The following is a 136,081-nucleotide window of genomic DNA, read 5'->3' on the forward strand; positions in this document are numbered from 1 at the left end:
TACATCTAAAGGTATGATTAGATTCAAGTTCAACTTTTTTCCGTTTTTAAGAAAGCAAAACTGCATAAGAGATAATGTTGGGTACTTCATGCTAAGACCAGAGATAAGCAATATCTTATCTCAGTGATTGCTAATTTCTTATGCTACTTTGGGTCATAAAATTCCCCTTTAAAAGTAGAGGTAATTACATTTCTTGCTTCTTCTTTTATTGCTTCCAGAAATATCTTTCTGAAATTTTATCCACCAGAACTTACAGTGGTAAGTAAAGTAAAGTGTAGATTTGCTTTTTTCTTCCTACTGATATCCAAGTATCCACAGTATTCATTTAAATGGTCTTGGTGGTGGCCGGGCGCGCTGGCTCACGCCTGTAATCCCAGCACTTTGGGAGCCCGAGGCGGGCGGATCGCGAGGTCAGGGGATAGAGACCATCCTGGCTAACACGGTGAAACCCCGTCTCTACTAAAAATACAAAAATTAGCCGGCGCGGTGGCGGGCGCCTGTAGTCCCAGCTACAGTCCTCAGAGGCTGAGGCAGTAGAATGGCGTGAACCCGGGAGGCGGAGCTTCCAGTGAGCTGAGATCGCGCCACTGCACTCCAACCTGGGCGACAGAGGGAGACTCCGTCTTAAAAAAAAAAAAAAAAAAAAAAAAGGTCTTGGTGGTTTACACAAATGTTTATATTTGCCAAAACACATGGAATTGTACCCTGGAAAAGGGTGAATTTTACTGTATTTCAATTATGCTTCAATAAATCTGACTTAAAAAATGGTCTTGGCCAGGCGCAGTGGCTCACACCTGTAATCCCAGCACTTTGGGAGGCCGAGGCGGGTGGATCACAAGGTTAGGAGTTCGAGACCAGCTTGACCAACATGGTGAAACCCCGTCTCTACTAAAAATACAAAAAATTAGCCAGGTGTGGTGCCACGTGCCTGTAATCCCAGCTACTCAGGAGGCTGATGCAGAAGAATCACTTGAACCTGGGAGGTGGAGGTTGCAGTGAGCCAAGATCGCACCATTGCACTCCAGTCTGGATGACAGAGCGAGACTCCATCTCAAAAAAAAAGTCTCCACTTGAATAGTCAATTATTCAAAGAAGATACACAAATGGCCAATAAACACATGAAATGCTACTAATAATTATTGAAATGCAAATCAAAATTACAATGAGGTATCACTTCACACTCATCAGGATGGCTACCATAAAAAAAAAACATAAAATAACAAGTGTTGGCAAGCATATGTAGAAATTGAAACCCTTATGCACTATTGGTGGGAATGTCAAATGGTACAACCACTGTGGAAAACAGTATGGCAGTTACTCAAATAATTAAAAATTGAATTACTGTATGATCTAATAATTCCACTTCTGGGTATATACCCAAAAGAATTGAAAGCAGGGTCCAGAAGTGACATTTATACACCAATATATATAGCCACACTATTCACAATAGCTAAAACGTGAAAGTAACCCAAATGTCCATCAATAGATGGATAAGCAAAATGTGATGTGTATTGTAATGAATCTTATTCAACCTTAAAAATGACCTGAATTCTGATATATGCTACAGTGGTCCCCAACCTTTTTGGCACCAGGGACCAGTCTCACGGAAGACAGTTTTTCCACAGACAGGAGTGGGGTGATGGTTTTGGGATGAAACTGTTCGACCTCACATCATCAGGCATTAGATTCTCATAAGGAATGGGCAAGCTAGATCCCTTGCATGGGGCAACCTACGTCCTTCTCATGGGCAGTTCAAAATACGGTTTGTGCTCCTATGAGAATCTAATGCCCCCACTGATCTGAGGCCCAGCTCGGGTGGTAATGTTCACTCACCTGCTGCTCACCTCCTACTGTGCCACCAGGTTCCTAACAGGCCAGGTATGCATACTGGTCAGTGACCCAGGGGTTGGGGACTGAGCTGCAACATGGATGAACCTTGAGGACATTATAAGTGAAATGAGCCAGTCACAAAAAGATAAATACTGTATGATTCCACTTATATGAGGTACTTAGTAAAAAATTATAGAGACAGTAAGTAGAATGTTGGTTGTCAGGGTTTGGAGGATGTGGGGAGGAAAGGGTTATTGTTTAATGGGTAGTTTGTTTTGCAAAATGAAAAGATTTGTAGAGGTTGAAATGTGGTGACGGTTGTACGTGAGTATACTTAACACCACTGAAATGTACACTTGGTTAAGATAGTAAATTCTTTTTGAAACGGAGTCTCGCTGTGTTGCCCAGGCTGGAGTGCAGTGGTGCGGTCTCGGCTCACTGCAAGCTCCGCCTCCCGGGTTCATGCCATTCTCCTGCCTCAGCCTCCTGAGTAGCTGGGACCATCGGCGCCCGCCACCATGCCCGGCTAATTTTTTGTATTTTCAGTAGAGACGGGGTTTCACCGTGTTAGCCAGGATGGTCTTGATCTCCTGACCTCGTCGGCCTCCCAAAGTGCTGGGATTACAGCTGTGAGCCACTGCGCCTGGCCAAGACAGTAAATTTCATGTGTATTTTACAATTTTAAAATAAAAAAAGGTCTTTAGTCTTTTCCCATTGTTTTATTACATTTGCTTTGCCAAGTAAGACATTCCTATATAATTTTAATGTTTTGTTCCATTAATTATTTTAAGTATGTTGTAATAACTGACACTTTCTGTTTTTTTTAACCTGGTACAGCAAGAGACTATTTCTCACTGGTCTTCCCCACTTGCATCCTTTGGCACATACATTTATGTATTAGGTTCTGTAAATTATTTGCTTGGGATTGTATGACTGGAGAAACATTTCCTACATTTTTCCAAGGCAGGCAGAGGCAAATTATACCACTACAGTAATTCCAAATTTGTGTTTCATTTAAATGTCCTCCACTATTGTTTCAGTAATTTTTATGTATGTTCCTCTAGGCCCTTAAATGTGATATCCCTCCATTAAGTTTGTTTCCAAGAAAGCAATATTCTCAGTTACTTCTGAGACAGGTAACTTCTCTTTCCCTTATTTTTAAAGATATCTATTGCTGGGAGCACTGATCGGAATGGATTACCTCTACATTCTTCGTATTTGCAGACTGCTTTTAGTTTTAGTTCCCAGACTTTTGGTCTTAAAGACGCCTTTACACTAAAAAATTACGGGGGACCTCAAAGAGCGTGTACGTGAGTTATAATTATCAACATTTACTCAATTAGAAATTAAAATTGGTATATCTAAGCGCAAGAATACACATGCGCACATTCCATTAACCGCCACTGCAATGGCGTCATCACATGTTATGTGATCACTGGAAATTACTACACGAACGTTAGAGAGAGAATGAGAATGAAAAGGAAAATAGTTTTGACATGAACTGACCCCCCTTCCTGGGTCTCCAATCCACCCCACCACTACCCCCATTCCAAGAGTCCCAGGATCAAGCTTTGGGAAGCGCCATCCGTCACAGGTCTTGGTCTCCCTTCCAAAAGTCAGTGCCTCTCCAGGCTGCCCATCCCCAGCAAAGATCCGGAAGTCCGCTGCCCCTGGCAACAGCACCCAGCACCTGGCCGTCTGCTTGGCCGTACCACACCCGGAAGTCGGAGCTGCGCACGCACCGCGGGACTCTGATTTCCCGGCGTGCCCCAGGAGAGCGGCGTGGACGCGTGCGGGCCTAGAGGCCCACGTGATCCGCAGGGCGGCTGAGGCAGGAAGCTGTGAGTGCGCGGTTGCGGGGTCGCATTGTGGCTACGGCTTTGCGTCCCCGGCGGGCAGCCCCAGGCTGGTCCCCGCCTCCGCTCTCCCCACTGGCGGGGAAAGCAGCTGGTGTGGGAGGAAAGGCTCCATCCCCCGCCCCCTCTCTCCCGCTGTTGGCCGGCAGGATCTTTTGGCAGTCTTGTGGCCTCGCTCCCCGCCCGGATCCTCCTGACCCTGAGATTCGCGGGTCTCACGTCCCGTGCACGCCTTGCTTCGGCCTCAGTTAAGCCTTTGTGGGCTCCAGGTCCCTGGTGAGATTAGAAACGTTTGCAAACATGTCCCGGATCGAAAAGATGAGCATTCTGGGCGTGCGGAGTTTTGGAATAGAGGACAAAGATAAGCAAATTATCACTTTCTTCAGCCCTCTTACAATTTTGGTTGGACCCAATGGGGCGGGAAAGACGGTAAGTCTTCAGTAGCCGCCTTCAGTTTACAGGTCGCTACGTCTTTCGGAGAATAAAATGGGAAGTTCAGAACTCTCCTTAGGAGCAGAAGCGTCCCTAGGGCTCCACAGGTGTAGGCCCTTAAAGTGCCTTGCGGTGTGGCCTGCAGGCTACAGCGACCTTAGGAGTTAGCCTGAAGCAGTCCCGGAAGGATGTCCGGACCTGGCCTGGGGACAAGGTTTCCTTAAGAATCCCACGATACCGGGAGCTGTCGCCGCTCACTCAGAGTTCAGTTCCCACTGGATGCCCTTTGGTCTGTATTGATGTTTTTAACGCTGTCTCCTTGCTTTCAAAGCATAGCATTCACTTCTCAGTAGTTGTCCCATACAAGAATTCCTTTAAAAGTTATAAAATGATACATACATGACTAAAGAGTTTCCAAGTATGCCAACTGTCCAAACATAATACATGGAAAATAAATGACTTAACTTCAAAATGTAACTGATGTAGTGGGGCTTAACTTGGAAAACTTCTCTTCTTAAAACTCAGTCAAAAATTTAACGTTGGTGCACGACTGACTTTTTTTTTTTTTTAAGCCGCGGGAATATTTATAAATTTGAATGGAAAGAATAACCAAGAGGCATTCTGGTCAGGAATAGTGGCTTAAGAAAAAGCAAGACGATGTCAGTATAGCAGGGAGAAGAGTCTAAAGGAAGGATTTGTGAAGAGTGTAGAAAGAGAGAAGGTTGAGAATTGAATGCCAAACTTGTTTACTTTTGTTGTTGTAAAAATGTTGTTTGTTGAATGCTTGGTATGTACTTAGCATTGTACTAAATACTAGCAGAAGGGAGAGTAGTACTGTATAGTGTTTATGAGGACTGGCTGCCTCAATACAGATTATTCGCTTCATTTATTAGTTGTCTGACTGTTGGAGAGTGACCTCACTGCTCTGTGCCTTAGTTTTCTCATTTATAAAGTGGAGATTAAAAATAGTTTCTACAGCTGGGCACGGTGGCTCACGCCTGTAATCCCAGCACTTTGGGAGGCCGAGGTGGGTGGATCACCTGAGGTCAGGAGTTCGAGACCAGCCTGGCCAACGTGGCGAAACCCCATCTCTAATAAAAATACAAAAATTAGCCAGGCGTGGTGGCGCATGCCTGTAATCCTAGCTACTGGGGAGGCCGAGGCGGGAGAATCGCTTGAACCGGGGAGGTGGAGGTTGCAGTGAGCCGAGATCACGCCATTGCACTACACCAGCCTGGGTGACAGAGGGAGACTCTCTTCCCCCACAAAAAAAAAAAAAAAAAGTTTCTACAGGCTGGGCATGGTGGCTGACGACTATAATCCGAGCCGTTTGGGAGGCTGAGGCTGGGGGATTGCTTGAGCCCAGGAGGTCGAGAGGTCGAGGCTGCAGTAAGCCATGATCATGCAGCTGCACTGCAGCCTGGGCAGCAGAATGAGACCCTGTCTCTTAAACAAAAAGTTCCTACAGCCTGGAGTTAATGTGAGAATTAAATAAATGTACGTAAGAGTGCTTAGTACAATTCAGTACTTAACTGTTAGCCATTCTTATTATTAACTTAAATTAGTTTAAAGGGTTTCAGTTGAAAATAATTATTTTTTTCCCAAGTAACAATTCTTCATATTAGGATAACTTCTTAGTTATATAGCATTTCTGTGAACTTACAGCATTGATTAACACTTAATCATATTTTTATTACAGGTTTTATAATGTCAGATTTTATCTATCTTTATAGTTTCCATGATAAATAATATTTTTGTAATGAATTCATATTTTATGATAAACTTCTGTGGTTCTCTTATAACGAAATAATGTAATTTTCTATTTCTTTAGACCATCATTGAATGTCTAAAATATATTTGTACTGGAGATTTCCCTCCTGGAACCAAAGGAAATACATTTGTACACGATCCCAAGGTAATGGTGCTAGTACAATTTTGTATTTTTATAATTATAAAAATGATAATAGCTTATTATAGAAAACTTGGCACTGGAAAAGTATAAAGAGAAATGAAAGTCAGCCCCACACAGTTTTAGCACCCGGTAGTAACCGTTGTTGACATTTTCATGTATTTTCCTCCTCCTTTAAATACTGTTTTATATAGCTGATGTCATACTCTTAATTTTGTATTCTGGGTTTTTTTCCCCACTTAACATTATCATGAAGTCCCATGTCATTAAAAAACTATCATCTGGGTATTTGGTATGTAAGTGTTTCTTTTAATCTTTATACTGTTTTGTATGTCTGAGATATTTTCTACTTAAAGTGCATGAACACTTTAGTAGTTATGTAATTTTCTTAGATTAGATTGCTTTCAGTTTTTCATTAAAATGTACCATGATAAGCCAGGCTTGGGGGTGTGTGCCAGTACTCCCAGATAGCTCTAGAGGCTGAGATGGGAGGATTGCTTCAGCCCAGGAGTTCAAGGCTAGCCTGGACAATATAGTGAGACCCACTGTCTAGAAAAAAAAGTATCATGATAAAAATCTTTGTGTATGAATCATTGTTTGAATTATGGTGTTTATACTATTCGTGTGTGTAAAGGACGTAGAATTTGGTCTATAGGTTTGTTTTTGCACATATAGAAGTGAAACAACAATACACACACACACACACATATATAGTTTATTTGTTTTTAGTGGGATCATGTGCCTCTCTCGCCGCTCCCTGACCCCAGTTCCACTATGTTTTTGTTATGTATTCTTCCAAGCTTTTTTCTGCTTATAAAACCATGCCTACATGAGCACATAAATGCATTCACACATACATATTTTAGCACATTAATATAATTTTATACTTCTATTTTATTGTTTTTAATTACTAAATTGTATTCCATTGAGTTTATATCCTATAGTTTATTCACTGACCCCCTGTTGATTATTATTTGTTTCTGCCTTAGTGTGATTAAAGATAACTCTGTAATTATGAAAATATTTATGAATTTTCCTCTTAGAAATGTAATAGTATTTAGTACATTTACTGAGTCCTCTCTATAATGACTGTTTCCCACCTTCTCTCTCCTTAAATCTACAATCTACTTTCCTTAATTGATGATTTTGCTTTGTACTTTATTGAGAAATAGGAAGAATCAAATGAGAATTCCCTTATTTTCCAATCATCAAATCTACGAAACTACTGTACATACGTGCCCATACTGTTTTTTCTTGGATAAATTATTTGTTGTTTTATCTAAACATGAACCAGCTCCTTGAAGGCTAGATCTCATTGATCCCTCTTATCCACCCAAGGATTTTGCCCTTCAGTTTTTCCGTCTCTCCTGGATCAGCAGTTTCTCTTGATGGATCATTCACATCAGCATATAAGCATGCTCTGGTATCTCTAGTCTTGAAACAAAAAACTCTCCCTTTACTCCAATTTACCCTCTAGCCATTACCTTTTCTCTGTTCCAATATATTTCCAAATTCATAAGATTTGTATGTCCTCATTGTCTTTACTTCATTGACTCCCATTTTTCCCTCAATCTACTCCATTCAGGTTTTCTTTTTTTCCTCCACTAAAAGTGCCTTTGTAAGGTCACCGGTAATCTCAGTGTGCCAGATAGAATGGTCAGTTTCTAATTCTCATTAACATCTTGTCAGATTTGACACAGTTGGCTATTTCTTTTTTAAAATATATTTCCTTTTTGGCTTTTGTGACACTATAATCTCATAGTTTCCTTCTTTCTCACTGGCTATACTTTAGTCTTTGTTGGGTCTACCTTTGCTTGATTTCTTTTTTTTTATGAGACGGAGTCTCGCACTGTTGCCCAGGCTGGAGTGCAGTGTGGCATGATCTCGGCTTACTGCAACCTCTGTCTCTCAGGTTCAAGCTATTCTTGTGCCTTAGCCTCTTGAGTAGCTGGGATTACAGGTGTGCCACCACACCCAGCTAATTTTTGTATTTTTAGCAGAGACGGGGTTTCATCATGTTGGCCAGGCTGGTCTCAACCTCCTCACCTCAGGTGACCCACCTGGCTCAGTCTCCCAAAGTGCTGGGATTACAGATGTGAGCCACTGCACCCAACCTGCTTGATTTCTGAAAGCCAGTGTGACAGAAGAGTTGGCCATCTTTGCATTAACCCTCTTCCCTATCTCTCTTGGATGAGCTTATTCAGTCTAACGGCTTTAAGTACTGGTTATGTGCTGGTAACTACCACATTTATATATTTGACCCTGACTTCTTTCCTTAACTCTAGACATATATGTCTAGCTGTTTGTTTGGATATTTAATGGGCATCTCAAATTTAACATGTTCAAAACAGAACTCTTGATTCCTTGTACCCACTTCCTGCCTACATTCTCAGCTCTGTTACTACCTCAGTACCCCACCCTCGCCAGTTTTGTAAATAATGTCATCATCCATACATAAGCAATTCTTACCTACCCTTCTAAAATATGTCAGAATTTGTCTGCTTCATTCCATCGGCCACTGTGTTCCTGTTCCAAGCCACCGTCATATTCCCTTTCAACTATTAGAATCATCTCCTGACTTGTTTTCCTGCCCTCGTTCTTGAAGCTCTCTCTTTCTCACAGAGTAATCAGAGTTGTCTTTTAAATATTCATTCAAGAGGGAATGAGTTGTTCAAAATCTGGGAGGAAAACATTGCATTCAGTCTAGTTGCAGAGTCCCTGAGCATGGTTGGTGTGTTCAAGGAATGACAAGGAAGAACAAGGGAAAATGGTAGAAAATAAAGTTAGAAAGATAGGAGAGACTAGATCCTGTAGGTCCTTGGATTCTAGTCTTATTTAAATAGGAATCTGTCTATTGGGAGATTTTGAGCAGGGAAAGGACATGGTCTGATTTATGTTTTAAAGTGCTCAGTCTGGTTGCTGAGAGAAGACTGTCTGTAGGTAGCAAAGATAGGAGGGCAGAGACAAATTAAGAAGATTTTGTGATGATCCAGGTGAGAAATATAGGTGGCTTGATTAAGGTAGTGGTAGAATGGTGAGAAATGTTTGGATTTAGGATGTATTTTGAAGATAGAACCAACAAATTAGCTAATGGTTTGGATAATGGTGTATGAAAGAAGTAAAAGCATCAAGCATAACTCCAAAGTTTTTGGCTTGAACAACTGGATAAAATAGTTTTGTCATTTATTATAATAGGGGCACTATGGAAAAAAAATTTGGGTGGATCTGGTTTAAACATGCAAATTAGGGATATGTGTTAAATATCCAAAGGAGATGTCCAGTTGGCAAACAGAAGTCTGTTCAGGAAAGAGATTAGGACTGGAGAAAGAAAATTAGGAATCATTAGTGTATACAGGTAGTTCCACATAGTTAATTTTTAAAGCCTGATGAGATCAAATAGTGAGTGAATATGGAAAAGATATTCAAGACCTTAACCTAGAGCACTAGAGCCGATGATGCCTTTAGAAATTGGGAAGAGGAGGAGAAGCTAGTAAAAGAGCAATTCGTTAAGTAAGGAAAACTGAGAGAGTAGTGTCTTGGAAGACAAGAAATAAAGTGTTATAAGGAGGAAATCATCAACTGTGTCAAATATGTTGATAGCTCAAGAAAGGAGTGTTTGGATATGTGGAGTCCGTTGTTGCTCTTGACAAAACCAGTTCCAGTAATCAGAGAAAAGATAAAGAAGTGAAACAGAATTATTTTATGAATTTTGTTGTAAGTGGACACAGACATAGGACAGTAGCTGAAGAAGTTAACAGGATAAAGGAAAGTGTTGTTGTTGTTGTTTTATTGTGTTTTTAAAAGTGGGATATACTAGAGCATTTGTAGACTGTTGGGAATGACTCTGGACAGAAACATTGATGCAGGAGAGGGGATAATTACAGAGCACAATTCTTGAGTAGGCAAAAAGAGATAAGATCCATTGCCCAACCGGAGGGGATACCAGGAACATCCACTGTTATCCATTGTAACAGGGATTTAGGCAGAGTATATGATTGGAAACTTTAGTGGTGAAAGAATGAGTAAGTTCTCTTTTGATTGCTTTTATATTCTCAAATGAAAAAAGAAATGAAGTTACTGGTTGAGAGTGGCAGAAGGGGTTGATTGAGCCTAGAAAACGTAGAATAGTTTTTAACCTCAGTAAGTAAATTGATTAAGGGAGGTGTTCTGGGATTACATGACAGTGTCAGGGGTTTTGTGAAAATTTAAAGAGAGACCAGCCATCATGGTTATGTATGTTTTTTCAGTCTTGTTCAGCCCAAGCACTGAATAAATTGGAAAGTTGCATTTATCCATGGTTGGGGATTTGGTAAATACTATGAAGGTAATGAGAAGCAAGGAATTGAGTACCGATACGGTTTGAATTTGTATCTGCCCAAATCTCATGTCAAATTGTAACCCCCATTGTTGGAGGAGGGGCCTGGTGGGAGGTGATTGAATCATGGAGGTGGATTTCCCCCTTGCAGTTCTTGTGATAGTAAGTTCTCATGAGATCTGATTGTTTAAAAGTGTGTAGCACCTCCCCCTTCACTCTCTTCCTCCTGTTCTGGCCGTGTAAGATGTGCCAGCCTCCTCTTCACCTTCTGCCATGATTGTAAGTTTCCTGAGGCCTCCGCAGTCATGCTTCCTGTACAGCCTGCAGAACCGTGAGCCAATTAAACCTCTTTTCTTTAACCAGTTTCAGGTATTTCTTTGTAGCAGTGAGAAAACAGACTAATGCAGAAAGTTGGTACCAAGAGTAGGGTATTGCTATAAAGATAGCTGAAAATGTGGAAGTGACTTTGGAACTGGGTAATGGGTAGAGGTTGGAACAGTTTGGAGGGCTCAAAAGAAGACAGGAAGATGAGGAAAAGTTTGGAACTTCCTAAGACTTGTTAAATTATTTTGACCAAAATGCTGACAGTGATATGAATAATGAAGTCTAGGCTGAGGAGGTCTCAGATGGAGATAAGGAACTTACTGAGAACTGGAGTAAAGGTCACTCTTGCGATGCTTTAGCAAAGAGACTGGTGGCATTGTGCCCCTGCTCTAGGAATCTGTGGAACTTTGAACTTGAAAGAGATGATTTAGAGTATTTGGTGGAAGAAATTTCCAGGCAGCAAAACTTTCAAGATGTGGCCTGGCTGCTTCTAGCAGTATATGCTCATATGTGCAAGCAAAGAGATCTGAAACTGGAACTTATATTTAAAAGGGAAGCAGAGCACAAAAGTTTGGAAAATTTGCACCCTGACCATGTGGTTGAAAAGAAAAACCCATTTTCTGGGGAGGAATTCAAGCCGGCTGCAGAAATTTGCATAAGTAAAGAGGAGCAGAATGTTTAATAGCCAAGACACTGGGGAAAATGGCTAGAAGGCATTTCAGAGATTTTCACAGCAGCCCCTCCCATTACAGGACACTACTCCCTGTGTTTCAGCCACTCCAGCTCCAGCCATGGCTAAAAGGGCCCCAGATATATCTCAAGCTGCTGCTCCGCAGGCTGCAAGCTGTAAGCCTTGGCAGCTTCCACATGGTGTTAAGCCTGGGGTTGCACAGAGAACAAGAGTTGAGGCTTGGGAGCCTCCACCTAGATTTCAGGGGATGTATGGAAACGCCTGGATGTCCAGGCAGAAGTCTGCTGCAGGGGCAGAGCTCTCATGGAGAAGCTCTGCTAGGGCAGCGCAGAGGGGAAATGTGGGATTGGATCCCCCACACAGTGTTCCCAATGGGGCACTGCCCAGTGGAGCTATGAGAAGAGGGCCACTATCCTCCAGACCCCAGAATGGTAGAACCACCAACAGCTTGCACTGTGTGCCTGGAAAAGCTGCACACACTCAACACCAGCCATTGAGAGCAGCCATGGGAGCTGACCCCTGCAGAGCCACAGGGGTGGAGCTGCCCAAGGCCTTGGGATCCCACCTCTTGGGTCAGTGTGGCCTGGATATGAGACATGGAGTCAGAGGATATTATTTTGGAGCTTTAAAATTTCAGATCACGAGGTCAGGAGATTGAGACCGTCCTGGCCAACATGGTAAAACCCTGTCTCTACTAAAATACAAAAAATTAGCTGGGCGTGCTAATGCATGCCTATAGTCCCAGCTACTCGGGAGGCTGAGATGGGAATCACTTGAACCCAGGAAGTGAAGGTTACAGTGAGCCTAGACTGCGCCACTGCACTCCAGCCTGGTGACAGAGCGAGACTTCGTCTCAAAAAAAAAAAAAGGATTTGGCTGGGCACGGTGGCTCACGCCTGTAATCCCAGCACTTTGGGAGGCTGAGGCGAGCAGATCATGAGGTCAGGAGATCGAGACCATCCTGGCTAACATGGTGAAACCCCGTCTCTACTAAAAATACAAAAAATTAGCTGGGCATGGTGGTGGATGCCTGTAGTCCCAGCTACTTGGGAGGCTGAGGCAGGAGAATGGTGTGAACCTGGGAAGCAGTGCTTGCAGTGAGCCAAGATCACGCCACTGCACTCCAGCCTGGGTGACAGTGAGACTCTCTCTCAAAAAAAAAAAAAAAAAAAAAAAGATTTAATGACTGCCCAGCTGGGTTTTGGACTTGCATGGGGCTTGTAGCCCTTTGTTTTGGCTGATTTCTCCCTTTTGGAACATGTGTATTTACCCAATGCCTGTATCCCCATTGTATCTTGGATGTAATCGCTTGTTTTGATTTTACAGATTCATAGACCAAAGGGACTTGCCTTGTCTCAGATGAGACTTTGGGCTGTGGACTTTTGAGTTAATGCTGAAATGAGTTAAGACTTGGGGGACTGTTGAGAAGGGACGATTGTGTTTTGCAGTGTGAGAAGGACATGAGATTTGGGAGGAGCCAGGGGCGGAATGATATGGTTTGGATTTGTGTCCTTTCAAATCTCATGTCAAATTGTAATCCCCAGTGTTGCAGGAGGGACCTGGTTGGGGTGATTGGATCATGGGGGTAGATTTCCCCCTTGCTGTTCTCGTGATAGTGAGTAAATTCTCATGAGATCTGGTTGTTTAAAAATCTGTCACAATTCCCCCTTTACTCTTTTTCTCCTGCTCCAGCCATGTAAGATGTGCCAGCATCCCCTTTGCCTTCTGCCATGATTGTAAGTTTCCTGAGGTCTCCCCAGTCTTGCTTCCTGTATAGCATGTGAAACTGTGAGCCAATTAAACCTCCTTTCATTATAAGTTACCCAGTTTCAGGTTTTTTTTATAGCAGTGCAAGAATGTACTTATACAACTATAATCTTAATATATTGACGTAATCCTCCTGTATGTAATCAATGTCTCATCGTTGCATCAGGGCCCTAGAACCTCATATGGGCTGACTCCATCCCTGTATGCCAGTCTTCCTTATCCTGCGCAGGCTCTGACTCTTCATTCTGACTCCCTCACGGGATGCTTTCCCATTCTGTATACACTTTGACTTCTGGTGCTGGATCATGTCCTCATTCCCCGCCCTTCTCTGATACCAGGTGGCCTCTTGCAAGGATGCCCACTGTACTCTGACCTGAATCTCCCCAGATCTGTGTCACTGAGAGGGTCACTCTTCTCAGTCTGATACTTTATACCAGGTGGCTTCTTGCAAGAATGCTGTGTCTACTCTATGATCTGACTTCCCCCTAGCCGACTTAACCCTCAGGTGGGCCCCCTTCTCATCATTATCAGGCTCTGAATCCCCACACTATTCCCTGGCGTGGACACTCTGCTTCTGAGCTGGATCCCCCCTATTTGTGGATTCCTCTTTCATCCTGCTGGAACTCGGATACCATTGGACTCTTGAAACTCTGTCTATGCCAAGCTGTTTCCCCATGAGGGTACCCTTCTCAGCCTACTCAAGCTCATTTATTCCACTCTAGGCTGAGTTATGGGTGCCTTAACCTTCAGCTGGCATGAACACGCACCTTCTTCTGCCCCACCTAATGGTTTTACGACTAGATTGTTTGGAGAAAGAAGGGTTTTTCTTATTTTTTATTTTATTCTTTTTGATAGAAATTGTTCTGAAGTATAATACACATTTCTTTGTTTTAATAATTCAATCTAAATTACACTTCACTTTTGAAGTGACTCTTCTTCAATAAGAGTGTCAACAACAATATAGTGATAGAAATGCTACAAGATAGCCCTTGCTTGAATTCTATTTACTAATTTGGTGTTTGCTGGGTAGCTAGGTCCTCGAAAAGTAGATGCCATGGAGAATGAGTATGTGTATTTGGCTTGCTAGTCAGGAACACTGTAAAAAAATTAATCTTTTGCTGCATAAATACATAGCTCCTTAGTTCAACTACTGTGGATTAAACCTTCAGCAGAATGCTCTCCTTATGATGAAATGACAGAGTCAAGTCTGGGCTTTCAAAGCTTTATACTGACCTCTGGCCACCTCCTCATTGAAATGTCTGTATCCTAAGAGGCTGTTTCTGAGTAGCCAGTTCAGCGACTTCTTCCTCTTTACCTCCATCCTCAACCCTTGTCCAGTCTGCCTTCCTATCTCTCCTCGATTATTCCCTGCTTCATGTCTTGTCTCAGTTCACTCTGTTCACCCTAAAGACAAAATAATTCTTCTAAAATGCATGTCTACTTCATGCAATTCCCCTGGTTCAAACCATTTAGTGCCATCACCTTAAATCCAAAAGCCTTACCATGTTTAGAAGGCTGTTAATTTCTGAAACATTTTAGGATGATACTCTTCTTTTCCCTACTTTCTATGCCAAACATTCTGAAATTTCTGTAGTCACGTAGTGACTCAGATCTTCTCATCTGGTTAACTTCTACCCAGATGGGTAGAAGTTTCATTTAAACGTTAACTTCCTTTAGAATACCTTACCTGAGCTGTCCTAGATAGGTTAGCTGCTCCTGCTTTGTACTCCCAGATTATCCTGTACTTATGATGGTGTTTAGCACACCTTGTCTACATTTAACCTATCTTGCATGCTTCAAAGGAAAAAAAGTCTGTCATTTTGAACCAAAACAACACATGAAACCTACAAAGTGCCTGTAAATATTCGTTGAATGATTAATTGAATTAGTATCAAAGTTAAATTCATGCCAAGAAGTCATTAAAAAGTCAAGAAAGGATCTTTAATGATTTTTTTTTTTTTAAAGCAGAATCCAGTACTTGTGATTTGGGTTGCAACAAAATAATGAGTATCACACTTATACTCGCAAGATGAATAACTGTAACACTGGAAAAGTATGTGAAACAACTATTTTCAGGCATTGGACCACAGATAATGCAGGGCTATATTCTTTGAGAAAGGAGAAACATAAAAGGTGATTCTGCATTCATTCCAGCTTTCTACCTGGGAACACTTTGTAAACTTTGGCACATGGAATTGGAATCCAGTAGAGAGCTGGGCAGAATTGGGCATCACTAGGCAGATGAAACAAAGATAGGATTTTGGATTTGCTAAAGTGACTGGAAATTGTAGAGCAGAGTACTGAAGTAGGGTTGTTGTGCAGAGATGGTGTACCAGAAATCTGCATAAGGATCTTTTGAGTCTTTGGCCAAATACTAAGCTATCCATGTATAGGATGAGATTTAATGAGGGCTAGTAGAGAACAACTACCAAGGTGGCAAGTGGGGCTGTGAGTGTTGTATTCTAAAGGTCACACAATGCTGTGAGACATTTGAGTCCTGATACGCCAGAATGGAGTGACCTTGTGGAACTCTCCAGTGTTCACTTGAGACCTCAGAAAGGCCCACCTAACAAATACTGAAACCAGGTTTTGATAGAATCAAGCCGAGTTGCCAGTAAATTAACTGGCTGCTAGAACAAAACTCAAGACTTTTTAAAGGAAGCCTACTCAGTCGAAGCTCTCAATGTGGCATCTACAATGTGCAGAATATAATTTTAAAAATTAATGGGAATATGCAAAAGAAAATGTGGTCTATACCTGAGAAGGGAAAAGTGAGTAGAAGCAGATCCAGAGATGACAGATTTTGGAATTAGCAGACAAGGATTTTTTTTTTTTAATTTTTTTTAAATTTTTTTTTTGAGATGGAGTCTCACTCTGTTTCCCAGGCTGGAGTGCAGTGGCACAATCTCGGCTCACTGCAACCTGTGCCTCCCAGGTTCAGGCAATTTTCCTGCCTCAGCCTCCCTAGTAGCTGGGACTACAGGTGCCCACCACCATGCCCGGCTAATTTTTTTTTTATTTTTTTATTTTTAGTAGAGACGGGGTTTCACCATATTAGCCAGCCTGGTCTCGAACTCCTGACCTTGTGATCCGCCTGCCTCGGCCTCCCAAAGTGCTGGGATTGCAGGCATGAGCCACGACGCCCGACCGGATTTTTTTAAAGCTATGATAGATAAGCTCAAGGACTTAAAGGAAAAGATGGACATAATGTGTGGGAAGACATCTAAACAGAGTAATAAAAACTATTAAAAAAGACCCAAGAAGCTGAATGCATCACAAGCAGCATAAACATACCTATGTTGTACATTACATTCAAATTGCTCAAAACTAAATATAAAATCTTAAAAACAGGTGGAGGAAAAAGTAACACATCATGCAGAGGGAAAGAATAATGAGTATGATTACTTCTTAGGAAAAGCAATCTAAACCTGAAAACAGTGGGACAGCACCTTTAAGGTGTTAGGGAATAAAAGTTAAACTCCTATATCCAGCAAAAATATTCTTTGAAAATTGGAGGTGAAATGGAGAACATTTTCAGATTTAAAACAAAATGGTAGAGGTAATTTGTTACAGACAGGCTTGCACTATAGTAATTGTTAAAGAAAGTTTTTGAGGCTGAAGGAAAATGTCGAAAATGGTTGTAAATTAGTCCTAGAGTAAAAGCTGCTCTAGGTCCCCCTTTACAGACCTTAACAACAAAGGTTCAAAAGAATCCAACTGTTTGTTGCTCAAAAAACTTAACTGCATGCCAGAACAAAGTTCAGTACTCATTAAAGGAATAAAACAAAATCTTTCACCCAACAATACAAAATTCACAATCAAAAGTTAACAAGCATCCAAAGAAGCAGGGAAATAGGACCCATAATCAGAGAAAAATCAATCATATGAACAGATCCAAAATGAAAGAAATAATAGAATTAGTAGATAAGAACCCTAAAACCTTATTATAACTCTTATAAATGTACTCATAGATATAAAGGAAAACATAAGCATAATGAGAAAAATGGAAAATAATTTTTAAAACCCAAATAAACGGAATAACGGTGTTTTTGTATATAATGGTACAAATAGGTTAAAAGCAAAAGGATTGAAAAAATATACTGTGCTAGCTAATGAAAAGAAAGCTGAAGTGACCATATTAATACCAGACAGAAGACATCAGAACTAGGGAAAATGAGACATTTTATGATTATAAGAGGTCAATTTACTGCAAGGACACAAAAATTCTAAATGTAAAACTTCCAAATATGTGAGGCAGAAACCTATGGAACAGAATGGAGAAATACACAAATCTGCAAGGTCTATTGGAGATCTCAATACCCATCTCAGTAGAGAAAAGAAGAAGCAGATGAAATATCAGTAAGTATATGGAAAATTTTAACAACACTGTTAACCAAATCAACCTGATTGACATTTATAGGACATTCCATTGAACGACAGCAGAATACACGTTATTTTCAAGTGCATGTGGAACATTCTGTAAGATAGACCAACATTCTGGACTGTAAAACAAGTGTCAATAAATTTATAGTAAAGTCATAGATAATGTATTCTGTGACTACACCAGAATCAGCAGCAGAAAAATATCCGGAAAATCCCCAAATAATTGAAAAATTAAGCAGCATACTTCTAAATATTACATGGATCAAAAAAGGAATCACAAGGGAAATTAGAAAAAATACTTTAAATGAATCAAAAATATAGCATGTAAAAATATGTGGGGTGCAGCTAGATAATGCTTAGAGAGATACGGTAGAAAAAAAACCAATCAGTATAATTTGCCACATTAACAGGATAAAAAAGAAATATCATATGAATATCAATAGATACAGAAAACGCATTTCAATTTAATAGTCTTTCATGGTAAAAACCCTCAGCATAACTAATGGAGGAATATTAATTCCTGAATAATTCAGTCCAAAATCCATTAGGTGTGGCTGAGTGAGGAAGGCATCCACAAAAACAAGCTGTGACAGCCTGGTGGGGGATTGGAGCCCAAGTAAGCAATCTATGAGTTTATACTGATACAAGAAAATGGGGGGGGAAAAATGGAGAAAGAGCAAAGCCCCTTATACTAGAACCTTAATTAATATAAAAAGAATAATGGAACTAGAAAATTACTATAGGCATACCTTAGATATTGCAGGTTAAGTTCTAATGGATGGCTGTCTTGTCTACATTGAAAATCTGTTGTTTAGTGTAGCTACCTTCATCAATTACCTGAGCTAGATATTCTGGATAACTTGCTGCAGCTTCTGCATCAGCACTTGCTGCTTCACCTTGCACTTTTATGTTGTGGAGACAGCTTCTTTCTTTAAGCCTCATGAACCAACCATTGCTAGCTTCCAACTTTTCTTTGCAGCTTCTTTACTTCTCTCAGCCTTCACAGAATTGCAGAGAGTTAGGGCCTTGCTCTGGATTAGGCTTTGGCCTGAGGGAATGTTGTGGCTGGTTTAATCTATCCCAACTACTAAAACTTTCTCCATATCAGCAGTAAGGCTGTTTCACTTTCTTATCATTTGTGTGTTCACTAAAGTAGCACTTTTAATTTTATTCAAGAACTTTTCCTTTGCCCTCACAACTCAGCTAACTGATGAAAGAGGCCTAACTTTCAACCTGTTTTGGATTTTGATATGCTTTTCTCAACTAAGCTTAATCATTTCTAGCTTTTGATTTAAAACAAGAGACTTTTGACTCTTCTTTCACTTAAACACTTAGGGGCTGTTGTAGGGTTACTAATTGGCCTAATTTCCATATTATTGTGTCTCAGGCAATCAGGCTCCAAGGAGAGGGAGAGAGACGGGAATGGCAGGTCAGTAAAGCAGTCAGGACACACACATTAATGGATTAAGTTCACCTCTTATATGTGGATGGTTGTGGCACACAAACAATTACAGTAGTAACATCAAAGATCACTTATCACAGATCACTATAACAGATACAATAATAATGAAAAAGTTTGAAATATTGTGAGAATTACCAAAATGTGACACAGAGACGCAAAGTGAGCACGTGCTGTTGGAAAAATGGCACCAATAGACTTGTTAGATGCAGGGTTGCCACAAACCTCTGAAGAGCACAATAAGATGGGGTATGCCTGTATTTGATAGCTGTCATAATAATAATTCGTTCAGGTAAGAAACAGTAGATGCTAAAACTAATGGAAGAAAGTTTGATGAAGTATGAGATAGTTATATGGTCTCTGCATCTCTCCCCCAAATTATTAATTAATTGTAAAGAAAAATTTTTTGGTGGAGAAGCTAGGAGATACACCTTTATCAAGAGATTGAAGTTAGTCTAGGCAACATGGTAAAACCACATCTCTACAAAAACTACAAAAATTGGCGGGGTGTGGTGGCATGCACCTATAGTCCCAGCTACTTGGGGGGCTGAGGTAGGAGGACTGCTTATGACTCGGAGGTCGTGGATGCAGTGAGCTGTGTTCATGCCACTGCACTCCAGCCTGGATGACAAAGTGAGACCCTGTCTGAAAAAAATAAATAAAGGGATTGAAATTAATACCCTCCGTAATGAGATAAATGGAAATGATGTCCTATCTGATGAGATGCAGTAAAAGGAACTCATCATCACTTGTATAATATTCCTGCCAAAGATACATAACCTGATTCTAGTCATGAGGAAATATTACCCAAATTTTGGGAGGTATTCTGCAAAACAATGGTCTGTACTTTTCAAAATTATCAGTCATGAAAGTCAAGGAAAATCTGAGCAACTATTTCAGGCTGAAAGAAAGTAAAGAGACATAACCACCAAATACAAAGTGTAATTCTGAACTGAATCCTTTTGCTCTAAAGGACGTACTGGGACAAGTGAATTAGGCTGTAGAAAAAGAAAAAAACAATCAGTATAATTTGCCACAGTAACAGAATAAAGAAGAAAAATCATATGAGCATCAATAGATACAGAAAAAGCTTTTCAATTTAATACTCATTCATGATAAAAACTCTCAGCATAACTAATGGAGGAATAGTTATTCATTCCTGATTAATTCAGTCCAAAAGCCATTAGGTAGGACTGAGTGAGGAAGGCATCCACAGAAGTACCCTAGGGATGAATAGATGATAGAATTAGTAGATAAGAACCTTAAAATCTTATTATAAATCTTATAACTATGTTCATAGATATAAATAAAAACATGAGAAAAATGGAGGACAATAACCAAAAAACCCTAAATAAAGTAAAAGGAATAACAGTGTTTTTATATATAATAGTACAGATGGGTTTAAAACAAAAGGATGGAAAAAATATACCATGCCAACTAATGAAAAGAATGCTGAAGTGACCATATTAATATAAGACAGAAGACATCAGAAAAAATAGGTGATTATATGATATTTGAATGTCTGTTCATTTTTGGTCTTTTAGGTCTTATAAGATGATGGTCATTTTCTACTACTTTAAGGGAGCATATTAAATTTTTTTCAACAGACTTTAAACTTTATTTTGTAGATCAGCTTTGGGTTTATAGCAAAATTGAGCAGAAAGTACAGCTTCTGTATATTCCCTGCCTATACACACACAATCTCCTCTACTATCAGCATCTAACTTTTTGTAGATACTTTGCCTCATTCAAATAATCCAGGGTAATCTTTCTATTTTAAAGTCAAGTGATTGACACCCCAGTTCCATCTGTAATGTTAATTCTCTTTTGCTGTGTAATGTAACATTCACAAATTCAAGGGATTAGAATGTGGACATCTTTGGAGAACCATTATTTTATATGCCACAGCTGAGTTAATGGTAACTTATCACATTTTGGAACAACTGGCAAAACTTGAATGGGATTTGTGGACCATGTGGTAGTAATATATCAGTATCAGTTTCCTGATTTTTGTTGTTGAAAATGTCCTTGTTTTGTAGGAAATACTGGTGTTGGGACATCAGATCAGCAACTTACTCTCATGTGGTTTGGGGGGCAGGAAAGCTATGTATACTGTAGTTCTGTGTATTACTCCATTTTCACACTGCTGTTAAAGACATACCCAAGACTGGGCAATTTACAAAAGAAAGAGGTTTAATGGACTTACAGTTCCATGTGGCTGGGGAGGCCTCACAATCATGGTGGAAGGTGAAAGTCATGTCTCACATGGTGGCAAATGAGAGATTGTGCAGGAAAATTCCCCCTTATAATAACCATCAGATCTCGTGAGATTTACTATCATGAGAACAGCACAGGAAAGACCTGCCCCCGTGATTCAATTATCTCCCACCTGGTTTCTCCCACAACACATGGGGACTCAAGATGAGATTTGGGTGGAGACACAGCCAAACCATATGATTCCACCCCTGGCCCCTCCCAAATCTCATGTCCTCACATTTCAAAACCAATCATGCCTTCCCAACAGTCCCCCAAAGTCTTATTTTAGCATTAATTCAGAAGTCCACAGTCCAGAGTCTTACCCAAGATAAGGCAAGTCCCTTCTGCCTATGCGCCTGTAAACTCAAAAGCAAGTTAGTTACTTCTTAGATACAATCGGGGTACAGGCATTGGGCAAATACAGCCATTCGAAATGGGAGAAATTGGCCAAAACAAAGGGGCCACAGGCCCCGTGCAAGTCTGAAATTCAGTGGGGCAGGTGTATCTTAAAGCTCCAGAATGATCTCCTTTGACTCCATGTCTCACATCCAGGTCACTCTGATGCAAGAGGTGGGCTTCCATGGCCTTGGGCAGCTCCACTCCTGGCTTTGCAGGGTATAGCCTCCTTCCTGGCTGTTTTCACAGGCTGGTGTTGAGTGCCTGCAGTTTTCCCAGGTGCACAGTGCAAGCTGTCAGTGGATCTATTATTCTGGGGGATCTACCAGTCTGGAGGACAGTGGCTGTCTTCTCACAGCTCCACTAGGCAGTCCCCTCCATAGGAACTCTGTGGGGTTTCAACCCCACATTTGCCTTCCATATTGCCCTAGCAGAGGTTTTCCATAAGGGCCCCACCGCTGCAGCAAACTTCTGCCTGGGCATCCAGGTGTTTCCATACACCCTCTGAAATCTAGGCAGAGGTTCCCAAACCTCATTTCTTGACTTCTGTGCACCTGCAGGCTCAACACCACATGGAAGCTGCCAAGGCTTCCGGCTTCCACCCTTTGAAGCAACAGGCCAAGCTGTACCTTGGCTTCTTTTAGTTGTGGCTGGGACACAGGGCACCAAGTCCCTAGACCGCACACAGCAGAGGGACCCTGGGCCTGGCCCACGAAACTATTTTTTCTTCCTAAACCTCTGGGCTTGTGATGGGAGGGGCTGTCACAAAGGTCTCTGACATGCCCCTGGAGACATTTTCCTTATTGTCTTGGTAATTAACATTTGGTTCCTTGTTACTTATGCAAATTTCTGCAGCTGGCTTGAATTCCTCCTCAGAAAATGGGATTTTATTTTCTATCACATTGTCAAGCTGCAAATTTTCCAAACTTTTATGCTGTTTCCCTTTTAATACTGAATCCCTTTAACAGCACCCAAGTCACCGCTTGAATGCTTTACTGCTTAGAAATTTCTTTCACCAGATACCCTAAAATCATCTCTCTCAAGTTCAAAGGTCCACACATTCCTAGGGCAGGGGCAAAATGCTGCCAGTTTCTTTGCTAAAACATAACAAAAGTCACCTTTGCCCCAGTTCCCAGCAAGTTCCTTATCTCCATCTGAGACCACCTCAACCTGGATTTCATTGTCCATATCCTCATCAGCATTTTGGTCAACGCCATTCAACAAATCTCTAGGGAGTTCCAAACTTTCCCACATTTTCCTCTCTTCTGAGCCTTCTAAACTGTTCCATCCTCTGCCTGTTACCCAGTTCCAAAGTCACTTTCACATTTTTGGATAACTTTTCAGCAGCACTCTACTCCTGGTACCAATTTACTGTATGAGTCCGTTTTCACACTGCTAATAAAGATATACCTGAGACTGGACAATTTACAAAGGAAGGGTTTAATGGACTTAGAGTTCCACCTGGCTTGGGAGGCCTCACAATCATAGTGGAAGGTAAGGAGGCGCAAGTCACATCTTACATGGACAGCAGCAGGCAAAGAGAGCTTGTGCAGGGAAACTCCTTCTTATAAAACCATCAGGTCTCGTGAGACTTACTCACTGTGACAAGAACAGCATGGGAAAGACCTGTCCCCATGATTCAATTACCTTCAACTGGGTACCTCCTGCAACATGTGGAAATTCAAGATGAGATTTGGGTGGAGACAAAGACAAACCGAATCATTCTACCTTTCTATAAACTTGCAATTTTTAATGATAAAAAACATTTTTGATGCTTACAGAGATAAAATTCATTTATTTGAAAAATCTGCATACCTGATCTCCTAATGATGCTGAATAAAGGAGGTAGATAATATATCATTTTTGTAAATTAATTAAACAGTATTCTTCTATATTTTGGATAGCATGTAAAAATATCACTCATTTTGGTTGTTTTTCTTTTTGTTCCCTCATTTTGGGTAAGATTGCTTATGCCTTTTCTCTCAGAACCAACACTGGTGCTTATTAAAGTAACATAATTTTTTTCCGTGTTTTCCTTCAAAGGTTGCTCAAGAAACAGATGTGAGAGCCCAGATTCGTCTGCAATTTCGTGATGTCAATGGAGAACTTATAGCTGTACAAAGATCTATGGTGTGTACTCAGAAAAGCAAAAAGACAGAATTTAAAACTCTGGAAGGAGTCATTACTAGAACAAAGTAGGTGTTTATATGATATTTGAATTTCTGTTCATTTTCAGTCTTTTAGGTCTGTAAGTTGATGGTTGTTTTCTACTGTAAGTTTAGGGGAGCGTATTAAATTTTTTTCAATAGACTTTAGACTTTATTTTTTTAGAGCAGTTTTGGGTTTATAGCAAAATTGGGCAGAAAGTACTGAGCTTCCATTTTCTCCCTACCCCCACGCACACACAGCCTCCTCCACTATCAACATTTGATTTTTTGTGGATACTATTTGTCAGTTAAATAGAATGATCTCATGAAAGACTTAGGGTTATGTTCCATTCTCTTGAGTAATTTCTGAACAGTTGCTGAATTGAAAGCACATAATCACTCAAATACAGGTTGAATGAGTAAAAAATTCTAGTGTCATGTTTAAGAATGGGTGAGATGAGAAGCAGACAAGTAGGAAAGAATGATAAATTGTTCCTTTCAACCATTATCATTCTGTTAGAGGCAGGTATCATTTTCTAATGGATATGGATTTGGGGATTAGACTACCTTAGATTCAAGTCTCTGTCTTTGTTGAGCAAATTACTTGACTATTCAGCTTCTTCTCCTCCCTTTTATTTAACTAGCTAAGTAATTCCTTTATTTAACCAATAATGCACATCTACTATGTGCTGGAGGCACTATACTGGCTTCTCAAGCAGGTTTTCATCATTGCCATTTTAACACACTCAAGTATCTCTCATACCCTGGGATTTCATTCCACTCCAGTTACTACCTGTCTCCTTCTCCTTTATAGCCAGTCTCTCAAAAGAGTTGTTGATACTGTCTCCATTTCTTCACCTCCTCTTCACTCCAATTGCAGTCCCATTCGTCCTTTGAAACACCTCTGACTAAAGTTACTAATAACTCTGTTTTTAATTAGGGTAATGCTGCTGCTATACAAAGTAGACCTAAGAGTGAGCCTCTGTTTATTTCATTTGTAAAGTAGGCATTCATTTTCACTGTGTGTATCTTAGATGTTGTCAAAGTTGAGCTAATGCATATAAAATGCTTAACATGTAGTAAGAGTTCATGTATTAGTCCTCTATGACTGCTATAACAAACCACAAACTTAGTGCCATAAACAATACAAATTTGTTATCTTACACTTACGTAGTTTAGAAGTCTGAATTGGGTCTCACTGGGCTAAAATCAAGATGTTAGCAGGGTTACATTCCTTTCTGGAGGCTCTAAGGGAGAATATGTTTCCTTGTTCTTTCCATCTTTTAGAGGCCACCCATATTTTTTAGATCATGCCCTCTTACTCTGTCTTCAAAGCAAGCAATAGTGGGCAGAGTTCTCATATCAAATCACTGTGACCTCTTCTTCTCTCTTCTTCTGCCTTCCTCTCTCACATTAAAGGACCCATATGATTACATTTGCCCCATCCAAATAATCCAGGATAATCTATTTTAAGGTCAAATGATTAACACCCTAATTTCATCTGTAATCTTAATTCTCTTTTGCTGTGCAATGTAACATTCACAAATTCAAGGGATTAAAATGTGGACATCTTGGAGGACCATTGTTCCATGTACCATAGCTGAGTAAATGCTACTTTATCACTTCTTATTTGAAAATTTCTTTTTCTAGACCTCCGTGATACAATACTGTTCTCTCTTTCTATCACAGCTACATACTACTTCATTCACCCCATCAATAAAGGTTGGAAGTCTCATTAGGCTCAGTCCTATATCTTCTCCTTTTTTTTGCTCTGTATTTTCTTCCTAGGTAATCACATTCTTATCCATTGCTCAAACTACTCTGTGTTCATAGATGACTCTCAGATTTATGTCATATCTCCAAACCAGACCTCTGTTTCCAGACCCATTTACCCAGACCTATTTACCCATTTCTGATTTTTTTTTTTTTTTTTTTTTTTTTGAGATGGAGTCTTGCTCTGTCTGTCACCCAGGCTGGAGTGCAGTGGTGAAATCTCAGCTCACTGCAACCTCCGCCTCCCGGGTTTAAGCGATTCTCCTGCCTCAGCCTCCTGAGTAGCTGGAACTACAGGCATGCACCACCATGCCTGGCTAATTTTTGCACTTTTAGTAGAGATGGGGTTTCACCATGTTAGCCAGAATGGTCTTGATCTCTTGACCTCGTGATCCGCCCACCTCAGCCTCCCAAAGTGCTGGGATTACAGGCGTGAGCTACCATGCCCGGCCCCATCTCTGATTTTTTTTACCAGTTGTTTCAAAGACAACTTAGGTTCAACGTTTCCAAAACCAAACTCACAGTCCTTTCTCTTTGACCTCCCCCCTTAAAAAACCTCCAACAACTTGGTCTTATGGTATACCTCACCTTGGTGAATGATACCACTATCCGTCCAGTGACAAAAACCAAGAACCTAAGTCTTGATATGTCTTTGCCTTCCATATCCAGTCTATTACTGAGACCTATGGATTTAATCTAAATGTCTCTTGAATCTGTTTCCATCTCTACAACCACCATTCTAGTCCTAGTCCAAGCTACCATTGTCTTTCCATGACCTCATGTGATAACCTATTGATTTATCTGTGTCTATTCTAGCCCTCTACAAAGCATTCTTAATATATTCAGTGTATTTTTTTCTTTCTTTTTTTCTTTTTTTTTTTTTTTTGAGACAGAGTTTCACTCTTGTTTCCCAGGCTGGAGTGCAATGATGCGATCTCAGCTCACTGCAACCTCACCGGCTTCAAGCGATTCTGTTGCCTCAGCCTCCCAAGGAGCTGGGATTACAGGTGCCCACCATCACACCTGGCTAATTTTTTTGTATTTTTTAATAGAGACAGGGTTTCACCATGTTAGTCTGGCTGGTCTCGAACTCCTGACCACAGGTGATCCATTCACCTCGGCCTCCCAAATTGCTGGGATTACAGACATAAGCCACCGTGCCTGGCCCAGTGTAATATTTTCAAAATACAAATTGAAATGTATAAAAAACAGTAAAGACAGATATTGCCTCTGCTCACCAGAGCAGTCTGTTACTGAAGAAAGAACACCGTTCTAAGATGTTTTTAACTTACCTTTGCCTGTCTGCTATTGATCATCATGTTTTGTTTTATTCTTTGTCTCTTATTTTTAAGACAGTTAATGCTCTATATATTATCTCTAAGTATTCTAAATTATTATATTTAAAAGTCCAAATATGTAAAAAATAAATTCTGGCTTCCTTTCCTGAACTACTTTGTTTTACATATCTTTTCATCTGAACCATTAAATAGTTTAAGAGTTACACTTTTTAGCATGATGAAGCCATTTCTAACGGGATAGGTGAAGGGCTTTTTTTTTTTTTTTTTTTTAAAGAAGTACAGTATGAATTGATTAAGCAATAGAATAGATACACTGAAGGTTATTTTACATATGTTGTTGATTTTCATTTTCTGTAGGCATGGTGAAAAGGTCAGTCTGAGCTCTAAGTGTGCAGAAATTGACCGAGAAATGATCAGTTCTCTTGGGGTTTCCAAGGCTGTGCTAAATAATGTCATTTTCTGTCATCAAGAAGATTCTAATTGGCCTTTAAGTGAAGGAAAGGCTTTGAAGCAAAAGTTTGATGAGATTTTTTCAGCAACAAGGTTTGTAACCCTTAAATAGACTTTGTAGTCCATTAAGTTATTGAACTGTGTTTGCAATTTGGATGCTTCTTTTTAACAGAAAAAATTTAAAAAGCAGAAAGGTCATCAGTTACTACCTCTCACCCAGCAGCAACCACTGGGCATATTTTCTTTCACTTGTCTTTCTGTAGGTATATTTATTTACCTGATTGACAGTATAAATGTAATTTTTTTCACTTACCATTATGTCATAGGCATTTTACAAGTTATTAAAAACTCATTGTAACTGTAATCTTAGTGACAGCATAATATCCCACTGTATGAATATATACCATAATTTACTTTGCCAGAAATTTGATTTTTGTTTCATATCTTCAAAGATACATTAAAGCCTTGGAAACACTTCGGCAGGTACGTCAGACACAAGGTCAGAAAGTAAAAGAATATCAAATGGAACTAAAATATCTGAAGCAATATAAGGAAAAAGCCTGTGAGATTCGTGATCAGATTACAAGTAAGGAAGCCCAGTTAACATCTTCAAAGGAAATTGTCAAATCCTATGAGAATGAACTTGATCCGTTGAAGGTAACTTGATTTTATTTTTAATTGACAAAAATTGTATATCTTTATGGTATACAGCATGATGTTTTGATATAAGTATACATTGTGGAATGGCTAAATCAAGCTATTTAACGTGCATTACTTCAATTTTTTTATGGTGAGAACACTTAAAATCTACTCTCTTAGCAACTATATGTTGTTATTAACTAAAGTCACAGTGATGTACAGTAGTTAATTTCTTGTATACTAAATAGGTAGTCCTTTTTTTGCTATAGTAGCATTCTCCCCTTATTTGTATATGAAACTGAATGGCTTGTATATTTCTTGAATTATCAGGGAGCTAATGTTTTAGGTCTATATTAGTCTTTAAATTGCTCAAAGAGCTTGGATTTGAAAGAAAACAAATTTGTAGCATCACACTAAATTAGTAGTATAGATCACTAGGTGTTAAATAGCAATATCATTACCCAACCTTACAGTTCTGTATTAAGATTTTTTAAAATTGACATCTTTCTAGAGAATTTTTAAAATTTGCAGAAAGTTTTTGAAGCATTCAAAAATTGCACAGAATTTGGAATTGATCCATAACATGTTGATATATTTTCAAATGAGTATACCTTCCTCAACCCGGTGATTTATAAGAAAGGCCTACAGGAAATTCCATTCATTCATTTAATAAGCATTTATTGGGTGTCTTCTTTGTACCAGGGTATACTGTGCTTGGGTACAAAGAGGACTATAACTGCACCCCTGTCCTTAAGGTATTCCTAGTCTAAAAGCATTCTTAAAAATGGCTATTTGCTATGTTTTAGATAGTAGATTTTTTTAAAGTCATTAAAAAATTTATTGATTTGGTTTTTAAAAAACTCACCCGTAAATACCAGTATAGATCTTTGAATCGTGAAGTAGAAAATGTATATATTTTTAATGATGGCCATGCATAGAAATATATTGCAAGGGCTTCTGGGAGGAGGTAGGGCTGAGGTGGGCCTTGAAGAATGGGAAGAAATCAAGTCAGCAAACTAGAAGACATTTTATGTATGTTTGTATTTATTTATTTATTTATTTTTGAGATGGAGTTTCGCTTTTGTTGCCCAGGCTGGAGTGCAGTGGCGCGATCTCGGCTCACTGCAACCTCTGCCTCCCGGGTTCAAGCAATTCTCCCGCTTAGCCTCCAGAGTAGCTGGGATTACAGGCATGCGCCACCACGCCCGGCTAAATAAAAAAAAAAAATAGAATTTTTTGTATTTTTAGTAGAGATGGGGTTTCTCCATGTTGGTCAGGCTGGTCGCGAACTCCCGACCTCAAGTGATCTGCCTGCCTCGGCCTCCCAAAGTGCTGGGATTACAGGCGTGAGCCACCGCGCCTGGAAATGTTTGTATTTATTTTGACTTTTCTTTTAAAAGTAATATGTGCCCCTAGTAAAAAAGTTATAAAAGGATATTAGGTGAAAAGTAAAAGATAGTCTTCCATTTCTCATCTCTGACCTTCCAGAGTATATTTTACCTGCAACTTTTTTTAACTGCATATATACAATACATATGTATGTACAAACATTCACTTGTATGTATGTGCATATTTACCTTTACAAGCTTAATCAGAACAGGATTGTGAGAGGAAGAGTCTGGGTTAAGTAAATCAATATAGAAGGAGTAAATGATCAATATGAATCGGGGTCAGATTATAGAAAGCTAATGGATTTCAGACTTAGTTCAATAGACAGAAGAGTAGAAGACTATGTTATATTTTAGGATGAGTTGTCCTGATAACTCTGTGTGGGTCCCGTGGTAATTACCAAGATATTAGAACAGATTTCCTTTTTTTTTCTTCTTTCCCCCTTGCCCCACTCCACATTTTCTTTTCTTGAGGAGCATCTTGGTTGGAGAGATGACAAGCACATGTAATGGTAAGGCAGAGAAAAAAACAAGACCTGTAGGAGCTCTGAGGATAAAGAAAGAGAATTTCTATCTGAGGTAGCCAGAGAGGATTTCATAGGACTGAATTTGGCCGTGACTTTTTTGATCATGAATGAGTAAGTCATTGGAGACATAGAGACAGTAAAATCCAAGCTGTCTTTGAACACTGTCAAGGAAATCCATATTGTTGAAATGAAGCATTTATATTGGAAATGATGTCAAGGTAGGGCCAAATGATAATACCTAGGATTTAGTGAGTGGTGCCAAGATTCTAACCAAGGCTGTAGCAGAGGTTGAGGTATTTATTTACTTGTTTGTGTTTAATTGTGAGTAATTCTCCAAGGGTTTAATATTCTTCTCTGTATCCTCAGAGCCTAGCCTAGTGCCTGACACGTAGCAGGTGGTTCAATAAATGTTTATTAAGTAGATGACTTCCAAAGTCCTTTTTTTAGCTCTGACATGTGAAGATTCTTCCCTTCATAGAACCCAATTAAAGTTTGGGTCAAATCACCTTCCCAGAAAAGACTACGTCCTTTCAACCATGCACTAGAATGCATCCTTTCCCATTTTTACCGATTCCCTTCATCTTCAGGAACTCTCACTCTCTCATAAACTACTTTATTACCATCCCACCATATCCTGTCCTCTTTTTTTGGCCTACTTAGATCTGTTTTCCTTTCTTGCCTTAAATGGGAATTGCTAGAGGAATATGTTTCTAACTTTTTTTTTCTGCACACAAGTTCATGGTCCTTCTATAGTTGATAGCCCAGCTGCTCTATTTTTTTAATCTCATTTCACACTGGCACCTAAGCTTTAAACCCTTGGCTGTTTTTGTTATTGTTGTCTGCCTGCTTATCCTAGCTCCTTTTACTAGGTGTGTACCTTGGGGATAGAACCTATGTTTTGTGCTCTGAGATTAGAACCAAAACACAGATGTCAAAGAAGGAATTCAGGGGATCTGGTGACTGGCTGGATTTAAGGAATGAAGCAGGTAGAGATGTTATGAAAGATCCAAGCCCAGATGATTATCATAATGTTTGTGCTACCAAGAGGCAGTGAAAACACTGATGGAAAGAAACTGAGCACTTTGTAGAGTATCATAGTAGAGATGTTAGTATTCATTGCTCTTAAGTATCCATCCAGTTATATTTGTTAGACTCTACTCAAAAGGTATTTTCTGAGTACAGAATTTTTTTCACAAGTGGTGCAAATGGTCTCATTAATTGAATGTTTACTGCCTAACACTAATCCAAGTGCTTTAAAATGTATAATGTAAACCCCATAGTAACTCTGTGAGGTTGTATAGGCAGGAAAACTGAGGTACAGGTATTCACAGTGGAAATAAGGGTTAAAGGTAGGATTTGAGTCCTCTGATTCCTAAGTTTAAACTTTTTTTTCTTTTTAAGTCAAGTTTATTAAGGTATAATATATATATGGTAAAATCCACCCTTTTTAGAGTATAAATTCTATGAGTTAGGACATATGCATACAGTAGCATAACCATCACTACAATGAAGATGTAGAATATTTCAGTCACTCCAAAAAGTTCTCTCAAAGTCCTTGCAGTCAGTCCTCTCCCCCTGCTCCCATCCATAGTAACCACTAATTTGTTTTCTGTCATTATAGTTTTGCCTTTTCCAGAGAGTGGCACATATATAGAATCATACAGTATGCAGACTTTTGTGTCTGGGATTTATCTATGTTGCTGCATGTGTGAGTAATTCATTCCTTTTTTTTGTTTTTTTGAGACGGAGTTTCGCTCTTGTTGCCCAGGCTGGAGTGCAATGGCATGATCTCGGCTCACTGCAACCTCCGTCTCCCAGGTTCAAGCAATTCTCCTACCTCAGCCTCCCGAGTAGCTGGGATTACAGGCATGTGCCACCACACCCAGCTAATTTTTTTTGTATTTTTAGTAGAGACGGGGTTTCTCCATGTTGGTCAGGCTGGTCTCGAACTCCCAACCTCAGATGATCTGCCCACCTCGGCCTCCCAAAGTGCTGGGATTACAGGTGTGAGCCACTGTGCCCGGCAATTCATTCCTTTTTATTGTGGAGGAGCATTCCTTCCATTGTATGCATGTATTATAATTTTTTTCCTCATCCATTCTGTGGCTGATGGACATTAACTTGTTTTTGGTTGAACTAGTTTACAGTCCCACCAACAGTGTAAAAGTGTTCCTCTTTCTCCACATCCTCTCCAGCACCTGTTGTTTCCTGACTTCTTAATGATCGCCATTCTAACTGGTGTGAGATGGTATCTCATTGTGGTTTTGATTTGCATTTCTCTGATGACCAGTGATGATGAGCATTTTTTCATGTGTCTTTTGGCTGCATAAATGTCTTCTTTTGAGAAGTGTCTGTTCATATCCTTCACCCACTTTTTGATGGGGTTGTTTGTTTTTTTCTTGTAAATTTGTTTGAGTTCTTTGTAGATTCTGGATATTAGCCCTTTGTCAGATGAGTTGATTGCAAAAATGTTCTCCCATTCTGTAGGTTGCCTGTTCACTCTGATGGTAGTTTCTTTTGCTGTGCCGAATCTCTTTAGTTTAATTAGATCCCATTTGTCAGTGTGGGGATTCCTCAAGGATCTAGAAATAGAAATACCATTTGACCAAGCCATCCCATTACTGGGTATATACCCAAAGGATTATAAATCATGCTGCTATAAAGACACATGCACACGTATGTTTATTGCAGCACTACTCACAATAGCAAAGACTTAGAACCAACCCAAATGTCCAACGATGATAGACTGGATTAAGAAAATGTGGCACATATACACCATGGAATACTATGCAGCCATAAAAAATGATGAGTTCATGTCCTTTGTAGGGACACGGATGAAGCTGGAAACCATCATTCTCAGCAAACTACCGCAAGAACAAAAAACCAAACACCGCATGAACAAAAAACCAAACACCGCATGTTCTCACTCATAGGTGGGAATTGAACAATGAGAACACTTGGACACAGGAAGGGGAACATCACACACTGGGGCCTGTTGTGGGGTGGGGGGAGGGAGGAGGGATAGCATTAGGAGATACACCTAATGTAAATGACGAGTTAATGGGTGCAGCACACCAACATGGCACATGTATACATATGTAACAAACCTGCATGTTGTGCACGTGTACCCTAGAACTTAAATATAATAAAAAGAAATAAGTTGTTTTCAGCTTTGGGTTGTTACAGATAAAACTGCTATAAACTTTTGTGTACAGGTCTTTGGATAACTTTAGGACTCGGGTTGCTAGGTCGTATGGTAAATATATGTTTAACCTTATAAGTTACCAGATGGCTGTACCATCTGGTACCACTTCATAGTCCTACCAACAATTTACCAACAATTTATGGGAATGTAATTGCTCTGCATTCTCATCCCCACTTAGTACTGTCAGTGTTTTTCATTTTAGCCATAACAGTAGGGGTGTGGTAGTGTCTCATTGTGACATTGTGAGGTTGTATTTCTTTATATTTTTAATTTGTGTTTTCCTAGTTGATCAGTCAATTGATTATTGATTTTGAGCATCTTTTCATGTATTTATTTGCCACCTGAATATCTTCGTTAGTAAAATGTAAAAGTCTTTTGCCTATTTTTCAATGTTATTTATTTATTGGTCATTTTATTATTGAGCTGTGAGAGTTCTTTTTTTTTTTTTTTTCCTTGTTTTTTGAGACAGGGTCTCGCTGTCTCACCCAGGCCAGAGTGCAGTGGTGTGATCTTGGCTCACTGCAGCCTCTGACTCCCAGGCTCAAGTGATCCTTCCACCTCAGTCTCCCACGTAGCTGGGACTACAGGCACACACCACCACACCCGGCTAATGTTTTTTAATTTTTTTGTAGAGGCAAGGTCTCACCAGGTTACCCAGACTGGTCTCAAACTTCTGGGCTCAAGCAATCAGCCTGCCTCAGTCTCCCAAAGTGCTGGGATTACAGGTGTGAACTACAGTGCCAGGCAGAGAGTTCTAAATATGTTCTGGATACAAGCCCTTTATCAGATATTGGTTTTGCAGATGTTTCTTAACTGCTTTTCGGAGGACAGGAGTTTTAAATTTTGATCAGGTACAGTTTATAAACTTTTTTCTCTTATGGTTTATACTTTTTGTTTATTATTTAGGAAGTCTTTGACCCAGTGTCACAAAAATATTCTTCAGTGTTTTCCTCTAAAAGTTTTATAGTTTGAGTTCTTACAATTAAGTATATGCTTCATTTCAGAATCTTAATATGATATGAGGTAAGAGTTGAGGTTTACTTTCTTACATACAAATGTCCACTTCTTCTAGCACCCAGAGCCTAGTCATTATGATACCCTGCCTCCTAATCTTATTGTCATCTTGTCTCCCAATCTTAACTATACAATTTTGTACAAGTCTGTTAAGTCCTTTGAATTTCCTGCTTAGTATATACTTTTGTGAGGATTAGAGAGAATTTATAGCAGCACCTAGTACAATGTCTGGAACATAGCAGACATTCAATCAGTGATACCTGTGACTGTTGTTCTTGGTAAAATTATTTTTTTCAAATCTCTCTTTCGTTTAGCTAACATTGAACACCTATTGCATGTTCTGGGGATACATTAGGGAACAAAGTAAACAAAGTTTCTGTTTTTAGGCCGTTTACGTTCATATACAAATCACAAGCTATACTATTAGTATAATTTTAATAAATTATGTTAAAGTCAAGGATGCATTTTGGTGCAATTATGAAAGTTTGCAATTGCTGTCTAAGCATTCCAATAACTTAATATGTTAGTTTAAAATTAGGTTCTGCTGGGCATGGTGGTACATACTTATAGTCTCAGCTACTTGGAGGCTGAGGTGGGAGGAACACTTGAGCCCAGGAGTTCAAGTTGTATTGCACTGTTATTGCACCTGTGAATAGCCACTCCAGCCAGGGCAACATAGCAAGACCTTGTCTCTGCATTTGAAATAATAATAATAAAAGTAGGTTGTAAAAATGTCTTAGAAGAAGAGTTGGTCAGTTTTGGAATCATAGAGGCAAACACTAGAAGAATATCCCCAGCATCATCCAATAAGAGAATGCCCCGAACCAGATCCCAGTATTCCTGGGAGATGAGGCAACCAGCTGTCTCTGGAAGCGAGCCTCAGAGCAGGCCACTGAGCTCCTTTGTTGTACTTTACTTGCTCAGAGTCCTCTGTGGTTGAGCAAGCTTTGGATTAAAGTATACTCTTCATGTAAATTTGCCTATAGGCTCAGAATGCATTGGTAACTCACCATGAATTTCTAGCCTTCTCAGTAGTCCTGACTTAAAAAAATACATTAAATAGTTACCTTTTTAAGGATTAAGTAACTCTAAATGCCCAATGAATGAATAATGACTTTTGTGGCAGGTGTTGAGGACAGGACATGGTGTTTGGAGTTAGAAGTGGAATTTAATTCCTGCTTCTCTCTACTAGCTGTGAGGACTTGGGCCAAGTTACTTAATGTCTCTGAACTTCAGTTTCTCTAGGCCCGCTCTACAGTGTTATTGTTAGCCTTAAATGAGATCACTTTTACTAAATGCCTGGACCTGGAGTATCTTACTTGTCTTCATCTATCAGCCATGTAAGCTATAGTGAGTTTTATTTATGTAATGTTTCTTTATTTTCAGAATCGTCTAAAAGAAATTGAACATAATCTCTCTAAAATAATGAAACTTGACAATGAAATTAAAGCCTTGGATAGCCGAAAGAAGCAAATGGAGAAAGATAATAGTGAACTGGAAGAGAAAATGGAAAAGGTTTGTGGTGGTAGAATTTTGTTCTGCTTCAAAATTTTGGGATTATTGTAATTAACTTTATTTGAATCCATTTTGCCATCCACATTGGAAAAAAACAAATACAGATCTTGTTACTTCTATGTATATGTTAAAATGAAGGATATTGAATAAGGTTTGGTTTATATTTGGTACCTCAAAGTGATCATATTTTCTTATGCTTGTACATTAAAGCTTTTTATTTTGGTGTTACACAGGTTTTTCAAGGGACTGATGAGCAACTAAATGACTTATATCACAATCACCAGAGAACAGTAAGGGAGAAAGAAAGGAAATTGGTAGACTGTCATCGTGAACTGGAAAAACTAAATAAAGAATCTAGGCTTCTCAATCAGGAAAAATCAGAACTGCTTGTTGAACAGGGTAGGACAAAATGTTTATTTGGTCATTTTTCCTACTATGATATTATACATTTTCTGTATGAATGAGGAATCTCCAAGGACTTATGCTGAGTGAAAAGCCAATCTTAAAAGGCTATACACAGTATGTTTCCATTTATATAACATTTTTATAATGTCAAAATTTTAGAAATAGTGGAGAAATTAGTGGTTGCCAGGGATACTGGGTAAGAGAAAGGACAGGAGGGAGCTAGGTATGGTTATGATTAGAACAAAAAGAGAGTTCTTGTAGTATTGGAACTGTTCAGTATCTTGACTGCCATAGTGGATATATGAACCGACACAGGTGATAAAATTATATAGAACTTAATACACACACATACACATGCTCAGGGGTACAAATAAAATTGGGGAAATTTGAATAAGATTGATGAATTATATCAATATCAGTATTCTGGTTGTGATATTTTACTGCAGTTTTGCAAAATGTTATCATTGGGGAAAACTGGGCAAAATGTACAAGAGACACACTGCATTATTTTTTATAACTCATGAATCTACAGCTATCTCAACTTTTTAAGCACCAGTTGAAAAAAAAATTATGAGATTTTTTTTTTTTTTTTTTTAAAGGTCGTCTACAGCTGCAAGCAGATCGCCATCAAGAACATATCCGAGCTAGAGATTCATTAATTCAGTCTTTGGCAACACAGCTAGAATTGGATGGCTTTGAGCGTGGACCATTCAGTGAAAGACAGATTAAAAATTTTCACAAACTTGTGAGAGAGAGACAAGAAGGGGAAGCAAAAACTGCCAACCAACTGATGGCAAGTATTTTGAAATACAGTATTTGTTATTTTGTTTGCATCATATTCTCTACTTGAATTGTTTTAATTTTTGGTTGGACTCCATTTTGGCATATTTTTCTATTAGTGTTAGGATAAAATCTGCTACAAGGCAGAAAAACCTTTATTGAAGCAAATGTTCTTAAGTATATAAAGATAAAAATATGAAGAAAATGTAAACCTACATTTTTTATTTGGTTTTAAGTAAAAATTTTTAAAAACTAATTGCAGAGAAAACATTTGCTCCAGTTAATGATTATCTCTGGGTAATGGTTTTGATTGTTTTTAAAATACAGTCTTGAACCACATGTTTTGGTCAGTGATAGACCACGTATTTGACATTGGTCCCATAAAATTATAATACTGTATTTTACTGTATGTTTTCTGTGTCTAGATATGTTTAGATACATAAATATTTATCATCGTGTTACAGTTGCCAAAGTATTCAGTACAGTAATATGCTGTATAGGTTTGTAGCCCATAAACAATAGGCTATACCATATAGTCTATGTGTGTATTAAGCTATACCATGTAGGCTTATGTAAATACATTCTGATGTTCACACAATGATAAAATTGCCTAATGATGCATTTCTCAGAATATAACCCTGCTGAGCAACACATGACTGTACTTTTTTGTATTTTCTTCAGTGTACATATATTCCTTTTGCAATTAAAAAACTTTTTCTTAAATTGTTTAGTAAATTATTAATGCTCATTCTTTACATACGCATTTAGAATGACTTTGCAGAAAAAGAGACTCTGAAACAAAAACAGATAGATGAGATAAGAGATAAGAAAACTGGACTGGGAAGAATAATTGAGTTAAAATCAGAAATCCTAAGTAAGAAGCAGAGTGAGCTGAAAAATGTGAAGTATGAATTACAGCAGTTGGAAGGATCTTCAGACAGGATTCTTGAACTGGACCAGGAGCTCATAAAAGCTGTAAGATATTGTTTGAATAATCTAATAATTTTAAGATATAATACTTTTAGAACTATTTTGTCTATTTTTGATCCTAAGATTATAGCATTTTAATAAAAACATCAACTTTGTCTTATTCTCATGTAAAATGAATTCATCTGAATATCTTGATCTTCTGACTCTTTGGTTCTACAACCCGATAGGCTGAAAATTAGAATCACATAGGGAGCTTTTTAAACATACTGTACTCAGACCTTAAAGCTTCAGACCTTCCAAATCAAAATCTCTGAGAATGGGGCATAGAAATGTACATTCAAAACACAGCAAAACTGGCTAATTCTTATGAGCACCTTGATTAAGAACACTTACCAGGCCGGGTGCGGTGTCTCACACCTGTAATCTCAGCACTTTGGGAGGCCAAGGCAGGCATATAACGTGAGGTCGGGAGTTCAAGACCCGTCCAGTCAACATGGTGAAACCCCGTCTCTACTAAAAATACAAAAATTAGCTGGGCGTGGTGGCATGTGCCTGTAATCCCAGCTACTTGGGAGGCCAGGGCAGGAGAATCGCTTGAACCTGGGAGGCAGAGGTTGCAGTGAGCCAAGATCGCACCACTGCTCTCCAGCCTGGGTGACAGAGTGAGACTCCATCTCAAAAAAAAAAAAAGAAAAAGAACACTTGCCAAAGTTTTAAAAAAGCAAGTATTTTTCCTCTAGGTCACACACGTTGTAATTCTAGATGATTTTTGCTGTATTATTACTTTTTCTGTGGTAAAACCTTCCTTAGCCAATCTTTTCAGGTATTTCCGTATTTTCTTTCTTGCTTCTAGTCCGTCCTCCTCCTTCACATCTCCATTACCAAAGTAAGCATTCTAAAGCATGGCAAACTTCTTAAAGCCCATCTTGATAATTTATGTAAACATTTATTTTTGCTCCATAACTCACCATTGTAGCATACATTTTTGTCAGTTTAGCACTTCATCAGTGTTGTCTTGTTGGAGTGGGGAGATACTTGGTCAGGGACCACATCACACTATTTTTATAGTTTCTACATACCAGGCAATATAGTGAATTACATGGGGACATAATAAATATTTAATTGTTGACTGAGGACTCACTAATCTGTGTACTTAGACACATGTCTCCTAATTTTACACTAATTCTCACATTTCTTTCCTGTTTGACCCTTCTAGGTTTATTTACTAATTCTCCACCATTATAACATAGTAAGATCACTTTAATAAGATATACCTTAGAGCATATATAGTGCCTTATGTTTTTTTCTCTTGTTGGATACAAACAGTAATATTTGGAACATTCTGAGGAGTAGTTAATTTCTAATACACTTTGTCATTATTTTAATTCTTGCACAAAATATATAACACCTTTGCATTTGTATGAATTATTGACTAGGAACGTGAGTTAAGCAAGGCTGAGAAAAACAGCAATGTAGAAACCTTAAAAATGGAAGTAATAAGTCTCCAAAATGAAAAAGCAGACTTAGACAGGACCCTGCGTAAACTTGACCAGGAGATGGAGCAGTTAAACCATCATACAACAACACGTACCCAAATGGAGATGCTGACCAAAGACAAAGTATGATTTTTCTTTTTGTTCTAATTATACTGTCTGGTACTTAAAATAGCCTACCTTGCACTCATAAGTCATAGACTATAAGGTATTAAGTTGGTATTGACTATATTTTAGAGGCTAAGTGAGCTTAGTACTCTATATAATAGACTTTCAAGCTTAAAAGTTATTGTTTAATTACAAAAAGTTAATACAGAAATGTATATATATGTATATACACACATGCACATCACTCTTAACTTTTAACATACACAAGTTTTAAAATTTTATATTGTTCGACTTGGTACTCCACTCTTAAGGCTTAGAAAGACCATCCCCACTTGAAGACTTTAAGAACTTTAAGAAATTTTATATTTTATTTTCATATTTTTATAGTTTTAAGCTTAGAACTTTAGTCAGTCTAGGATTTATTTTTGTTCTTGATATATGTGGAGATATAGACTTTATTTTTAAAAGATTTTTTTTTTTTACCTATAGGCTGACAAAGATGAACAAATCAGAAAAATAAAATCTAGGCACAGTGATGAATTAACCTCACTGTTGGGATATTTTCCCAACAAAAAACAGCTTGAAGACTGGCTACATAGTAAATCAAAAGAAATTAATCAGACCAGGGACAGACTTGCCAAATTGAAGTAAGTTGCAACATTTGGAGATGTAATAGAAATCTCTTATTTCATGCTTACCTGTTTAATTGTTGTAAAATAATTTATTGTCATGAAATGGTATGTTATATTGATAAACTTTAGTTCTTGCATACAAGGAGACTTCAGAAAGTTCATGGAAAAATGGAATTAAAAGATAAAAATTTTAAATAAACTGTATTTCTCAACATAAGCTCCATCAAGTTCAAGACTCTTCTGAGCAGTGATACCAGCAATTTAGTTCAGTCCTAAAGAACTGAGGGTCCTGGGAATTTAACCATGTCAGTGTAGTCTTTTTTACATTGTTAGCATAAAAATGGGTGCCCTTTAAAGATTTTTTTAAGATTAAGAAACTAGAAGACAGGAGGAGCCAAATCAGGACTGTAAGGTGGATGCCTAATGATTTCCCATCGAAACTCTTGCAAATGGCCCTTGTTTGATGAGAGGAATGAGCAGGAACATTGTTGTGGTGGAAAAGGACTCTCTGGTGAAGCTTTCCTGGGCATTTTTCTGCTAATGCTTTGGCTAGCTTTCTCAGAACACTCTCATAATAAGCAGTTGTTACCTTCCTTTGGCCCTCCAGAAAGTCAGCAAGCAAAATGCCTTGAGCATCCCAAACAACTGTTGCCATGACCTTTGCTCTTATCTGGTCTGCTTTTGCTTTGACTGGACCACTTCCACCACTTGTTAGCCATTGCTTTCATTGTGCTTTGTCTTCAGGATTGTACTGGTAAAGCCACATTCCATCACCTCCTGTTACAATTCTTTGAAGAAATGCTTTAGGAACTTGATCCCACTTATTGAGGAAGTTCTGCTGTTGTCTGCAGCTGATCTGGAAGCAATGATTTTGGGCATCCATCAAGTAGAACGTTTACTCAACTTTAATTTTTCAGTCAGAATTGTGTAACCTGAATCAATTGAGGTGTCTATGGTGTTGGCTATTGTTTCTGCTGTTAATCATTGATCTTCTTCAGTTAGGGCATGAAGAAGATGATTTTTTTCCTCACAAATTGATGTGAACAGTCTGTCACTGTGGGCTTCATCTTTAATATCGTCTCATCCCTTCTTAAACTGAGTTATCCATTTGTAAACTGCTGATTTGTTTGGGGCATTGATCTCATAAACTTGTTGTAAAGTATCAATGATTTCACCATTCTTCCACCCACACTTCACCATAAATTTGATATTTGTTCTTGCTTCAGTTTAACTGGGGCTCTTTTCAAACTGATGTCTTAACCTTGTTAGTGCCTTAAACTAGATCCTATTCAGACATGTTATAACAAGTTAGTATGAGTTTGTTTCAGTGCAAAACATTTTGAACTTTATGCATAGTTTTTTTTATAATACACATTTTCCATGAACATTTTGAAGACCCCTCATATTTTACAAATTAAGTAAAATGGTAACGGATAGTAATTTAGGCCTCTTGTCCCTTGAAAATTTGTAGACCTATGAAGATTAAAATTTAAAAATTCTATTTTCATTTCTGTGAGTAATCCATAATAAAAAGTGATCATGTTTCTCAGATGTTACCTTGGATAGTGGTTGGATAAGCAGGTCAAAAATTCCACACAGATTTTTGAGGAAAGTAGAGGACTTGGCTTTGGTGGTGTTTAATCTGTGTTTCTTGTGGAAGTATCTGTGAGGGAATACAATATTGGAGTTTGAAATTCAGGAGATTGGAAGTTGTTGCTATGTAAGGGATACTCAAAGTCATTAGTATGTCACCTTGAGAGAGTTATGCAAAGGGAAGGAGTTACAATTAGATTCCTGGGAAGCACAAACATTTAAAATGTTAGCAGGCAAAGGAAAAGGAGCAAGTGAAGGAAACTGGGATGTGCCCAGGGAACCAGGGTGAGAGCCAGATAGCTGTGGTGTCTAGGTGCCTTGGGAAAATAGTCTTCAAGGAGAAGGTCAACAGTGTTTGGTGCTACGTAAGGTAGAGTAAGATGAAGACTGTACTTGGCACTTAGGTCACTGGTGATCTTGATGAGAAGTGCTCAAGGGAGTCTAGGATAATGAAAATACCATCATATTAGTTACTTTTTTCCAAATGTTTACTGTGACTCAGGATGGGTAGTCATGATGAAGAAGCATGTGTGCAGTCACACACATTTATCTGAAACAAATTTCTCAAAGTAGTACATATACATACAGCCTACTCCAATATATTACCGTCTATTCTGTTTCATTTTTTAAAAATATGCTGAATACATTAAATTGATTACATGGTAGCTAATGCATCGAAACCTGCAAATTGAAAAACCATGTTGTGTGTGAGTATTGAGGTTGGCTAGGATGATGTTTAAGAGTTAAAGTGGAGATAAATTGTACTAGTAAGCAAAATCTTTGATGAATGAGAGGGAATGACTGATCTGGACGCAAGTGGATGACAGCAACAAGGAGGGGGAGGATACAAAAGAAACAGTATTTACAGGAGAGTAAGGAAGTAGTATTTGTGAAAGGACTAAAGGGAATTACGGGGATGTTCTCTTGTCTTCTTTCTGTCCAATAGTCCTAGCAAGCATCTTGCTGAGGCTTAACCTGGGATCAAAGACCATGAACCCCCAGAAACCAGGCAGAATTCTGTGTACATTTTTCTGGGAGCAGGCCCATGAGTAGGACTGGCAGGTGAGTCAGTGTCCTAGGGGGAGAGTTAAGGCAGAAGTGGACTAGTCCCTCAACTTCTGAAAAAAATTATTTGGTCATACCAAACTCTTGTAATGATTTGTTGGCAGAATTTGTCTTGTTTTTGCCTACTCAAACTTTCAAACTAATTTCTCCTATTTTAAAATGAAAATCCATATTTTCTCTTATTTTAGCAAGGAACTAGCTTCATCTGAGCAGAATAAAAATCATATAAATAATGAACTAAAAAGAAAGGAAGAGCAGTTGTCCAGTTACGAAGACAAGCTGTTTGATGTTTGTGGTAGCCAGGATTTTGAAAGTGATTTAGACAGGCTTAAAGAGGAAATTGAAAAATCATCAAAACAGCGAGGTAAGTTGTCTACTTTATATTATCAGGATACTTTGACACCTTTGAATTTTCATTCACAGGTAACTGTTAAGGATGGGGAATTTAAAAACCTGGTTATGGAGCCTAATGGCTTGGATTTCAGTCCTGGCTCTACAACTTACTCACTGTGTGACTTTAAGCAAGTTACTGAAACCTTCCTGTGTTTCATTGTCTATAAAATGAGGACACAACTACCACCTGTGGTACTGAGGCGTGAATGAGATTGTAGTTATAAAGCCCTTAGAACAGTGCCTGGCACATAGAAAGCTCTCAGTAGGCATTTTGTTATACTTATAGTGTGTTACCAAAAAATATTTATACAAATCTGAATGTATCATGCTCTTTGGAAGAGAATATCGGAATTTTAAATATCAGAATTTTTATTTCTTTTATAATATATTTATAAAGCAAGAATAATCATATATTTATAGAAAAAGATACAACCGTATTCACAATACTGTATTTTATGTTTTTTTCTCATTGGTGATATAATTTATTTTCTTAAAATAGCCATGCTGGCTGGAGCCACAGCAGTTTACTCCCAGTTCATTACTCAGCTAACAGACGAAAACCAGTCATGTTGCCCCGTTTGTCAGAGAGTTTTTCAGACAGAGGCTGAGTTACAAGAAGTCATCAGTGATTTGCAGTCTAAACTGCGACTTGCTCCAGATAAACTCAAGTCAACAGAATCAGAGCTAAAAAAAAAGGAAAAGCGGCGTGATGAAATGCTGGGACTTGTGCCCATGAGGTAAGAATGGGATTTACCTTCACTGTACATGTAGCAGCACATTGTAAAAGGTACCCATCTCATGCCTGGGCAGATGGTAGTTACTCAGTAAGGACTCTGAGCTGGTATGCCCTGTCTTATATCACTTCTATGATAAGAAGATTCAATTATTTTGTTTAAAGGTAAGCTTGTTTCCTGTCTTTTTTTCTTTTTCTTTTTTTTTTCTGAGACAGAGTTTCTCTCTGTCACCTAAGCTGGAGTGCAGTGGCATGATCTTGGCTCATTGCAACCTCCACCTCACAGAAGCGATTCCCATGCCTCAGCTTCCTCAGTAGCTGGGATTACAGGCACGCACCACCACGCCCAGCTAATTTTTGTAATTTTTAGTAGAGACAGAGTTTCACCATGTTGGCCAGGCTAATCTCGAGCTCCTGGCCTCAAGTGATTGGCCCACCTTGACCTCCCAAAGTGCTGGGATCACAGGTGTGAGCACCGTGCATAGCCAGTAAGCTTATTTCTTAAACTATGAGGTAGACACAGTCTTTACGTTCTTTTGTATGTGTGTTTAATTCCCAAGACTTAGCTTGTGGGCATAGATTTTCACAGATTGAGGACTGTCTGTTGACATGCCACTTTCTGAACCCAGCAAAAGAATTTAAGTACTGAAAAGTTCTCCCAGAAGACAGATTTTAAACTATGTTTTTAATGTCTTTTCCACTTTCTAAAAGAATGAATCATAGATGATTTTCGGTTGTTTATATTTTCCATCTCTTATACAAGAAATTCGTGTTATGTTCTGTTTACAAACAAAAATCAAGTCAGGAAATATGTGATGATTGCCTTAGTGTCTCCCAGAACATAGAGAACAAGGCTAGTGCCAGAGACCTAAGACATGACCCTCCAGGAGCTAATGGTCTGATTAAGAAGACAAGCTCTCAGAATTCAACATTTAGAAAGCTAGGCTTAATAAAGTGCTTTAAAAAATGATTCAAACAGATGTGTTAGGTAAGAAGGGAGGAGCCAATGGATACAGAATGAGAAGAATATTTTGAGAATGAGGCAGGAAGAGGAATATAAGACCTGGAGAAGTTCATTCAGCTCAACTGAGAGGAGACGGAAGTCAGAACACGGTGCAAAGGGAAGAGGAGTATGACCTATGCTGCAGTAGAAATGTTATCTGGAGTTTGGGGAATTATTTATAGGGACTGAGTCCTGTATGTTGGGGAGATAGGGCTACATTATATTCAGGTCTAGTTGTAACTCTGATAGGTGATGAGGAGCCAACCTAAGGGATTTAGTGAAAGATGTATTTTAGGAAAACTAATCTAATATTAATATATTGACTGAAACAGGCTGAGAAAAGCTCAGGAAGCAGAAAAACCAGGAGAGTGAAAGTGATTGTCCTGGAAAACCAAGGAGGAGTTTCAGGAAAAGGAGAAAGAAAGGCCTAAGAAGATGTGGTTTGTGGCAGCCGACTTCTAAGATGGTCCCTAGTAATCTTGGCCTCTTGGTATTTATACTCTTGTATAGTCCCCTCTCATGCTGTTGCGTGATTGGTCTATATAACTGATAAAACAGGCAGAAGTGATAGCATGGCCTTTCCAACATTAGGTTATTTAAGGTACTATGGCTTCTTCTGTTCTCGCAATGTGCTTGTACCCTCGTGTGAACTCGCTCACTCTCCCCCATTCCTCCCCTCTCTCACTCGCTCTGTCTCCCTCTGTCTCTTGTCTGAGGGAAGCTAGCTGCCATGTTGCAAGCAGCCCTCTGGAGAGGCCCATATGCCAAGGACCTGAGGCCTTTGAGCAAGTGAGTTTGGAAGCAGACTTTGTAGCAGTCAAGCCTTCAGATGACTGCAGTCCTGGCTGACAGCTTGATTGTGACTTCATGCAAGACCCTGAGTCAGAAGCGTATCTCTTGATCCTCATATCTCTGAGAAATAATAAGTGCTGTCATTTTAAGCTGCTAAGTTTTGGGATACTTTGTTATGCAACAATAGATAACCAACACAAGCATCGAGGGTGAAAACCAGATTATTGGGGCCACAGAGATGAGTAGACAGAGGCAGTAGTTTGAGAATAAAAAGGAAGGAGAGGAATAAGGTAGTATCTTGAAAAGAAAAAGATCAAATGGATAAAATTTGAAATTGGTAGAAAGTACATGTAGTAGAAATGTGAGCTTAGTTCTGTGTTAAACTGTTATACAATAAATGGCAGAAATTAACATCGTATTATATTTTAGGACCCTAGCTGTCACGGCTCCTTTTTTTTTTTTTTTTTTTTTGAGACAGAGTTTTGCTTTGTCGCCCAGGCTGGAGTACAGTGGCGCAATCTTGGCTCACTGCAACCTCCACCTCCCCGGTTCAAGCAATTCCCCTGCCTCAGCCTCCCAAAGTGCTGAGGGATTACAGGCGCACGTCACCAGGCTCGGCTAATTTTTTTTGTATTTTTAGTAGAGAGAGGGTTTCACCATGTTGGCCAGACTGGTTTCAAACTCCTCACCTCAGGCAATCGCCTGCCTCAGCCTCCCAAAGTGCTGGGATTACAGGTGTGAGCCACCGTGCTGGGCCACAGTTTCCCCTCTAAGAGTAAGGTGCATGTCTTACTCATTGTTGTATCTCCACAGTTCCTTGTATATTGCAACTTTGATGACTATTTGCTAAATGAATGAGAACTGTAATGTCTGTTCCAATTATTTATTGCTATGTAACAAACCTCAAATCTGTCTCACAATAATTAATTTTTCATGGTTCTGTGGTATGACTGGGCTCAGCTAGGTGGCTTTCACTTGGGGTCTTACGGTTGCAGTCAGATGTTGGCTGCAGTCGTCTCAAAGCGTAACCGAGCTGGATGTTCTTGATGGCTCACATGACTGACAGTGATGCTCACTGTTGTCTGGGAGCTCAGCTGGGGCTGTCAAAATAGGACATCTTCACATGGCCTCTGCATGCATCTTGGGCTTTTGGCAGCATAGTGACTGGGTTACTAAACAGAGTATCCTAAGGGTAAGTATTCCATGAACAGGAGGTAGAAGCTGCTAGTCCTTTAAGGCCTAGACCAAGAAACTGGCATGGTGACACTTCTTTTTCTGTTGGTTAGAGTGGTCACAGAAACTCCCAAGATTCAGTGAGGGAGGATACTGTATCTCTTGATGGGAAGAGTGTCAAAGTACTTGTGGCTGATTTGAATCTGCCTAACCCTATATCTGCAGTAGCATCTGTGTGCCATTCTGGTTACCTAGAGACTAGGCAACCACACATTTGTATATTCTATATTGTAACTTTGATAACTATTTGCTGGATGAATGAGAACTGTAGTGTCTATTCCCGTTATTTATTGCTGTGTAACAAACCCCCTCAAAACTGTCTTGCAGTGATTAGTTTTTCATGGTTTCATGGGATGACTGGGCTCAGCTAGGTTAGCCAGGTAAATGGCTGGTAACCACACATTTTAAGAGAACCTGAAGCTAGAAAAGGCCTAGAGGAAGCACTGAAAATGGACCAAGATGCTGGCAGGGCTGCTAAGTGAGGACACGTGTGTGAGGAAACCATTTTTATAAAGAAACCAAAACTTGAAGACCCGAAGAGCAGGGAAATGATGAACCCCTGTTTGTTTAGCAAGCTCTAACAGAATGTCAGTGGGCCATTCTGGAAAACTGGAGAAGGATGAGTTTGGGACAAATGAGAGAGGAAGTCTTCTTCCCAATGGTAGGAAATAACATTATAAAACACTTTTTTTTAAGTTTAAATAAATCCACAAATGAAAGGTCAATAATGAATTAAGAGGACTTGATTGATTGATAGATAGGGTCTTTCTCCTGTCACCCAGGCTGGAGTGTAGTGGTGTGATTGATTATAGTTCATCGAAGCCTCGAACTCCTAAGCTCAAACAATCCTTCTACCTCAGCCTCCCAAAGTGCTAGGATTGCAGGCATAAGCCACCATGCCCAACCAAGAGGACTTTTTTTTTTTTTTTTAAATATGGGAAAGCAATTGCCTAAGAGTGCATTCAGGTTGATTTCAAATTCCAACTCTGCTGGGTGACCTTAGGGATGTTACTTAACCTATTTGGGCCTTCGTATCCCCCACGTAAAGTGAGGGGATTGATTTACATGATCATTAAGCTTCCTTCCACCTCTGGTTAGGATACTACTTTCAGATATCTCGTGGGGTCACTTTCAGAGATATTGTGGAGGTCTATTTATGATAGTCACTTAGGTGGAAGGTTATTGGTGAAGAGGGGTAAAGTAACAAGATTAAATTTATCTGTGCGCCATTTGCTTTTTCACCTTTAGAATATGCCCTTGATGCCACCACTATCATGAGAACTGTCTATTCATGCAACCAATATAGGCAGTCTGCTGGAGTGCAGGTAATACAGCAGTAAACAAAATGGACAAAGTCCCTGCCCTCATGGAGTTTATATCCCAGTGGGGAGGAGATGGATGACAAATAAGTAAATATATAATATGCCAGGGGATGATCAGGGGCATCGAGAAAAATACAGCAAGATAAGGGAATAGGGACTAGCTGAAGGGTGGTAGGAGGGGACTTGATGAAGGTGGCAGTGGAGTGGAAACTTGAGAGAAGTGAGGGAGTCAGCCATGCAGTTGTCCAGAAGAAGAATATTCTAGGCAGTGCAAAATCTCTGAGACATATTTGACCTGAAGGCCAAAGGGAAAAGTTGTGGAAGATGAGCTCAGAGAGGTAGTGGGGAGCCATATCTTGTTTATCTTCTTTGCGGGAAATATTTTCATTTAAAGCCTCAAATTCACCAGTACCTAATATAAAACTAACATCATGACTGAGATCTCAGCTGAAAATGTACCTGTTTATCATTTTGTCTAGTACTGACTCAGATTCATTTATTATAGCACCTCATTTAAATACAAACTCAATTGGTATTTCTCCCACAGGTTTTTTTCAGTACCATATCTGTGTGACCCTTTTTACACACAATCCCCTTAGAAAAGGAATGCTGTCTAAAAATAGGTGAATTGAGTTTCTGAAAAAAACAGAAATCCAAAGAGTAAATTTCAAATGTCTGTCTATAAAAAATGATAGGCAGGCAAGGTAATGGATATGTTAAATTACCTTTATTTAATCATTGTACATTGTGTACATATATCAGAACATCACATTGTACCCCATAAATGTTTGCAATTATGATTTATCTATTGAAAATAATTTTAAAAAACCTTGTGAATCGTGAGAAAAATTAACTCTTGAAAATAAAAAATAAAATATCATAAATTTAAAAAAAGAAAAAGAAACCCAGAGAGTGCAGTGGCACAATCTCAGCTCACCGCAACCTCCACCTCCCGGGTTTAAGCAGTTCTCTTGCCTCAGCTTCCCAAGTAGCTGGGATTACAGGCGCCCTTCACCACGCCCAGCTGATTTTTTGTATTTTTAGTAGAGATGGGGTTTCACCATGTTGGCCAGGCTGGTCTTGAACTCCTGACCTCAGGTGATTCACCAGCCTCAGCCTCCCAAAGTGCTGATATTAAAGGCATGAGCCATCACACCCGGCCAGAAAACTTCTTTTAACATCTTATGTAATCATCAAAAAAGAAGGCACCAAAACCTAGACCATATTGATGAAAGATTTTGTGTGTGTGTATGAAAATGTAAAAATAGGGTTAAAATTGTATGTATACCTACAGTTCTTCACAGAGATGTCCCCAGTTCAATAAATGCTTGGCCATCATTATTAGGCTGTCATAGCTGTGTCACTTTTTAGATATTGGGCACATAATTTAAGGCCAACTACTAATCTGTGACAACAGTGTTCAAGAGGAAACATTGGCATGGAATTACTCATAATCTGCATACCTTCATATTTATTATGTGGAATAAGAATACCTCCTATTTCTGTGGTATAAAAAAAAACTATAGGTCTGACATGCACACGTATGTTTATTGCGGCACTGTTCACGATAGCAAAGACTTGGAACCAACCCAAATGTCCATCAATGATAGACTAGATAAAGAAAATGTGGCACATATACACCATGGAGTAACTATGCAGCCATATAAAAGGATGAGTTCATGTCCCTTGCAGGGACATGGATGAAGCTGGAAACCATCATTCTCAGCAAACTAACACAGGAGCAGAAAACCAAACATTGCATGTTCTCACTCATAAGTGGGAGTTGAACAATGAGAGCACATGGACACAGGGAGGGGAACATCACACACACTGGGGCCTGTCTGCTGGTGGGGGGCTAGGGGAGGGATAGCATTAGGAGAAATACCTAATGTAGATGATGGGTTCATGGGTGCAGCAAACCACCATGGCACGTGTATACCTATGTAACAAACCCACACGTTCTGCACATGTATCCCAGAACTTAAAGCATAAAAATAAATAAATAATAAATAATTTAAAAAAAACTATAGGTCTGTTGCCACAGGTCAGGTTGGCATTTCTTGGTCCTAGTTTGCATTTTTAAAAAATCATTAAGTAATAGCCACTTGAGTTTCTGGTTATTCTTTACGTTTATAATAAGACTCCTATTAGAGACCAGTTTAATTTATTCTACTGCTCTGTCATACTAATTCAATATAATTTTAAATAAGAATTTGGAATATTTCTGAAGTAAATTTTTTTTTAAAAGATTAAATACATAGTATTGTTTCAGAGGCATCAGCAAAAATAGTTGCCAGTACCTGCCATGGAGGTGGTAATTCATTAGCTACAGTAGTGAGTACCAGTAAAATGGGTTGACATTTTGTACCTTAAACCCATGTAGCATTTCACTTAGTGGCTGGCTTCCTTCCTTTTTTTCCTGTAATTTAAAAAATTTTTATTTTGAAATAATGTTAGGATTACAGAAAAATTATAAAAATAATACAAATTATTCATATATATCCCTCATCCAGCTCCTCCTGATGTTAACAATTTATGTACTCTGTTATAATACAGGTATCAAAACCAGGATTAACATTGGTATAATGCTACTAACTAAATTACAGACCATATCGAATTTAGCAGTTTTTCCATCAATGCCTTTTCTGTTTCAGGGTTCCGTGCAGGATCCCACATAGCATCTAGTTGTTATTTCTCCTTAGGCTCCTGCAGTGTGTAACAATCTGTCTTTATCTTTCATGACCTTAACACTTTTGGTCAATATGACCAGTTCATTAGTAGAATATTTCTCAGTTTGACAAACACCACAGTAATAATTATTGCAAGCAAGATCTGTCAGTGGATACTAAAATCAGTAGGCAGAAAGTTGAGAAGCAAGATATTTACATAGTCTCAACATTTCTCTCCTAAGATACTTGTTAATTACAAAGACCAAAACAGTAACTTCACAGTGGAGAAACCTGGCCGACACCATCTTAGCCAAGTGAATAAGGATTAACATCATCAGTAATAAGACATATTGATATCATGATTCCATATCCACTGATACGATACCCTGAAAAGAACACAATGTCACTTCTGTGGTATTCTTCCTAAAAATACATAACCTCAGTCTAACTGTGAGAAACATCAGATACTTTATTTTTAATTGTGTTTTCTATTTAGGCAAAGCATAATTGATTTGAAGGAGAAGGAAATACCAGAATTAAGAAACAAACTGCAGAATGTCAATAGAGATATACAGCGCCTAAAGAACGACATAGAAGAACAAGAAACACTCTTGGGTACAATAATGCCTGAAGAAGAAAGTGCTAAAGTATGCCTGACAGATGTTACAATTATGGAGAGGTTCCAGGTAAGTTTATTGTAGTTTAAGGCAGAATAAAACTTGTTCCATGGTGGCTTGAATTTGAAGTGTGAGAGTTAAAAATAGTAGCTAGTATTCAGGTACAGGTTGTGTTTAGAATTCCCCATCCTGAATTTCAGATACCCTCAGGGAGCAACTGCTTAGTTTACATCCCTGGGTTTAAACTTTTTAATTCATAAATTTAAAAATTAAGACAGTTCTGTTTGTTTTTCATCTTTAGTCAGCTTCCTTTTGTTTACATCATTTGAACTGCTGATAATTAATTTCACTTTTATCCTATTAAACTTTGCTAAAATTGTATCTGGAAATGGTTTATAAGTTTAGATTTAAAAAATAAATGATAAGAGCAATTAATTTTTAAAGATTTTGAATAATGCAGTAAATTTATTAAAGGAAATAATTTTGTTATATTCTTAAGATGGAACTTAAAGATGTTGAAAGAAAAATTGCACAACAAGCAGCTAAGCTACAAGGAATAGACTTAGATCGAACTGTCCAACAAGTCAACCAGGAGAAACAAGAGAAACAGCACAAGTTAGACACAGGTAATACAGTCTGTGTCCTTCTGTACTCATAGAGACTTCGACATTGCGAGCACATGCCTTTTACAGTCAATTTTATATCTGTTACATGGACAATGAAGTTCCTTCCAGTCCACAGTATATTCGCTCTTTTTTTCTGAAAAGCATCACTTCTCTTTGTTCTCTTACTTTGCACAACAGATTTTGAACAGTAGGAGAGTATGAAATAAGCTGTATTCTCTTTTCTTTTTTTTTTTTAAGATAGAGTTTCACTCTTGTCGCCCAGGCTGGAGTGCAATGGTGCAATCTCGGCTCACTGCAACCTCCGCCTCCCGGCTTCAAGTGATTCTCCTGCCTCACCCTCCTGAGTAGCTGGGGTTACAGGCACACATCACTACGCCCAGCTAATTTTTGTATTTTTTCGTAGAGATGGGGTTTCACTGTGTTTGTCAGGCTGATCTCGAACTCCTGACCTCAGGTGATCCACCTGCCTCAGTCTCCCAAAGTGCTGGGATTACAAGTGTGAGCCAGTGCGCCTGGCCATGAGCTGTATTCTTTCTCATTCATACCTGCCCTGTAAGCTTTCCCTGTGAGTGGCCAGCAGGGGACATCAAGCTGATTTGAGAACTAGCAGGGTTCTCATTATATATTTGTTGCAGTGGGTGGGGCCCACAGAAGTAGCATTTGTGGATTCCATAGACTGATAAAAATGGAAAGAATGATACAAATAGTATTTTCTATGCCCTTACATTAATTACTGTGATAATATGTTTTTGTGTAGTTTCTAGTAAGATTGAATTGAATCGTAAGCTTATACAGGACCAGCAGGAACAGATTCAACATCTAAAAAGTACAACAAATGAGCTAAAATCTGAGAAACTTCAGATATCCACTAATTTGCAACGTCGTCAGCAACTGGAGGAGCAGACTGTGGAATTATCCACTGAAGTTCAGTCTTTGTACAGAGAGATAAAGGTAAGAATATCCATACATGTTTTTTGTAAAATTATTTTAATTATTTTTTTATTTTTATTTTTATTTTTTGAGACAGTCTCGCTCTGTCACCCAGGCTGGAGTGCAGTAGCACAATCTCGGCTCACTGCAACCTCCATCTCCTGGGTTCAAGCGATTCTCTTGCCTCAGCCTCCGGAGTAGCTGGGATTACAGGCGTGCACCACCATGCCTGGCTAATTTTTGTACTTTTAGTAGAGACGGGTTTTCGCCATTGGACAAGCTGGTTTCAAACTCCTGAACTAAGGTGATCCGCCTACCTTGGCCTCCCAAAGTGCTGGGATTACAGGCGTGAGCCAGCATGCCCCGCCCTATTCTTCTTTTTTAGAGACAGAGTCTTCATCGGTCTCCCAAGCTGGAATGCAGTGGTACAGTCACAGCTCACTCACTGCAGCCTCAACCTCCTGAGCTCAAGCAATCCTCCTGCCTCAGCCTCTCAAGTAGATAGGACTACAGGCACACACCACCACGCCTGGCTAATTTTTAAAATTTTTGTAGAGACAGGGTCTCACTATGTTGTTCAGGCTGGTCTCAAACTCTTGGCCTCAAGCAATGCAGCCTTGGCCTCCCAAAATTACAGGCATACATCACCTCACCCAGCCCATGTTTCTTTAATATGAAATGCTCTTTATTAGTGTAATGGCCAGAACTCTCAGCACCTCATCGCACTTATTCTAAAATTGACCACATAATTGGAAGTAAAACACTCTCAGCACCTCATCGCACTTATTCTAAAATTGACCACATAATTGGAAGTAAAACACTCTCAGCAAATGCAAAAGAACAGAAATCATAACAGTCTCTCAGACCACAGTGCAATCAAATTAGAACTCAGGATTAAGAAACTCACTCAAAACCGCACAACTACAAGGAAACTGAACAACCTGCTCCCGAATGACTACCGGTTAAATAACGAAATGAAGGCAGAAATAAAGATGTTCTTTGAAACCAGTGAGAACAAAGATACAATGTACCAGAATCTCTGAGACACATTTAAAGCACTGTGTAGAGGGAAATTTATAGCACTAAATGCCCACAAGAGAAAGCAGGAAATAACTAAATTCGACACCTTAACATCAAAATTAAAAGAACTAGAGAAACAAGAGCAAACAAATTCAAAAGCTAGCAGAAGACAAGAAATAACTAAGATTAGAGCAGAACTGAAGGAGATACAGACACGAAAAACACTTCAAAAAAATCAATGAATCCAGGAACTGGTTTTTTAAAAAGATCAACAAAATAGACCACTAGCAAGACTAATACAGAAGAAAAGAGAGAAGACTGAAATAGATGCAATAAAAAATGATAAAGGGGATATCACCACCCATCCCACAGAAATACAAACTACCATCAGAGGATACTATAAACACTTCTACGCAAATAAACTAGAAAATAATAAATGGATAAATTCCTGGATACATACACCCTTCCAAGTCTAATCCAGGAAGAAGTCAAATCCCCAAATGGACCAACAACAAGTTCTGAAATTGAGGCAGTAATTAATAGCCTGCCAACCAAAAAAAGTCCAGGACCAGACGGATTCACAGCCGAATTCTACCAGAGGTACAAAGAGGAGCTAGTACCATTCCTTCTGAAACTATTCCTAACAATAGAAAAGGAGGGAATCCTCCCTAACTCATTTTATAAGGCCAGCATCATCCTGATACCAAAACCTAGCAGAGACACAACAAAAAAAGAAAATTTCAGGCCAATATCCCTGATGAACATCGATGCAAAAATCCTCAATAAAATACTGGCAAACCGAATCCAGCAGCACGTCAAAAAGCTTATCCACCACGATCAAGTCGGCTTTATTCCTGGGATGCAAGGCTGGTTCAACATATGCAGATCAATAAATGTAATCTATCACATGAACAGAACCAAAGACAAAAACCACATGATTATCCCAATAGATGGAGAAAAGGCCTTTGATAAAATTCAACACCCCTTCATGCTAAAAGCTCTCAATAAACTAGGTATCGATGGAATGTATTTCAAAATAATACGAGCTATTTATGACAGACCCACAGCCAACATCATACTGAATGGGCAAAAACTGGAAGCATTCCCTTTGAAAACTAGCTATCATGAGGATCAAATGAAAATGGTATAATAATTATTTGTGTGGTTCCTAAGTGATAGAACTTGTACTAGTAAGTAAAGATTTCTGGAAGAAGGAGTTTGCCATAATAAGGAAGAACTGGCTGCCTGGTTAAGTAGTAAATGTTATTGGAGGTGGTCAGGTGGTGGTTGGTTAATTCTGTATAAGGATTCCTGCTTGTACAGGAGGTTTGTCTTATCTGCAGATCCTTTATCTATGGCGGACACTCTCAGTCATAGCACTCTTTCCATTTGATTCCGGATGTGGTTTCAGAACCCTTACCAATACAGTGAGCAGGCACTCAGTTGCCACTGGAATGCATTTGACATCCCTTATATAGATTAATCACATCTAAGACTCAACCAGTTATAAACAGTTATAAACAATCTTACCTAGGTTTATATAATTATGTGTACTCATTCAAGAAGCACTAAGTATATTACTGAATAATTACTATAAATTTTTATTAAATAATTTTAGATTACAAAATATCAGAGGTTCAGAATATAATATAAAATAGTACTTGCATCCGTATAATTTTTTACTATTTATAAAGCACTTTGACATTGAACCATTCAGTGCCTCAGCAACCCTATTTAGATGATGAAATCTCTTTATAGAAAAATTGAGATTTACAAATGTCTCATGAGTGCCTAAGTTTATGCAGCTAATAGGAAGCAGAGTTGATTTTCTGATAGATCTTCTAACACTGAAGGCATTTGACTTCCTAACACACCATACCACTTCCCAGTATGATAAAATAGACCTATATTGAAGTAATTACTGAGTAATTGTATCTACCTCTATAGATTCACTGAGTACTTCAGAATCTTAAAGTGCTTGAGGACCTTTGTTTTGAACTGTGGTTATCATATAACTGTGTTGTAGATGTAGTGTTACAAGGCTAAATAATGGGGACTTCTATTTAGTAAAACAGTTTATTACTTGAAAGCCCCGTTCCTTCCAAAATAGATGTGGAGACACCAACATTAGTTTAACAGTATGCTTTTATTACCATGAAATATTTGCATAGCCTTAGCAGGCTAAGCTTAAGGACAGAAGTGTTTTTACCATCATGTTTTCATCTGAAAAAGAAAAGTCTGGACTGAATGAGCTTTCCTATTCTTTGATCATGCAGCAGTGACGGGCACCTATAAAATCATGAAAACTCATGCTTGAAGCCACACGCTAATATAATTGGGAGCACATGGTCTAGATTAAGAATCAAATTAGTGGTTGCATGCAGTATAGCATGCAGTATAGCATGCATAGTGGTTAAGAGCGTGAACTCTGGAGCTGGACTGGGTTAAAATCTTGGCTGCTTCATTTATTGGCTGTTGTGACCCTGGACAAATCATTCTCTGTGTCTGTTTGCTCATCTGAAATATAGGACTGAAAATGATGGTACTGTCCTCGTAGGGTCATTGAAAGGAGCAAATGAGTTGACTTTTAGAGCCTGGCACATAGAAAGTGCTTTTATTAAGACTGTGAAGTCTGACACCTAAAGTAAGATAATGGAATATTATATAATGCTTTATCTTTTTTATATTTTTAGGATGCTAAAGAGCAGGTAAGCCCTTTGGAAACAACATTGGAAAAGTTCCAGCAAGAAAAAGAAGAATTAATCAACAAAAAAAATACAAGCAACAAAATAGCACAGGATAAAGTAAGATTTCATTTATATATTTACTTATCAAATATCTGTATTAAACTTATGTTCATAGCACCATGTCGGACACTTATTTCACATGAAATTAAATAGCATAAGATAAATAGTATTTTCAGATTCATGGTATATTTTTGACATTAGAAATTCTTGTTAGAACAAGGATTTGATGTAAATTATTTTTCTGCTTGATCTAAAATAGAAGTTAAGAAATGAGACTAATTAATCAAGTCCTATAGGTGAGAAAGGGACTTGTCTGCGATCATAAAATTCAGTAGTGGTGGAAACTGGAACCCAAGGTTCATAACTTCCCAGCCAGTGTTTTACTGTGCTCTCCTGTTATGTGCCCTTAAGTACAACCAGTGTAAATTTAATGAATATTTTTCTACAGCTGAATGATATTAAAGAGAAGGTTAAAAATATTCATGGCTATATGAAAGACATTGAGAATTATATTCAAGATGGGAAAGACGACTATAAGAAGGTAATTTAAAACTTAAAATTATTTATTTGATTGTATTTTTATTTCATGTGCTTAAAGAATTTTCTTTTTTTGTAGCAAAAAGAAACTGAACTTAATAAAGTAATAGCTCAACTAAGTGAATGCGAGAAACACAAAGAAAAGATAAATGAAGATATGAGAATCATGAGACAAGATATTGATACACAGAAGGTAGGTCTATTTTGCTTATGATATCACTTACACCTATGACATTCTTTTCTATAGTTTTATTTTCAATAGAAGATCCATTGAATAGAAATGCAAAAAGGAAAGAGGCCAAGCATGGTGGCTCACACCTGTAATCCCTGCACTTTGGAAGGCCGAGGCGGGTGGATCACTTGAGGCCAGGAGTTCAAGACCAGCCTGGCCAACACAGTGAAACCCTGTCTGTACTAAAAATACAAAAATTAGCCGGCTGTGGCGGCGCGCACCTGTAGTCCCAGCTACTTGGGAAGCTGAGGCATGAGAATCACCTGAACCTGGGAGGCAGAGGTTGCAGTGAGCTGCGATTGTACCACTGCACTCTAGCCTGGGCGACAGAGCGAGACTCTATCTCTAAAAAGAAATGCAAAAAGTAAAGAAAAATAATTCCAATAACATTCTTACTTCATTTATTTTTTATTTTTATTTTCAGTAAAAGACTCGTGGTAAAAGTTCGAACATAAAGGCATAAAAGTGTTCCTCCCCTTCTCCTAATTCTCAATCTTACTTCTGCGTGTCATTAACTGTTACACTTATTTGTTCTTAAAGAAGTTTTTTATTCATATACCAGCAGATAGGTAGATAAATTTAGGTGTGTGTGTGTATATATATATATATATATATATATATATATATTTAAATTTACTTTTATGGATGGGGTCGTATCATGTTATTCTGTACCTTTTTTCACTTAACATAATTTGATTTTACCTATCAACTCACAGATATATCACATTCTTTTTAATGATTATAAAATAGTCCATTTTGTGTATATACCAGCACTTACTCAGATTGATTTCATTTCCTTATCACAAACTGTGTGACAGTGAACATCTTTAACATGTATCTGTATCTTTTCTTATTCTAACATATCTTTATGTAGCATAAATTCACAAAAGACGGATTAAGGTTTAATAATCTTGAAAGTAATCTGTAAGGAAAATATTTATATATTAAGTCATTTTCCAGTTGATTCCTGTATCATTTATTTTTCTATTAAAGAAATTAATTTCTGTAGTATAATCAAAATCATATTAAGAAGCCATCATCACATGCTTTATGCAAGCATGGTAGTTAATGCCTTTAAAAACTATACCATTTCTCTGTTCTTACTGTTTTAAACAAAATTTACTATTTGAATGCCTTAACCACTTGGTTATAAGTGGTTGCTTAAAATCATTTGGAAGATTAGTTACATTAGTTTTCTGCTGGGTCTCTTTCTGTACCACCAAGAATTTCAAATATATGAAATATCAGTCAAAGGGAGATCAAATCTCTGCCTGGCCTAATACATATTGAATAACTGTATAAATTTATGATGCATATATAACAAAATAATTATCACTAGCTTTTATGTAGTTGCCTATATAAAAATCACAATCTGTAAATTCGCAGCAGCTCTCTGTATATATATACGAAATTGTTAAGGTTAATGATCTATGACCCCTTTTAAAGTGATGGTCTAAACTTAGTGGATCTGATGGTATTAGTTTACTTTGTAACCTTCCTTGTTCCAGAAATTATTTACTTAGTTATATACAATAGAGCAAAGATAAATGTATTTCAAATTAATGGGAAAACAAGGCAGTGTAGAAATAAGGGCAAGAAAGTAATGAAACCAGGAGAGAAGTGTATAAAAAGTATGCATGAAGTCTGATGTGCTTGCTAAAGATTCTAGTAGTCAAAGAGAGGAGGCCAGGCGCAGTGACTCATGCCTGTAATCCCAGCACTTTGGGAGGCCAAGGCAGACGGATCACCTGAGGTCAGGAGTTCAAGACTAGCCTGGCCAACATGGTAAAACCCCATCTCTACTGAAAATAGAAAAATTAGCCAGGTGTGGTGACACGCGCCTGTAATCCCAGCTACTCAGGAGGCTGAGGCAGGAGAATCGCTTGAACCTCGGAGGCAGAGATTGCAGTGAGCCGAGATCATGCCATTGCACTTCAGCCTGGGTGACAAGAGTGAAACTCCGTCTCAAACAAACAAACAAACAAACAAAAACAAAAACAGCCAGGCGTGGTGGCTCACGCCTGTAATCCCAGCACTTTGGGAGGCCAAGGCAGGCAGATCACGAGGTCAGGAGATCGAGACCATCCTGGCTAACACGCCGAAACCCCGTCTCTAGTAAAAAATACAAAAAACTAGCCAGGCCTGGTGGTGGGCGCCTGTAGTCCCAGCTACTCAGGAGGGTGAGGCAGGAGAATGGCGTGAACCTGGGAGGTGGAGCTTGCAGTGAGCCGAGATCGCACCACTGCACTCCAGCCTGGGTGACAGAGCCAGACTCCATCTTAAAAAAAAAAAAAAAAAAAAAAAGTCACAATTAGTCAAGATTCACATTGTGTCAATGCTAAAAGAAAACCAGTTTCCTATACTGACTACAGGAAAATGTCTCTATTCATAGAAAGGAAGACTTGTATAGTCTTCAACAGACTTCACAGGGCTTTAAAAAAAATACAGTGTATCTCAGCATCATTATTCCTTGATACGAGGTTCTGTAGAGGGTGGTATGATTGAAGCCTGAAGTAAATGTTAATGTTTAGAAAGCAAAGGTTCTTAGCTAGGGGCACCTGTAAATCATCTGAGTTTTTCCACTTCTAGGTACAGAACTAAGAAAATTGAAAACATATGTTCCCACAACAACTTGTACAAGAATGCTCATAGCATTATTTGTAATAGTCAAAATACGGACACACCCAAATGGCCATGAACTGATGATCAGATAAACAAAATATGGTATACCCATACAATGGAATATTATTCAGCCATAAAAAGGATACATGCTACCACATGAATGAACCCTAAAAACATGCTAAGCAAAAGAAGCCAGTCACAAAAGGTCACATAATGTACGATTCCACTTATAATAAATGTACAGATTAGGTAAATCCAGTGACAGCAGATTAATGTTTCCAGGGGGCTAGAGGTGAGGAAGGAATAGAGTGACTGCTATTGAATATGAGATTTCCTTTTGGGATGATCAAATGCTCTGGAATTGGATAGTGGTGATGGTTGTATAACCTTGTAAATAAAGTAAAACTGCTAAATTGTACATGTTTAAACAGTGGATTTTGTGGAATATTAATTACATCTCAGTTTTTAAAAAATGACTTAGGTTATTAAAAATACATGTGTTGGCCGGGCACAGTGGCTCATGCCTGTAATCCTAGCACTTTGGGAGGCTGAGGCGGGCAGATTGCTTGAGCCTGGGAGTTCCAGACTATCCTGGGCAATATGGCAAAACCCCATCTCTACAAAAAAATTAGCTAGGTGTGATGGTGCACACCTGTAGTCCCAGCTACTCAGGAGGCTGAGGTGGGAGGATTGCTTGAGCTGGGGAGTTCAAGGCTGCAGTGAGCCCTTACCACGCCACTGCTCTCCAGCCTGGGCAACAGAGCAAGACCCTGTCTCAAAAAAATATATATATATATATGTCTATGTCTCCAATCCACACCAGTAAATCAGAATCTTGGGGGTTTGGGCAGAGATATGTGTGTTTTGTTGAAATTCCTTAGAGGTTCTAATATATCCCTTTAGCTGTCAATAACTGAGCCAGCACTGGATGGACTGCATAGCTTTCAGGCAGTCTTCTAGAAGTGGTGTTATTCCCAGCCAGACTTTTGGTGGACATTGGACTGTAATCTGTTCAGCATGCCACTCTGTCACAGGTATCTAGAATGCAGCTAATTTTTATGTTTCCATAGGTGACCAGCTGCATGCATTAACTGTCATCTGAGTTGGATGATTGGGGTTAATATTTAAGAGCTGAGGAGCCTAACAGTCACTTATTTACGTACTGATTTAAGCCCTGCTAAATTTAGTCCACAGAATAAAATAATTTGGAAACTTAACTGCCTTTCTCAGTTTTCAGCTGAAGGAATATATGAAGAGAACTGTAGGTGACCTGACTTGTCCAAGGTCACAAAAAGTAGTAACAGGTAGAACTGGACCCTGCACTATCAAATTTCTAGTAGAATGGAAAAACATTTGTGGTATACTATAACTGCATCTGATTTTTTTTCCCTTCCTTTCTCTGATACATTTTGTAGACTATAATTGGAATTCTCACTGCTTACAGTACAAAGGACAGATTTGACCCAAAAGGCATTTTATTAGCAATTATTGAGTCAGGCACTATACTGATTACATACACTCATTCCTTTAATCTTCACAATAGTCCTTTTTTTTTTTTTTTTTTTTTTAATTAGATGGAGTCTTGCTCTCTCACCCAGGCTGGAGTGCAGTGGCACAAACTCGGCTCACTGCAACATTCGCCTCCCGGGTTCAAGTGATTCTCCTGCCTCAACCTGCCTGGGGCTACAGGCGAGTGCCACCAGGCCTGGCTAATTTTTGTATTTTTAGTAGAGGTGGGGTTTCACTATGTTGGCCAGGATGATCTCGAACTCCTGACCTCAAGTAATCCATCTGCCTTGGCCTCCCAAAGTGCTGGGATTACAGGTATGAGCCACCGCGCCCAGCCACACAATAGTTCTTTATGATAGATAGTATTATTATTGACCATGTTATAAGCAAACTGAGGTTCAGAGAATTTAAACTAATTTGCCCAAAGTTATCCAGTTTAAAAGTAATAACACTGTGATTTGAGCCTAGATGTATCTGACTTCAAAGCATTACACTCTTGATGTGGTATATACTGTCTTTCAAAACTAGAAGAATAATGGAAGCTGACCTAAAAGAAAGAAATGCCTAGCTGTCTAGTAACAATGCAGGTAGACAGACCAGCAACAATATTTTGTGCCAAAAATCAATCTCATCTAAAAATGTGATAGCACTTTAAAGAGTCCTTTCATGCAATCGTGAAAACAAATTCAAATGTTCTGGGGTATTAGATGAAAGTAAGTAGTAGCACATTCCCTTGTTCCTAATAAGGAACAACAAGCATAGTACCCCATGGTAGAACCTTGGTAAGTCACAGCAGCTACAGTGGTACATTAGATTGCTTTAGCAACAAAGGACATTTATAACCATGTCATTTTAGTCACCTTTAACTGCCTATAATAATGCCTTTAGTAGATACGTATTTAGTTGTCTCAGTATCTCTGGGAGGGATTGGTTCCAGGATCCCCCGATAAAACAGATACCAAAATCTAGGATGCTCAAGTCCCTTATATAAAATGGCATATCTAGTGTTTGCATATAGCCTATCCATATCCTCTGATATACTTTAATCTCTAGATTGCTTTTGATATTAATATGTAAATGATATGTAGTTTTTATATTGTATTATTTTAAATTTGTATTTTTTTATTGTACTATTCCTTTTTTTTTCCCCAATATTTTTGATCCATGATTAGTTGAATCCGTAGATGTGGACCTTGTGGATAAATTGTATGTTTATATTATTTCCAGGAAAAATGAAAGTAGCCTTACTTTGTGACTGTTAAAAAAGAAAAAAAAAAACTCTAAAAATAGTCACGCATAGATGGGCAGGATTGGATATGAACATTAAGCATGTGAGAGAAATCCTTGATTTCCCTCTCTCATCTACCAGTCCCTGGCCTTTACTGTTGGTGCAAGATATTGCCACAGGTCTGTCCATCTCTCTCACTTCCCATGTCACTGAGTTTAGCTTAGCTGCAAGGGCTATTGCAGGAGGGTCCCAGCCCCCTCTTTGAGAAATCCTTACTCCAAATTTGGAATAAGTTTTCTATACACATGATTTGTGGGCCAAATCACCCTTCTTTCTGCAGGAAATTTTTTTCCCTCTAAATTCCAAAGAATCAACTTACAAACTGTTTTCTAATGATTGTCTCTTGACAACATAGTTCATTTTAATCACCAGGAAAACCACTGAAATAATTTTGTTGTTGTTGCTGCTGCTGCTAAGTGTTATTGAGTCTCTTTTGAAGGACAAAACTACTCAACAAGAACAGCCAATTTTTTGAAATTTCATTTCAGTGGCTAAGAAAGTACCAAGTTCATAGATATATGCTACTATTGTGGCACTTCTTACTGCCTTGAGTGATTACTATTTGTCAACCTAAAGGTAGAAGTTGTAGGTAACATATACCTAACAGGTTCTAATGGTCTTGGTACATGTTGGGAGACAGAACTAGGACGAAAAAGTTGGGGAAGACTTCAGTAGTAGTATTGATCTCTTATAATCTTTCAGGTCAGTAGGCTTTATCATGGGGTTCCTAGGCAAAATGATCCACTGGGGATGTAGGTATTAAAATATCTAGTTATATTTTTAATTTCACCATTTAAAATGTCTGTTTTGTATGTTTTTAAGTGAACAACAATTTCATAGCATTTTTACTAAATATTGTAATACTTTATAAGTAAATAAGTACACAGATATATGCTCAAATCTTTATGAGACTCCCCATCAAACAGTAGACCTGGTTTTTAGATTATGGTTGTGAAAGAGCAGTAAAAGCTGCGCTACAGGAGGTATTACACTTGTGACTGTGTAATACCTGGATGGGGATGGGCCATCCAGATTGCCCCAGACCTGTAGATTCCTTCACACTGGCTTATTCTCCCTCTGTTGAATTTCACATGATTCTAAGTAAGACAGAAATGGCACTTGCTGTCACCAGTTGCCTGTTACGGATTTCATGTTAGTAACTTGGTTATTTTTGTTAACTAATTTAATGTTTACCTTTAGATACAAGAAAGGTGGCTACAAGATAACCTTACTTTAAGAAAAAGAAATGAGGAACTAAAAGAAGTTGAAGAAGAAAGAAAACAACATTTGAAGGAAATGGGTCAAATGCAGGTTTTGCAAATGAAAAGGTATGCTTTTAAAATAATCTTCAGTTTAAATAAACGTCTTTATTACTAGAATGTGAAGAATATTAAATACCTGTTTTAAAAGAATTTTAGCCTCAGCCTGGTATCCTTTGAGAGTTACTAGAAGGTGAACAGTGTTTTGATACAATTATATTTCATGGCCTTAAGAACTTTATTACTGAAGAAGTGATATAGAATTGGTAATCACACTGTAGTGATGGGCCTTAGTTATTCAGTATTGAACGTGCTTAGTTCCCATACATCTGCTAGCCTACTGCACAGAATAGTGGTACTAAGCATAAAGAATATGGAGCTGTGGACCTTGTCTGGGTCAGAGCTTGTACAGTCTATAATATTGTCAATGGAGTTGTTGCCAGAGTGATTTATCCACAGAGATTCATTCTAGATTTTCTCATTTGTAATTATGTGTCCACCAGAGCATTTCTTTTGAAAGATGAGCCTCATTCTTCCTTTATCTGGTCTTATTGTTACTTATCATAGTTGCTACCTTCCTGGTACAGCAGAAAAGATTTTATTCCTGCCTTGACTGCCTTAGAGTTAGTTGCCTTAGGAATGCTGTAAGAACCTTGTTGATGCTAAGGCACTAGACTGGTATAAAAGGTTGTACTAGGCAAATACTTAGATTGTCAACCACCTCAGCTGGTTAAATCCAGGCCTCTCATTTATTAAACCCTTCCTTGTAGAGTTTTCATGTCTTCTTGAATTTATACAGAAATCTGAATGAAAAAATGCCCAGGCTTTTCTAAAGGATATAGTAAAGTGAATTTTAACTTAATTTATAAAGCCTAACAAATGGTTAATCCTGTGTTTTGGTTAAGTACTCTTAGCTATTTAAAATCTCTTTCCTATATCAGGGAAATCAGATTTTTAACTAGAAGAGCTCATCATCTTCAGAGTCTTCATTTTTTTATGCGTTATGCACACTTAGACCCAGAAAAATCACAGAGGAAATTATGATGAAAGCCAAGAATGTGACCTTAATATCCTAGTTCCCAAGCCTCAGTTCTTTTACACGATACTCTCCATGGCAAGTTGGAAAAGTAATGCTTCTAGAAGAAATTTTGAAATAAAATAATATATTCGTGGCTACTAAAGACCAAAACCAGATATTTAAAAAATTTCTTCTGTAATTGGTACATAACAGTACTTTTTACATTCATTCACATTACTAAGTACAACTGTTTTTCAAACGTTTCTTCAACCAGGACATAACAGAAATGCCAACAAGACATGTAATCCAGTCGACTCTGTAAGGATGCCCATAAGCTTGAGAGTAGTGCCTGACACATAAGAGGATGCTTAATAAGTGATAATAAATAAATGAAGATTTTTAAAGCATACATTGAAATTTGTATAATCTGACAAATTATCAGAAAAGTTTGAATATTTTACTTCTTTTGGTCATTATTATGGTTTTTACACTTGTGCAAGAGAAATTTTGTTTTCATGGAGGAATCTAAATTTTTAATAAGTATTACTGCAGAAAATTAATATATGATTTAATTCATATTGTGCCTTTGACATGAGCAAAATGATGATGAAGCCTGTTATCCATAACTTCTTAGTGTTGATAATTGTGCATTCTCAGTTCACAATCAGAAGTTTGTGAATTTGTAATATTAATCACCAGAGTGCTTTACTTAGCGTCTAAAGGCCAGGAACTTTATCAGTGATCACATGCTATGAGGGTTCTCTAACACACAAAATTAGCTATTTAGCAACCTACGTGGGGCAGAGATATGGAAGGAAGAGAGGGGTTTTCTTTAGTACCAAAGCCCTAAATAATAAGCAAGGAGAGACTCTGTTATAATATACTGATTGCTAAGGAGAATGATACTTAACCTATCTAAAGAAATCTATGACTTTTCCACTTCAGGTGGTTAAAAGCTAAAAAATGGTCCTCATTTGTCATTTTTCTTTTTTACAGTGAACATCAGAAGTTGGAAGAGAACATAGACAATATAAAAAGAAATCATAATTTGGCATTAGGGCGACAGAAAGGTTATGAAGAAGAAATTATTCATTTTAAGAAAGAACTTCGAGAACCACAATTTCGGGATGCTGAGGAAAAGTATAGAGAAATGATGATTGTTATGAGGACAACAGAACTTGTGAACAAGGATCTGGATATTTATTATAAGACTCTTGACCAGTAAGTATTAGACTGGGGATTTTCTTATTGCGGTGATAATTAACTAACATAACTTTAGTAATCTTTTCTCTCATTTTTTTCTTTTTTTCTTTTTTTTTTTTTTGAGACAGAGTTTCACTCTTGTTTCCCAGGCTGGAGTGCAATGGCACGATCTCAGCTCACTGCAACCTCTGCCTCCCAGGTTCAAATGATTCTCCTGCCTCATCCTCCCAAGTAGCTGGGATTACAGGTGCATGCCACCACGCTGGGCTAATCTTGTATTTTTAGTAGAGACGGGGTTTCTCCATGTAGGTCAGGCTGGTCTCGAACTCCTGACCTGAAGTGATCCACCCGCCTCGGCCTCCCAAAGTGCTGGGATTACAGGCATGAGCCACTGCGCCCAGCCCCTCATTTTTTCTTTTTAAATATGGTATTTTATGTATACCATGGATTGGAAAATATATGTATATATGTATGTAAACACACACTAGCTTAAGTTATGAAGTTAAGATATAAAGCATATTAATATCTAGGAGTATTCATGATACTACCTCCCTCTAACCAATTTACCATTATCACTGATTAGCATCCACTTAGATGCTCCCTTCTTATCTCAACCTTCTGTCATCCCCATTCCCTGTAACCAGTGACAAAGATTTTTACTTTCTCTGCTTTTTAAAAAAAGTTTTATATATATGTCATATTTTGAGCTTTTTAAAAATGATATGATATTCTAGGACTTGCTTTTTTATTTGGATTTGCTTTTGTTTATCCATGTTGTTTATGGCCATAGTTGATTCATTTTCACTGATGTACATAATCTACTATGGGAATAGACCACAATGTATTCATTCTCCTACAGATGGACGTTTGGGGTTTTTTTCCAGGTCTTGTCATGTCTTCTGGAGGAAAGGTATAAGGTTATATTTGTGGGAGTGCATTGTGGAGTATGCTCAATTTTACAAAACTATATGTTTTCCAGAAATGACTACTGATTTATACCACTAGCAGTATATAAGGGTTTCTTTGATGGATCCTCTGACATTGGTTTTATAAATTTCTTAATGTTTGCCAACCTCATAGGTTTAAAATGATGAATCGTTGTTTATACATTATTAGTCTTGTCTTTTTGTGTGTTTTGGGACAGAGTCTCTCTTTGTCACCTAGGCTAGAGTGCAATAGTGCAATCATAGTTCAGTGTAACCTCAAACTCCTGGGCTCAAGCAATCCTCCCACTTCGGCCTCCCGAAGTGCTGGGGTCACAGGTGTGAGGCATTGTTCCTGGCCCTATTGGTCTTTTCTTATTGATTTAAATGTGTTCTTTATCTCTTCTGCATTTCAATTCCTTTTCAGTTATATGTATTACAAATGTCTTTTCAAACATTATGCTTATCTTTTTTACTTAGCATCTTTTGATGACACTGGATTTGATTTTGAGTTAGTTGAATTTAGCAGCCTTTTCTGGTTAGCTCTTTGTGTGTCTTGTTAAGAAATCCTTCCCTACTCCTCTCTCTCTCTCTCTCTCTATATATATATATAAAGATATATATATAAAAAGATATATATAAAGATATACATATAAAGATATATATAAAGATATACATATAAAGATATATATAAAGATAAAGATATATATAAAGATATATATAAAGATATATATAGATATATATAAAGATATATATATATCTTTTTTTTTTTTTTTGAGACGGAGTCTCACTCAGTCGCCCAGGCTGGAGTGCAGTGGCGCCATCTCGGCTCACTGCAAGCTCTGCCTCCCAGGTTCACGCCATTCTCCTGCCTCAGCCTCCTGAGTAGCTGGGACTACAGGCGCCCGCCACTACGCCCAGCTAATTTTATTGCATTTTTAGTAGAGATGGGGTTTCACCGTGTTAGCCAGGATGGTCTCGATTTCCTGACCTCGTGATCCACCTGTATTGGCCTCCCAAAGTGCTGGGATTACAGGCGTGAGCTACCGCGCCCTACTTCTATATTTTTGTCTAAAAGTTTTAAATTTTGCCTTTCACATGTAAGTACATTTAGGTATTTAATTGTAAGTTGAATTTTTTCCGTTATGAATAACTGGTTGTCTTGGCTCTATTTATTGATAGACTATCCTTCTCTCACTGACCTACAGTGTCATTTCTGTCATATATCAGAATTCCCTATGTGCCTGGGTTGGCCTGGGTTCTCTGTTCTACTTAATTCGTCACTTTGTCTATCTCTGTGCCATTTCTCACACCATCTTAATTACATATAGCAGAATTTTCTTTATCCAGTGTATGTCTGTCTTTTAACCAGTGAATTTAGGCCTTTCATATTCATTCTGATTACTCAATTGAGTTGGATTTATTTCTGCCATCTTTTTTTCCTTTCCTGCCTTTTTGAGATGGATTTATTTTTCTTGTCTCCTCCTTTTTCCCTTCTTTGGGTTATCCAGTTGACCATCTAACATGGGGATTAGGGACACTAAGCCCCCCACACAGTCAGAAATCCACATATAATTTTTGACTCCCTCAGAACTTAACTACTAATAGCCTACTGTTGACTGGAAGCCTTACTGATAACAGAAACAGTTGATTAACATATGTTTTGTATGTTATGTGTATTATATGCTGTATTCTTTTACAATAAAGTAAACTGGAGACAAGAAAAGAAAATTATAAGGGAAAATATATTTTCTGTTAAGTGGAAATGAATCATCATAAAGGTCTTCATCCATGTCCTCTTCACATTGAAGAGGAGGAGGAAGAAGAGGAGGGGTCAGTCTTGCTGTCTCGGATGGCAGAGGTGGAAGAAAATCTACATAAACATAGACCCACACGGTTCAAACCTGTGTTCAAGGATCGGTTGTATTCTACTTTAGTTATTTGAGTGTTAACTTTTTAATTTTTAACATACTTATTTGACTTAAAATCATATGCATTAGTTCTCAAAGTGGTTGTGGAGCACCATTATCAGTATCACCTTGGAACACGTTAGAAATGCCTCTCAGCCTCTACCCCAGACCTGGATCAAAAATTTGAGAGGTAGGGCCCAGCAGTCTATTTCTGATAGGCATTTTGGGTGATTCTGATGCACATCAAAGTTTAAAAACCATAGCTTTAATGTGAATTGTTTTATCTTCTTTCTGAATACTAATTATCTTCTCTCATCTGCATTATTTCTTTTGTCTAATATTTTAGTTTTACCTTGTTTTTAAATCATCACAAATGAGTAATAATTATTGTGGTGGTTTCATAAGCCCGCATGTTTACCAATTTCTTTGTTCATTCTTGCTTTTTAAATCCCACCCCTCCCTTCTTTAGGTTCAGTTTTCTTTTTTTGGAGTATATTCTTCAATAGTTTTTTCAGTGAATGACTGTTAGTGGTAAACTATCAGTCTTTGAGAAGTTTTTCCCCTTAATTTGATAGTTTAGCTGAGCATAGAGTTCTAGATTGACAGTTTTGTTCTCTTGGCACTTTGAAAATATTTCATTTTTTGTTGGCCTCTATGGTTACAGTTGAGAAATCATTTTAATTATTCCTTTAAAAGTAATCTGCTTTTTTCCCCTGGTTCTCTTAGGATTTTTCCCTTTGTCTTCAGTGTTCTGTATTTTTATAATAGTGTGTCTAGACTCAGCTTTAGTTCTTCTGCTCATAAATTGTGCTTTTTGATCTGAGGACTGATATCTTCCATCAATTTTGGGGATTTTTCATACATTATCTCTTCAAATATTATTCTTTCTCCATTTCTCACTATTTTCCCCTTCTTCACATTTTATTAGACATAACCTCCTCTTTCCTCTACATTGCTTAACCCCTCTTGCATATACTGGGCTCTGGGTAAATATCTTGTAGTTCATAAATTATTTAGCTGCTACTTTTACTGCCTATTGAGTTGTCATTTTTTTTCCTCCATTTTTTTCTATAAGTTCTATTTTGTTCTTTTTCAGAAACTCACATGGTTTTTTTATAATTTTTTTTTTTTAAACAGAGTCTGGCTCTGTCGCCCAGGCTAGAGTGCAGTGGCATGATCTCGGCTCACTGCAGCCTCCACCTTCTGAGTTCAAGCAGTTCTCATTCCTCAGCCTCCCGGATAGCTGGAATTACAGATGCATGCCACCACTCGGCTAATTTTTGTATTTTTATTACAGATGGGGTTTCGTCATGTTGCCTCGGCTGGTCTTGAACTCCTGGCCTCAAGCGATCCTCCCGCCTAGGTCTCCCAGAATGCTAGGATTACAGATGCGAGCCACTGTGCCAGGCCTATGATGTATTTTCTTCCTTTGTATTTTGATTCCTTCTTGAATGTGTCTTTACTCATTTTATACACATTTTATACCTAGGCCTCCCAAAGTGCTAGGATTACAGATGTGAGCCACTGTGCCAGGCTTATGATGTATTTTCTTCCTTAGTATTTTGATTCCTTCTTGAATGTGTCTTTACTCATTTTAACTATACACATTTTATATTCTCTTTCAGATTGTTATTTTTTAATTTCACATTTTGAGGAGTCTGCTTCTGCTGTTTTGTATGTTGATTCTATCCCCTAGTGAAGTTTCTGTTTTTATTAACATTTAATTGTGTGCTTATCTTTAGTAGTGTTGTTTTTTCTATGAGACTCCCTTGTGACCTTTCCTTGTAGAGGTCCATCTACACAGAAATTTTGGTTTTATATTAACTAAGAGCTCCAGAGAAAACACTGGCCTGCATGTAGGGTTTTTGTTAATTTCTTAGTTGGTAGGTTCCTAGACTATACTCACTGGTAGCATAACTTTGAACCCCAAAACTATATAAAGCATTTGCCCAAGACTTTGAATTTTCAGCTTATTAATTTTCCACTCTTTCATTGAGGATTGATGTTATAGCTCTTGAAGAGTCCCATTTTTTTTGTGTTGGGAGTCACTTCTAATCTTCTTCCTTACTTGGGTCCTATCCTTCATCTTCTGTCCTGGATGATAAGAACCAATCCCTAGGTTATAAAAACAATAACGCCAAGTTCATGGCTGGGCACGGTGGCTCATGCCTGTAAGCCCAGCACTTTGGGAGACCGAGGTGGGCGGATGTACTTGAGGTGAGGAGTTCAAGACCAGCCTGGCCAACATGGTGAAACCCCATCTGTACTAAAAAAATACAAAAATTAGCTGGGTGTAGTGGTGCACAACTGTAATCCCAGCTACTCAGGAGGCTGAGGCAGGAGAATCGCTTGAACTGGGAAGTAGAGGTTGCAGTGAGCCAAGATTGCACCACTGCACTCCAGCCTGGGCAACAGAACGAGACTCTGTCTCAAAACTAACAATAACAGTAATAATAATAACCCCAAGTTTAGTTTGTCTGTCAGGTTACATACTGACTGGTCTGGTTTTCACTTCTATCTTCGTTTCTGTTATGTAGGGATTTCCCTTTCTTTCTTGTGAGCTCAACTATGAATTTAAAATAAGTTTTGTTATAAGTCTATCTAGCAGTTCTGTTCATTTGTGGCAGGAGAATTATTACTTACCTTAGATTTTGGTGGTGGTTGTTTTTTCCAGAATGGCAAATATCTTCCTTAGCACTAAGAGAGTTACACGGAGAGCTTCTCTTCTAAGTCTTCTGGTCAGATACAGCATAGTCAACAAACCAACCTGAGCAGTGGCATTCAGACCACAGGGCTCAGGAAGACAGGAGAACTCTGGTTTCAGTATGAGGACTTTTTTAGTTAGTGATGATAACAAAGGTGGTCCCAGAATTGCCTAGGCATATTTTTGGCATATACAAGTTTTAGGAAGTACGTAATCACGTAAGACAAACTAGATCCTACATTTACTGTGAAATATTGGGAGTGAGCCAATTAACATGTTATTTTTAAAAAATAAATTATACTAAGATTTTTGTTAGATTAAATTTAACTTTTAAAACAATTTTTTGAGAGTATTCCATGGATATATCTTTTGTCCCATTTCATTGTGAGTGGGTACGTTAACATTACAATGCTCCCTGGGTCCAAAATGGCTCATAGAATTGTATGCCTGCACCAAATGAGAACTTTTGTTTTTTAACCTCTTTGAATATTGCCATCTCTCCTAGATATTAGATCCAACAGTTTAAAGTGGTTAGTCTTGGAATTTAAGGTGCTGAAACAAGAACATAAGCAAAACTTAAGGAATTCTTGCCCAGTAGACTACACATACATATATTTGTTTTTTGTTTTTTATTTTTTTTGCCTTTAATAATTCTTTTTAGTCTTCTCAGCTACCTCATTTATGCCTTTAGGGGACTTTTTAGTTTTTCTTAGTTCTTTAACAACAGATGCTGTGTATCCAATAGACTTATCAAACATTCATTGAGCATTAAGGAATAGGAGATCCAGTAACTTCTAGCAAGGATATTATAGTTTATTTGAAGAGACACAAATCAAAACAGATTTTTGTCGGTAAAAACCTATTTTGCCAGGCTTAGTGGCTTACGCCTGTAATCCTAGCACTTTGGGAGTCCAAAGTGGGTGGATTGCTTAAGTCCAGGAGTTTGAGACCAACCTGGGCAACATGGCGAAACCCCATCACTACAAAAAAATACAAAAATTATCTGGGCGTGGTAGCACACACCTGTAATCCCAGCTACTCAGAAGCCCGTGGCGGGTTGCAATGAGCCAAGATTGTGCCAGTGCACTCCAGCCTGGGTGACAGAAAGAGACCCTGTCTCAAAAAAAAAAAAAAAAAAAACACCAAAACTTCTGTTTGGAATAAGTTGGTTGTGATGGAAAAATAAAAATGGATATTAAAAGCAAGACATTGGACTTTGTATAAAAGTCCAACATAAGTTTTACCTTTTTTAAAAAGCCTCAGAAGTCCATAATACATGGTTAAAAGTGCAGTCTCTGAACACTACAGATGTCCAGATTTTGAATTCTTTTTTTTAAAAAAAGTTTTATTCTTATTTTTTATGGCTATATAGCCGGTATATTTATGTGGTACATGAGATATTTTGATGCAGGCATACAATGCATAATAATCACATCAGGGTAAATGAGGTTTCCATCACCTCAAGCATTTATCCTTCCTTTTGTTACAGACATTCCAATTATACTATTTAGTTATTTTTAAATGTACAATAAATTGTTGACTGTAGTCACTCTGTTGTACTATCATATACTAGATCTTATTCTTACTATATTTTTGTACTCGTTAACCATCTTCACTGCCCTTCCTAGTCTCTGGTAACTATCATCTCCACTATCTCCATGAGTTCAATTGTTCTAATTTTTCACTCCCACAAATGAATGAGAACATGCAAAGTTTGTCTTTCTGTGCCTGGCTTATTTCACCTAACATAATGTCCTTCAGTTCCATCCATGTTATTCCAGATGACAGGATCTCATTTTATTTTATGGCTGAATAGCACTCCATTGTATATATTAACAACTTTTTTTTTTTTTTTTGAGACGGAGTCTCTGTCTCCCAGGCTGAAGTGCAGTGGTGTGATTTCAGCTCACTGCAACCTCCACCTCAGCCTCCGAGTAGCTGGAATTACAGGTTCCTGCCACCACACCTGGCTAATTTTTGTATTTTTAGTAGAAACAGGGTTTTGCCATGTAGGCCATGTTGATCTCGAACTCCTGACCTCAAATGATCCACCCGCCTCAGCCTCCCAAAGTGCTGGAATTAGACGTGAGCCACCGCGCCTGAGAGGAACCACATTTTCTTTATCCATTTATCTGTTGATGGACACTTAGGTTGCTTCCAAATCTTAGGTATTATGAATAGTGCTGCAATAAATATGGGAGTGCAGATATCTCCTCAACCTAATGATTTCATTTCCTTTGCGTAAATATCCAGTAAGTGGGATTGCAGAATCATATGGTAGTTCTGTCTTTAGTTTTTTAGGAACCTCCATACTATTCTCCATAGTGGTGATTTTGAGTCCTGACTGAAGATATTTAGCAAATTATTTAGACACTCTGAGTTTCCGTTTCGTCATCTATAAAATAGAATTTTTAAAAATCTATACTATTATTCAGTATAGAGTCAGAAAAGCTCAGAGGCGATTTAGTCCAGCTTTCTTTGTCGTGTTCCATTCTTTAAGTTCTTAAATTCTCTATTCTTTAATAGCACTAAAGAACTAAATTCATTAAGAAAATGTAGGTTTCTGTTCCCATTTAAACATTCTTTGAGGTTGAGGGCTGTGCATAGAAGACAATAATAGCAATTGAATACTACATGATAGCATAATCAATTTAATTATTGTATCTAACTCTGTTTTAAAGGGCAAGTATTTATCAGAGAGATTAAGCAGGCTACCCAAGATTACCCAGGTAAATGGTAGAGATAAAATTAGATATCAGAACCACTGTGACATGCTGCTACCATAGTGGCCCCCTGCTTTTTTTTTTTTTTTTTTCTGGAGACGGAGTCTCACTGGTTCTCTCACGCTGGAGTGCAGTGGCATGATCTCTGCTCACTGTAACCTCTGCCTCTTGGGTTCAAGCGATTCTCGTGCCTCAGCCTTCTAAGTAGCTGGGATTACAGGCATGTGCTACCACACTGGGCTAATTTTTGTATTTTTAGTAGAGACGAGGTTTCGCCATGATGACCAGGCTAGTTTTGAACTCCTGGCCTCAAGTGATCCACCCTCCTCAGCCTCCCAAAGTGCTGGGATTACGGGCATGACCTTTTTTTATAACCGTTAAAAAACTAGTATTTATATAAACACATTTTAACTGTTACTTATACTTCCTGGTTTAGAACCATAACTTATTTCTATATATTTTGTAACTCTTCAGTGAGGTGCTTGTGTACATAATACATAGTTGTATATTAGGATTTTGTTCAATAAAAATTTGAGTACATAAATGCTTGATACTGTTCTAGATACTAAGTATATAAGGATGAAGAAACAAAATTAAATAAATTAATAACAAAATGGGTAGTAGTGGTAGGTATTACAGTGAAAATGAACAATGTGAGCATAACAGATGGGCCTTTAAGCTGGGACCTGATTGATGAGAAGGGAGCAAGATATGCAAAAAATGGGGTGCAGGCGTTCCAGGTAGAGAGAATAGTTAATGCAGCAGCCAAGATCAGTACGAACAGAAAGTGTTCAAGGACCAGGAAGAAGGCAAGCATGGGTGGAATACAGTCAGAGATAGACCATTCCCAGAGTATGTCATGCCTTGTAGCCGTAGTAAACAGTTTTATTTCATTCTAACTGCATTGGGCAGTCACTGGAGGGTTTGAAGCAGGGAAGTAATATAATCTGATTTCTAGTTGGAAGAAATTGCACTGGCTGCTGGGTGTGGAGAATGGATTGTAAAGGGCAAGAGTAAAAGCAGAGACTAATGAGGAGACTTGTAGTAACCAAGAGATGGTGGTGGGCTAGATCAGGTGGTAGCAGTGAAAATGGAGAGAAGTGATAGACTTGGGATTTGTTCTGGAGAGAGAGTTGACAGGCCTTGCTTCTGAATTGAGTGTAAGGGAGGGAAAGTAAAATAACCAAAGGTTGCTCCTACATATTTTTACTTGAACAACAGGATATTGGGAGAACAGGTTGCCATTCCTTAAAATGGGTGGGACTGGGTAGAGAAAATCAGTAGTTCCGTTTTGTACACTTTAAGTTTGAAGTGCCTGTAGATATCTAAGCAGAGCTGTCAAGCAGGCAGTTGGATATATAACCTCGAGCCTAGAGTTCAAGGGAAAGGTGTACACTGGGGAGTCATCAGCATATCCACGGCATTTAACCCATGAAATGAGATCACATGTGGAATGAGCATAGAGAGAGAAGGGAAAGGTCCCACCACTAGTTATGTTTGCAAATCCAGTAAATAAGCAGCTGGTGATGTGGGAAAAGATTTTAAAAGATGTGGTATCTTGAAAACCAAGTGAAGCAAATATATCAAGAATCTAATGCTATTTGGAGTCAAATAAGATAAGGACTAAGAAGTGGCCCTTAAATTTGACAAAATGGAAGTTGTTAATGACTGAGGAGCAGTCAGTGGCACAGTTGGAACTGAAGCCTGGTCAAGTTGGGTGGGGAGAGAATGGGTAGTAAGAAATGGAGACAGCAGCCGGGCGCGGTGGCTCACACCTGTAATCCCAGCACTTTGGGAGGCCAGGGCGGGTGGATCACCTGAAGTCAGGAGTTCGAGACCAGCCTGACCAACATGGGGAAACCACGTCTCTACTAAAAATGCAAAAATTAGCTGGGCCTGGTGGTGCCTAGCCTGTAATCCCAGCTACTCAGGAGGCTGAGGCAGGAGAATCGCCTGAACCCGGGAGGCGGAGGTTGCAGTGAGCCAAGATCGTGCCATTGTACTCCAGCCTGGGCAACAGGAGAAAAAAACTGTCTCAGAAAAAAAAAAAAAGAAATGGAGACAGCGAATATAGATAATTCTTATAACAACTTCTCCTGTGATGGGGAGCAAGAAAAATGGGGCAATGTTTAGAGTGGACCAGGGACCAAGTTAAATAGGCAGGTTGGTTTTGTTTTCAATTTTACTTGTAAGTATTTTGCTGCAAGGTCAGCTCTTCTCTTACTTACAGCCCATTGACCTGCGGACCTGGGGTTTCATATGTATTCACTGAATAGAAAAACATACGTAGGAGCTCTCCAGCTATCCCTGCGTACCCTGAGAACCAGTGGCAGCAGGAATAAGAATTCCCATCACTTCCAAGATTAGGCTATAACAGAAAAAATAAAAAAGAATTCAACAACCCTTGCTCTGCCACTTTCTTGTCAGGCTCTGGGAAAACAGGAATATCTTTCCCTGTCCCTCCTCCATACTGCTGACAGTCTGTCTGATGGAGACCTTGGTAGGTGCTCCATAGTCTGTTTTTGACCTGGGCCTGGGATAAGAAGGAAGGGCTTTTCAGCAGAGAAAAGTGCCTCAGTCACAGAGGCATGCTAAGCAGAGTGAGGACCTATGAGGGAGCTTGGTGGAGCCTGGCGAGGGTGGAGAGGTACAGGAGTGCTTTCTAGCAATTTAGGCTTGTTAAGGAAGAAAGCCAGGCTGTTTACTGAGTTCTCTTACCTGGTACTCAGATGGATTCTTCTAAATGAAAAGAAGTGATACAAATTTCCCCAAAATTGAGTCTTTGTGGGCTTATGCTCGCAAACAGTGGCCTTCTCAAGATTTATACGGTGAGCCCTAAATTTGCCTTCTCACCCAGAAGAAAGTAAGGTACAAAATTTCCCTCATTCTTTCACGTCTTAGAATAAAGCATGCAGTCAGTGTAATTGTTGCGTTCAGCTGTCTATTTAAGGTAACACAGGAAGTCAGCAGTGCATTTTCAAGAAAAGCTGATTACCATCTGTTATTAGTAATCATCTAAAAACATCACTAAGTATAAGCATTGGCAATGGTCAGAGACACATAGATGAAAAGGGGGAAATTATCCATCATTTGAAATGTATTACCCCATACTAATACAATATACCAATTTAAATGATTTTAGAATATATCACTCAAGATATGGTGTTCTACCCCATGCCCAAAATGTTCTACTCTCATTTTTCCCCAGATGTGGAAGGTTGCATATTAGGTAATACTTTTTTTTTTTTTTTTTTTTTTGAGACAGAGTTTCGCTCTTTTTGCCCAGGCTGGACTCCAATGGCGCGATCTCAGCTCACTGCCATCTCCACCTCCCGGGTTCAAGCAATTCTTCTGCCTCGGCCTCCCAAGTAGCTGGGATTACAGGCGCCTGCCACCACACCCGGCTAATTTTTTGTATTTTTAGTAGAGACGGGGTTTCACCATGTTGGCCAGGATGGTCTTGATCTCTTGACCTTGTGATCCACCTGCCTTGGCCTCCCAAAGTGCTGGGATTACAAGCATGAGCCACGCACCTGGCCAGGTCATGCTTCTTTTAAGACTCATTGTAAACACGTAACCTTTACAGTTTTGCATCCAAGGTAGCCAGCTTTCTGTGAGGCTCTGCAGAGCCTGGGTCCCTGCATTCAGGGGAGCTTCAGATGAGGGCTTTATTCAGGGCTCACCTTATAGTCACCATTTCCATCATGACCATGGATGCAGTAAGGTTTCACGGTAGCTCCTGCAACCTCAAGAGGGTAGATTACAAAACCCAAAGATAGCCAGTGGTGTTTCACACCTAAACAAATGTTTATCTTGCCATAGTGATTGAACCATAGGCTGAATTGTAAAAGCTGATGTTTGGGAGTCTAGCTAAAGAAAACTAAGTTAATAGGTTTAAAGAAGCAAGAGCTGGAAGGGTCCTCTCCCGGAAGGTGAGATATTGGTCTATGGGGTGTCCAAGGGAGAGAATCCAGTCATGGGTTCTTAGCTTCTGTTTCTGGTTGGACCAGTAAAGCCTCTTCCTCATCCCTCTTTTCTGCTCATCACTAGAGACAAAACTAAAAACCATGGCTTCAGTCTGCTAAAAGCCTAGAACAAAACAGAACAACAAAATAAGGCAGGCTGGACAAGCTTGTTAAGACTTTCATGGATTACCGGAAATATAAATGCCATTAAAGCCATCATTTTTCCTCATAAAATGCAATCGATTGTTACTGAAATTTTTAATGAAATCTTTCAGACTCTTAATGAGTATTTAAATATCAGACTAAAGTAATTTATAAATCATTATTTTCTGAGCTCCGAGAGAGTCTCACTTTTTTTTTTTTTTTTTTTTTTTTTTTTTTTTTTTTTTAAGACAGAGTCTGGCTCTGTCACCCAGGCTGGAGTTCATTCTTGCAAACTCGGCTCACTGTAACCTCCACCTCCCAGGTTCAAGCGATCCTCCTGCCTCAGCCTCCCAAATAGCTGGGATTACAGGTGCCCACCACCACACCGGCTGATTTTTGTATTTTTAGTAGAGATGGAGTTTTACCATGTTGGCCAGGGTGGTCTCTAACATCTGACCTCAAGTGATTTACCCACCTTGGCCTCCCAAAGTGCTGGGATTACAGGCGTGAGCCACCTCACCCGGCCTCTCACTTTCTTTTAAGAGCCAGTTTTCACAAAGAAATCATACTACTTCGCATGAGTTAGTATATGCATTTAACTGAGAGATGTGCATACTCCAGGCAGGTGGTGGAGCTGATACACTAGCCAGATGACTACTTGACCATAACAGTTTGCAGCCCATGAAATTCAAATCTTTGCCTCACCAGACAGTCATGGACTTTCAAGGTCATTCTGTAAGTTATTTGATGTTAAATGCCTGTAAAGTCCAAGTGATAAAAGCGTGTTAAGTTAATTGGGCCACTATATGTCACTCAATAGCTCCTATAGGGTTCTTGTCCAGGATCTCACTCTGTCACCCAGGCTGGAGTGCAGTGCTATGATCACAGCTCACTGCAGCCTCGACTTCCTGGGATCAAGCTATCCTCCCACCTTAGCCTCCCAAAGTGCTGGGATTGCAGGTGTGAGCCACCGCACCCAGCCCAGAGCTGCTTTCTTTCCATGGCTTCAGCCTAAGTAACTCTCACCTATTAACCGTGGCAGCTTTCCCACCTCTTATCTCTTACCGTCCTTCCTACCCCCACCTCCACCCATTATACTTCCGCCAGCTTAATTTTCCTAAAGCTGGTGGTCCCTATTCCCTTCTAATTTTAGGAAAGACTTCCATACCTGGGCTTTCCCATTTCAATTCCTACTACCAATTGTGTTCTAACCAAACAATTTTGTTCCCTTAATATGTCCCATATTTTCCTGTGCTATCTCCCATCCTTGAAATGTTATGTTGATTAAGCCCTTCCCAAACATATGTGATTTTTTTCCTACCTTTGTACTTAATAATATTTTGTACCACTTATACAACTAAAGCCATTCAGCCTTGTATTACAGATATTTGGGCTTCCCCACGCTCCATAACTGCAAACCACAGAACACACTTCAAGGTAGACTTAGGCTCATTTCCATGACAATGTCTAACTTTGATTCAGCCCTTAAGAATTATTAAGTTGGTGACATATTTTCATTTCCCTCACAATGGCTTTGCACGTAGTACACCCAAATACATCCTTTTTGTTCTTTGTGAGCATTATCACAAGGTAGATATTTTTCTGAGTTTTTTTTTTCCATTTAACGTGGTGATAATCTTTTACGTTCATATATTCAAGTACCTTGTATTTTTAATGGCTGCATATTCTGTAAAATGCATGATATCTACTTTATTTAACCACTATTGAACATATTAGAAAGCTTTTAAATATGTGCTACTACAGATAATGCTGCACAGTGTGTCTTTGCACACTAAAGCCGATATGTCAAAAAGACAGCTTCCTAGAAATGGAGTTACTGGCTCAGATGTTATGTATATTTTTTAGTTAATGCCAAATTGCCTTCTGAAAACACTTAGAAAATTTCCACCAATAGTATATGAAAGTGCCCATTTCCATGTCTGGATTTTGTTACTGACATTTTATTGGCTGCACAAAAAAATGCTTGCACTTTAATTTACATTTCCCTCTTTACTAGTGAAGTTAAATGTCTTTTCATATGTTGTCTATTTGTATTTCTTCTCCAAGAATTACCTATTCATATCTCTTTGCCAGTTTTTCTACTAGGTTGTCTTTTTCTTGATTTGTCACATTTTAATAGATTCTAGATGTTAATTATTTTCACATACATTGCAAGTACCTATTCCCAGTTTATCATTTGTCCATCAACTTTCTTTCGTTTTTCCCTTTTTTTTTTTTTTGAGACAGAGTCTAGCTCTGTCGCCCAGGCTGGAGTGCAGTGGCACAATCTCAGCTTACTTCCTTCCGCCTCCGTCTCCCGGGTTGAAGCGATTCTCCTGCCTCAGCCTCCCGAGTAGCTGGGACTACAGGCATGCACCACCACGCCTGGCTAATTTTTGTATTTTTAGTAGAGACAGGGTTACACCATGTTGGTCAGGCTGGTCTCAAACTCCTGACCTCAAGTGATCTGCCTGCCTTGGCCTCCTAAAGTGTTGGGATTACAGGTGTGAGTCACCGCACCCAGCTGCCTCAGCTTTCTTTATGGTATCTTTTGTAACTTTTAATTTTTAGGTAGTCAAATCTTTAGTCTTTTGATTTATGGCTTCTCAATTTTGTTCCTTATTTAGAAAGGCTTCCCAATCCTAAAATTATCAAAATGTTTTCATCTGATTGTTTTATTTTACCTTAGCTTTTGTTTTTTTTTTGTTTTTTTTGTTTTTTTCAGACAGGGTCTTACTCTATCACCGAGGCTGGAGTGCAGTGGCATGATCACAGCTTACTGTAGCTTCAACTTCCCGGGCTCAGTTGATCCTCTCACCTCAGCCTCCCAAGTAGCTGGGACTACAGGCACTCACCATCACACCCAGCTAATTTTTAAATTTTTTTGTAGAGATGGGATCTCACTATGTTGCCCAGGCTGGTCTCAAACTCCAGGCTCAAGCAATCCTCCCACCTCAGCTGCCCAAATACTTTAGCTTTTAATCCTTTCATTCATTTGGATTTTATTTTGAGGTTGGATAATGGGTAATAATGTTTTTTTTTTATCTTTTGTAACACTATTGAAAACTTTCCAGTTGATTTGAACTGTTACAGTTATAAACTAACGTTCTATATGCATTTGGGTTTGTTTCTGGATTTTCCTTTGTACACCAACTTTTAAAATTTATTTTTTTTATTTTGTATTATCTCTTCTATATGAACTTTAGAGTCAGCTTATGGATTCTGTTAAGCATTTTTTAATTTTATTGGGGTTTCTGTTTGGATTGCATTTAATTTATGGATTATTTGAGGAGAACGGACATCTTTGTAATATCACATCTACCATTCTGGACTCCTTAGTATGCATCTCCTGCTCAATCATTTCCTTTTATCCTATTGTAAAGTTTTACAGCTTTTTCCTCTAGCTCCTATACCCTTTTGTTAGACTTATTCCTAGGCATTTTAGGGTTTTTATCGCCACTGTGAATAGGATCCTTTTTTTTTCTATTGCCTTTCCTATTGGTGTTTGCCTCTAGATAATAAAACTTCATTTTTATATATTTATCTCTGGCTATCTCATTAGTCTGAATAATTTTTCAGTTGATTTTCTTGGATTTTCTAAGCATACAATTCTGTCACCTGCAAAAATAATGACAGGCTTTTCTCTCTTTTTTTCATTTCTCATTTCTTTTTAGGTAGGGATTTGAATCGTGAAATCCCTGAATAATCCCTGAATAGTTAGGGATTTCCAGGAGCTTATTTTAGAGCAGCCATAATAGGAGGCATCTTTCTCTTCTTAGTTTTAGGAGGAACACTTCTATAGATTTTAAATTAAATTTGATGCTTGCTGTGGATATCTGAGGGAGTCATTTTGTCCAGTTAAGAAAACGTTCTTTGATTTTTCACTTAAGATATTTTATCAAAATTCAGTGTTATAGTGTATCAAATGTTTTTTTGACATCTATTGAAAAATTATTTTTTTCTTTTTAATCTGCTACTACAATAGTTGAATTATTTTCCCCAGTTTTACTGTTTCTTTCTTGTTGTAAACACTACTTGGTCATGATATATTCTTTTTACTACCCTTACTACTAAATTTCGTTTTATTTAGAATGTTTATATTCATAAGAAAAATAGCCTTGTACTTTTTTCCCCTTATGTTTCTCCTTGCTGTGTCATACTTTATATACTTGGGAGCTAGGTGTATCTTGAAGATTTGATAACATTCCCTCATAAAACTGAGTCTGGTGGCTTTAAAAGATGGAATTTTGACTGCCTTTTCAATTTTAACTGTCATATTCAAGGGCTGTTAATATCCTAGCCACTTTTCTCTGATCTTGAACAAGTCACTGATTTCATTGAATCTTAGTTTTGTTAATGGTAAATAGAGATAACAGTATCTAATTCCCAGTATTGTCGTAAGGATTAAATGAAATTGATTATTTAGCATAGTTTTGTCTCGCATATGGTAAATGGTCATCAATAATAATCATTATTATCATTGTTATCTATCCCCTTATGTAGATTACTGTAGCGACCTTAGTCATCCCCATCTCTTACACAGTACAGCTGTAAATTCCACAGTAGACAGAGAGGATACGAAGATGAGTTAATGGTCCATCCCACAGTGGTAGTCGTCAACTCCATCCGACACACACTGGTGGGTCGAGACCTCTCCCTGAACTAGATCTTTTTCCCGCAGTGCTGTGTCTCAGCAGACCTGGCCATGGGACAGGATGCACCACCTGTGTTGTATAAGGGAGCCAAGGCAGACTGCACGTGTGCGCCTTGGCCACCCCTGCCTTGTCTGGAGCTTGTTCTCCACATTAGAATGCTTATGTTAGTTTTTGAAGATTTTTAACTTGAATGGAAAGATAACTTTTTTTTAATGTCATTTGAAAAATCAGGATCATGATATATAAGCTATGGAAAGGCAGTCTTTACATGATTGGTCTAACATTCCATCGGTTTTGTTTTGTTTTTAGGAAATACTTAGATGTTTTGTCTCCTTTTGAAAGGAGCATAAAATGTTAGGCTGAGATAAGTGTATAAGGTAGAAAATGGAGACTTGTTGCATTCTCATCAACAAGCAGAATATGGTTTTTTCCAGTCTTCTACTACTTCACAGTCCTTCATCTGATATTTAAAATGTATTTATGTTGAGTCATTTCTTTCTCTCTTGCTGGTGAACCAGAAGATCACGAAATGATTCTACAGAGGCAGTAGCATTATGTTCAGTTTCTTTTTTTGTATGCATCAGATAAGAGGCCTGCAAATGGAAGTAAGTCGCCTCACATCCTTTGTATGATGATCGCAGTAATGTTTGCCTTTTTACCACTGGTGCAACATTTATTAGTTCATAAACCCGCTTCCAAAGAACCTAAGGGCTTTTTGATGAAAGGTGACTGTGGTGGGAACAATGTTAGGTTTTGACAGGCTACTTTTGTTTTTACAAACATTTCTCCTCTTTCTTTTTAGTGTTTAGAAACTACTACCTTAAAAGAGAGTTGAGGACAGGGACATGTCTGGACTAAGTGGAATTTAGTGCTTAGAGTTAGGATTTGGAATATAAATATGGAAGTTAACATTTAGAATTAGGATTTCTGAATCTGTGAATAGAAAGGTAAAATAAAATTTTGATGTCAGTTCAGCTTAAGCTTCTAAATCATTCTCGCTGAACCAAAGCTTCCAGTTGGTAAAAATCTAAGATCTGAGGAATAAAAGCAACATAAGAAGCTGACTTTCAGTTGGTAAAAACCTAAGATCTGAGGAATAAAAGCAACATAAGAAGCTGACTTTTGGTAAGCCTTAACAGTGATAGAAGAGGGACAAGGTGGCAGTTTGATTCTCCTATTTTCCGCATAGACTGCAGGCCCCTTGGCTAACCGTAAACCTTCTACCCTTTAACTCCCTGTCGTCCATTCAGCAGGCCTTCCATTCAGCAGGCCTTCCTGTGACCCGTGAAGCAGTCCCTCCAATAAGTTACCACGGCCTAAGAAAAAAGTCTAAAAAATTATGTTTCCTGAAGTTTTCACAGTATTTAAGTATTTATGTAAAGGAGTATTTGTTGTATCCTAGAGAGTGAATATGGAGAAGGGTACCCCTGGAGCACTAGAAATAAGCCTGCCAATTTTCAGTATTAGCCAAGCAGCAAAGTTTTGCTGCTGTTTATTTTTTCTAGTTCTTACTATATTCTACTTTTACCACTGAAAATATTGAGGAAGTTATTTATATTTCTATTTTTTATAATTTATGTATTTTAATATTACTATTACACATAATTATTTTTTATATATATAAAGTACCAATGACTTCCTTTTCCAGAGCAATAATGAAATTTCACAGTATGAAAATGGAAGAAATCAATAAAATTATACGTGACCTGTGGCGAAGTACCTATCGTGGACAAGGTGAGTACCATGGTGTATCACAAATGCTCTTTCCAAAGCCCTCTCCGCAGCTCTTCCCCTTATGACCTCTCATCATGCCAGCATTACCTCCCTGGACCCCTTTCTAAGCATGTCTTTGAGATTTTCTAAGAATTCTTATCTTGGCAACATCTTGTAGCAAGAAAATGTAAAGTTTTCTGTTCCAGAACCTAACAGGACTTACATATTTGACTGCAGTAGGCATTATATTTAGCTGATGACATAATAGGTTCTGTCATAGTGTAGATAGGGATAAGCCAAAATGCGATAAGAAAAACCATCCAGAGGAAACTCTTTTTTTCTTTTTTTTCTTTTTTTCTTTTTTTCCAGATGGAGTCTCGCTCTTCTCTGTCACCCGGGCTGGAGTGCAGTGGTGCAATCTTGGCTCACTGCAACCTCCACCTCCTGGGTTCAGGTGATTCTCCGACCTCAGCCTCCCGAGTAGTAGCTGGAATTACAGGTGCGCGCTCCCGCGCCTGGCTAATTTTTTGTATTCTTAGTAGAGACGGGGTTTCACCATGTTGGCCAGGCTGGTCTCAAACTCCTGCCCTCAGGTGATCTGCCCACCTTGGCCTCCCAAAGTGTTGGGTTTACAGGCGTGAGCCACCACGCCTGGCCCGGAGGAAACTCTTAACAGGGAAACTAAGAAAGAGTTGAGGCTGAGCAACTGGGGCATCTGGGTTGCTTCTGGCCAGACCACCAGGCTCTTGAATCCTCCCAGCCAGAGAAAGAGTTTCCACACCAGCCATTGTTTTCCCCTGGTAATGTCAGCCTCATCTGTTGTTCCTAGGCTTACTTGATATGTTTGTAAATGACAAAAGGCTACAGAGCATAGGTTCCTCTAAAATATTCTTCTTCCTGTGTCAGATATTGAATACATAGAAATACGGTCTGATGCCGATGAAAATGTATCAGCTTCTGATAAAAGGCGGAATTATAACTACCGAGTGGTGATGCTGAAGGGAGACACAGCCTTGGATATGCGAGGACGATGCAGTGCTGGACAAAAGGCAGGTATCTCAAAAGCCTGGGGAGCCAACTCACCCAAGTAACTGAAAGAGAGAAACAAACATCAGTGCAGTGGAAGCACCGAAGGCTACACCTGAATGGTGGGAAGCTCTTTGCTGCTATATAAAATGAATCAGGCTCAGCTACTATTATTACACTCTCCTGAAGCTAACCAACATTTCCTGCAACATTATGTAGACTTTTAAAAGAAGGGCCTGAAGCATTCTCGCAGGATAGGCTAAATGTAGAACAAGAAGCTGAAGACCCGTTAGAGTTTTCATGGCACTCCTTATCAGAATAAGGTCACTGTCTCATCAGTTATAAGACATACCACTATTTTATGTGCCAGCAGGAATGAAAAAATGCAATTATAACCATAAGTTGTTTCAGAATCAATGACATAATAGTATTGCAAACCAGATTCTAGCTTAAGCTAGAATGAATATTCCAGTATAGTAAGGAGTCTCATTAAGAAAGTAGCCCCTCATAGAATTAAGTCCCTACCACAACATACACAAAGACTTAGCTGCTGGGTCAGGCCATCTGGCTTCAGGTAAGGCTCTGTGAGGACAGCCTACATTGGAAATCAGGAAGAGGAATGAAGTTTTAAAGAGTCAGGAATATGGCATCCTTGGGGAACAAGGCTGGGTCCTTCACTGTGCACAGGTTTGTAACAAAGATGTCACAGATACTTGAGCTTTCTGCTTTCAGATCAAGGCAGAAGATTACACTTGATAACACCTCTAGGCCCTTGATTTTTTTTTAATAAAATTCTAAAATCATCGAAATAGATGCTCACATTATCTAACCCATTTTCATAGTTTGCAATTTTTGCTTAAAGAACATGCCATGCAGCTGGGCATGGTGTCTCACACCTGTAATCGCAGCACTTTGGAAGGCCAAGGCGGGCAGATCACCTGAGGTCAGGAGTTCGAGACCAGCCTAACATGGTGAAACTCCGTCTCTATTAAAAATACAAAAATTAGCTGGGCATGGTAGCATGTGCCTGTAATCCCAGCTACTCGGGAGGCTGAGGCAGGAGAATTGCTTGAACCTGGGAGGCAGAGGTTGCAGTGAGCTGAGATCGTGCCATTGCACTCCAGTCCTCCAGCCCGGGCAACAAGAGCGAAACTTCGTCTCAAAAAAAAAAAAAAAAAAAAAAAACATGCCATGCATATATGTATTATGTTATCAGCCTAGACAGCTGATACCAATTTAAAGCATCTGCAGATTACTGTCTAAATCATAGTCTACAAAAATGACAAACTTGTGATCTGTAATCAGTAGCCCTACGTGCTTTGATGATTTTTAGTGGTAAGTATAAATGAGAAAATACAGAGTTTGAAACATGGTCTCTTTGAATTAAAAATACTTTCAAAAATATCTTGAGGAAAAAGATTTTTTGTAGCTATTCTGAGTTATGAAAATTAATTAGCAATAATTGTCTCCTTGGTGTGAGGGGAGAGAACAAATAATGGAGGTGGGCCTCCAGCCTACCTAGCACTGGCTTTTGCTGAGGCTCTAGCAGCCAGCCAGGGGCTCTGCATGTGAGTGGGTGGTGGTAGAGTTGACAGCAGTTTGGATTCAAAGACAGGAAGGAAATGCCTGTCCCTCACAGGGCCAAGCTGTGGCCCTGTCTTCTGGCTTGCCTAGGCATTAAAGAAAAGACATAAACTATTCTAAAATTACCAACTCACTGATGTGTGCACACCCACCCACAAACTGAGGGGGAAAGGGGACTTACAGCTCACACCAGAGTAGTTTATACTTCCCAGAATAGCCCTACTCTCTCAATTCTGTGTGTCTTGTATCCTCAGATGGTTTCAGTGGGTCTGAGGGTTTTAGTATTAGGTTTCTAGTAACCACGAAAATGCCTAACAGTTCCAGTTACTTGGATTTTCTACAGGTAAGCTTAACTGAAACCACATTTCTATATTCCTGATACTTTGACCTGGGATTTTCTTTTTTATTCTCTCAGTCTCAGGATTATACACAAGAATATGGAAATTTAAAGGTAGCTGAGAAAAAGTGAGAGGCTCTAGAAAACGTGTCAAAGTTTTCTAACAGATCCCATTATCAGGCAAATAGCCAGGTCAAGAATTTTTAAGGTTGCTCATCTTACAGGATTATTAAAATTACAGATAAATGGCATTGTCTCTGTTTCTAGCCTTTGGTCTCAAGTTGGTTGTAGCTGATGTAATTTTTTATGTGAGAGCATCAGCATTGTTCTGAGCATTTTGTTTTGTGGTGAATGATAGGCTGAGATCATGCAGGTTCTCCTTCTGGAGGACATAAGAATCTGGTCCCAGTGCTGGGCTCTCCCAGAGGGCAGTGCTTTACCTAACAGTGAACCTGTGACGTTTCCCACTTTTCCCTGCTGAAAAGATCATGTCAGGACTGCTTGCCTGCCATGAGATGAGAAGGTCTGTGCTGGGCTTCTCACGTAGGGGCTTTTTTCCAGGTATTAGCCTCACTCATCATTCGCCTGGCCCTGGCTGAAACGTTCTGCCTCAACTGTGGCATCATTGCCTTGGATGAGCCAACAACAAATCTTGACCGAGAAAACATTGAATCTCTTGCACATGCTCTGGTTGAGTAAGTATCTCACATTTGGGGACAGGTTGTGATAGTTCTTCAAAACCAAGAGAGTTCTGTGATGAAAACGTTCTCTAGCTGTGTTCCCCACTTCTTGGGGAAGCCAGTTGGTGCCAGGCCCTGGGCTTTACCTTTTGATAGTAATTCTTCAGATCCCTCCTAAAGGAACTAGATGGTGAATAGCAGCCCCAGACACATCCTGCAGCTCCCCAAGTGTGTTCACAGGGAGAGAGTCACTGTGAGGGGTTCCTGGCCTGGTTTTCCTGTAAACCTACCAGAGGAACCCACATGTCATGCACAGCAATTAGCATGCCCTGCTAAGACATCTGCAGGTAGTGGTAGTGGGTTTAGGACTGTCTCCCCAGCTTTCCACATGTGTCAGACAACTGTGAGGAATGACAGAGCTCTTACTCAAAAAGCTTATTTGAGATTAGGTAAAATCCAGTGAGGGTAAAATTGCACACCTGGGGTCAGTATAGACGCCAAGGTTGTCAAGCAGCTCTTGCAATAAGGACTATGCTGGCAGAGAAAAAGGCAGTTTCCCTGAGGTCAAAGGAGGTGTTTCAGGCACTCCTGGCTCCAGACAGTCCCTTTCTGGCAGAGAGGGCCAGAAGGAGAGCTGAGCAGCGCAGGGCCACCTTTCTGCAGCCATCATCACAAGTAAGGGCGAGTGCTTTTGAAACCTCAAGTGCATCCAGCTCCAGGAAGGGGATAAGTGGCTAGCTAAAAGAAAAAGTCTTTCAGGTTTCAGTCACATTGCTGGTTACCTCAGCAAAATGTTCCCAGAACACCCACTCAGGTCCCTGTGTGTCATAGTAATGATGCATCTAGTGACTGGTGGTGGCAGAATTCTAAGTAGACCCAGCTCTTAAGAAAGCAGGGTTATTCCCCTTACCTGTAGTTTGTCTTTATTACTTTTAAATTTTTCTTCCAGAGAAAAGTAGTAACAGGTCAGGAAAATCCCAGGCGAAGGAGTAAGCCTTCTATAGTTGAACAGTTTGGATATTAAGGAAAACTCAATAAAATATTTATACCTGCTTTAGTGAGAACTTCTGATCTGGAAGAAACTAGTTCTTGTATTCCTATGAGTCCCTAAGCCAGACCTAAGTGAGGAGTCAGGCCATGTGTCCCTACTGTCTGGAGAGGAGAAGAGACTCCTGCCTGGCTGGCCTGAAGGCCTGGGGCCACCCCTCCACTTCCTGCAGGGTAGCTGGGGCCCTGACACACAGCACAAGTTCATGTGTCTGACAAGGTTTGCGGTGACTTTTCAAATCAAAGAAGGGGTTATGCTCTTTACTAATAATATGTTCTGAATATATTGTTTCAGGATAATAAAAAGTCGCTCACAGCAGCGTAACTTCCAGCTTCTGGTAATCACTCATGATGAAGATTTTGTGGAGCTTTTAGGACGTTCTGAATATGTGGAGAAATTCTACAGGATTAAAAAGAACATCGATCAGTGCTCAGAGATTGTGAAATGCAGTGTTAGCTCCCTGGGATTCAATGTTCATTAAAAATATCCAAGATTTAAATGCCATAGAAATGTAGGTCCTCAGAAAGTGTATAATAAGAAACTTATTTCTGATATCAACTTAGTCAATAAGAAAATACATTCTTCCAAAGGAACATTGTGTCTAGGATTTTGGATGTTGAGAGGTTCTAAAATCATGAAACTTGTTTCACTGAAAATTGGACAGATTGCCTGTTTCTGATTCGCTGCTCTTCATCCCATTCCAGGCAGCCTCTGACAGGCCTTCAGGGTTCAGCAGTATAGCCGAGACTCGACTCTGTGCCTCCCTTCCCAGTGCAAATGCATGCTTCTTCTCAAAGCACTGTTGAGAAGGAGATAATTACTGCCTTGAAAATTTATGGTTTTGGTATTTTTTTTTTAAATCATAGTTAAATGTTACCTCTGAATTTATTTCCTTGCATGTGGTTTGAAAAACTGAGTATTAATATCTGAGGATGACCAGAAATGGTGAGATGTATGTTTGGCTCTGCTTTTAACTTTATAAATCCAGTGACCTCTCTCTCTGGGACTTGGTTTCCCCAACTAAAATTTGAAGTAGTTGAATGGGGTCTCAAAGTTTGACAGGAACCTTAAGTAATCATGTAAGTCAGTACCCACCACCTTCTTCTCCTACATATCCCTTCCAGATGGTCATCCAGACTCAGAGCTCTCTCTACAGAGAGGAAATTCTCCACTGTGCACACCCACCTTTGGAAAGCTCTGACCACTTTAGGCCTGATCTGCCCATCGTGGAGAAGCCTGTAACACTCCTCTGCGTCTATCCTGTGTAGCATACTGGCTTCACCATCAATCCTGATTCCTCTCCAAGTGGGCATTGCCATGTGGAAGGCAAGCCAGGCTCACTCACAGAGTCAAGGCCTGCTCCCTGTAGGGTCCAGCCAGACCTGGAAGAGCAGGCCTCTCCATTTGCTCTTCAGATGCCATTTCTAAGAAAAGCCTAATCACAGTTTTTCCTGGAATTGCCAGCTGACATCTTGAATCCTTCCATTCCACACAGAATGCAACCAAGTCACACGCTTTTGAATTATGCTTTGTAGAGTTTTGTCATTCAGAGTCAGCCAGGACCATACCGGGTCTTGATTCAGTCACGTGGCATGGTTTTGTGCCATCTGTAGCTATAATGAGCATGTTTGCCTAGACAGCTTTTCTCAACTGGGTCCAGAAGAGAATTAAGCCCTAAGGTCCTAAGGCATCTATCTGTGCTAGGTTAAATGGTTGGCCCCCAAAGATAGACAGGTCCTGATTTCTAGAACCCGTGACTGTTACTTTATACAGCAAAGGAAACTTTGCAGATGTGATTAAAGCTAAGGACCTTAAGACAGAGTATCCTGGGGGTGGTGGTGGGGGGAGGGGTGTCCTAAATGTAATCACGAGTAAGATTAAGAGCAAATCAATTCTAGTCATATATTAAACATCCACAATAACCAAGATATTTTTATCCCAAGAATGCAAGATTTCAGAAAATTAAAAATCTATTGATAAATCATCACTATAATAAAACCGAAGGGGAAAAAAATTCTGAAAAAATTCTAGCAGCTATATTTGATAAAATTCAACATCTCCTAGCTTTAGCAAACTCACAGTTTTGCAAATAATATTTTCTTAATGTTATCTATTGCTAAATCAAAATTAAACAGTCATCTTAATTGCAAAATAAAACATTTCTCAGTAAATATTAAAGCCAGTTACCTTCTATCAACATGTTAATGAAAGTGCTAGTTGTTGCAGCAAGGAATAATAAAGGCAATACAAGATCAATATAGGCAGTGAAACAAAAGTATCATTTGCAAGTTAAAACAGACTTCCCAATTTTAAATCTGGTTTCCCCCTGAATATGTGGCATCCTTGGCAGCACTTCTGAGAGTGGCTGCTTTCATTCCAAGAAGCCCATGGGTTTGGAGGTGGGATAGGTGCCTTTCTGGCTTCTCATTGCTGCTTCTAGATCAGTCTCCAAATATCCCCCTTCCCCACATTGGAATGAATAGCCATCACAGCATGGATGGAGGTTAGAATGAGCCAGACTGCCTGGGCTCAAATCCTAGCACACCACTCACTAGCTGGGGACCTTGAGCAAGTTATTTGTCCTGTTTTGTTTCTGTTTCCTTATATGTAAAAGTGGGTAAAATGGTACACATTTTGTAGGGTTGTTATGAAGATTGAATGACATTATTTACAAACTGCTTAGAACTGCTTGCCACCTACTAAATACTGTGTAAGTGTTCAAGAAAAAGCTGTCTTCATTTCACTCTTGTTGCAGTTATCTTTCATCCCCAGCTTGGTCACTCCCTCTTATTTGTTGAAGAGTTTAGCTCCCGGTTCAGTGTCACCCCATTACTAATAATCATTGCTGATTTCAATATCCAAGTGATGGTCTAATACAACTCCTTGGCCTCTCAGTCTTTTTTTATTTTTTGAGGTGGAGTCTTGCTCTGTCACCCAGGCTGGAGTGCAATGGCACCATCTCAGCTCACTGCAACCTCTGCCTCCCTGATACAAGCAATCCTCCTGCCTCAGCCTCCCAAGTAGCTAGGATTACAGGCATGTACCACCACACCAGGCTAGTTTTTGTATTTTAGTAGAGACAGGGTTTCGCCTTGTTGGCCAGGCTGGTCTTGAACGTCTGGCCTCAAGTGATCTGCCTGCTTCGGCCTCCCTCAGCCCCTTTTTGTTTCCTCCAGTGAGAAGATACTCAGTTCTATGGTCTTATTCTAGAGCCCGGTCCTTTTAATAACAATAACTGCACCCCTCCAAAATCTCAGTTTTAAGCATCTTACTCTCCAATAACCCCATGGTGTCTACAATTTTCCTGTGGTCCTCAACCCCAGCAATTCTTTGACCCCACTGAGATTTCAATCCATTGATTCTGTGGCTTTTTCACAGGTTGTTTCCCTGATGCCTGTACTTCTCTCCTTATTCAACTTAAATTCCATGGCTCATCATTATGTCACCCTCCACTGCATTGTCCTCAAACTGTCCTGACAATCCCCAGCCCTACTGGAATCCAGCTCTGCCTCCTCCCTGCAACCTCCTTGCAACACCTGCACATCCCGTTTCCTTTGCTGTTTCCTCCTCATTTCCCTGGCCCCTCAATGTCACAGGTTTTAGTACTCACAGAATCTGCACCTCTTTTCTTTGTGCTCACTTATTTGGTGATCTCATCCAGTCTCATAGCTTTAAATTATCTTAGTTTGGGTTCTCCCAGAAGCAGAGCGTAAAACAATGCTTCACGTGAAAGTAATCAGTAGGAAATTGGGGGAAATTGTGTATGAAAGAGAAAGCAGCCAATGAAAAGTTTACTATTAAGCCAGCTACGGTAAGTGGGCAATTAGAGTTTGGTGCCCCAGGGAGACTCTGGGGAGTTTGGCAAAATATATACCTCAGAATTATCCCACCTAAGGGGCAAGAGACCTGGAGTATTTATATAACAACTTGCCAGGGTTACTGAGTGAGGGCTATTCTAGCACATGTTAGTTACTGGCTTGCCATGTGTACTGGCACAGCTGCTTTCCACAGTTTAAAAAGAAAGTCTGAGCAACATAGTGACATCCCATCTTTACATAAAATTTTTAAAAAATTAGCAAGGCATGGTGGTGCACACCTGTAGTCTCAGCTACTCAGCTGAGATAGGAGGATCCCTGGAGTCTGAGGGTTCAAGGCTGCAGTGAGCTGTGATTTGTGCCACTGCACCCCAGCCTGGGTGGCAGAGTGAGACCCTGTCTAAAAAGACAAAAAAAAAAAAAAAAAAAAAAGCAGCAGCTGAAAGTTGGCAGGAGCACACTGGCAATTCCTAGGATCATAGGATATAGGCAGGGCACTGACCACTCCTACAACCACCAACTATACACTGATAACTCATAAATGTTTGTGTCCAATCCAGATCTCTCCTAAATGCTTGACTGATATATTCAGCTGCCTGTGGATAACTGGGCATCTATCTGCACTTGAATATCTAATAAACGTCTAAAATTTAAAATGACCAAAACCAGTCTTTCTCCCAGAACTTGAATCTCTTCTGTTAATGGCAACTCCATTATTCCAATTGCTCAGGCAAAAATTGGCATTATCCTTGATTCTTTATCTTACATCTCATATCTAATTCATCAGTTTAATACTATGGGTTCAATTTTCAAAACACATCCAGAATCTGACCATGCCTCACCATTTAAACCAGCAGTCCCCAACGATTTTGGCACCAGGGACCGATTTAGTGGAAGACAATTTTTCCATGGACAGGTGGGGTGAGGGGGATGGTTTCAGGATGAAACTGTTCCATCTCAGATCATCAGGCATTAGTCAGATTCTCGTAAGGAGCACGCAACCTAGATCCCTCACGTGCAAATTCACAATAGAGTTGGCACTCCCGTGAGAATCTAATGCCACCACCAATCTGATAGGAGGTAGAGCTCAGGCGGTAATGCTCCCTCACCTGTCACTCACCTCCTGCTGTGCGACTCTGTTCCTAACAGGCTGAGGACAGGTAATGGTCTGCAGCCCAGGGGTTGGGGACCCCTGATCTAAACCATCATTGCTCTGGTCCAAGCCACTGCCATCTCTAACCTGAATAATCTGAGTAACCACGTAACTGCTCCCACTTATTTGGGGCCTGCTCCCTGTAGTTCTCAACACAGCAGCCAGTGATCTTTTTAAAAAGTAACTCAAGAAAATGTGTTTCTCACAGGGGTGTGGGTTAGCAATTTCGAAATTTTTATGTATATACTAAAGTCAAACAAATACATACCTGTGTTGTAGACAATAGGAATTGAGTTTCTCACTGTTGGAAAAAGGTGTTTGCATATCAGGAAAGGAGGCCATAAAAAGAACCCTGTGGTGTTGATTGAATCCAAAGGATCTGTATAAATTTATAATTTTAATATCTAAAGGATTTCTACTTCCATAAGGGTGGAGTAAAAGCCATCCAAAATCTGCTTCTTCATAAAAGCAATAAGACTGGCAAAAATGTCAAAATCAACTTTTTCAGAACTTTGGAAATTAACTAATGGATAGCGACAAACTGAGGTGTGTTTATTAAAGGAAAACAGCTGAATCTCAGAGCAGAAAGTGGCATTTTAAGTTGCCCTAATCCCATGCCCTTCTCCCTTAATCCATGGTAACTTGAAAACCAACAGCCCTCTTAGTATCTGTGAAAATCAGCAACCTAGTAACCACTGGAGGAGATAGAATAGATTTGGAGGTCCCCCAGATCTCCACTACTAGAGAACTGCCTCTATTTGACTTGTCTGGCAACTCACTGAAAAGCTCCATTTTCAGGACCTATCTTTATTTGACTTAACTCAGAGCTCACTCTGAAAACAGCCTTTCCTGCAGAATAATCAGTGGCAACTGATTAACCCTGTGGCTGCCTGAGGCAACGTTACCAGGTGGAGCTAACAAAAGGCTGACCAAGAAACTTAAAAGGAAAAATCTGGGAAGAAGATGTCCACGGGAGCTTTGACAAGCTCAAGCATATTCCTGGGAATCTGTAAGTCCATGTGCATGTGCAGGGATGTATGCATGTCCTGAGAGGGTCCTAAGCTCTCATCTCTGGCTGACCTTGAAACTCAGTTCATGCCAGAAATGAAGATAAAGGCAGTTGTAAACTGCCTGCTGACACATCAATGACATGACTCCACAAATACACACACATGCACACACTTGACAAAAGCTAGAAAATTTATTGGTTCAAGGCATTAGAAAGAAATATCTGTCCAATTATTCGCTTACCCACTAGGCTGAGTAGAGACTTCAGGAACCAAACATGACAAAGCATATAGAATTTGCAGAAATAGTCCAGGAAAGACACAGAACAAACCAACAGCAGCAACAATAAGAAATAGTAACAGGTGCAAACCCTGGAGAGTAGGTAATCTGACTTCAATAATTGATATAGTATTTAAAACAAGACTCACAAAGAACAGGAACATCTGACCCATGCCATAAACAGCAATTTAAAAAACAGTCAATAGAAACAATCTATGAGGAAGCCCAGATGTTAGACTTACTAGGCAAAGACTTTAGATATCAGCTATTATAAACATGTTCAAGGAACTAACAGAAACAAAGTCTAAAGAATTAAAGGAAATTATGAGAATGATGTTTCACCAAATTATCAGGACTATCAGTAAGGAGACAAACATTATAAAAAAGAATCAAATAGATATTCTGGAGTTGAGAAATACAATAATGGAAATAAAAATTCACTAGATGGGGGTCAACGGCAAATTTGAACTGGCAGAAGAAAGAATCAGTGAGTTCAAAGACCAGTCAATTGAGATTATACAGTCTGAGGAATAGACAGAAGAATGAAGAAAAATGAAGAGAGCTTCAGAAACCTTTGAGACACTATCAAGTGTACCAAAATGCCAAGTATACCAATCATAATGAGAATCCCAGAAGAGAGAGAGAGAGAAAGGAGCAGAAAGACTATTTGAAGAAATAGCCCAAAACTTCCCAAATTTTATGAAAACATTAATCTTCATATCCAAGAAATTGAACAAACTCCAAGTAGGGTAAACTCAAAGGGATTCACATTTAGATGCATCAGGTCAAATTGTTGAAAAAGAGATCTCAAACAAAAGAAAGAAGCAAGTAAAGCTAAGAAGTGACTTCTCATAAGAAACAATGCAGGCCTGAAAGCAGTGAGATGACATATTCAAAGTGCTGAATGAAAAAGACCATCAACCAAGAATTATTTTTGCAGTGGTGCAATCATAGCTCACTGTAGCTTCAAACTCCTGGGCTCAAGCAATTCTCTTGCCTCAGCCTCTCAAATAGGACTACCAGCATGTGCCACCACACTCAAAAAAAATTTTTTTTTAAGAGACAGGGGGTCTTGCTGTCTTGCCCAGGCTGGTCTTAAACTCCTAGTCTTAAGCAGTCCTCCCACCTTGGCCTCCCAAAGTGCTGGGATTAAGGTGTGGCCTACTGTGCCCAGCCTCAACCAAGAATTCTGTATCCAGAAAAACTGTCCTTCAAAAACAAGAAATGAAGACACTACCATATAAACAAACATTGTGATAATCTGTCTTCACCAGACTTGCCCTACAAGAAATATAAAAGGAGAATGAATCCTTCAGGATAAAATGAAACTAGACTCAAATGCTCATGAATACTCAAATAAAGAGTACTGGTAAAGGTAAATATATAGGTAATATAAAAGCATAAATGTATTTTGGGGGCTGGGAGCAGTGGCTCACGCCTGTAATCCCAACACTTTTGAGAGGCCGAGGTGGGCAGACCACCTGAGGTCAGGAGTTTGAGACCAGCCTGCCCAACATGGTGAAACCCTGTCTCTACTAAAAATACAAAAAATTAGCCAGGCGTTGTGGTGGGCGCCTGTAATCCCAGCTACTCAGGAGGCTGAGGCAGGAGAATCTCTTGAACCCAGGAGGCGGAGGTTGCAGTGAGCTGAGATCACGCCACTGCACTCCAGCCTTGGTGACAAGAGCAAAACTCGGTCTCAAAAAAAAAAAAAAAAAAGTATTTTGGGTTGTAACTCTTTTCCTACATGATTGAAAGGGAACTGCATTAAGAATTTTAACACTGTTGATGGGCTTATAATGTATAAAAATATAATTTATATGATAATAATGCTACAAAAGAGAGAGGCAACAGCTATATAGGAACTTTTGAAATGGAAATTAAGTTGACATTCATCTAAATTAAGGTGTTCATTTGTAATCCCCAGGGTAACCACTAAGAAAATAATGAAAACTTATAGTGAAAGTAACAAAGTTATTTAAAGAGGGCCCAGTGTGATGACACCCCAGTAATAATGAGGACACCTACTTCCAAGATCTCGATTTTAAAACACGCTCTTCAATAAAAAGAACTCTGGCTCCTTGGTGAAGTGGTTGACTTCAGGGCTGAGGCAAGGAAAATACAAAATGACCCTAGAATTTTTTGTGGTGCCAGAAATTAAGAAAATATTTTTTTTTTTAAAAAGGTAGAGTTTGTTCAAAGAACACAGAACCCAACCTGAAGTAACTCCCAATGATCAAAGGTAGAACAATTTGAGAAACAAAATAAGACAGTATTGGATTATAACCGATAGAGTAAAATAAATATTCATGAACTTATGTGGCTATACACAAGTACTTACTTTAAAAAAAAATGAGGGACAAGGACAGCACTTCTTTATAGTAGAATTACAAGTAATAAATGTAGAAGGAAAGGGAAAAAGAAAAGTCATCACTAGGCAAATACCACAATAAAAATCATTTCAGACAAGAGTCACTGATGAAGCTAATATTAGTAGGCACAAATCTGAGAAAAAATTTATATAATCTCAAACTATCTTTCCCAATATATTAACTAAAAAGGGAAAGATAGTAACTTTATCATGGAAGAACCTGACAGAAACCATCTTAACTAAGTGGTCAGGGTCAACATCACCAATAAGAAGGCATGGACCTCATGAACCCTGTGACCTGATGCAGTGAGAAGGCCCCAACTTCATCTCTGTGAAAATGTAGAACCTCAGTGCAATTAGGAGAAAACACCAAGGGGACCAAACTGAGGAACATTTGACAGCATAACTCATCAGTATTCCTGGAAAATGTAAGGGTTATGAAAGACAAGACTGAGGAACCATTCAGACTGCAGGAGACCAAAGAGAATTAACTCAATGCACTGTGAGATCCTGGGTTGATCTTGAAACTGAAAAAGGATGTGAATGGAAACAGTGGTGAGATTAGAATAGGATCCAGTTTACTTAATAAATCCACGCTCATTTTTCTGTTTTTGATCATTGCACTATGATTATGTAATGTGTTACCATTGGGAGAAGCTGGGTAAGTGGAGGGGATATGGAAACTGTGTACTATTTTTGTATCTTTTCTGTAAATATAACGTTAATTCAATTTTTTTTTAAAAAAAAGAAAAAAGGTAAATTGAGTCATGTCACTCCTCTGCTCAAAACCTCCAGTGGCTCCCTATGTCACTCATCATGAAATCCTCAGTCCTCTCAATGGCTTACAAGTCTCCATATGCTCTGGACATACTTCTCTGACAGTATCTTCTCCCATGCCTCCCCTCACTCCTTCTGGCTTTCCTTGCTAATTCTCAGCACAGTGGGCATTTTCCTGCTTTGGTGCTACTATGGTTTGAGTGTATGTTTCCCTCCAAAATTCATACATTGGAACTTAATCCCCAAGGTGATGCTATTAAGAAGTGGGGCACTTAAAAGGTGATTAGGCCATGGAGGAATGGGATTCATGCCCTCATAAAAGGGCTTGAGGGAGAAAGTTCTTCCCTTTGGCTCTTCTACCACATGAGGACACAGCAAGAAGGCACCATCTTGGGAGCAGAGAGCAGCCCTCACTAGACACCAATTCTGCTGGAGCCTTGATCTTGGATTTCCCAACCTCCAGAACTGTAAGCAATAAATTTTTATTATTTATAAATTACTCAGTCTTAGTGTTCTGTTACAGCAGCACGAACAAAATAAGAAAAGGGCCTTTGCACTTACTTGTGCCTTCAGCTTGGAAATTTCTTCCCCTAAATATCTGCATGGCCACTTCCTCTCATCCTTCAGGTCTCTGCTCAAATAACACCTTCTCAGTGATGCCTTACGTCACCATCCCATATATAATAGTGCACTCACTCATTCTACCTGCCCTCTTTTTTTCCCATCTCCACTGTACTTTTCACTGTCTAACATACTATATATCATGTGTTTGTTCATTATCTCTACCCACTAGAATGTATCTCTAAGAGGACAGAGACTGTGCTGTTTTGTTTAGCACCTACACAGTAAGCACTCAATAAACATTTACTTAATGAATGTATGAACTTACCATTGTTATGGGAATTATTTGTAATTATTTGTCTTCCGGGGCTTGGCGCAGAAATGTATTAGATTAAGTAATAGGCCAGGTGCAGTGGCTGATGCCTGTGATTCCAGCACACTGGGAGGCCAAGATAAGAGGATCACTTGAGCACAGGAGTTCAAGACCAACCTGGGCAACAGGATGAGGTTGTTGCTACTATGGTTTGAGTGGTTATGAAGTGGGAGTTTATGTTCATTCCATTGTTTTTACTTGGAATTTATATTTTTAATGTGGAGAATTTATAAAAGAGACAAGCAATGAAAGGCAAACATTTATCTTGCACCTCTTTGATCTGGTATTAGTAAAACCGTGGTATCTAAAGGTTTAACCCTATCTCTACAAAAAAAAATTAAAAATCAGCCAATGTGTGTGGGCATGATAGTGCCCTGTAGTCCCAGCTACGCAGGAAGCTGAGGTGGGAGGATCACTTGAACCCAGGGGGTCGAGACTGCAGTGAGCCGTGTTTGCACCATTGCTCCTCAGCCTGGGTGTCAGAGTGAGACCCCATCTCAAAAAAGTACTAATAAATAAATATGTCAGCCAGGCACAGTGGCTCACACCTGTAATCCTAGCACTTCAGGAGGCCAAGGCAGGAAAATTGCTTGAGCCCAAGAGTTTGAGACCAGCCTGGGCAACATGGTGAAACCTGGTCTCTACAAAAAATACAAAAATTAGCCAGGTGTGGTGGCTCACCTGTAGTCTCAGCTACTCAGGAGGCTGAGGTGGGAGGATTGCTTGTGCCTGAGAGGTAGAGGTTGCAGTGAGCCAAGATGGTGCCACTGCACTCCAACGTAGGTGACAGAGCAAGGCTCTGTCTCAAAAAAAAAAAAGAAAAAAAAAGTTATTTCCCTTTTATTTTAGGAATAAGGTACTTACCCTGTACATATCCACATACTAGCATGACAGATACCAAAATATTACAATGATTATTATCTCTGGATGCTGGGACTATGGGGCTTTTTATTTTTTTGCATATCTGTACTTTACACAATAACATTTTGTGTAATCTTTTTTTAAATGCAGAATACTGACATTGGAGAATGCTCTTCATATATTTTAAGTGAAAAAGGAGTAAAAACTATATAATGTATTATTTCATTTTTCTAACAAAATGTAAATGTGCATAGCAAAGATACAGAGGTGTTATAGTGCCAGGGAAAAGGGGTGCAAGATTAGTGTTTGCCTCTTATTTCTTGTCTTGTTTATAAATTCTCTACATTAAAAATATAAATTCCAAGTACAAACAATGGAATAAACACAAACTCCCACTTTATAACCAACTAAAATGACAGTAACTGAATTTTCTAAAGTTTTAAACCCACCAAAATGGGAGAAGCGGATGACGGCACCAGCGTTTGAAAGGTGGAAAGTGGAGGGACGGTGGGCAGACTACTTGGCTGACCCAAGAAAACCGAATCCTAGGCCAGCTGAGACCTATGTTGATTTACAGAATCCCAAGAATGCTCAGGAACTGGGAGAAGACCAAGGACATCAGAAGAGAAGGGGGTGAAAATAAGGAAAGTTGTTGAAACTCAGTTTAAGAAACAGTTAGATATCCATTTTTGTTCATCAAAGTTGAGTGACTCTCCTGTAGCAGTGTTTTCTCCGGATAGGATATCTGGACCAAGAAACACTAGACACAGTAGAGGGCGGTCGAAATATGCTGAAATCAGGAACAGTCAACAGATGCTGAGGCCCCCACCCCAGCCCTCTCTCCACCCTTGCTGCTGGAATGCTGGAGACAGGGAGAATCTTTTCTGCGCGAGCTGATCTGCCTGCCAAAAAACGACAAAGAAACTGCCACAGGAGGTTCCCCAAGTGAAAACAGCCACCTGCCCTATAGGTAACAGCCCCCTCCCACACAATTACCCTCAGAGATCCCTGTTTTAACATATGCAGGCAATCCAGGATTACCTAACGTGCAAGGAAAGCCTATAAGATGGAAAAAAAATTTTTTTTGAGGCAGGGTCTGGCTCTGTCACCCAGGCTGGAGTGAAGTGGTGTGATCACAACTCACTGCAGCTTTGACTCCTGAGCTCAAGTGATGCTCCCACACAGCCTCCCAAGTAGCTGGGATCACAGGTATGCACAACCATGCCTGGCTAAGTTTTTTTTATGTTTTGTAGAAGTGAAGTCTCCCTATGTTGCCCAGGCTGGTGTCAAACTCCTGGGCTCAAGCGATCGGCCCCCCAAAGTGCTGGAATTACAGGCGTGAGCCACTGCGCTCAGTTCAAAACAATTTTTTAAAGAAAACTTGGAGAAAATAAAGATTATGTATGAAAAAGGAAACTTAGAAGATATCAATGAAACAAGAACATAGTGCTGTTAGCGTGCATGTGCACATGCGCGCACACACACAAAGAATCAAATACCCTCAGGAAGATAAAGCTATGAGAATATCCCAGAGAAGAGAAATTTTTTAAATGGAAAATAGAATAAAAAGAAAATTAAAGGACAAGTCCAAGAGGTATATAGTCAAAAAAAATGGCAGTTCCAATAAGAGAGAAGAGAACGAAGAAGAAAAGTCATAAAATGTCCCAATCTAAGTGTGAATACAAAAATATATTATTTTTATAATAAGTGAGAAAAACAGGGTGCAAAAGGTGTATATGATGCCACTTCACACGTAGGGACAAGGGAAAATAAGACCATATATTCACAGTTGCTTGTATTTACATAAACTAATAGGATACCAAAAAAAAAAACAAACACCTAAGCAAAATAGTTACTTGTGAGGGAAGGTGGAGATTCCACTGAATTTTTTACATACACAGTTGACCCTTGAACAGCAGGTTCTGAACTGCACAGATCCACTTATCCACGGATTCTCTCCTGCCTCTGCCACCCCTGAGATGACAAGACGGACCCCTCCTCTTCTTCCTCCTCGGCCTGCTCAACGTGAAGACAGTGACGCTGAAGACCTTTGTGATGTTCCACCTCCACTTAATGAATAGGAAATATATTTTTTCCTCCTTCCTTGTGATTTTCTTAACAACCTTTTTTTTTTTTTTTTTTTTTTTTTTTTTTTTTTTAGACGAAGTCTCACACTGTCACCCAGGCTGAAGTGCAGTGGCGTGATTTCGGCACACTGCAAGCTCCGCCTCCCGGGTTCACGCCATTCTCCTGCCTCAGCCTCCCGAGTAGCTGGGACTACAGGCGCCCACCACCACGCCTGGCTAAATTTTTTGTATTTTTAGTAGAGACGGGGTTTCACCGTGTTAGCCAGGATGGTCTCAATCTTCTGACCTCGTGATCCGCCCATCTCGGCCTCCCAAAGTGCTGGGATTACAGGCGTGAGCCACCGTGCCCGGCCTATAAACAACCTTTAAAAGACAGTAAGGGACACAGCAGGGCAGTAAGTGCCTCACTCACAAGAGGAGCAGCAATGCCAGAGGCCCATAGAGCACGGATTCCCAGCGCTGCCGTTTTACATAATCAGCCTTCTTGATTTTTAAAATTATCTGCATTCGTAACTTTCCTAAAAATAAAAATCTAAAAAATTAAATCGTTTCACTTACAAAAACAACTCTCTCAGGCCTTACTCCTCCTGACTGGGCATCATGTCTTTGCCAGCGGAGACCCAGAGTCCAGAGAAACCCGAAAAAGCAACCCCAGCTTTCCCAGGATGAGCTGGTCGGGAGGAAGGGAGGTCCCAATCCCAGCGCTTCGGGGCCAGAGCAAAGCGGAGAGGCTCCCCATGGCCATAAGCGGGCGGCCCACGCAGCGCATTGCAGGCAGGTGCGAGCCACATGCGCCAAGTGCCCGGAGCGGCCCTTTGGTAGTTAGTGTTAATTAAAATTACCCGCACCGGAGTGGATCCCCGCTGACAATCTAGAAACAAGCAACAGACCCTCTGATGTAGCCATCTGTGCCGCGCCTCTCCGCACCGTCCGCCACGCCTTGGTCCCTGGAGACCACCCTCGAGGGCAGGGGCTGCCGCTCGGCAGGGCCCGCGGGGTCCCTCGGCCTGACATGGCCGGTGCTGGAGCGGCACGTGCGCGCCTCGGCCCCTCGGTCGCTCCCGCCCCTCGCCGGTGCGCACCGGCGCTCGGGGAGCCGCAGGCCCAGGTGTCCAGCCTGCCCTTGCCCTGCCTGGCGCTCGGACCGCCACTTCCACCTTTGCCGCCCCCTCGCCAGCCTCCGCAGCTTCCAGACTGGCCGGTCTGCGCGCCCACCCCTGCCTCCCGGACCGGCCACCGCCGGAGGCCGCGGAGGAGGGCCTGGCCACGCAGATCCCGCTTATCGGGCCCATCTCCCGTTACATAAGGCCACCCCCCTATCTCCGCGGGCCATCGCCGCCGCAACCGCCGAGCCAGCGCCTTCTCCCACGCGCGGGGGCGCGCCTGCCCACCGCTCCCGGCAGGGCTTTTGGTGGCCATGGGGGATAACGGGCGTTGACTCACCCGGGCGGGGCTCCGGGAGTTGCACAGACCAAGGTAGTTCCCCGCTCCTTCCCCCATCACGGAGACCCTGTGGGAGATGCCGTGGGCCCTCTACTACAGATTAGGAAACAGGCCCGTAGAGGGGTCACACGGCCAAGTAGCGGCACTCCAGGCACTGGGGGCCCTCGAGGGGAAGGGGCAGACTTCTGGGAGTCAGAGCCAGCAGCTGGGCTGAGAAGCTTCGAGTGTGGACAGAGAGGGTGGGAATGACGTTCCCTGTGGGAAGAGAGGGTGGGCAAGCCTGGGATGCCTCTGAGCGGGAATCCAGCATGCCTTGTGAGAAGGGTCACAAGCACACCCTTGTGAGGAGGTTGAGCCCCATTGAGGACAGGACGGAGGGAGCCTGAGCAGGCAGAGAGGGGGCCTGGGAAGGCGCTGGCTCGGGGAGGAAGTGGGTAAGGGAGAAATCTTGACATCAACACCCAACAGGCAAATGCCGTGGCCTCTGCTGTGGGGGTTTCTGGAGGACTTCTAGGAAAATGAGGGAAGAGCAGGAAAAGGCGACATGGCTGCAGGGGCCAGGCCCAGGAGCCGCCCTCCACAGCACTCATTCTGCAGAAGGGAAATTTGAGGCCCCCAGATGGCAGGGGTTGATCCTGCAGAGATTGGTGAGCAAAGGGGACCACCCCAAGCCCCAGTGGCACTAGGAACACTTACAATCTCTGACCTGGACTAAGGCTGCCAGCCTGGCCCAGTTAAGAGTTTCCCAGAAGGATGGCCCATACACTTTAAATTAAAGGGGCCAGACACGTGCACACTACTTCCAGCCACTCTGGAAGCTGAGGTGGGGGGATCGCTTGAGTCTGGGAGTTGGAGGCCAGCCTAGGCAGGCAACATAGTGAGACCCCATGTCCAAACAAAACAAAACAAAACAAAACAAAAAACAAAACAAAAAAAACCACCAAAATAGGTCTCAGAAAGACCTCTGAATCTTTCTGGATCTCTCAGTGGAGACCTGGAAATCTGAACTTTGACAATCCCTCTCACAGTGGAGCCAAGGAGAAATTAGGCAAGCCAAAAGAAGTGAACTTTACTCTTCTATTGCCTGTTTGAATTTTGTATCCAAGCAAGTGTTACTTAAGTAATTTAAGAGACTGGTTCATCGAAAAAATAAAACTCCCCAAATTCCCATAGCTGGTAGACTGTGGTCACAGCCACAGTGCACTAAGACTATCTGCTCAGCACTTCTGGTGACCCAAAAGGGTCTGAGGACAGGAGCTCAGAGTTGGGTCAGCTGTCCAGGTACTCAGGGTTGTCACAGGCAAAACTGCTGGAACTCAGGGCAGCATTGCAAATGCCACGCCGCTCTCAGGGCCCCTTGCCTCCCGCTGGAATTAAACCCACCCAGATCTTGGAAACTCTGCCCTGGACCCTTCTCAATAAGTCCATGAGAAATCAAACTCTTTCCTTTATGCGACACTGGATTTTCCACAAAGTAAAATCAAGATGAGTAAAGATGTGGTTTCTAGATAGTGCCTGAAAAAGCAGAGACCATGGTGTCAGGCGTCACCACTTGGGCCTATAAAAGCTGCCACAAGACGCCAAGGCCACAAGCCACCCAGCCTATACATCCGCTCCTCAATCCTCTCCTGTTGGCACTGGGCCTCATGGCGCTTTTTTTGACCACGGTCATTGCTCTCACTTGCCTCGGCAGCTTTGCCTCCCCAGGCCCTGTGCCTCCCTCTACAGCCCTCAGGGAGCTCATTGAGGAGCTGGTCAACATCACCCAGAATCAGAAGGTGAGTGTCGGCTAGCCAGGGTCCTAGCTATGAGGGCTCCAGGGTGGGTGATTCCCAAGATGAGGTCATGAGCAGGCTGGGCCCGGTCCTAAGATGCCTGTAGGTCAGGAAAAATCCGCATGGACCAAGGCCCGGCCCAGCCATGAGGGAGAGAGAAGCTGGGCTGGGGGGCTCAGCACTGTGGATGGACCTATGAAGGTGTCTGGCAGACTCCCCAGGGACTACCTGCTCTCCTCGCCTGGCCTTGTCTGCCACTGCCAGCTCCCACTCAGCCATTCCTGAACAGAGGACAGCAGAGAAGGGCCAGCACCCTCCCAGAACCATGTGGCATTTGCCAACTGGATTTTGACCATAACAATGCAGCCATTCTCCCCAGCACCGTAACAGGCCCGCCCTTACAGGAGGATTCGTTAGTAGAGTCCACTCCTTGCCCCACTAGTAACAGCTCACATGTCTGAGCACTGCTTACACCAGGCCTGGTGCACGTGCTTTATGTGTCATTTCATCACTGCCAGCCACCTCAAGAGGCAGGTACGATGAACCCATTCTGCTAAGGTTCAGTGAGGTTAAGTGACAGAGGCTGGATTCGAGCCAGGCCTGGCCAACACCAGAGTGTCCATGCTCCTAACTGCAGTGTTTCCTCACCATCAGAAGGCAGGGCATTTAATACACCAGATCCCCACCGCCTCCCATCTGATTTGTCTTGGTCAACAGTGGCCCAGGCCACTCCTACTTCACTCGTCCCCACCCTGGCCCTTCCTGCAGGCCCCTGTCCTCCTGCCCTGACTATGGCAAGCCTTGCATGCAGCTTGTCCCTTACTAGTGGTGTCAATTTTTTTCTCTCAGCTCCAAGACCCTAAACAGTGGGACCTCACCCCTATGCCTGCTGTTCAAAGCAGAAAACGAAGCTCAGGAATGCTAAGGGGCTGCCAGGCCTGCCTCTGTGCCACACCAGGGATGCTTGTGGGGCCTGTGCTGGTGCAGACCTGGCCTGGGCTGCCAGGGCAGGCCCACAACCCCTGCCAGCACTCTGCTCACTGTCACTTTGCTCCCACAGGCTCCGCTCTGCAATGGCAGCATGGTATGGAGCATCAACCTGACAGCTGGCGTGGTAAGGACCTTTGGGTGCAGGGAGGATGGGGCAGAGGCTCCAGGCCTTGGGCTTATCTTCTCTGAGCCTCCCTTCCATGGCTGGGGTTCCAAGCAAGCTTCAAGTGCTCTCCTCCCTCCCGCCATAATCTGGGCCCTTCCCACTCACCACCCAGACTCACCTGCACCAGGCATCTCAGCCCCATCTTCCTGCAGACTCACAAAAGGCAGCTGCCCCAGCAGGGCCTGACCCCTCGGTGTCCCCTCCCCACAGTACTGTGCAGCCCTGGAATCCCTGATCAACGTGTCAGGCTGCAGTGCCATCGAGAAGACCCAGAGGATGCTGAGCGGATTCTGCCCGCACAAGGTCTCAGCTGGGGTAAGGCGTCCCCCACCCTCTCATGCCCACCCTGCACCCCCTCCTGCCAACCCTGGGCTCACTGAAGGGAAGCTGGCTGAATATCCATGGTGTGTGTCCACCCAGGGGTGGGGCCATTGTGGCAGCAGGGACGTGGCCTTCGGGATTTACAGGATCTGGGCTCAAGGGCTCCTAACTCCTACCTGGGCCTCAATTTCCACATCTGTACAGTAGAGGTACTAACAGTACCCACCTCATGGGGACTTCCGTGAGGACTGAATGAGACAGTCCCTGGAAAGCCCCTGGTTTGTGCGAGTCGTCCCGGCCTCTGGCGTTCCACTCATGTGCTGGCCTCTTTGTCCTGCAGCAGTTTTCCAGCTTGCATGTCCGAGACACCAAAATCGAGGTGGCCCAGTTTGTAAAGAACCTGCTCTTACATTTAAAGAAACTTTTTCGCGAGGGACGGTTCAACTGAAACTTCGAAAGCATCATTATTTGCAGAGACAGGACCTGACTATTGAAGTTGCAGATTCATTTTTCTTTCTGATGTCAAAAATGTCTTGGGTAGGCGGGAAGGAGGGTTAGGGAGGGGTAAAATTCCTTAGCTTAGACCTCAGCCTGTGCTGCCTGTCTTCAGCCTAGCCGACCCCAGCCTTCCCCTTGCCCAGGGCTCAGCCTGGTGGGCCTCCTCTGTCCAGGGCCCTGAGCTTGGTGGACCCAGGGATGACATGTCCCTACACCCCTCCCCTGCCCTAGAGCACACTGTAGCATTACAGTGGGTGCCCCCCTTGCCAGACATGTGGTGGGAGAGGGACCCACTTCACACACAGGCAACTGAGGCAGACAGCAGCTCAGGCACACTTCTTCTTGGCCTTATTTATTATTGTGTGTTATTTAAATGAGTGTGTTTGTCAGCGTTGGGGATTGGGGAAGACTGTGGCTGCTGGCACTTGGAGCCAAGGGTTCAGAGACTCAGGGCCCCAGCACTAAAGCAGTGGACACCAGGAGTCCCTGGTAATAAGTACTGTGTACAGAATTCTGCTACCTCACTGGGGTCCTGGGGCCTCGGAGCCTCATCCGAGGCAGGGTCAGGAGAGGGGCAGAACAGCCGCTCCTGTCTGCCAGTCAGCAGCCAGCTCTCAGCCAACGAGTAATTTATTGTTTTTCCTTGTATTTAAATATTAAATATGTTAGCAAAGAGTTAATATATAGAAGGGTACCTTGAACACTGGGGGAGGGGACATTGAACAAGTTGTTTCATTGACTGTCAAACTGAAGCCAGAAATAAAGTTGGTGACAGATAGGCCTGATTGTATTTGTCTTTCATTTTGGCCTTTGGGGACACTGGTCTGTGGTCTGAAGACTCTGAGGAGCTCTTTGGGAGGCTGGTGGGTTGGAGGAGGGGACTGGGATGGATTACAGCGAGGGTGGGGTGCAGTGACCTGGGCTGAAAGCAAGCTAGCTCCCGAGGGTGGGGACATGGCCTGAAGGAAGCCCCACCTTCTGTCTGCTGCACCAGCAAGGACGGAGAGGCCTGGGCCAGACTGTCAGGGTTCAAGGAGGGCATCAGGAGCAGATGGAGACCCAGGAAGTCTCACAATCACATCTCCTGAGGACTGGCCAGCTGTGTCTGGCACCACCCACACATCCATGTCTCCCTCACAACCCAGGAGGCCGATGAGAACTGTGAGGCTCAGAAAGCGTGGGCGGTTTGCCGAAGGTCACGTAGCTACTTCCTCACTGGGGTCCTGGGGCCTCAGAGTCTCATCTGAGGGAAAGGAGCAAAGCTGGGATTGGGGCCCAAAACTCACTTTAACTCCAAAGCCCACACACTTAACCACCCTGCCTATTTCTGTCCAAATGTCACCTGTCCTGAATGGAGTTTTTCCCCCTGTACAACTGTCATCAACCTGTTCGGGCCCTCTCACTGACAAGCAGTTCCCTACCTATATTTGAGGGGCAGCCCATTGCATTTCTGGACAGCTCTCGCCATTAGGGTGCACACACGCACCACCTCTGTGAACAGGGCTCTGGCTAGGCCACTCCTCAGCAGCTCTTGTTGCTTCCCCATGGCCCTGGCCAGCAGCTGGAGTGCAGAGACCAGCGGGCCTCACCAAGCCACAGCTCCAGGCCATGCCCGTCAGCAACACTTTTCACTGTGACTCTCTGGGAGGTGCCCAGGGCAGAGGGTGACTCCAGGATGGGATGCCTTTGCAGTGGGTGATGGTCTTCAAGAACCAGTCTCAAACTTGTAGTGACAGGCAGGTGCCCTCCCTGGGGAGCCCAGAGCCCCATGGGAACACCACAGTGATGCTCAGAAGTCCCTGAAGGCAGCCGCCCTCGACTGCTCATGGCTGTGTCATTCACGCAACAGCAGAGGACATGGCAGGGAGTTGGCCAGGGGGCTGATGACAGTGGCCAGCTACTCCAGAACCACTCACTTTCCCCAGGGAGAGGCGACGGAAGAAGGCAAACCTGACAGTGCAGGGGGCAGGGGACACTTGGCCTAGAGGAGAGAAGACTGTGGGGGTGAAGAGGGTGATGGTGCAAGAGCTGGGTCTCCAGCAGGCTGTCCCAGGCAGGAGACAGGACCGGCTCTCTGGTGCCAAGCCTATTAAGTCCTGCCACATTTGCTGACGAAATACCTGCGGGGGACCACCCCACAGCAGACACCTGGGCTAGTGACAACCAAGACACCACATGCACTCAAGGTTTAGCCCCTGAAAGAACTCTGTAGAAACAACAGAGGGTCGGGTTGGGGGAGCTGTATGTCCTCCCTTGGGAGGGCCTCCCCTCTGGAGGTGAGCAGTGGCTGCTTCCGCAAAGGACGAAAGAGTCTTGGAAGCCAGGGGAGGTGGGTGGGAGTCAGGGTCTCGGCATTCTTCTCCATCCAGAGCCTAGGGTTTAAGGCTGGAAGGATATTTACCGAGGGTAATGACTTTGTAAACAAGACCTAGAAATCTATCTCCCAGTAGCATCATCTTTGACCCGTGTCCTCTCTGCCCAGCCAAAGTATTGCCCTGCCTATCCAGAAAGATGGAAACCCTTCCAGTGAAATTCCACGTGACTCCCTCAAGAACAAAGACTGGAATTGAGGCTGATGTGGGGCAGGGTTCCTCGGGATCCTCCAAGGCCGTGCTCTGAGCCACACATTCAGGACAGCCTGCGAGGCAGGTGCACAGTGCGGATGGCCGTCCTGGGCCCCACTAGGGGTCTGCAGCTCGCCACTTCCTCAGCCACCGCCGAGCTCCTGTCCCTCACACCTTCCAGGCTGCTCCCCAGGAAGGGGGACCTGTGGTCACTGGCAGTGTGCCCTGGGCTGGAGAGGGCATGGGGCTCTCCAGGGATGAGTGACACCTTACCGAGCCACAGAACCGAGCTGCAGCTGGTGGCGACAGGGAAGGGGCCCTGTCAGGAATGAGAAAGGAAGACAGAACAAGGTAGGTAAGTGTCAGCACTGCAACTGTGGCTGGGAACCTCCCTCCCTGGGGACTGAGCCCTGGTGGTGTTTGCTGGGAGTTTTCTCTAACCACGTGGCCTAAGTTCTTTCATAAACAAGGCAAGCCCTCAGCAGGACTCAGAGAGAAGGGGGTTGAGAAGGGAGAAGAGTGCTTGGTGAGTGGGAGGAAGATGCTGGCCATGGGGCCCAGGGCGGGGAGCCCCTTGGCACCTCGGGAACCCCAGCCCAGGAGGTTTCACTGGAAGAGAGGCTGGGCTTGAGTGAGAAGTGAGACACACGCGAGTTTCCGGTGAACTCGGCACCAAACACCTCAGTTTGCTGCTCAGATGAGGTGTCAGAAAATGCTCCCAGTCACTTGGCGGGTTTCTCCGAGGCTGGCCCCCTGTCCTGCGCAGGACGAGAAGGAGCAGGCCCCAGGGGGACCAGGCCTGCATCTTATTTCCTTGTGACCGAGGCAGCAGCTTGAAGCCTGGCCTTCACCTGGCCCAGCGGCTTATCGCTTTTTCATTAGGGTCAAAGAGAAATGTCTTCTGCTTATGCCCTTCATCTAGCTGGCGCATTGTAACACACTCCAAACCTGTTTCCCACTTCGCCTGCCTCCCTTCTAAGAAGGTCCGGCTGGGGCCAGGCTGACTATGTTCCAGACAGGACAGCCTGGTCAGGGACACACTGGCCAGCTCCTATCTGGCCTTTCTAGGGGTCCAAGCTGGGGTCAGGACTGGTGGCTGTCTCCTCAGCTACCCTCCCCCACACTCATAAAGCCCCATTATCTTCATTCATTTCTCAGCTCCACCCAAAAGCAAGAGGGCAAGGGTTTGCAACAAACTTTCCCAGATCAACTGATTTCTCGGCAGCAAGGGAGGGCCCCATGACAAAGCCATTTGAAATCCCAGAAGCAATTTTCTACTTACGACCTCACTTTCTGTTGCTGTCTCTCCCTTCCCCTCTGCTATACCTTTTCTTGTGGAAAGTGATTCTCTCACAGCGTCGTTCAGAAACACCCCCAGCCATGTGCTGCCTGCCTGGGCAGACGCTGCTGTGTGGTCAGAGGTGACGCAGGCACCAAAATTAAATATAGCAACTCTCGTCAGCTCCACTCTCTGCATCACTATGGACAACTGTGCGGGGGCTGGACACCACTTCCCCAAACCCTCCAGGGAGGAAGGCCCGAGCCACCGATGGCATCCCCTGTAGACCCACAGCCCGATGGCCTGTTGGCCACACAGTCCACAACTCCCTGCCCAGCCCAGGGCCCTGTGCCAGAGGAGCTGTGGTGATGCCACATTGGAAAAAGCAATTTTTATTTACTCTTCTTTATTCTGATCTGTTTCCCACATTTTCTATAATGAGCATGCATTCACTTTCCAATGGGAGACAAGGATAAATTTCATTTTTAAAAAGCAAAAAGAACATGAACGTGATGTCTGCTCCATGGAGGATGTGGACCGAGACAGGCCAGTGAGGAGACCTGGTTGCAGCATCCCCCGGCTGGACCAGCACCAGCACCCCTCAGACCAGCCTAAGTCCTGCCTGGGGAGCCAGCCCTCTCGGGAGAGGAGGTGGGGGTCTGCAGGGGCCTGCAAGGCAGCCCCTCAGCCAGACAGGACTGGCACCGCTCCTCCCATGGGTTGGGCACTCTTGGACCCATCAGATCCCACATTGCCAAAGACAGAGGAAGGTGCTGCCTTCTTGGGGGTCTTCACTAGGCTCTGGCCTGCCAGGGCACAGGAGCCAGTGGGAGTGGGAAGCGAAAGGGTAGGCAGCCCATCTAGCTCTGAGGCTGAAGTGACATTAACACTATGGGGACAGATGGAGCATTCCTGCAGACTCCTCAGCAGCTCTGCCTCTCTTGGGAGAAGGACCTTCCACCTGCTTCTGAAAGGCAAGAGAAGCCAACAGCCTGCAGAGCTACTTCCCCACAGCTCCGCAAAGCGGAGTCTACGCCACTGCCTGCCAGCCTCGTTTCTCTCCTCCCCTCGGTCCCTGTGCCCTTGGATGGGGCCCTCCATGCGTCTGTGCTCTGGGTCCCATCCCCTCCCCTCTCAGGAACACAGGCAGAACATATAGCTGGGGGCTCAGGGTGAAACTAGTCCTAGCTTCAAGCCCCAGCTGTGTCCCTGACTTCTAGTGTTGTTACTTCAGCCACGTCTCAGTGGCTCCGCGGAAATGGAGCTCCACTCATTCATTCAACAAGTATGGATTGAGGCCTTGCCTGGGTGCCAGACCCTGCTCTAGGTGCTGGGGGTCCACTGAACAAAACAAGGTTGCTTCTAGCAGGGAGACAGAATAAGCCAACGAGAGAACACTCAGTGTGTCCGGCGGTGGTAGCTGCTACCGTGGGAAATAGAACAGTCCGGGGCTGCACAGCAGGGAGAGTGCTGTGTTATGCGAGGAGGTTGGAGAAATCCTCCCCATAAGATAAGATGAGAACAGAGACCGGGACGAAACAAGGGGAGGGGACAGCCATGCACAGATCGGGGCAAAGTCATCAAGGGAAAGGGAACTGCAGGTGCTAAGGTCTTGAGCAAGAGCGAGCTGGGGATGCCCTTCCCAGCACTCACGGGTGGCCCTCGGGCTGGAGCAGAGGCCACGGCAAGGGCAGCAGGAGCCCAGCAGGGCCTCAGAGGCCAGGACTGGGCTTCAGTCTAAGTGGAATGGAGTGATGTGGTCTGACTCACATTTTAACAAAGTCACCGTGGCTGCTGTGTGGAGAACGCAACGCAGGGCGAGGGCGGAGCAGGGAGATGAGCGCCAAGGCGCCTGCAGAGATGCTGGTGGGGAGCGATGGTGCTTGTGGTAGTGGAGGACTGGAGAGGGGCGTGTGTGTAAGATACATGTATACATTATACTGCTATCGTATATATTATTTACTTAAATAGTATATTATATAATCCATAAAGTATAGATATAAATATATAATATATAAATGTGCATATATGTTAATATTTACATTTGCTATGCAATTACAATTTTAAAATCTTCTATTACAGAAAATTTCAAATATACACGAAAGTCACTCCCAAGCATCCATTGCCCAGCGTCAACAATGAGCAACTTATGGCCAATTTTGTCAATTTTGTTCCATCTCTACCCCCGCCCCTTCCCCACCACCACCAATCCAAGATGTCACATCAGTGAAAGGAGAGGCTTTGGGGTGGCCTGGATGTGAGCGTGTGAGGTCTTCCCGTGTTGTGTGTGAACAACCGCAAGGATGAAGCCGCCGCTCGCTGAGCTGGGGCAGCCTGTGCTTGATTGTGTCCCATTCAGAACACAGCTGACAACCAACGACGCAGCCTGCAGCCCAACACAGCTGCCCTCCCAGATGCCCATACTGAGCTCTGAGCTCCACCTCATCTGGCCACTTCCTGTGCCCCCAACTGCACTCAGATATCTCATGGGGTCACTGATTATCAACTCCACTCCGTGCAGCAACGCATGTCTGCCCTTATCTAGCCTCACCTACGAGGAACATCGCTGCCGCTGACCACTGCTCCTCCTCCCTGGGCCTCTCTCATGCCTGGACTCTGCACCCTGCCTCACCACCTTCCAGTGTCGCAGGAGTGCCCTGGCTCATTTCTTGTCCCCTGTCTTCTCTCACCCCTTGGCCATATTGTTAGGTCAACAGGAGTGGAGGAGAGCCAGGGTGACACCATTTTAAAATCAACTCCATCTTAAAACTAGCTAGGCATATTCCTTGCCAGTCACTACCCATGGTCATGAGATGTTTACGCCAAGGAAGCAGTTTAGTCACACCCGCAAGGACAAACTCCTACAACAGCAGAATGTCTGGGTGTCCTGATGTCTCATAACAATATATGCTTTCAAGCTATTTACAGTAATGCTTTGATGTACTTACTCACTAAAAGGCCAAGGATAAAACATTCTTTAAATCAACAAAGTACTAAATTTTGTGACACTGTCAGCCCACCTGCACATAGACATAACGTAGCTTGGCTTTTGTATAGACAAGACCCCTATATAAGAAAAGCTTTAAGCAGACAAGGCGTTCCTGCTCATGCTTTCTGAGGACGCCCTACTCTGAGTAGTTTTCTCATCCTTTCTTTACCACACACCACGACTCACCTTGAATTCCTTCCTGTGCGAGATCCAAGAACTCTCTCGGGGTCTGAATCGGGACCCCTTTTTCCAGCAACACTGTGTTCTTCCCCTTGGCTTAGCCACCCTCCCTGTCTACTGCCTGCAGGCTGGACCCTCCCCTGTTCTCAGAGTATGGCCCGTAGCAGCCCCTCAGCTGGTGGCTCCCACCCGCCGCCTGCCCTCTCCCCTGCCTCCTCCCCAAGCCAGAGACCTGGGGCCACCTGCGACTTCCTGCTCTCCCTCACCCCCACATTCAGTCACTTCCAAGTGCTATTAATGATGATGGTGGTGGTGATGGTGATTGCTGGCATTTTCCGGGGGCTTGCAATATGCCAGTCACCACACCAAACACTTCATATTTGTCACCTTCTATAGTATTCCCTCGCCCCTGTAATCAGCCCAGTTTTACAGAGAAGCCTGGACAGGGGAACTTTTCCAAGGTCACCCAGAGCTGGGATTCAGAACCAGCCAGGTCCCGTGGGCACCAAGACACCAGGTCTTAACCTAGACACTGTGCTGGGCCAAATGACTCAAGAGCCCACAGCTCTCCCTGCCACCGTCCCACCGGATTCGCGCCAGCTGCCTCTGTCACAGGCGCCTGCAATGCTCTGGCTGGGTCCCCTCGGCCCATGCTCCCCTCCTGGGAGCCCTCTCTTCAGTGACCTCGGGGCCTTCCACCCGCTGTCCCCTGCCCGCACTCACCCCACCCTGCAGCCCCTGCTCCTGGCTAAAGCCGGCTCATCCCTAACTCTGCTTAAGTGCCCCTCCCTCAGAGAAGTCTCACCTCTTTCCATGACTAGGCCTGTGGGGGTTGGAAAGCACTCTCCTGGGTGCTGGCCTGCAGGACTGACAGAAGAGGAGGGAGGTGAGATTCACCCGACTCAGACCACAGGAATGGCTGGGACAGCAAGCATCAATGAACGAGGCCCGTGGAGACTGGGCTGCATTGTGCGACCTGTATTCCTTTCTCCTAGTTGAATGCCACGTTTCTGACTCCTTTGAAGCGAGCATCTGGCTTTTCCAATTAGATGAAGGCTGACAAGCTGTGGAGGGGAGGGCGGCAGATACCATGTACCTGGTCATTCAGACTAGGGGTGTCCTTGAGCAGACTCATGGTGTAGAAGTCAGACCGGGGGTCTCCTGGAGCAGACTCACAGTGTAGGGGGTCAGCAGAGGCAGCAGCTTTGGAATCCCAGCACTGCAGCCTCAGGGGTGGCTCGCTGAGTGGGTCAGGTCTTTAGGGTTCTGGGCCCAGCCTGGAGCCTGCCCCTCCAGCCCTCCTGACATTCTTAGAAGCACCTACTTTCCTGCAGGAAGTCCTTTCCTGACTAAAGCACCCACAGCTGTGTCTGTTCCCTGTAATGAATCCAGAAACTAAAGTAGGCGGGCTGTAGTGTGGAGACCGTGACCCACCAGAAACAAGGACGGTAACTCAAAGACGGAGGAGGCACATCCAGGAGGAACCTGTGCGGAGGGCCTGTCTGGCCAGATCTCCACTGCCCTGTCCAGACTTGGGCTTGCCTAATAGATGAAGCATCAGTCATTTCAGCAACTCAAGATAGGAGTCATCATCATCATCATCACACTCACTGTGTGCCAGGCACTATTCTAAATACTTGAAAACTTTAAATGTATTCATTCCTCAGAGCAACTTCATGAGACAGGGACAGCTATGACCCCTATTTCACAGATGAGGCTGAGTAGCGTGCCCAAGGTCACACAGCCAGGAGGCACAGCAGCCAGGCCTGACAGACCACCAGGGCCCAGCGTCCCCTCTCTTAGCCACCGTGTACTATAGCAGCCTCTGTTAACAGACCCCCTTTCTGGATGACACATGCCAAGTACTTTCCATGGAACCACTCACTTGCTCCTCACAAGGAAGAGCCACATTATTCCCATTTCACAGGTGAGAAAATTGAGACCCAGAGAGAGTTAATGATCTACTCATGGTCACAGAGTTGATAAGGGCTCATTTGCTGGACTCCAAACGCAGTGCTCATAACTGTTACGTTCCAGGGCCTGAAGGAAAAACTCTGCATCCATGGAGGGGCCAGCGCTGGTTCTCAGCTCTCACACAGGGGAGGGGAAGGGGCCTGTGACCCACACAGCCAGAGAGCAGTATTCAACCTCCCTCCTGAACTTTGGTGCCAGTCCCACCACACCCCGCCAAGGCACTGCCCATGGCCCTGCAGGCTCGGAGACTCCTTCGCAGTGGTGGTAGTGGTGGTGATCACTGCCCTCCTCTTTGTCCCTGACAATGCAGGCACCCACCTTCCCCATCTCTACCCACCTGCCGCACCTGCAGCTGCCATGGTGCTGTCCCTGCAGGTGAGGATGGCCCATCCCCCCCTTCTGCCCTCTGGGGAGACTCCTGGTCACTCTCGAATGTTCTGGACAGTTTATCCTTTCATCTTTGGCCTCATTTCACCATTGAAACAAACAAAACAAGCTGGATTCTGCTTCTGAGCTGAAGGTGCCCACCTAATATTCCCTTTTCACTCACCAGCTCTGCCCTCAGAGCCTCAAGCCCAGGGTCTGCCCTTTAGTGGGTGCTTAGAAAAACACCAGATGGACACATAAATGGCTGTTCCACTGCCCCCCCAGACACCCCAGAACCCCGCCCTCCCCACCAGCTCCCCTTCTGCATCCCGACTCTCCTTGAGAACCTATTTGGCAGAAGCCCTCCAGCAAGTCCGCAGCTTGATGAGCTCCCTCCTGTGTTAACTGGAACCGCTGCTGTACTTCATTCCACATAATAGTTCATCGGATCCAAAGTCCCCACCTGCCTTGGAAGCAACCACCTGCTCTTCTCATAACTCTCCTCCAGTTTGTGCAGTGAAGAATCAAACTTTATCCAAGAAGTCTGGCCTTTGTCCTGGCTCTTGGGAGGTCCTACCAGCTACAAACCCTTGGAGTAAACAATGTGGCTAGTCCTTGTCACCAGTTCCCAGGAGGTAGCCCCAAATTCCTAGGGATTTCCCAAGTGATAGGAGTATCTTATTATTCATGGTGGTCTCTGAGAGTTTATGCGAGTGAAGTGACTCATGGTGGGCCCTAAGTAGTTTTTGCTGACAATACGACCATGGAGGGGCTGGCCACGCCACTGAGGTTCTGTGATATCAGCCTGGCCTCCCAGAAGGAGACCAGGAAGATGAGTTCAACCCAGTGGCCAATGAGTCCATCAACCACACCTATATGATAAGACTCAAATAAAAACTCTGGACCCCAAAGCTCAAGTGAGCCTCCCTGCTTGGAAATAGTCAGCATTTTGTCACACGTCAAAGTGCTGAGAAGGTGATGCCTCTGACGCCACACGGGGAAGACAATGAGAGCTTTGTGTTTGGTCCCCTCCTCCATCTCGCCCCTGTGTCTCCTCTTTTGGCTGGTTCTGATTTGAATGCTTTTGTTATGATAAAACTGTGGCCTTACGTATAGCACTCTCCTGAGTTCTGTCAGTCATCCTAGTGCATTCTGGAACCTGAGGGGTAGTGGAAACTCCCAGATTTGCAGCCAGTCAGCAGTGAGGGTGGGCTGGGGACCCCTGAATGTGCAGCTGGCGTCTGAAGCAAGGGCAGTGTTGTGGGGGACCATACCCCTCACCTGTGAGGTGTGGCTCATCTCAGGTGGTTTGGCATCTGAAGCCACTGCATTTAGTTTGGTAACCTTGCTGCCCAGTCCCAGTGGAAGGATCCTAAATATGGTCTAAGGACCTCCTGATACAATTATCCAGATTCTCTCCTTCACAGAACTTGAGGCACTGCGATAAGATCCAAAACTATATATACACAGTGGAATACTATACAGCCTTAAAAAAGAAGGAAACGCTGTCATTCACCACAACATGGATGAACCTGGAGGACATTATGCTAAGTGAAAAAAGCCAGGCACAGACAGACAAATACCACATGATCTCACGCATATGTGAAATATAAAAAAGCCAAACTCAGGGAGGCAGAGAGTAGGATGATGGACACCAGGGGCTGGGAGGGTAGTGATCAGGAAGATGTTGGTCAAAGGATATAAAATTTCAACTGGGAGGAGTTAAGTTAAAGAGAGCCATTGTACGACATGGTGACAACAGTTGATAACAATGTCTTGTATACTTAAAAATCATGAAGACAGGCCAGGCGCAGTGGCTCACACCTGTAATCCCAGCACTTTGCGGGGGCTGAGGTGGGTAGATAACCTGAGGTCAGGAGTTCGAGACCAGCCTGGCCAACATGGTAAAACCCTGTCTGTATTAAAAATACAAAAATTAGCTGGGCGTGGTGGCAGGCACCTGTAATCCCAGCTACTCGGGAGGCTGAGGCAGGAGAATTGCTTGAGCTCAGGAGGCAGTAAGCTGAGACTGCGCCATCGCACTCCAGTCTGGGCAACAGAGCAAGACTCTATCTCAAAATAAATAAATAAATCACAGAGTAGATTTTAAATGTTCTTACCAAAAATAAATATGTGAAGTATTGTATAACTAGCTTGATGTAGCAATTCCATAACATGCACATTTCAAAACATTACATCATACAGCACAAATATGTGCAATACTTATTTGTCAATTTAATAATAATAAGGGAAGAAAAGATCCAAAACAGAGGCAAAACCTTGGCCGGGCATGGTGGTTCACGCCTATAATCCCAGCACTTTGGGAGGCTGAGGTGGGTGGATCATTTTGAGGCCAGGAGTTTGACACCAGCCTAGCCAACATGGTGAAACCCCATCTCTACTAAAAAAAAAAAAAAAAAAATACAGAAATTAGCCAGGCGTGGTGGCATGTGCCTGTAATCCCAGCTACTCAGGAAGCTGAGGCTGGAGAATGCCTTGAGCCCAGGAGTTCAAGGCTACAGTAAGCTATGATCACCACTGCACTCCAGCCTGGGTGACAGAGTATGGGGGGCAGGGGGTGGTGAGGGGGGGCGGGGAGGTGGAACAGAGGCAAAACCTTAGCAACACACATTTTTAGATGATCTTCCAGAATAAATTCATAGGGAGGCCCAGGCACAGTGGCTCACGCCTGTAATCCCAGCACTTTGGGAGGCCGAGGCAGGCGGATCACGAGGTCAGGAGATTGAGACCATCCTGGCTAACACGGTGAAACCCCGTCTCTACTAAAAATACAAAAAATTAGCCGGGCGTGGTGGCAGGTGCCTGTAGTCCCAGCTACTCGGGAGGCTGAGGCAGGAGAATGGCATGAACCCAGGAGGCGGAGCTTGCAGTGAACTAAGATCACGCCACTGCACTCCAGCCTGGGTGACAGAGCAAGACTCCGTCTCAAAAAAAAAGAAAAAAGAAATTCATAGGGAAAAGAAGGTCAGAGACCAAGGGAAGGGAAGGTTCTGGGAGAAAAGCAGGGGGCAGGCAGGGCCCAAGAATCCTGCTGCCTGTGAGCCCTTACTGGGAGGTGGGGTGGCCTTGCACAGGGCCCAGGCACCTGAGTGAGTGGTGGGGTCCTTACGTTCACTGCTGGGGTGAGGCAATGAGCACCTTATTGTGTCCACATGAATTCAATAAAAAACAAGCAGGGCAGGTGGTGGGGCACTGACTAGGAGGGCTGATTTGTAAGTTGGTAAGACTGTAGCTCTTTTTCCTAATTAGCTGAGGATGTGTTTAGCTTCCATTCAAAAAGTGGGCATTCCTGGCCAGGCATGGTGGCTCACACCTGTAATCTCAGAGCTTTGGGAGACTGAGGTAGGAGGATCACTTGAGCCCAGGAATTTGAGATGAGCCTAGGCAACACAGTGAGACTTTTATCTCTATCAAAAAATAAAAATAAAAATGAGCCAGGCATGGTGCGGTGGCACACACCTACTACTAGGGGGGCTGAGGTGGGAGGATCACTTGAGCCTGGGAGGTTGAGGCTGCAGTGATCCCTGATCACAACATTGCATTTCAGCCTGGGTGACAGAGTGAGACCCTGTCTCAGAAAAAAAAAAAAAAAAAAGTCATTCCTGAAACCTCAGAATAGACCTACCTTGCCAAGGGCTTCCTTATGGGTAAGGACCTTATGGACCTGCTGGGACCCAAACTAGGCCTCACTTGATACGACCTGTCCTTCTCAAAACACCTAAACTTGGGAGAACATTGTCCCCCAGTGCTGGGGTAGGAGAGTCTGCCTGTTATTCTCCCTCTATGCAGAGAAGGAGCCCCAGATCAGCTTTTCCATGACAGGACAGTTTCCAAGATGCCACCTGTACTTGGAAGAAGCCAGGTTAAAATACTTTTCAAGTAAAACTTTCTTGATATTACTCTATCTTTCCCCAGGAGGACTGCATTACAACAAATTCGGACACCTGTGGCCTCTCCCTTCTATGCAAAGCAAAAAGCCAGCAGCAGCCCCAAGCTGATAAGATTAATCTAAAGAGCAAATTATGGTGTAATTTCCTATGCTGAAACTTTGTAGTTAATTTTTTAAAAAGGTTTCATTTTCCTATTGGTCTGATTTCACAGGAACATTTTACCTGTTTGTGAGGCATTTTTTCTCCTGGAAGAGAGGTGCTGATTGGCCCCAAGTGACTGACAATCTGGTGTAACGAAAATTTCCAATGTAAACTCATTTTCCCTCGGTTTCAGCAATTTTAAATCTATATATAGAGATATCTTTGTCAGCATTGCATCGTTAGCTTCTCCTGATAAACTAATTGTCTCACATTGTCACTGCAAATCGACACCTATTAATGGGTCTCACCTCCCAACTGCTTCCCCCTCTGTTCTTCCTGCTAGCATGTGTCGGCAACTTTGTCCACGGACACAAGTGCGATATCGCCTTACAGGAGATCATCAAAACTTTGAACAGCCTCACAGAGCAGAAGGTGAGTACCTATCTGGCACCATCTCTCCAGATGTTCTGGTGATGCTCTCAGTATTTCTAGGCATGAAAACGTTAACAGCTGCTAGAGAAGTTGGAACTGGTGGTTGGTGGCAGCCCAGGGCACACAGCGAGGCTTCTCCCCTGCCACTCTTTTTTCTGAGGGTTTGTAGGAAGTTTCCTCAGTTGGAGGGAGTGAGAGCTGCTCATCAAGGACTTCTCTGTCCGGTTGGAGGTTAACTCTGTCTCTTGCTCTCTCGTTTCTGCCTGGACCAAGACTCTGTGCACCGAGTTGACCGTAACGGACATCTTTGCTGCCTCCAAGGTAAGAAGCCGTCCCACGGTCTGTTTTAGCAAATGGGGAGATCCATCCCCAAGTGTCTGAACAAGAAACTTGTCTAATGGAAAACGAGCGGGCCCAAATTAACTCTAAGGTGTTAGATGTTTTCAAAGAACGAGAAGTCTGATCTTTACTCTTAAGCATGTTTTGGTCTTTCTGGTTTCACTTGATTTAGAAGATGTGTAATAGAAAGCTTACATGCTGTAGTCCTGTCTCAGATCCTGGTCAAAGAAAAGCCCTCTTGGGTTTTACTTAGCTTTGGCATAGTGCCTGGAACGTAGGAGGCACTCAATAAATGCCTGTTGAATGAGAGAATTTTTCTGGCCCATACATTTCTGAAAAACCAAATACTCTCACAGAAACAGATATTGAGATGACAGGTTGAGGGAGCTTTCATTTTGTCTAAGAGACTTCCTATGGCAACAGAAAAGGTATCGCCAGAGCCCCTCCTCTTCCACAGCCTGGCCACCTAACAGCCCTCTGGGTTCCGGGGCTGGCCGTCCAGAGCTCCTCAGCTTGCTCTGGCCGGCCGAACTCCCCTCCAGCTCGGTCTGGAACCATCCTGCTGGGCAGCGTCCAGCACATCCCTGCTTCGGGCTGCCTGGGCACCTCGCCTCTCTGCCTCCTGTGCTGCCTCACCCCCACCCCTCTATCTGTAGTGGGAGGAGATAGATTTGACAGCTGATAGTGCATTTTCTCTGACAAACACATGACTACAGCCGTATCAATAGTTTTGTGCATTTCAGTTCCTGTTTTCATGGAAACACACGGCTGAGAATGAAAGCCCCAAAGCCTCAATTTCACAGTGGTCTCCTAACTACCTGCTTTCCATGCGAACTAGGGAGATGATATGGCCAGGAGTGAAGCCCTGTGTGTTGGGCAGGGTCACACTCCAGCACCCAGACCATAGAACAGGGCCCATCCTGCTTCATGAGGGAAACTGCTCTTCGGGCCTTCAGCTGGACTATCTCATTTCATTAGTTATCCCGGGAGTCCGACACAGGATGAGATTCTGAAGGGCAAATACACACTTTTTTCTTTTTTTTTGAGATAGGGTCTTGTTCTGTCACCCAGGCTGGAGTGCAGTGGTGCGATTTCAGCTCATAGCAGCCTCCACCTCCCAGGCTCAAGCTATCTTCCTACCTCAGCCTCCCAAGTAGCCGGGACGACAGGTGTGCACCACCACGCCTGGCTAATTTTTGTATTTTTTTGTAGAGATGGAGTCTTGCCATTTTGCCCAGGCTTGTCTCGAACTTCTGAGCTCAAGCAATCCATCCACCTCGGCCTCTCAAAGTGCTGGGATTAGCCACTGCACCTGGGCAACAGTTTATGTGTGTGTGTGTGTGTATATATATGTATGTGTGTATATATATGTGTGTGTGTATGTATATATGTGTGTGTGTATGTATATATATGTGTGTGTGTGTGTGTGTGTGTGTATATATATATATATATAAAATCTCCAAGTCCATCCAACCGAGATGGCTCCTACTAGAAACCAAGAGTCCACCGGGTTGAGCACCGGGTCTCTGGAGGCCTGTGGCACTGCTGAGAAGGCTCTAACAAAGCCAAGGGAAGGGCCACCTCACTAGAAGCCAGGCCTGGAGGAAGGGTGAGGGCTGAGGGCCTGGAAGTAAGACTGCCTGTGGTTTTAGAACCAGCTCTGCCACTGACTAGCTGTGTGGCTGGCCTTCAGCACATCTTCACACCTCTCTGCACCTCAGTTTCCACATGTGAAGATATGAAAGTGATTGTGAAGGTGATTGCAAGGTTGATTGGAATCCAGCTCTTGAGTTAGTGCAAAGTGTTATTGTGAGATGATATAACCATGATTAAAAGCAAGAACAGGTGCAGAGAAGCAATGATTCTAAGAAGGAGGGGACCGGGTTGGAAAGGATCAAACCATCCAGGATGCCGAGCCTGGGGCAATCCATCTGGGCTGTTTCTGGAAGACCCCCGGGTGCAGGCCAGGACACTGCTGCCCTCCCGTCCTTAACTCCCCTCTTCACTCAGTCCTCACTCACCTCCCTCTCACACACACAGACATCTCCTAGAATAATCCCCACTGCCTGCCTTCACTCTTACCCGTCTCATTCGCCTTCCCTGAACTTCATCCTCCTGGAGTTCACGATCTCACTCTTCACTCTTTTCTTCCCCTCGAAGATTCAGCACTGCTTACTTACATGTTATTTCAGAACAGTGAAATGTTGCTATTTTCAAAAACCTACAAAGGTGGTATGCAGAGGAAAAGGTACTTGTGTTCCCAAAGAAAACATCTTTCCAAAATCCAGCCTATTGATTTTATTTCTTCGGGGGAACAAGAATTTTAGTATCTCTAAGTTGGGTAGCATTCTACTCTTGGCAGTTGCTGGAAATAAGGCACTGGTCTAGGTCCTGGGCTTCACAGGTAACACCTGTCAGGGTGTCTATGAAGTCAAGGCTGTCTGAGGAACAGCAAAGTGGGAAGAAGCAAGCTGGCTGGCTGATGAAGGGTTTCTTGGGTGGACAAGTAGCTGGAGCTATTTCCTATTTACCAAAGAGAGCTAAAGTTCATAATTCTACAGAGAGTTCCATAATGAACCTCAAATACCTCTGTTTTTTGAAGGAGTTTCTCATATAGAGCACTAGCTGACTATCCTGGGCAGGATGGGAGATAATGAATGCAGTGCCAATCGGGCTGGATTTATATGGTCCTCAGTGAGGCTGGTCAAGAACCGAGTTAGAACTCTCACAAAGTCACTGCCACAGAAGAAATCTCCCAAGTGGCTGTTTCCTGACATTCCCAGGAGGGACAGACCCCCTTCTGAGTCACTCCCTAAGCAGTTCTGAACTGTGAGGTCAGCCAGGCTGTCCAAGTGCACTCCCTGAGCCACTGGCAGACACACTCAGCAGCCAGAGCTAGACAGGCAGGTGGAAGGAGTCCAGGGCCATGGCAGGGATGGAGTGTCGCCCCCTCGCTGTGATGCCAGAGCAACTAAAACGTTAAGGCCTTGCACTAAAGCTGCCCTTAGGATGCATTCTTTTAAAGTTTTTCCATTTAATGCAGACTCTTTTCAATTCTTATTTTATCCTTGTTTCCTTTAGAAAGTCCTTTGAAAAATATCTTTAGAGGGTTTTTTCCTATACTATGTGGCCATATACGGGTCAAAATTAAGTTTAATTTCCAGGCTCCAAGCCAGCGTTTCAGAAAAATCTCACCAAGGTTTGTGGTAAAAGAAGCAAAGGGCTGACTTTTTGGTTTTCTTGAATCTCACTGTTCCCTCTGCAGCAGCATGCATGTCTGCCCACCTCCAGACACACAGGCACCATCTGCCGCCCCCCATCAGCCCGTGTCCCTTCCACCTCGACTCGCCTACAAAGCCCAGAGAGGTCTGTTTCTTGGCTCCAAGAGCCCAAAGATACTGACACACTCTTACATTTCCAACTAGAATCAGGAACGAGGAGTGACTCTGTCAGTTCATTAAGTAAATGTCTTTCTAACCGCTCTGCCCATGGGACATCACGCCCCACAGAGGAAAGGGGAAGCTTCTGTAGCCTGGGATTCTGGTGCCTCAGTCTGGGTCTAGACTTCCCTGAAAAAACGTTAAAATATGAACTGCATTCCTAGAATTTAGCCTACATAAATAAGAGATGAACACAAAGATTTATATAGTTTACTCACTGCCGCTTATTTACAGAAGCAAAAATCTGCCACGATAGGGGCCTGACAAATGACAGTATCACTATGCAATGCGTTTCTACGCAGCTCTCAATCCCATGTTCTCTAATACCACCGAAGGGCTTAGGAAATGCTTATGGTATATGTAAAGAGTAAAAAAGTTACAAAACAGTATCAACAGTTGACCCCTATTTTAAAAAGTATTTTAAAAGTGTGACGATATTTACCAAAATATTAACAGCAGTAGTTACCTCTGGCTGGTGGAATGAGTGAATGTATTTTTGTTGAATACATATTACCTTTATAGTAAATATATGTTATCTTGATCATCAGAAAAAAAAATATGTAAGAACTTGAAAGCTGCTTGGACAGTGCTGCTGATAGAAACCCCTGAGCATCTTGTCACTGTTCTTCTGATTCAGAGGGTCTGGGTGGGGCAGGGGTGGTCTGAGATTCTGTATTTCTAAGAAGCTCCCAGTGATGTCCATGCTGCTGGTCCATGGACCACACTTTGAGTATCAAGGGACCAGAGCATGTCGGGGGAGAGGCTGGGGATAGCTTTCTTTATCTGAACTGGATAAAGGACCTGGGCTCAAACTAAGAACCCTCTCCAGGTTCTGCATCTTTGTTCTTCAGTGAAAAATGAGAGGACACACCAGGCCAGGTTCAGACTGAGACACAATCCCTCTCCTGGGTTCCCAATGACTTGTCTCTTGTCCATTCCCTTCTTTAAGGCTAAGGGCCCCCAGGAAGAGCCATGTGGCCAGACCCTCACAGTTGCTGGCATTCCAAGGAGATTCTCACTCTGCACCATTTGGGGCCAAAAGGCCCCTTACAGAAGCTCTGCCCAAGGCTCAGCTCAATGGCACCTGCTCCCAGAGCCTCCTCTGATCTCCCAGGACACTTTTCCCTGATCTGTGCACTTATCTCTTGCTGCCTGGCGAAATGTCTTAGCTCCTCACTTGGACCATGTGCTGCTCTCCTCTCCCATGGGGAGGGCCAAACGGAGAGTGCTGCCCAAAGCAGCAGAGTCCAGGCCAAAGGATGTGCACTCATTTATCCAACAGGCATGCAGGATTTCCAGGGAAAGCTGGATTTTAAAACCTCTGGGAACAAGAGCAGAACCTGACTGAGAGCTCATGTGGGCACTTTCCATAGCAGAATAGCTCATGAGGTATAGAGACACGGACGCAGAACATGGGCTGTAGCGACAGATGGTCCTGCATTCTAGTCCCCACTGTGCCTTTTCCTCATGGGATGACTTTATTCAGGTACCCTTTCGGCAAAATCCTCCAAGAGAAAGGAAACTGGGAGGTTCTGGGGAGAAGGCTGCTGCGTTTGCATTTGGGAGAGGTTGTTGACAGAGGTTTATGTCTGTGGCAAGCAGCCTTCCTTCAGTGGAATACTTGAAGACAGGTCTGTAGTTGAGCAAACTCACCTCCATTTGTCCTCCTGGAAAGAAGAAATCAAGAGGAAAAATCTCTCTCCCATCCTCCAAATGGAGCTGGCACATTGCTATCTGTGGCATTTGTCTTTCCAGAACACAACTGAGAAGGAAACCTTCTGCAGGGCTGCGACTGTGCTCCGGCAGTTCTACAGCCACCATGAGAAGGACACTCGCTGCCTGGGTGCGACTGCACAGCAGTTCCACAGGCACAAGCAGCTGATTCGATTCCTGAAACGGCTCGACAGGAACCTCTGGGGCCTGGCGGGCTTGGTAAGCTGCACTGTATTCCTGGCAAGCCGGCCGCGTGGCTCCTGGTGGACAGCAGCCTCACTTCTAAACACTCCTCCTTAGGAGCTGCAGCACCCTTGGTCAACCCATTCATTCATTCACTCATTCAATAAGTATTTGCTGAAGTTCCACAAGTGCTGGGTGTGGTTCTAGGTGCTGAGGACGTGTCACTAAAGACATGCAGGCCGAGTCCCTGTTCTCATGGAATGTTCTAATGGGAGAGTTAGAAAAACAAACATGTAAAATGATGGCCAGTAGTGATACGTGCTACAAAGAAAAACAGGAATAAAGAACATAAGAGTCATGGGGGAGGGGGCTGACTTAGGAGCTGGTGACATTATCTGAGCAGATATTTGAATTGAGGGAGCAGGCCACATGACTAACTAGGGAGACCATTCCAGGCAGAAGGAGGAGGTATGCAAAGGCCTTAGGATGGAAATGAACTAACTTCCTGTATTTAAAGACCAGTAGGAAGGCCAGTGTGGCTGGATCAGAGTGAGTGAGGGGTAGTTTCCAGGACAGCAGATCACACAAGGCCTTTAGATTCCACCACGAGTATGGCAGGGAACACCTGCAGAGCTTTGGGCAGGACAAAGACTGTACAATCTGATTTACGTGATTTAAAAGGGTCAGTCTGGCTACTGTGTGGTAAATAGGCTGAAAGGGGGAAAGCATAGAAGCAAGATGGCCTGTTGGGAGGCTACCACAGTAAACCAGGCTAGAGATGATGGTGGCGTGGACAGAATGGGAGCAGTCGAGGTGAATAGATTTGGGATATGACTAAAAATAAAACCAGAAGGATTTGCTGACAGATCGGTTGTAAGGGGTAAGATACAGGGGAGGAAAAGATGACCTCTTTGTTCCTGCCCAAACCCCTCTGGCGATGGTCAGTACTGTTTACAGAGAGATGAAAGACTGGCGGCAAGGCAGGGCTGGAGGTTGAGCAGAAGATCAAGAGTTCAATTTTGTACATCGTACATGTAAGGTGGCTGTTGGATAGCCAAGTGAAGGTTGAGAAGATGGTTAGAAAAGTCTGGAACTTAGGGGAGAGGTCAGAACTTGCAATACAAAAAGGAGAGTCCTTAGATAGATACTGCTGAAAGTCTGAATGACAGAAAGGGAGAGATCAAAGGACTGAGCCTGAGATCAACACATGGAGGTCAGGAGAGGAGGATCCAGCCAAGGGGCCTGAGGAGGAGTGACCAGTGAGGCAGGAGAACACTGGAAAGTGGGCGGTACCCCAGGAAGCCGGTGAAGACACTCAAGGAGGGAGGGTTGACTGTGTCAAATGTACTGAAAGGACAGGTCAGGTGAGGACCAAGAAAGGCCCCTGGGTTTGGCTGATGGAGGCCATGGGTGAGGCTGATGTAAATGGAGAGGCAGGAAGGAAAGCCCAGCTGGAGTGGGCTCACCAAGGATAGGGTGGCGAGAGGAGACAAGGAAGGAACAGTGAGGGCAGAACACTCTTTGAAGATGTTTAGCTATAAGGCTGCAGAGAAACTGACCCACAGCTGCAGGGCAGTTATGGAGTGAGGGAAGCTCTTTTAAGGTTGGGGGTATACCCAGCATGTTAATGCACCTGGGGAAATGGTCCGGTGGAGCAGGGAGAACTGAAGAGAGCAGAAAGAGGAAGAATCATTAGGGGGCAGAAGTCCTTGTAGCCCAGAGTAGATGTTATCTAATATCGAGTGGAGGAATTAATTGGCTTTAGAGGAGAACAAGGACATGTATCCCCTCTCTGGGCCTATCACCTTGTAGACAATGGGATAGGTCATGGGATAGGAACTTGGCACAACACATGTTCTCTCTTCTAATTCTCTCCATTATCTTGTGAAGCAGGCAAGTAGGCAAACAATTGTCCCAACTTTACAAAAGAAACTGAAGCTTTTATAAATTAAGTAGTACATCCTAAGCAATACAATTAATAAATGGTAGAGCTGAGATTCAAACTGAAGCAGTGGCCTAGGGGTAGCATCTGGAATCCTTCCCACCTTTAGGACTGCTGTGCTGCGGTGCTGCTGTTTAATGGCAGGAGGGCCACATGACTGAATCTCTCTCAGCAGTCCAGGCAGTCATGCAGAAGGCCCAGTAGAGCACCAGGCAGGTCTGAGCCAGCATCTTCAAGTTCCACCCTCTGAGCAAGCACCTAGCTGTGACACACCTCTCCAGAGACTGCACTCCCCCCCGCCCCACCCACCCCGAAAGCAGATAGGTAATGGTATACAGTAACCATTTCTAGAAGTGTAAGTAGTATGCACCCAAAATAGGCAAAACCTGCTGGCCTAGTGATAGAGACAACTCCCAGTCAGGCTAGACTGGAGGCCTTGGTTTTATAAGTGTTCAGGTGACAAGTGCCAGAGTAGGCTTGATCAAGTAGACAGGCAGGCAAGACAAATGCTTACCAATGCAAGCTAATGATATGTTTCTTTTGCAGAATTCCTGTCCTGTGAAGGAAGCCAACCAGAGTACGTTGGAAGACTTCTTGGAAAGGCTAAAGACGATCATGAGAGAGAAATATTCAAAGTGTTCGAGCTGAATATTTTAATTTATGAGTTTTTGATAGCTTTATTTTTTTAATATTTATATATTTATAACTCATCACAAAATAAAGTATATATAGAATCTAACAGCAATGGCATTTAATGTATTGGCTATGTTTACTTGACAAATGAAATTATGGTTTGCAACTTTTAGGGAAATCAATTTAGTTTACCAAGAGACTATAAATGCTATGGGAGCAAAACAGGAAAGACCACTTCCCCCTCGAGGGGTTCCCTCTCGAGTTAGGGACATAACGCACAAGATAATTAAAGAATACAAGGCCACACAAGATGTAAATAAGACACCTTGGGTCCAAGAGTGCTATGGATTACCATATATTTCTGAACAGAAAAGGTATCAACCGGATGTCTAAAACGTTCTTCCCCCACTGGCACAAGGATTGTTATACTGAGTCTACAGAAAAAAGAAGTAATCCTCAGTACACCACATGGCTCTACAGTGAACGATATTTAAAGTCATAATAATGTAAATTCTCTTGATTCTCAAGTCTTAGAACCAACCAATAGACAAACCACAGAAGACTTGATGATGGTTGGAGAACAGACTATAAATTGCTATCCACTGAACAATATAAGAGCTATAGCTGGAAATGGCTGGGAGGTGAAAGCAGAAGAAAAGAAAGAGAGGTGGGCATTGCTATCTCCAGCTTGCATGGACAAGAGGGCAGTTAAATAACACTGTCCACAGTGGATGGAACAAGAACACAAGGTTTAGGGATTTATCAAAATCACAAAGGTAATAGAAGAACTAAAAATAATTTACTATAAAAATTTGGAAGTGGTAGAATAAATTAGGTAAATTCTCTTTCTTCAATAGGGAAATCAATGTATGATATCTAACACTGATAAAGCAAAAAACAGTGGGTAAAAGTGGTCATGGGTTGACAGTTGTTGCAGCTGGGGATGTGTACAGGGGGTTGCTTATACTATTCTCCTTTTATCCATAATTGAAAGTTTTCATAATAAAAAGAGAAGAAAAATAATGAATGAATCAAGCAATCTTTGGAATTATAATGATAGTCACTGGAAAAACTAAAAACAAAAATGGAAGATGGTTTGCTGGGAATGGGACTTGGATGAAGGAGGGGTGAAACAGGGCTGGAGACTTTCGGCTTTCCATTATAAGTCTGTGTGTGTGTGTGTTATGTGCATAAATGAAGTTTTTTCATTAAAGAAATAACATTTAAAAGACAATAACTGTTGGTGAAGATGTAGAAAAATTGGAACCCTCCTACATTGCTGGAGTGATTGAAAAATGGTGTAGTCACTTTGGAAAACAATTGGCAGTTCCTCAAAAGGATAAAATAGTTTACGATCCAGCAATTCCAATCCTAGGTATATACCCAAGGGAACTAGGAACACATGTCCACACAAAAACCTCTACACAAATGTTCATAGCAACATTATTCATAATAGCAAAAAAGTAGAAGTGGCTGGGCACAGTGGTTCACACCTGTAATCCCAGCACTTTGGGAGGCCGAGGCAGGAGGATCACTTGAGGCCAGGAGTTCAAGACCAGCCTGGGCAACAAGGCAAAACCCTGTCTCTACAAAAAACTAGCTGAGCATGGTGGCACATGCCTGTAGTCCCAGCTACTGGAGAGGCTGAGGTGGGAGGATGGCTCAAGCCTGGGAGGTTGAGGCTACAATGAGCTATGACTGCGCTGCTGTACTCCAGCGTGAGCGACAGAATAAGACCCTGTCTCAAAGAAAAAAAAAAAAAAAGTAGAAGCAACCAAAATGTCAATCAACTGATGGATAAACAAAAAGTGGCATATCCATACAATGGAATATTATTTGTCAATAAAAAGAAATGAAGTACTGACACAGGCCACAACCCGGATGAACCTTGGAAACAGTATGTGATGGGAAAGAAGCCAAATGCAGAAGACCACATATGGTATGATTCTACTGATATGAATTATTCAGAACAGGAGAATCCACGGAGGCAAAAATAGAATATTGATTGCTACAGGCTGCAGGTGGGAGGCGGGTGTGGAGGCATGGAGAGTGACTGATAATGGGGGGTGGGGTTTCTTTCAGGGGTGATGAAAATGTTCGGATATTAGATAATGGTGATGGTTGCACAATTACATGAACATACTAAAAAGCACTGACTCGTACACTTTAAAAGGATAGATTTCGTAGTAGGTGAATTCTATCTCAATAAAGCTGTTATTTAAAAGAAATTAAAAGGGGGAAAAAAACCCAAGTGTCATCAAAACTTGCCTTTTGAAGACTTGTTCTCTGCAAGAATATGGATCTAGTAACAGTGATTGAGCACTCTCTTTTCATCCTCGCTTACAGAGATGTGACAAAATTAATATGAGTACTAAAATTACACCAAAACATGTAACATCTTTTTAACCCTTTCAAAATAAGGGAACAAATCAAAAGCTTCAAGTCTCACCCTGACCACAGCCAGTTTCACCCTGCCCACATAAAATACCAGCATGCCAAGGGCAATAAGTAGCTATGAGAGTCATGGAGGCTTCTCAGGCCAACAGGAGAAGACACATACTGTAAATTTTAATTTCCTTTCTTCTTTGATTGAGGCTCATTTGCATTCAATGGCTAATGTGAGTTGTAGTCTGCCACAGGATATGGGTAGTGGGTTACAGTTTGTATATGAGGACAGGATGGTAAAGGAAAGTAGGAAGATTTAGAGCACGCCATGGAAAGGATACATGCAGACTCTAAGCAGGTCTGTCGTCACATAAGCTTCACTGGGCAAGATGCAACTCACATTTCCATTTACTCCCAGTCAGGCAGCCCTGGACTCTGGATGCAAACATGCAACAACAACAAGCCTTTGAATTTCCGAAGACAATGAGAACACAAATTGAGGGGGATACTTATAAAAACAGTGGGTGAGGCCAGGCGCAGTGGCTCACGCCTGTAATTCCAGCACTTTGGGAGACTGAAGCAGGCGGATCACCTTAGGTCAGGAGTTCAAGACCAGCCTGGCCAACATGGCGAAACCCCGTCTCTACTAAAAATACAAAAATTAGCTGGGGATGCTAGTGCACACGTGTAATCCAGCTACTCGGGAGGCTGAGGCAGGAGAATCGCTTGAACCCGGGAGGTGGAGGTTGCAGTGAGCCAAGATCGTGCCATTGCACTCCAGCCTGGGCGGCAGAGCGAGATTCTGTCTCAAAAAAAAAAAAAAAAAAACAGTGGGTGAAAAACCTTCAGGATTAAGTGAAAGTTAAGATGCTTGTCATCTGAGCACATTTATGTAGCAAACTCAGCCACAGCCCGCGCCTGCTTCATGAGACATGCCTTTTGTCTGTGTGTGGAATATGACATTGACAGTAAGTCTGAACCTTTCCCTCCTGGCTATCATACCTCCACCTTTTGCCAATGAATAAACTATCTGTAACTGGCATCTAGGGGGTAATAATTATTTATTGGAAAAATGAATCAAAAAATGATTTGGCTCAAATCTATGGCTGTCTTTTATGGAAACATTGTTGGGCTACAGTTACAAAGGGTCACCTCTGTTACAAATGCCAAGGGGGCTCTGCTTGTTGCTGTCCATGTCATTGACCCTGCTCTTGGTTTTTCTCTGCCCTCCTTCACATAATCTCAGGGTGCCCACATTATCTAAGGATGGGAATCTCAAGGCTAAGCACAACGCAGAGCTTCCTTATGGAGCTAGGCACAGCCTAGCCTACGACACACAGGGTTGGCTTCTCAGTTTCTAGTAGCTTCCACTAGGAGCAAGGCAGACACTTTCTCTAGCCTTGGGGCTGATTTCTAGATTCAATTTATTAGCTCAAGTTTGAGTTCCATTCCCAGGTGGAGTACTAAACTCCCCAGTTAGCTGTCATGCCCAGCATTTCCTCAACTGGGCTTTTGCCCTAAGTACCCAGACACCCTCTTCTTGGCTCTCTAAAGTGTTTTTTTTTTTTTTTTTTTTAATGAGACAGAGTCTCACTCTGTCACCCAGGCTAGAGTGCAGTGGCGAGATCCTGGCTCACTGCAACCTCCACCTCCCAGCTTCAAGCAGTTCTCCTGCCTCAGCCTCCTGAGTAGCTGGGATTACAGGTGCCTGCCACCACGCCTGGCTCATTTTTTTGTATTATTAGTAGAGATGGGGTTTCACTGTGTTGGCCAGGCTGGTCTTGAACTCCTGACCTCAGGTGATCCACCCACCTCAGCCTCCCAAAGTGCTGGGATTACAGGCATGAGCCACCGTACCCAGCCTAAAGTGGCTATCTTCTAATCCATCCTGTCAACTTCTTCCTAGTCCAACTTTAAGTCTCTAAGCTGTCTGCTCCTTCTAGTTTCTGATTAGCCAGAGTTCAGCCAAATGAAAATATGTTTTGATGTTTTGTATGCTCACTGCACACCTGGGTACTTACTAGGCAACGTGAATAAGAGGACACACATTTGCTCCCTCAGTTTATACCAATCACGAGTGCAAGCAAAACAGCTGAGAAGAGAGGGCGGTTACTCCTCTGGCTGATGACCCTTTCCACCTCCGGGACACAGGTGTGTATAGCATCTGCTCTCCCAACCACCATCCCAACCAGCATCCCGTCTTGCTCCCTCTAATCCTTCACAAACTCTCCAGCAGTTGTTTCTTTTTGTTTTGTTTTGTTTTTCTGAGACAGAATTTCACTCTGTCACTAGGCTGGAGTGCAGTGGTACGATCTCGGCTCCCTGCAATCTCCGCCCCCGGGATTCAAGTGATTCTCCTGCCTCAGCCTCCCAAGTAGCTGGGACTACAGGTGCATGCCACCACGCCCAGGTAAATTTTTTTGTATTTTTAGTAGAGACAGGGTTTCACCATGTTGGCCAGGATGGTCTCAATCTCTTGACCTCGTGATCCACCCGCCTCAACCTCCCAAAGTGCTGGGATTACAGGGGTGAGCCACCACACCCGGCCCAGCAGTTGTTTTTCTAAAACACAAATAGGCCATGTGCAGTGGCTCATGCCTGTAATCCCGGCACTTTGGGAGACTGAGATGGGAGCTTCGCTTGAACCCAAAAGTTCGAGACCAGCCTGGCCAACATAGGGATATCCTGTCTCTACAAAAAAAAAAAAAAATTAAATTTTTACACAGCTGTGCTCTCAGCTAATTGGGAGGTTGAAGCAGGAGGATTGCTTTAGCCTGGGAGGTTGAGGCTTCAGTGAGCCTTGATCATGCCACTGTACTCCAGCCTGGGTGACAGTGAGACCCTGTCTCAAAATAAAACACAATGTGAATGGCCCACTTAAAATCCTTCTGTGGCTTCCCACTGCTTACAGAAAACTCTTCCACAGTAGGATCCTGTCCCATCTCTTTCCTTTTCAGGCTCATTTGCCTCCACCCCGTTTGCTCTACTTCAAGCACACCACCAACGCACATGGCATCCAAACTCACTCGCTCCTGGAATACCTTTCCCCAGCTGTTGAACTGCTGAAGACCTCAAACAGAACTTCCCCTGAGAAGCCTCTTCTGCCCCTTTGGTCAGGCAGACATGTGTCAGGCACCATGTCAGCTGCACAGGAAGGATGCCGTACCTGGCAGCTCACCATTCAGCCTCTTTTACCACAGCCCTCAGCATGCTATGCAGTCATTCTCCATTCATGTGGCCACCTCTCTCTCCTAAGGGAGAGTGTGAGTTTTGAAAAGACATTCTTCTCAGCATAGAGCAGGTACACAGTAAACACAGAAGAGATGTGTACATGTAACGGACTACAGCAGGAGATACACTTAAAACAGGGCACATGCTGGGCACAGT

General features: G+C 41.9%; 3 protein-coding genes across 13 annotated transcripts; all 3 read left to right on the forward strand.

Moving 5' to 3' along the window:
• Window positions 1-3,004: 3,004 nt before the first annotated feature.
• Window positions 3,005-92,473, forward strand: RAD50 (RAD50 double strand break repair protein). 4 transcript variants are annotated; one of them, XM_019027582.3, is made up of 25 exons: window positions 3,005-3,136; window positions 5,950-6,033; window positions 23,662-23,813; window positions 27,194-27,379; window positions 27,739-27,943; window positions 35,446-35,574; window positions 35,808-35,973; window positions 36,579-36,772; window positions 37,528-37,734; window positions 39,126-39,308; window positions 39,780-39,937; window positions 42,769-42,944; window positions 43,473-43,710; window positions 51,222-51,411; window positions 51,842-51,968; window positions 52,726-52,919; window positions 56,612-56,722; window positions 57,114-57,206; window positions 57,282-57,395; window positions 64,054-64,181; window positions 66,127-66,351; window positions 85,006-85,091; window positions 85,977-86,119; window positions 88,579-88,712; window positions 90,040-92,473. In XM_019027582.3, exons 3-25 carry the CDS (start codon window positions 23,746-23,748, stop codon window positions 90,224-90,226), a joined length of 3,642 nt encoding a protein of 1,213 aa, XP_018883127.1. In that variant the 5' UTR covers window positions 3,005-3,136; window positions 5,950-6,033; window positions 23,662-23,745; the 3' UTR covers window positions 90,227-92,473. The 4 variants fall into 4 exon arrangements, with proteins under 4 accessions (XP_018883127.1, XP_004042521.1, XP_055242547.1 ...); XM_004042473.5 differs by lacking the exon at window positions 3,005-3,136 and adding an exon at window positions 3,250-4,115; XM_063706781.1 differs by lacking the exon at window positions 3,005-3,136 and adding an exon at window positions 3,644-3,671.
• An 11,922-nt stretch (window positions 92,474-104,395) lies between these two features.
• Window positions 104,396-109,001, forward strand: IL13 (interleukin 13). 6 transcript variants are annotated; one of them, XM_055386578.2, is made up of 5 exons: window positions 104,397-104,506; window positions 104,942-105,120; window positions 107,309-107,362; window positions 107,615-107,719; window positions 108,066-109,001. In XM_055386578.2, the coding sequence occupies exons 2-5, from the start codon at window positions 104,992-104,994 to the stop codon at window positions 108,171-108,173; spliced, it is 396 nt and encodes a 131-aa protein (XP_055242553.1). In that variant the 5' UTR covers window positions 104,397-104,506; window positions 104,942-104,991; the 3' UTR covers window positions 108,174-109,001. The 6 variants fall into 6 exon arrangements, with proteins under 6 accessions (XP_030866497.1, XP_055242553.1, XP_030866495.1 ...); XM_031010635.3 differs by lacking the exon at window positions 104,942-105,120 and adding an exon at window positions 106,167-106,251 and having other exon boundaries at window positions 104,401-104,506; XM_055386579.2 differs by lacking the exon at window positions 104,397-104,506 and adding an exon at window positions 106,167-106,251 and having other exon boundaries at window positions 104,993-105,120.
• A 12,861-nt stretch (window positions 109,002-121,862) lies between these two features.
• IL4 (interleukin 4) lies at window positions 121,863-130,415 on the forward strand. Of its 3 annotated transcripts, none has more exons than XM_004042479.5 (4): window positions 121,863-122,059; window positions 122,333-122,380; window positions 127,594-127,770; window positions 130,223-130,415. In XM_004042479.5, the coding sequence occupies exons 1-4, from the start codon at window positions 121,925-121,927 to the stop codon at window positions 130,322-130,324; spliced, it is 462 nt and encodes a 153-aa protein (XP_004042527.1). In that variant the 5' UTR covers window positions 121,863-121,924; the 3' UTR covers window positions 130,325-130,415. The 3 variants fall into 3 exon arrangements, with proteins under 3 accessions (XP_004042527.1, XP_063562838.1, XP_030867171.1); XM_031011311.2 differs by lacking the exon at window positions 130,223-130,415 and adding an exon at window positions 125,664-125,764 and having other exon boundaries at window positions 121,925-122,059; window positions 127,594-128,287; XM_063706768.1 differs by lacking the exon at window positions 122,333-122,380.
• Window positions 130,416-136,081: the final 5,666 nt, after the last annotated feature.

The sequence above is a fragment of the Gorilla gorilla genome, chromosome 4 (assembly GCF_029281585.2).
Source record: "Gorilla gorilla gorilla isolate KB3781 chromosome 4, NHGRI_mGorGor1-v2.1_pri, whole genome shotgun sequence".
Taxonomy (NCBI): Eukaryota; Metazoa; Chordata; class Mammalia; order Primates; family Hominidae; genus Gorilla; species Gorilla gorilla.

Coding starts and splice junctions, on each gene's coding strand:
- RAD50 (XM_004042473.5), top strand. CDS start 3,987: ATGTCCCGGATCGAAAAGATGAGCATTCTGGGCGTGCGGAGTTTTGGA. Junction 6,034..23,661: donor CATTTGTACACGATCCCAAG/GTAATGGTGCTA, acceptor TTTCCTTCAAAG/GTTGCTCAAGAAACAGATGT. Junction 37,735..39,125: donor ACCAGGAGCTCATAAAAGCT/GTAAGATATTGT, acceptor ATTATTGACTAG/GAACGTGAGTTAAGCAAGGC.
- IL13 (XM_004042476.5), top strand. CDS start 106,006: ATGGTGTCAGGCGTCACCACTTGGGCCTATAAAAGCTGCCACAAGACG. Junction 106,252..107,308: donor ACATCACCCAGAATCAGAAG/GTGAGTGTCGGC, acceptor TTGCTCCCACAG/GCTCCGCTCTGCAATGGCAG. Junction 107,363..107,614: donor TCAACCTGACAGCTGGCGTG/GTAAGGACCTTT, acceptor CCCTCCCCACAG/TACTGTGCAGCCCTGGAATC.
- IL4 (XM_004042479.5), top strand. CDS start 121,925: ATGGGTCTCACCTCCCAACTGCTTCCCCCTCTGTTCTTCCTGCTAGCA. Junction 122,381..127,593: donor ACATCTTTGCTGCCTCCAAG/GTAAGAAGCCGT, acceptor TTGTCTTTCCAG/AACACAACTGAGAAGGAAAC. Junction 127,771..130,222: donor TCTGGGGCCTGGCGGGCTTG/GTAAGCTGCACT, acceptor TTTCTTTTGCAG/AATTCCTGTCCTGTGAAGGA.